General features: G+C 40.4%; 5 protein-coding genes and 1 long non-coding RNA gene across 8 annotated transcripts in view; 3 read left to right on the forward strand and 3 right to left on the reverse strand.

Moving 5' to 3' along the window:
• The window catches only part of C11H16orf87 (chromosome 11 C16orf87 homolog), a 12,651-nt gene extending 4,389 nt beyond the window's left edge, over positions 1-8,262 (reverse strand). The window contains exons 1-3 of the mRNA XM_053953239.1: positions 7,530-8,262; positions 3,894-3,990; positions 1,618-1,800 (exon numbers count right to left, since the gene is read on the reverse strand). Coding sequence (XP_053809214.1) covers positions 1,618-1,800; positions 3,894-3,990; positions 7,530-7,595 — 346 coding nt within the window. The 5' untranslated portion in view covers positions 7,596-8,262. The remainder of the gene's footprint in view (positions 1-1,617; positions 1,801-3,893; positions 3,991-7,529) is intronic.
• Positions 8,263-14,679: 6,417 nt separating this feature from the next.
• Positions 14,680-41,281, forward strand: GPT2 (glutamic--pyruvic transaminase 2). Its single transcript, XM_053953236.1, has 11 exons — positions 14,680-15,314; positions 25,382-25,471; positions 26,947-27,055; positions 30,619-30,752; positions 32,668-32,911; positions 33,655-33,734; positions 34,282-34,418; positions 35,102-35,276; positions 36,041-36,196; positions 37,219-37,331; positions 38,584-41,281. The coding sequence occupies exons 1-11, from the start codon at positions 14,988-14,990 to the stop codon at positions 38,672-38,674; spliced, it is 1,656 nt and encodes a 551-aa protein (XP_053809211.1). The 5' UTR covers positions 14,680-14,987; the 3' UTR covers positions 38,675-41,281.
• Positions 41,282-43,111: 1,830 nt separating this feature from the next.
• LOC128793824 (borealin-2-like) lies at positions 43,112-49,798 on the forward strand. Its single transcript, XM_053953238.1, has 10 exons — positions 43,112-43,375; positions 43,593-43,721; positions 44,692-44,732; positions 45,089-45,149; positions 45,800-45,867; positions 46,614-46,681; positions 47,346-47,384; positions 48,454-48,586; positions 48,802-48,888; positions 49,651-49,798. The coding sequence occupies exons 1-10, from the start codon at positions 43,216-43,218 to the stop codon at positions 49,696-49,698; spliced, it is 834 nt and encodes a 277-aa protein (XP_053809213.1). The 5' UTR covers positions 43,112-43,215; the 3' UTR covers positions 49,699-49,798.
• A 745-nt stretch (positions 49,799-50,543) lies between these two features.
• Positions 50,544-61,745, reverse strand: DNAJA2 (DnaJ heat shock protein family (Hsp40) member A2). Its single transcript, XM_053953237.1, has 9 exons — positions 61,575-61,745; positions 58,847-58,906; positions 57,670-57,890; positions 56,296-56,376; positions 55,840-55,973; positions 54,440-54,636; positions 52,911-53,055; positions 52,610-52,737; positions 50,544-52,153 (listed from the first exon to the last, which is right to left on the reverse strand). The coding sequence occupies exons 1-9, from the start codon at positions 61,650-61,652 to the stop codon at positions 51,965-51,967; spliced, it is 1,233 nt and encodes a 410-aa protein (XP_053809212.1). The 5' UTR covers positions 61,653-61,745; the 3' UTR covers positions 50,544-51,964.
• Positions 61,746-61,904: 159 nt separating this feature from the next.
• Positions 61,905-71,740, forward strand: LOC128793667 (uncharacterized). Of its 2 annotated transcripts, none has more exons than XR_008432854.1 (3): positions 61,905-62,040; positions 67,404-67,513; positions 71,145-71,740. It is a non-coding gene; the product is annotated as an uncharacterized LOC128793667 (long non-coding RNA). The 2 variants fall into 2 exon arrangements; XR_008432853.1 differs by having other exon boundaries at positions 61,905-62,004.
• A 16,542-nt stretch (positions 71,741-88,282) lies between these two features.
• On the reverse strand, positions 88,283-120,937 carry NETO2 (neuropilin and tolloid like 2). 2 transcript variants are annotated; one of them, XM_053953192.1, is made up of 9 exons: positions 120,597-120,937; positions 108,709-108,765; positions 107,125-107,265; positions 105,047-105,295; positions 102,885-102,929; positions 102,668-102,795; positions 98,897-99,125; positions 95,186-95,299; positions 88,283-92,242 (listed from the first exon to the last, which is right to left on the reverse strand). In XM_053953192.1, the coding sequence occupies exons 1-9, from the start codon at positions 120,628-120,630 to the stop codon at positions 91,662-91,664; spliced, it is 1,578 nt and encodes a 525-aa protein (XP_053809167.1). In that variant the 5' UTR covers positions 120,631-120,937; the 3' UTR covers positions 88,283-91,661. The 2 variants fall into 2 exon arrangements, with proteins under 2 accessions (XP_053809167.1, XP_053809168.1); XM_053953193.1 differs by lacking the exon at positions 105,047-105,295 and having other exon boundaries at positions 120,597-120,936.
• Between the last annotated feature and the right edge of the window lie 959 nt (positions 120,938-121,896).

Genomic DNA, 121,896 nt, shown 5'->3' on the forward strand with positions numbered 1-121,896 from the left:
CAAAAAGATGAAGGCAATCTTATCAAGTAAGATTCAATTTTAAGGAAACACCAAGAAAAGGCACACCACACACACTCTTATGCCAAGATCCCCCTATATCTAGATCTCGTGTCTTCTACCTCCAAGCACCGCAGTATTGTCACACTTTGGAGGTTAGAAACATTCACCCTAGTTTTGGATAGGAAAACATGTTTTCTTAATATCCCTCCTGCTGTCAAATTCTTGCTTTTTGGAAACTAGAAAACATGTCTTAAGAAAATGGATCTTTTCCTTTGGTTGCTTAGGTTGCTTTCCTCTTTGTCAGGGGACAGAAAAGATTCACTTTTATAAGGCAACCCAACCAGCTCACTGGAATTTTAAAACCAAGGGTTTTTGTGAACTAGACTGGCAGTTAAATGCCTAGAAAGGATCCTAAAGCTACCAGACAATCCAGCTTGGGTCAGTAACAAATAGGGGAGCTACACACATTATCAATAAGTCATATGCAATAGTAAAGAGATTAGATACTACAAAGTGCATTTCTATTTCAGTAAAACAATTGCCATCTGGAAAATATACAGAAATTAAATTCCACCTCCTCTTCCCACATTGAAAGCACCAAAAAACCCAATAAAATCCAAATTTATACTTGGTTTTTACACTTGATTTACATTAAACAGCAGAGATATCAAACTTGGTTTTGAGAAGTCAGAAATTGAAGGAATTTTCAACATGGATTAACACCCTATTTTTTTTTTTTTTTTGTAAGGTGGAAAGGAAGAAATAATTGCATTTCTGAGTTATGCCACATGATATACTTCAAGATTTCAGGAGTTTTAGGAACAATATCTGCTGAATATTTGTATGAAGTCTTGTCATTCCCCTTTTATCTGCCTTCCAACCTTCTGAAGCCCATGCTAAGTTTTGGTTCATAACTCAGGTCTAAAATTACTATCTCACAAAACACAGCTAGAAAATGCACTGTCAATAGGCACTTAAAACAAGAGGAACCCTAAGTGACAGTTACATTCTTCAGGGGTTCTAGAATTACTCCAGCTATGTAACAGCCTCATTACTGTATAATGGGTATTACTGTATACTGTGTTAACAGGTCACCAAGGAACCTTAACAGACAAGGAGTCATTCTTTCCTCCAGAAACATGGGACAAAATTCAGGTCATAGTAGTGATTCAAGATGCCTTTTTTACTTTGGCCCTCCAAAAGGTTTCAATAAACTTTTTAAGTAATCCAGTCATCCTAATCCCCTCTCTGACAACAGATATCATTATATGGTTACTCCTTGTGATACAGAGCAGCAGCATCTCAGCCAAAAAAAAACCAAAAAACCAAAACAACAACAAAAAAACCTACTTTACACTTTAGTCCAATGGCTTTCAACCTACATGTTGAAACTTGATATAGTGGCTAAAAATAGAGATTTAGATCTTTGTAGTTTCATCAGACAGTGAAACATAAACCCAGAGGTCTCTACACATGCAAATCAGTCCCTTCCCCACATTAAGGTATCAGGTACTGGCTGAACTACTCTACTTAAATGGTCTGAATGGAATAAAGGTTTGCTAAATTAAAAAGGTACAAATAGAAAATCCAACAAACAGATTTCTCCAGCTCTCATACCTCTTTCTTCCTCGTGTTTTTTCGCTGAGGCACTCTTAGGTCTTCCTCTTCCTCGTCTGCTATGGTCTGAATGGCTGTTAGACCTGGATCTTTTTCGGTTTTCTAAGTCTTTATTTACTGCAGAATTTATCTTCTCTCGTTTAACTCTCTCTGTCCGTCTCCTTTTGGCCTCACTCTTGTTTTCTGTGCAAATGAACAGAAATGGCATGATCCAGGGTTGTTTTCACCTTTGTTCTTAATTTACTCTTAATGCTTACCCCACCCAATAAACCTTTTCCTTTCAAGTGCTCATATGCCTATACCTTTACAGAACCATAGCATCTGCACGATATCCATGCAGAAATGAAGATGCCAGATCCAGAAGGGTGCTTCACTTCTTGATTCCAAGGATCAACCTTTTAATTACTTCAAAAGCATTTTGCAGCCTGAGATGTTTACTGGTACACAAGAAGCTGTTTCTCAAATAAGATGGGAACACCAACTGCACACATCACCGTCTTTAAGACACCCCATTCTGTATCTGTTCCACTACAAAAGTTTACCATACAGCAAGCACCACAGACTCTAACAATGAAATCATTGCTGCTGCTCACACAAATCAAATGCTGAGTCAAGGGTGCTGGCAGTGAACGCCTCAGAAGACAGCGTACGTGTCCCACCACATCCAACCTGTGACAAGGCCCCCTCATGCTCACTGCTGAACAGCTATTCCTCTCCTGTACACCCAAGTCATTACAAGAAAGGAACACTTACATGAGTTTTATCTGGAAATTAAGCATGAATTAATGAGCTTGAGTACCAAATATAGGACAGTCACCACAGCACACTCATGGATTAGCTACACATTTGTAAGGCTGCAGCACCACTCTACAGTGCTGTACTGCTGAAAATACTGGAACAGCATTTACTAAAAGAAGTTGTGGTTACCTCAGGAGCACAATATAGACATACACAGTCTCCTACTGTATCTCCCTAGGGAACTGATTTCCTTTGGCTGCAGTTGTCCCATTAATGTTGTACAGACACAGGGTACAAGCTGGACGGCAGGCTCCAGTCACTGAAGCTCATACAGAGCCTGCACTTCAGAGCGTCACAGCCAGGGTGAAGTAGCAGAGGAACCTCTTCAGACCCTGTCATACAGGGCCACCAAGAGCCAGCTGCACCACACCATCTCCAGAAGGCTTTTGAGTCTCCAAGGATGGAGACTCCACAACCTCTTGGACAACCTTTGCCAGTGCTTGGTCACACTCACAGTAAAAAGCACTTTCCAGAGCTGCAGGATGGCCCCCAGCATGTCTCCATTTTGCCTCCCCTGGTGCATTTCCTCTGTGCAAAGCTGAATTATACAATCAGATTATGGCCTTCAGCTTCATTTGGTAATTACTTTATCAAAAAAGCAGGAGGAGGAAAGAAAGTTGATCAACACTTCCAATCTACCAGACATTTCTTAACCTCCAACACATTCAAAGTTCAGTTTTCAGCATAATGTCACCTAATTCCTACAAGTGGCAATCAACAGCTATCCTTCAAAACAGTGATACAAAACATCAAATAGCTGACTTCCATTTTATAGGTCTGGTAGATAATTTTAAAAAGTAGCTGTTATAGATCAGATATTTGTTGGGTTTAGGTCAGGTTTTTTGGGTTTTTTTTTAATATATATCTTCCCTATCAGGCTCTTTTTCTGACTAATTCCTAGCACTGGAGGAAGCAATATAAACGAACACAAGAAGACTGCTATTCATGCCAGAAGGCACATTCAACTGACTCCTTACTGTGTCCATCAACAAAAGACACACAAGTCAGGCACAAAAAAAGCACTATTTAATTTAATCATGGAGAGAGAATCAAGATCCACCCAGTTTTAGATAAAACATTATGACCAATTTTTTATTTTCAGAAAACCCAGTTTCAATCAGCCCGTGCTCTGAAATCAGATCCTTTTGGGACCTCTACATGTTCAGCTTCAAAACAGGATTAACACAAAGCATTCTGTAAGGGGTTATTTTGCATAGTGATCAATGTGTGCAGCTAGAACATACACAGAATAAATGCCAACATCATGAGTACAAAGGAAGACTGAAAACACCAGCTTTCCTCCTCTCCTCAAAATTCAAGAAAAATTAACATATTCGAAGTCTACCATGCACAAATTGAAGGGAAAGTGAACTGACAACAGTCAATTCACACAGAGAGGTAAAACCCACTATCTTTTGTCTCCAGGAAATAAGGGGAAATAACTGTTGCTCCCTTCTTCTCTCCTCTGCAAGTATTACCTGTGATGGGTGGTGATCTCTCAGCACGTTTAGCGTGCAAGAGTTTTCGACTGATAAATATGTAGCCACAGGGACATGATTTACATGCAACAGGAACCTGGGAAAACAAAAGACAAAATTTTCAGATAATTTCAAATTATGACAAAATTTCTGTCCCATGAAGAAAAAACACACTAACTCACATTTTGTCCTCAGAGACAACTCTTCAGACTCAGTCTGTACTGCAAACTGCAGCCTGCCCTGTTACTGTATTTAAACATAAAGACAGATTCTGCTGTAAATCACTCACCTTTCTTTAAAGCCTTTTCTTTATGCAGCTGTTAAAAATCAAGCTTGAAATGTACAGCTGTTGTAATTGCTTTGCACTGCTTTTCCCCAGACTGACAGGAAGGGGGTGGGGGAAAGTAGAGAGCATTAAAGGAAGGCTGAATTAAAACAGAATAACAGTTTCTTTTCAGAGCTCTCAAATATCAGTAGTCAAATCAGACAGACATCTCCAGTTTTGCTTCCTCTATATACTTGCAAAAAAAAAAATTATAAGTTAAAACCATCAGTACACTGTGAATGCATTCACTTTCAGCAGCATTTGAAAGCAGCTCCTCTAAGAGAGGAGCAGCTTTAGAGGCACAATAGAGCCTGAAGCAAAACAGATGCATTTGTAGCAGCTCTGCTCCAGCGCTGCAGACAAGGCTGGGTGGGTACAGAAGGACCTCTTTAATTGAAAATGCAAATAACCCAGCCCAGGCAGGCAAGAACTGACTGCAGGCCCAGGAGTTTGAGAGAATACAGTGCCTTGATCAGCTGAACGGACAGCAGCAGTATGCTCCCCCAGAAAATAACAATGTAAAACAAGAAATGCCACATTTAATATGAAAAATAACAAAAATCTACTCAGAGCAATTAAAAAAAAAAACCTGATAAACTACAAAACTCATTACCGTAGTGCCAAGATCTTTTAGAGTGGAAAGCAATACACCATGTTGCTTTGATTAGGTTTAAGACTGAAAACACAAATCAAAGCAAGTTTAGGCAGAGATCTGGAAGAGATTAAGTAACACACATTAAAGTAAAGTCATGCTGAAGCATGATAGTGGGGGGAAAAAGGCAGGAGGTAATTTCTCAAATGTAATTCTTTAAGACAGGTCACTACAAGTATGCCAATACCCACTGGAACAAACAGGAGCACAGAACCACAACTGCCCCCTCAATTTAACCAGACATGAGGAAGAACCAAGTACCAAACTTCCACTGACTCAAAAACAACCCCTACCAAAGTAGTACGTGAATTTATAAAGGGGAACTTAACTCAGAATAAACAGATTATTTTGCTTTCTGTAGGACATCTGAACTCCTGCACTTCACCCTACAAAAAGCTTGCAGACACAGGTTTTGCAGAATTAGAAATTTTAACTCCCTTTATGGAGACACTGACGTAATAAAAATGAGTCCAACAGAGGTTTATTGAACTTTAAAGGCCAGAATTTAGCAGACTTGTATGCATATTTGTCTCCCTGTTCATATGCCAATGTAAAAGTACTAAAGCCCCACTATCTCACCTACAGTGTGATCTTAATGTGTGTGTGTTCTTAATGTGATACAGAATTCCAGCTAAATCCATTTCTGAACACTTGGGTCTCTCCAATAATTACCTTCCCAGGCTTGGCCTGAAAAAAAAAACCCACAAAACTTTGGCAAAGCCACCCAAGGGGATTGGAACAGAGTCAGTATTTTTCAACGAACTCAAGTGTGTTTAACAGAACAATATTGTTCTCGTGTTACAGGTTTAGCACGTAGGGGTGTGCAGCACTTGAGGGTGGGGGGCCTGGAGGAAGAGGTTTATCACTGAAACCTATCAGCTATCCTTTGAAGATCCACACTGATAACATCCTGCAACATAATTAAGGCAAGAGTCCTAAACACTATTTCACACTGTTTAGCATTTTCCTAATAAAAAGGGAATTTTTCTCACACAAGACACTTTACCTGATGCTAAATTAAGAAGTGATTATTATTTTCTCAGATTGACTGCAAGTACTTCAGGATTCCTAGTTTAATGGAACTGTGCTTTGATGGTGAAAATACTGAAATACATTATCTAAATTACAACAGAAAAATGTTTTGAAGTCTAAGAAGCGTTACTCAATATTTCTCTTCAAAAATTGTGGCTGTCTAAATATTTCCATGCATGTCACTTCTACTGAAAAAATCAGAAACAAATGCTAAGCCTTTGCTCAGGGAAGAATTTAAGAAACACCAGCATAGGACACAGTCAGACAAGAATTATATGAGTTTCCTCAAAATCTGCAAAGGGTTGACTTGTACTGTAGGCCTTAGTTCCTTGCTCCCTCTCAAATATTTGGCAGTGGAAAACAAGGTCCTATGAGCAATGTGTGCCAGGGCAGGACATATCAGCACATAAAATCCATGGAAGCCCCAGAAGAGCTGCTAACAGAAAATCTACATTGACAAAAACTAAAACACATGAGATGCATGTAAGTGCAGAACAAAGTGACCGTTTTCACGTCAGCTTAAAAATCCTACAGTGTTTCCTTACTTATTGTTGATAGTTTGATATTTACTACATTTATCAAAAAAAGAAAACAAAACAAAACCACCACCACTCTCGTGATTTCTCCCTCATTTTCGTTTCTCCTTTCACCAACTGAATAACCAGAACTTGGCACACGATTTCTTTCTCAGAAATAGTATTTCAGTGACGTGCTTAACGTACATTTGCAGCGGTTGATCTGCTGGTTAAAACATGAAAGGACGCCCACACACAGCTCAGCACTCCCAACTGTGCCAGGATGAGCAGGAATACTGTAAAAACCATGCAAGTCAGAACAAAAATGCTGTTTTTTTCTAAAGCTGTGCAAGTAGAGAAAAATTACATGAGGCTATTAATTTTTTCCTAGGTATAGCTAAAGCAGTGAACAGGGGTGACTTTCCAGGGTCACAGAACCGCGCCGAGGTCCCCAGGAGCGCATGTGACAGGCGCTGCCCCTCGGCCGAGCCCCACGGCCGCCGCTGCAGCGCCGGGCCATTGTTCGGAGCTCCGCTGGAACGAACCGGCCTGCTTTTAGCACTCACATCGCTCCCAGTAAATGGAGACCAGCTCCTGAGACGGCAGCGGTGCAAAGCAGCTGCCGCTCTGTGTGAGCGCCAGCAGCTCCATTTTGTGCACGCCAGGGACCCGCAGTGGGACACACCAACAGCTCAGGCGGGCACTCGGGAACCGGGCAGCAATTGCACCAAAGGGCTCCATTCCGCTGCTTCCCGACCACCCCGAGAAAACAACACCTCTGAGCCCTCTCCCGCCCAGCCCCGGGCACATCAGTCATCCAAAGGGCAAACTGCATTATATAAATCACCCAGTCCATTGTCTTTTTAACAGATCACAGAGTTACTAAACAACACCAGCACATAAACAAGAGGTTCTGCAGTCGCGCAGACACCCCTCAGCACAATACAACTACTCCTCTCCCCTGCCAGAGGGACGCGGCGTTCAACTCGCACTCCATGCAGAAGCTGCAAAGGCAACAACCATTTGGTTCACACAAACACCGACCGCAGCCGCACGGAGCCCGTCTGCCCGCTCCGCCCTCCGCAGCCCGGCGTCCTCCGGCAGCCGCTCACCTGCTGGTCGCACTCGGGGCAGGACTTGGTGGCCATCTTCACTTTCTTGGCCCTACTGGAGGACATGCTCGCTGCCGCCGTGGCTGGGCTGACACGGCCGCGGCCGGAGCGCCCGCCCCGGGAGGAGCCGGCGGGAGGAGCGGGAGGAAGGAGGAGGAGTGAAGAGGAGCGGGAGGGGGCGGCCAGAGGAGGAGGTGGCGGGAGGAAGGAGGTGGAGTTGGAGTGAGGAGCCGGCGAGAGAAGAGACAGGAGGTGGCGGGAGGAAGGAGGTGCAGTTGGAGTGAGGAGCCGGCGAGAGAAGAGACAGGAGGTGGCGGGAGGAAGGAGGTGCAGTTGGAGTGAGGAGCCGGCGAGAGAAGAGACAGGAGGTGGCGGGAGGAAGGAGGTGCAGTTGGAGTGAGGAGCCGGCGAGAGAAGAGACAGGAGGTGGCGGGAGGAAGGAGGTGCAGTTGGAGTGAGGAGCCGGCGAGAGAAGAGACAGGAGGTGGCGGGAGGAAGGAGGTAGAGTTGGAGTGAGGAGCCGGCGAGAGAAGAGACAGGAGGTGGCGGGAGGAAGGAGGTGCAGTTGGAGTGAGGAGCCGGCGAGAGAAGAGACAGGAGGTGGCGGGAGGAAGGAGGTGCAGTTGGAGTGAGGAGCCGGCGAGAGAAGAGACAGGAGGTGGCGGGAGGAAGGAGGTGCAGTTGGAGTGAGGAGCCGGCGAGAGGAGCGGGAGGAGCCCCGCGCGCCCCCGACAGCAGACAAGCCCCGCCCACCTCCGCGCGCGCGAGCCGCCGGCCCCGCCCACGCCGCCGGGTTGGCTGCGCGCGGGCGGCGCTCGGAGCCCCCTGGCGGCCGCGCTGGGAACGGCCGGGGGCTGGGAATGGTGAGGGGAGCGGGAATGGCGGGGGGAGCGGGAATGAGGGAGCCTGACTGAAACGCCCCTGCCGTCAGGAAGCACCAAACACCACTTCTCCGGTCTCCGTCTCAATTCAGAAAAAGACAAGACCGCAGCAGAGGGGGACGTTTATCGCCTGCTGCAGTGGTGGGAGCCCGGTGGTCCAAGAGCGGGGTGTCTGGCCGTGCCTTTTAGGGGGGTTCCCCTCACAAACGGGATGTTTTCTAGTACAATGTCCTCAGACAACAGTGTGCTACTGCCAGACCACTATCAGGAGCAGGACCAGAGCAACTGGAATAGCTATTCAGTGAATTTCTGACACATAAATTACATTGTCATGCCAGCCCTCTCCATCCTTACTACCGATACAGTATGATGAATAAAGAATCAAGCATTGTTTGCAATGTCCTTTCCTGTGCCAGGACAACCTGTTGATTTTTTTCTTCCTCTTCCACGAGTCTCTGCCCTGAGCCCGGTTCCCACAGAGGGCATGGGAACGTCCTGTTCTGTCCCTGTGAGCACTGGGGCTCCCCAAGTGTCTGTTGGTTTCTGGCTGTGTACTCAGGTTCTAGGCTGCCTCATTTGCCCTTTTCCTTTCCTCCTCAGTATTTAAGTTATGACTCAGAGGGTGGATTTGTTTCCCTGTTCTCCCAGGATATTTTTTCCAGCCTATACCAGTCTATTGGCGCAGGTGTTTCTCCAGAGATACAAAAAGACAAACCAGGTTTATTTTCCATATAAACTGTGACTGCTGCCAAAATGCAAATATGTTCTATGTAGGCACAACATCCAGATTTCATTCCTGAATCCAGAGCAAACCCAAGCAACCAGGACCTTCAGCTTGCATTTGGATTTTTAATTTTTTTTCCTTAATTGCTAAGGTCCAGACATAGCAAAACACAGAAAGGTATTTGAGGAGGATTTTTAACAGCAGGGGGCTCTGCTGAGTAGTAACAGTATCTAGTAAGTAAATTAATGACTATACAAGAGAGCTCACAGACATCTATGACAATACCCTGATTTTCTTCATAGAGCAAATAGTCAGCTGTTCAACTACTCCATAAAAACAAAAATGTTTTCCTTACTGAATGCAAACAAGATGGTTCCTAGCTAGAAAACCGATTTACCATACGTGTATTTTTCATGTTATTCTAATTTTTTAACACATTACTTTTGAGTTCTGAAAGTCCAAAACTATTTCTTTTGAATAATTTCAGAGGTTTAATCCAGCACTGAGATCAAAACAACAAATACCATTTTAAGGGTACAGCTACTTTCTCTCTTAACAGAGTCGAGGCACTTTGCAAGACCAAGCCTCACTTAAAATGTGTTTTATACCAATTTAAAATAGAAAATAAGAAAATTATGCAATGTCTCTATCTCATGAAAAGCTACACATGACTTTTTAAGTGCCTGATAGCTCCTTTTCTTTGCTGTTGTCACCAGAGACTCCAGCTGAGCTGAATGGCCTGAGAGGTTTCCACTGCCTGGCACATCAGCTGCCTGCACGTGGCAGTATTTTGGTGTGCAACTATAACTTCACAAGGAAACAAAAATTCCACAGTAGGAACAATTCACACATCCAATCCACCTCAGAGTGGGAGAGAGAAGCACTCCTGAGTTGTATTTCTGCTCAGCACTCCAGGCAATTTGGAAGCATCCTACTCTCCTGCAGTGTCTCCTAGGAGAGTTGTCAGCCTTGGGCTCTGTCAGCCCCAATGTGCTGACAAAACACAGCAAATTGAGAAATTAAATTCCTAAAGTGCTGTGCAACCTGGTGTGAAAAAGGTTATAAAACACATCCTGGTTAAGTAACAACTTCCTAATTAGTCAGCTATACTCAGTAGGGGTTTTGTTCTTTCCACAGCCAAAGTACTATCTAGAGAATTCTTAAGTTATATCTAAAATACAAGATTACGATGCATGAGAGCAAAATTACAAATAATAGGAAGAGCTAAATTATAATATTTGCAATGTTACCATGAAGGAACTGAAGTTGTAATGGGACAGTATTCAATTGGCAAGAAGAAAGTAATGTATTAAAAATACACTGATTATACAGACAAGCTTCAATCCTATTTTATTATGCTGATTTTGGTAATTTTGATAATAACAATAGTTTATAGTACTTAATAATGTTACTGTGCTTCTCACCCGTAGATTTCAGGGCAGCTGTAATCTGAGTCCCCTCTGAGTCCTTTCATATCAAAGTCGTGCCTAACAAGTCCTTTGAGATCCCATTACTCTGAATTTGTGCAAGACCAACATTTAAGTGGCACAAATGTTGGCTTTGTTCTCCAGGTACAGCTAAATATTGAGTATTTCCCAATTACAAAGCATTTTTCAATTCATAATGCTGTTAAGCATTGGTGCCTCTTGGTTTCAGGAAGCCCAGGCTTAGGCTGGCACCTGCCTCTGGCTCAGCTGAGCACATTAATGCTTGCCTGAGAAAAAAAGGCCACAGCCTCAGATTTTAAAAAGAAGTTTTTCTTAAAATATCAATACTTTAAACTATCTAATAGCAGTAGCACCTACTATTCCCTAAAAAAAGGCTTCCAACATTTTACTCTTACATATTAGGCCTTTTTTTGTGGAAAACTTTATAAAAATCCATATGGCATTCAGAACAGTTTGGTTTCTACCAATTAATATAGTTTCACCAAAAGCTTACATTATTTTCATAGAGCATCTTTTCAATTAGTTCTTATGAAGAGAATTCAATAGATTAATTTACACATTCCATGTGACTTTGGTTTTTGGGTAGGAGGTTGGGCTTTTTTTTTCCCTCTTTATCATGAGATAATGAGTTGTTAAACATTAAGGTATGAAGTCATTTAACTTTTGCAGTGGACTGCATTGAGCTTTACACCAAATCTTAAAGTTTTATGTTTAGTTTGGAGAACAGTAGAAACAGTCATTTGTCTGAAGATGCTCCTTATATTCTGAACTGCTACCATGAGCAGTAGTCCACAGTAAAAAAAAAAAAAAAACACCCTCCTTACTTGTACAACACAGAATACAGAAAACCTTGCTCTTTTTGTCTGAATAAATCTAGTTTTCATAATGTGGTTTCCATTTACTTAGTGTGCTCAAAGATTCCCAAATATCATTAAAAACACTTTGGCATTTTAAGCTATTGAGAGCAGTTTTCTATTCAGTCTTTATTTCAATGAAACAGCAGCAGCAGAATGAATGCGGAGTTACCACATGTCATTATTGTAATCATGGGGTTTAAACCATGCAACTATTCATGGCAAAGCAGCTTGTTGAAGGTCTGTCAGAATGGAAACATGTGACAGCTGCTGTTATTCTGTTTATCACCCTTATTTCTCCAAGTCTCGCCTACCTTTCCATGTATTTATGCATTTGCTGCTGTTCTGTATCTCTAGCTCGGCACCATCAACATGAAATTCATTATTTTAGCTTCTTACAACTGCAAGAAAAATAGCTTGTTTCTTTATGACTAGAGGTGGAACACAACATGGACATCAAAGAACCTTGGTAAGCAGCACCAAGTAAGCAGCAGTCCACTTTCAATATCTGGTTTGTCTGAAGATTTGCACATTCAGTTAGGAATAACTTTTCCTCAACATTGCAAGTTCATCCTACACTATTTACTTTCAGGAAAGCATCTGTATTAAAATAACCTTTGGAGATACATTTACCACGTGTAAAGAGAGAGATACTTTTCTCTAACACCATGCTGCATTTACCACAGAAAGGCTTTGTTTCATCCATTTATTTCCTGTGTGCATTTCTAAGAAATCACCCAGACTATTGAATTCCAGTTTTGCACATATTTATTCCAATGTTCTACTATAACCATTTTGGCTTGTGCCAAGTGCATTTGCAGGTGTTGAGCCTCAATCCAAGGCTGCCCTGTGTTACACACTAACCAGCAGCCTTACTGAATTTGCAAGCAAGGTCTCAGGGTTGCTTGGATTGTCACCAGTGCAGAGACAGAGATGTCAGGGGATCTGTGCCTTTACTTGTGGGGGATCAATGGGAGCCTCGGGGGCAGTGCTGCTGGACACTTTCTGCTATGCCAGCTCTTTCTGGGGGGAGGATTGGGGGTGGAACAGCAGCGTGTGGACCAAGAGCAAAGGTTAACTTGTGCTCTTCTCCCAGCAAAATTAGTGTTTCCAAATTATAATCCAAACTCTGATTTTTAATAGTCTGTGTAGCATTTCAACCTTGAGTTCTAAGGAACCATGAAATACACTTGAATTAAGATACCTGGGAAGTCTACTTGTATCCATTGAATGTAAATATTAGAATTTAAAATAATTGGAACATTTCAGGTCATCTGATAAGAGCTTACTATAAAATCAAATCTGGTTTTGTGATAAATCCAACCTTGGCATGTCTTACCACAGCTTGAAATATTTTCTTCTGAACTAATTTTTATCAAACCTAGAAAAAAGAGACCATGACACTGTTAATTATCGAACTGCCAGACTGAGAGAGCACTCGGCTTTCCAGATACATGACTGATGACAGCCTTAAAAGTAAAGTGTCAAAACGTACAGGCTTCAAAACCCGACATTTTAGAAGTTAAAAAGGCTTAAAATATGGGAAAAAAAACAGATGTGATATCCTGGAACAGCTGCAGTGGCTTCAAGTAAACAAAAATGGACTTCTTGGAACTTGAATTTCTAACTGAGCACTCTATTGGGTCATTCTGTGGGCAGAATTTTGGAGGGAGGACAAGCAGGGCCAGAAACACTCAACGTGGCCTTCACAAACTGAACAGTAAACAAGAAAAAGCTCTTAGTAAAATTAATACAATGACTGGAAACAAAAAACAAATGAGTTTTCTGCACCACCTCAAGAATGTTCCTTCAGCACAAAAAAAATTCCATCTCTGTTATTTTGTTAACTATGAATTGACTAAAATCCTCAAGCAGAAATTATTTTTAAATTAGCACAAAGCAAGTGCTGAAAAATATTGCACTTAAAATAGAATAAGGACTGGAGCAAATTACTACTGAAACTAAACACTATGGCAAGCAGAAGCTTGTTAGAAAGAAGAAATAGTGAAGATAGAAAAAAGGCTAAAGACATAATTGTATGTCATTAAATAAAATCAGACACACCAAAAGCAGCTTCCTCGCTTTTCATCAGCTGAGGAAAACACCAAAACAGAACAGAACCCGAGTCCCAAACCATCTAATTTAAGCACCTAAAATTAGAAAGCTGGTTTGCCATATTCTGAGCAGCAAAAGAGAAAGTAAAAAGAAGGTCCTACAAAAACAACTCACAAATAAGGCTGATTTACAGCCCAGGCTCCTACTCAGAGAGGTAACATTAGGTCATAGGAATATTCCTGAGTGAATGATCCCTTATTCCACTCAATGAGCACAAACAAGGAGGCTCTTCTGGGCACCCAGGATGGGTAAAAAGGGCCTTCTCCTCCCCAGGGGCAGCAAGAAGGAGAGAGTATTTACCCCTCTCTCCCCTGAATTCTGCTGCTGTTGTATTTCATGGCAGATCTCCAGTCATTTGCTATGAAAGCTGAACTGAACCCGGGAGATAAAAACATTTTCATCATCTGGAAACAATGAGGAAACTGTGAAAGAGGACCGGCTTGTTCCTGCGGGAGGCAAGGATCAGGAGCAAATGCTCCCCTGGCAGAGTGACAGGGTGAGGGACGGCGCTCTGGCGCTCGTTCAACCTCGCTGCCTGCCCGACTCTAGAGCCGCTCTCCAGCAGCCCCGCAACAGGTGACCGAGCCACCGCAGAGCCCACCGCGCACCCCGCCCGCATTCCCAGCACCACGCCAGGCTGCGAGACCAGCGCAGGCGGCCTTTTCCCCACGGACAGCGGAGAGCCAGCGTGGGCAACGCTGCGCTTCTCACACCCACAGCAGAAAAGCACACCCAGACAAAGGGAGCGCTCTGTGCGCGGCCAGGCGGCGGCACCGCGGGCTCCGAGCGGCAGCGAAGCGCTCCCTAGCACCGAGGACACTTGGCTTTGCCATTCCCTTAGGAAAATCCCCAGGACTTGCCCTGACCCCGGTTCCCCCCGCATCTCCAGCAGCGGGAGCGCGCCCCGCCCTGCAGACAAAGCGGGAGCGGCCCGGGGAGGCCTCTGGGTGCGGTAGTTCTCTGCCCATCACCCGATGCCGTGGGCAGGCGCAGCCGGGACTACAGCCCCCGGCAGGCAGCGCGCCCGCAGCCCGGCTGGTGCAATCACACCTTAGCACGCCCTGGGGCCGGGGCCAGCGCCGGCTGGGAAAAGGATGGGTTTGCCCGGGACTCTTCCAGAGCACTAGCGGGGGCACTTCTGTCGGGGCAGGGGGCTGCAGCGTTATTCGGATGCAATGGTGGTTTATATTTCTATTTCTGCTCCTGTGGTGGCATCGCAACACTGCAAGATCGGTTGTATCCATTGCAGTTAAGTTTGCGGGATCTGGACATGAGAGGATCGAGCGTGTACGTGTAATTGTGCCAGCTCTTCGGCATTTCTCCTGACCGCACCTCCTGCTTGCGTGCATCTGACTAGCGCCCGGTTCCGACTACAAAATACACCGATCCCCAGCACTTGTATCCTCCATCTGCTTTTGGGAACTACGCGAACGACCATGCATCGGTTTGTCTTGGTTGCCAGGCAAGCTGCGGCACGGCTGTGCGGCCGCGGGCCGGGGGGCTGCCGGGGCGGAAGGACGGACATGGCTCTGCGCTGCGCCGCTTCGCTGGCGGCCGGGCGGCAGCCGCGGGGACCCCGGCGGGAGGGGACGGTGCGCTGGAGCAGCGCTGCCAAGGCCTCCGCCGTGAAGATCAACGAGAAGGCGAGCAGGGAGAAGATCCTGACGCTGGAGTCCATGAACCCGCAAGTGAAGGCGGTGGAATACGCGGTGCGCGGCCCCATCGTTCTGAAAGCCGGGGAGATCGAGAAGGAGCTGCGGAAGGTGAGGCAGGGGCGGCGGGGCGGGGCAGGACAGGGCAGGGCGCGCTCCCCGCAGCCGCACCGGCTCTGCCGCGGGCGCTCCTCCGCCGCCGCTCCCGGTTGGGGATGTCGCGGGGCTCGGCGGGGACGTGACATCCCGCGGGGCTGGGACGTGACCCTGTGGAAGCCTCGGGAAAGCGGGAGGCACCACGAGTGCCGCTGCGGTGCTTCCTACCAAGTTAAAAACTCTCGGAGCACAGCAGCCTTTCCCCCATCCCTCTGCTGCCCCGAGCCGTGGCCGGACGCGCTCTGCGCCTCATCCCCTGCCCTGGCCGGCCCCGGCCCCGGCCCCGCTCCGCTGCGGCACCCCCGGCCCCGCGCCCCTTCCCACGGGAGGCGGCAGAGGCACGAAACAAAGGAACCCGCCGGGCGGCTGCTCTTTATCTGGTGTCACTGGCTGCCTAAGGCAGATACGGGACACCCCCATAAAGCAGTGTTTACATTTCTCCCGCCACTTTGACCCTTCGCTGCAATCCCGTGTCCTTTGTGTTATACAAGGGGGTGCGTGACCAGCTTTCATCATACTGATAGAGCGTTTAAGTCGTTCCTGAGGATTTTAGAGAGACTGCCTTGGCCGGGGCAGGGAGGCACCGGGCTCCTGACAGTGAGCTGGCCCGGCTCTCCCAGGCACTGCTCCGCAGCCTCACCCAACGCTGCTTCGGGTCGTTCAAGGAGATCACCCACAATGTGCTCCTTTTTTTTTTGGTTGCAGAAGTTGAAGTGCCTGAGAACAAACCTTCAGAGCACAAATACTCCGTAACGCTGCCCAAAGCTGTAGGTGGTTGGTACTCTATAGTGGATCAGATAATAAAGCAGATCCTAAGGGTCTGGGCCAGTATGCGCTAAATAAAGCATTCAAATCAGTCAGTGTATTTATTTTGTTCTTTCTTATTCCTCGAGTATCAATAAAAAAGCTCCTTAGCAATACGGACATGGCTTTTTGCCTCTCCCGTTCAAACCACAGCTTCCCCTCTCATCACAAGGACTCACTATTTTTGTTTTGAATAAAGCATCTGGCAGAATAGTTTTTCTATAATTTTAGATATTATTCCCTGCTGTAACTGCTTTAGAGAGTCTTTCTAATACCTTATTGCAGGTACTGCAAGACCATTTTCATTAGTTCATGTAAAGTGCTTTGAACAAAAACGTGCTACAGCAATTCTAACCATGAGATTAATTCTCTGGTCTTAATGTTACTTGGTTCCCCTTGTCTTAGAAGGTGAAGCATGTTTTCAGCTCACTGTAGTATATGCATCAGCTATTTATGTCTAACTCAATAATTATTACAAACAGCTTTTTTTTTTTTAAGAATTTCACTTTAAAACTTCAGAGTGGTGATGGAGAATTAATTTTGGAACATCTGTTTTGATTTTTGCCTTAAAACTTGTTTATAAAGGTGTCATTGTGTTTATGCAACTAGGTTCCCGAGTGGATGCATTTTCCAGAGTATAAAATCTTCCAGTGTTCTCATTGAGTATGTTTGTTTTCAAGTTAACATCACAGAGCAGGAGATATTACTTGACAAAACAAATATAAAAGGCCCTTCACAAACTCCTCCCAGCTCCCCTGCTTACTCCAGTTACCAGCTGAATCACTGGCAGAAAGAATAATCTACTGTGCACTTTTGAAAAAATATAACAGCAAATCATTGGCAATCGCTTTATTAAAAGATTTTTATGTCAGTTTTGTGTTGTGCCTACTTATGTGGCATTTTCCATTTAATTTTATTTTTTTTTCCTGGAACCAGTCTCACGAAATAATGTTTGCCATTGATAATGGCTACCAGCATTCCTGGAGGTGACTATGCTTTAACACCAGTAAGGCAAACAAACCTCCCAGCTGGCAGGGAAAGAGGACAAAATTACTGCAAAAGTTGAAACAGTGTATCTACAGACAAGACTAATCAACTTCAGTAGAAATCCTTTACTTGCTTCTACACTTCTCAAGTTACTCATTCCTCTTTGCTTTTCTGAGAAAAGTACTGTTATTCATTCTCTTGTTTAATCAAGCTGTCTGCTAAAGCATACAGTGTTGAGTAATACCTAGGTTCCTTATAAGTATTGTAGGTTATCTAATTGTCTATTTTTTGCGTGTGCATGTCTGAAATTTAATTCTGTGTGCTGATACATCAGTGGCACTTCTTTGTTTCCTTTTTATTAAGTTGTACAGCTTTTTCCATCCCCCTCAACCTCAGCTCTCAGGGTTAGGCCAATCACTGCCACCAGAATTAACACTGCTGGATAAAGGGAAGAGGCTGAAGTGGTTGCCACTTCAGGGAAGAGGAAGAAGATGCCCCACAGCATCTCTAGATCCATGGCCACTCTTCACTAACAGCAAGAATTGCCCCATAACAAGTCTTCTACATCTGATGGGGAAGGAGCTTTGCATAGGCAGGAGAGCACAGGCTCCCTGGTATGAGATGGAAGCACTGCAGTGGCTGGGGTAACAAGACTAGGCAGGGGTGAAGCAATGGCAGTAAATCTGCATTTATCCTGTTCTGCTCAGATGCCTTTAGGTAATTTGTTTCTCGACTAAAAGCACCCTAAATGCAGCCATTGTCTAATCAGATGCAATAGAGGCTCTCCCTGTTTAGACTTGGTTCCATTTGGATACTCTTCATACTTTTTAATACTCATACAGCTGTTATGGAGACTATAAAACAGCTACTTGAAGCTGTTTGCACAGTGTAAGCTTTCATCTTCCTTGAGGTTTGTTCTGCTGTCTCAGATCCCAAAGAGCAGCTCCTCTGTTATTTTCTCTGGCACTTGCTGCTTCTCTATATTAACTGCAAATGATCACAACAGGAGCTGTAACTCCACAGTGCACACAGAAATAAGGACTAAAATGTTACTCAAGTCTCTGACTGGACAAGTGAAGGGATATTCCTTAAAAGAACAAATAGAAGTGAGGCATTAGTTTTAGCTCTCATGCCTGGGACTAAGCCAATGTGTGTGACAAGTAAAATACTCAATTAAAGCAGATTAAGATTGATTGCCCAATACAGGTGGGGCATGCTGTACCTGGATTTCACAAGTTTTGTTGGCTTGTGTCCTGTATTCACCTAGGTGGAAAATCAGGGGTTTGATCTACATTAAGTCTTTCAAGATGGAAATCTTCATGCAAAATCAGTGATTGAATTACTTTCCTGAGCCTTTTTCTCCTAATTTTGAAATTGTGTCATGCTTTGAAAGTGAAAACCCTTTTTCTTTTCCTCTTTGCTATTGGTAGCAATCAGCTGATTCTGACTTACTAAGATGACAGACATAACTAATTCCAACCATTTTCCTTGGTGTTTCTGGCAACTTTTTAAAGCAAGCTAGAACACAGGCATATTTTAATACATGTTTACACTCTAAACAGAACTCAATCAAACAAGACCTTTTTTCTACCACCTTTGTATAGACTTGCTAACAAATGGCCACTGTATCAAGTATTGACTTTAAATACATTTCAGACTAGAAATTTGCTCCTGAATACAAATTCAATGCAAGAATAAAGCAAGCTCTGAGAAGAGCCCCTCTCTTCACCTAATCAGTAATAACAAACTAACTTATCTTTACACAGGTAGGACACATACCTGATTTGTTGCTTTGCATTCATGCTAATTTTAACTGACCTTGTTATGGAAAATCCCTTCCTATCTGTTACCCTGACATTTCACTTATACTCTCCTTCTCTCCCCACTTCCTGATTGGGTTTTACATAATGCAAGTTCTGTGTTAGGTTAAGTTGCCTTACATCTCCTTGCAAAGCGTGTGCATATTAACCAGCATTTCAGGATCCACAGGTCAGCTCAGGTGACATTGGAAGCAGGGCCTGGCCCAGTGTAAAGCACGCAAGGTCCTTCAAACTTTCAAGCTACTGAAAGAGAATTGGAGGGTGGAAAGGGAGAGAGGGATGGTGTGCAGGGATATATTGGTAGCATGTAGGAAGTTCCTGCAGATAGCACAGGTGGGTAACACGTCCCAACCCTGGGCCTGGAGCCATGGGCCTTCAATGGCATTACACAGTTTCTATACACTGAAGCCCCTATTTTTCTGTTGCCTTTACAGCTAAAGGGTTGTACATTCATCTCCTGTGCCCACGCTTTTTATTTGCATAACTATTACAAATAGGTTCCTGTTTCACGTTTATTCAAGCCACTTGTTCACTCCCTACATTGTTATTTAGACAATAAAACTATAAAAATCCTTCTACTTAGGTAGCTGAAATCTCAGGCAGCTTCTGCTAAAGTATTTTGATTAAAACACCGTAGAGCTTTTTTTTTTTTTTCTCACTAATTCATCAGACTTTAAAATTGAGTAGAAAAAATCTGACTTAGAATCCAGCCTTAATTGTAAATGCAAGTTGACTGTGTCCCTGGGAGTTTTGGAAAGATAAAGCACAATTTAGACAGTGACATGCAGAAATATAATTTAACATGCCGAGAAAAAGATACAAGATTGACTGGTACACCCAGTAATGAAAGATGTTAAGCTTAAATTACCATCCTATAATTTTGTGCTTTGAATACGTGACTGTGTGCACACGAAGGAAGTATCTTCCAGGCAAGAGCATCTGACCTCATTAAGACAGAGCTGTTGTTCCTCAGTTGTCTGTACGTGTTGCATACATAAGTGAATCTGTAGTAAAACTCATGGTTTTTAAGAGGCCAGAAACTACTGCAGATGAAGGTGAAAGAGAACTGGTTTCAAGAGCATGATTATCAAAATCATATGTTCAGAAGCTCACAACCCACAGAATCCAGTTTTTGATATTTTCTGGTTGAATACATTAGCAAAATTTATTCTAAAATAGGCCTTTTCCAATAACTCTTCAAGTTAAGAGGGTCTTAATGTCTAATCACTTTCTGATGAGCATTATTTAAATTCTTTCATTTAATTCTGTTATGAAATCTAGTTGTTTATCTATACAGTCAAAAATTCTAAATACAAATCCACTTCGATCAATGTGTCAGGCAAAAGTAACCTGAGGACAAGTCCTGTTCTGTAATCTCTGAATCAGATCTGCCAATTAATGATCAGCCCCACCAATTGTCTCATGTGATAGGAGGGGCCATGCAAGTCATCACTGCCATTTTAAGTCAAAATCCAGAATTTGCCTTCTCCTTCCTCCCCAGAACAGCTCATGTCAGCTTGAATTACACAAGCATAATACAAACTCAAAGCCTTACTCCATGGTAAGCAGGTCAGATTTATTTTTCTGCTGTGAGCTGTTTTAATAGAAAGATTGGGATGGTAATTCAGGTCTTCAGGTCCCTATTAGTTAAGGGCCTCTGGGCAGTGCTTTCTTGGCCTCTTGAGAGGAGGAGAGAAAAAAGCAAGCAAGTAACTTGGCTACTACAGCGTAGATCTCAGCTATGCTGAAATGTTTGGGTTTGCCAGCTCTGATTGTAGAGCTTGTTTGTGCAAGTCACAGCAAAAGCAGTTTCAAGGAAATAGTACAGTGTTTCATAGTGTGATGTTGTTGCCTGATAACTATCAAGAGGAGGCACAAAGCAGTGGCAATGAAAATGAAACAATTGGGAGCAGCCAGGAGCAGGTAAACTGAAGCTCAGAAATAGCTATAATACCACATTTCTCTTCTGGGATTAAAAGCAGCTCACATTTTTGTGGCCTCCTCAAGGGAAGTCTTTTCAATTCTTTCCTATTGCCATTATCAAATCCACACATGCTCTCTCCAGAGTGATGGTTTTCTTTTGAATTTTGCTAAAGATTTAACAAAGACAGTGTCAGGTCAGTCTGTACCCTTCTTTACTCTTTCTGAGCACGGTGGTATTTTGCAGTTTGCCAGCACTCTCAGTTGGTACCTTTGTAAAGGGAACCTCCAGGTACACTAAAACTCCTAAGAGACAAAGCAGCTCCTGGCAGGGCATTGCCCTCATGGTAGTTCTTTGGGGTGGTGTATGTTCTGGCATCACATTGCTTCTCTGATCAAGTAATTCTCTCAACACTTCTTGCATCATGACTCTCTCCTTGAGAAACAGCTCATCATTTCATACTGTTCTCCTTTCCTGAGGCTCTGGGGATGTCTAGGGGAAGAGGAAACTTCCCCAAACCTGGTAACTGCATAAAGATTTCTATTGACTTTGCACCAATGAATTCTAGTTCATTATAAAAATCCCTTCTCCCAACTTTGTGTGATATTTAGGTACAGTTGTTAGAATAATTGTGTCTGGCTTGCTTCAGGTTTCATCAGGTTTGTTAAAAGATGCATTTCCTCTAAAAAGAGCAGAGAGACAGAAGTAACAGTTGAAGGAAGTAATTTCCAAAGAGCATATTCCAAATCCTGGAAGATTCTTTTATTCCATTAAAATCCCTTAATTATCCAGAAGATGGCTACTAGAAGACAGTATAGGTTTTTATATTTTCTCTTTTCCCTATGGAGGTGAAGGATGGCTTCTACAGCTTTAAAAAAGGACTACTGTCATAAATCTGTTTGCTAACACTGTCAGAGGAGTGGCAGGAGCCTGGCCTTGTTCCAAGCTGAAGCTGAATCATGTTGTGAGCACAGTGTGAGGTGCCGCCAAAGGCAGGAGGCTGGAGCACAGCTTGTTTTGTAGGGCTGGGCATTTCTTCTCCTCCTTGATGTGGTTTATACCCTCTTCACAAGGCAGGAGAATCAGTCTGGAACTTTCTGCTCACGAGTTTGTTATTAGAGCTCCTGTTATGCAAGCTTCCTTTTTGCAGAGCTTTGCCTGCTTCAGTGCAGCCAGACTGCCTCTGGAGCACACCTTGCAGGCCTGCCTGCACCCAGAGAGAGCGAGGCCCTGAGACACAGGCAAGTGTGTGGGGCATCCCTAGAGGAGAGCAAAACACCTCCAGTGGCCCAGTTCCTGCTCCCCCTGTGTGTTCCTTGGCTTGCAGGGACATAAATTGTCTCAGCTCAGGTGTGTTGCTGACATGGTTAAAGACTGCTTAGCCTTCTGCAGCGAAATAAATCAATGACCTGTTGCAGCCCTTTTCATGCCGCTCTGCAATTCGATATTGAGGTTATCAACATCACATTCACATTTCCTCCTTTCAAACAGATCTTTCCACAGACCTTCCAGAAAGTATTTGGCATAACCCTCCCCTTGGATACCCACCCCCCTCACCACAGGAGAAACCTTGGCACAAGTAGCCAGTGACTGATTCTGCTCAGTCTGAAGGGTCTGAGCAGAATTCTGCCTTGAACCCATCTCCAGAGTCCCAGGCACTGTCTAGACTCCCCTTGATGCCAGTTTCTGATATCCCTGCTTTGAGACTTTGACCCATTAACATTTGGCACTTGTTCTTGCCTGTTGTTGTTTTCTGTTCCTTCTTTTTGAAACGGTAAGATGGGACTTTTTGTTCTAAAAAACTTTTTTAGATTTTTTTTAAGAACCTGTTTAGAACTTTTCATTCTAAACTAAATCTGAACAACCTCTGATATTCCTTTATTTTCCATAGAGGGAAATAAAGTAATAGAAAAATACTAAGTGGCCATAGCAATTTTTCTATAGATTTCACTAGGAGAGAATATAGCAAGTCTTGTGAAGACAGTTCTAAAGCTGATATTAACTCGTTGTCAGGGAAGGAAAAGGCTCCAGTTATTTAAAAGCATTTCTCCTTTGAAGGACAAAAAAGACAAAAGCTCTTGTAGCTGAGACCAAGAATTAGAAATTAGTCAAGAGAACCATGGGCCTTTAAGCCCATGTGGGAACTGTGTGTACTACACAGAAAACGTAACATTCATTCTCTAACCAGATTCTTTGGTGAAAGAACTATTGTGTATGCTTTGCTATTTGTTCCAGATCCATCATTTGAGAGGCAAAAGGAGTTTGTGGAGTAGGTGATGGCAAAAACACTGAGTTTGGCCCTAATAAAGATATAAATGGCATCAGTGCTAATAAGCTCCAACATTATTTATGATAAATGTGGCATAGATACCAAAAAGGTCTGTCACCTTTGTTTTAAAGGCTGCACTACTATAAAAACTCCGTAAGTACATTATGGAATGCCAGGTACCTTTCAGCATTTCACTAACCAAAGCAGCAGCTTTTTTTTTTTTTTTAATTGCAGAGCACAATAGTATTTGTGAGCAAAAAATCTAATTAGTCTAATGTAAGGTGTTTCTATTATTAGGGAGTTGGTTTGTTTTGGGTTTAATCTAATAAATTGGAGTATTTCTATTTTATGTTGCTGTGTTCTCAGACTGCCTAACTTTAGGCAAAGAAAGTATCATCCATATTCCTTAACAGATTTGTATTACTTTGCAAATCTAGTGAAACTGATTCAATTTTCTGTGAGGACCAAATGCAACCAAAATAAGTGGGAATTTTTCTTCATTTCAAGCAAATGGAATTTGTCCTTGTTCTACATACACCTTTCTCTTCCTACTTATTTGTAATTAGAATGAAATAGTGTTGTGCAGTCAGTGGACCCCAGATAGCTTGAAAAGAAGACATTTTTAGCTGTTTGCATTATTCATATATTACTAAACTTCAGCCTCAGATAAATGTAATATCTATCTGGCATCCTTATTTCTAATTTATTATTTAGAGCTGAAATGCAGCTCTTAATTTGGGGACTCACTTAGGTCAACAAACATAAAAGCAAATGAATTGATGGACTCAGTGTGTCACTTGCAATTATTTTAAGTGAACATTTTTTTTTTCAATTGCTGCTAAATGTAAGGCCATATAAAATTGACCCTTTCAATCAAGATCATGTAAGCCCAATTGTCTGGTCCTAATGCCATTTCTAACTACATATTTAATTTTAAAAGGAAAAAACCTCCAAAGGCTCATCCATATATGATGGACTGGATCCATCCAGTGGCATACTGGGGATTGTGGAGCCTTAAACCTCCAAATCTTGGCATACCTGGGAATCTGTATCCCTGGTGACTACCTGTATTATTGTTAGTTCCACATCTGGCTTCTGGTCTGTCATTGAAGTCCAACACTACAGTCCATGGTGGAAAAGCAGAAATTAGTTAAGGCTTGCAGCTACATATTCTATATCCAAATCCAGTAATTGGCTGTAAATACATGGACCAAGAAGAGGCTGAGTCCATACCCTGAGCAAGTTGCTATGGGTAATTTTCTATAGAACACTAATCAGTCTGATTTTGCAGTTCCTTAGTCCATGTGACAATTCTGTCACTGTTAGGATGCCTCCCTACTATCTCTGAAATATACATTAGAACAACTCTAAATTTATTATTGCTTCTCTCACTTATTCTTCTTGTAATGTTGGCCTTTACTTTCAGTTAATCTTTTTTATTTAAACCACTGGTGTTTTTTCAACCAGTCAGTGCCTTGCCTTTTTTATGCCCTTATTTTATTTTGCTTTTTAAAGAGCTGTGATTGCTAATCAACATTCATTAGCTTCTTTCCCTGTGCTTTCATGATGTATTTAGTTTCTCACAGGAAAAATGGCTGTCTGTTCAGATTTTGGAGACTAGGAAGCTTTTAAATATTCATGGTGATTATTTAGCACTTCTGTTTATCATACAGAGCTTCACTATGATATATTTTGTGAAACATCTCTGAAAAGTGGGGTCATCATACAAGGAGTACTTAATCTAAGTATAAAATAAATAAGCAAGAAGCATCTTTACTGTTTTTACTCTGAAAGAACTAAAGGTCTTGAGGTTTCTTTCGTTGGTGGTTTCTCAAATATCCTCAAGTCTTTTTAGCTTCTTGACTGATCCATCCCTCCCTTAGGTGTCTCAAAGAAGTTGCTCTAATATTGACAATTCAAAATGCCTTTTTTTCATCTTTTCTGCTTCAATATGTAGTTTCCAGCCAAGGCAGTCTCCTACTTGCAACTAGCACAAAAATAAAAGCCAGCCTATCATTTAAAAATATGTCACAGTCAACAAAATTTCTGTAAACCATTTAAGATTCGCTGGCAGTATCGTATAAGAAATGCATTAAGCTTTACATTAAACACTGTAGCAGTTCTGAGATCAGGCACTGTTTAGTTACAGCCACATGACAGATACTAAAAAAGAATCTTCTACTACTGCCCTAACAAAGCATTCTGAATGATCCCTTTCTAGGGAATCAAAAAACCTTTTACTGAAGTGATTAAAGCCAACATTGGAGACGCCCATGCAATGGGACAGAGACCAATCACCTTCCTTCGTCAGGTAAGACTAATATAAAATACTATTATTCATTTTTTATTAGAATGCCTTAAAGCTGTCTGATATAGGTATTAGTATAATTTATTCCCTAAATGCAACTAGACTTAAAATAGTTCTTTTGTAAAGAATTTTAAATGTTCATTTCTGAGCCAAAGTCCTATTGTTTGCTGGTTGTCCTCTTTTAACACAGTAGCTTTCCTTAGTTTCCATATCATTCCCCACCCATACTTTTTCCTGCCACTTCTGTGTTATCAGTCAGCACATTCATTATCAATAATGCTCTTCAAGAAAGGAAGTGGTTCTCTTTAAAGAAAAAAACAAAAGTCTTTCTTCATCTGAGAGAATACTTTGAAATCGGCACGTAGCTGGGTTCAACTACTTGTACTGTGTCTCATTTTGCACATTTTACCTCTGGGCAAGCTAATTGGTAGGTTAACTTTTAGGAAAGATTACAACAAATTAGTATTTGTATATTATTCCTGAAACACAAATAAGGTTAAAATGAATATTATCTTATTTACTGAGCTTCCCTCACACCCTCATGTAAACTCCTCTGTCTATAATAATGTAAAATCAGAGAGTTCCAGGACAAACTGAAGCCTTATCAAACTGAGGGTCCAGGTGATGAGATTATAAAATCGAGCTATGCAGCAAACTAGAGAGACCCGAGCTTCTTATAAATTATTCAAATGTATTACAGGTTATTCCAATGATATTAAATAAAATGGGAAATCCTTTCTCCCCATGACTGTGTGCACATATGGATTAATTAATTGTCATTGTCCCACAAGATGACAACAGCTTATCCATATTACACCATTTAAGCATAAAAATGAGAGAGACTGAATAAATTAAGCTGAGCTCAAAAGAGACCTTTCAATTATTTGTGTCTTACATTCCTTCATTAACTTAATTCTGCTGGGTTATGTTTCTACTTTTACTATGTTCTATATGACCACTACTGTTTTTACTTAAATATTTCCTATGAATTCAAATCAGTAAGAACTAGAAGTTATTTTGGGGAAGGATTATTGGAACATGCCACTATGACTACAAAATTTGATTGTATTTCTCAGTTCTGCTCCATATTTAAAGTCTTGATTTCTTGTCAATAAAAGTGGACTAGTAATACACAAAGAGTGGAGGATAGAGCTGCTTAGAGATAACATAGGAATAATTAACTGTGCTTTACTGTGTTTGCACTATGCTTAGCTCATCTGGAATCTTCACTGTCTGTAATACAAATAGTTAATAATTCTAGAACTGTTTTTGTCAGCTTGACTTGGAACCTGACAAGATTTTTTTTTTCTTCTGTGAGAACAACACTTAAAAAAACCAACTGCAAACTCTTCATCAATAACCTGTCTTTTAAATTAGCCAGTATTTGTGATCTTCATTTCCAAGGAAAGTTAACATAATATCATCAACTTAAAATAACCATTGAAAAGTGGCCAACTGCCATGTTCTTGGCACTGCAGGTAGTGGCCCTGTGTACATACCCAAACCTGTTGGACAGCCCGAGCTTTCCGGAAGACGCCAAAAAGCGCGCCAGGCGGATCTTGCAGGGCTGTGGAGGAAACAGCTTAGGTAAGGCTCTGTTCTGGTGTTGGAAACAACAAAGGTGGTTTCAATATCTGCAGCTGATGGGGGCACGTTTGCAGTGTGACCTGCAGGTGACCTGCAGGTGCGAATTTCTGGCGGGAGGTGTCGCAGAGGAGAGGGTGAGGGTTATACATCTATGGAGCCCTTGCCACAATAACATCTAGGCATAACTCTAAATGGAATGCTGAAGGGGTCTCTGCCACCAGGAAAGTGGCAGAGAGTACTAATGAGGCTCTGTTCTGTTGGTATGACATCTCTTAATCCAGGGCTCTGTGTCTCCTACTAAGACTGGGTGGAGGGTCTTACAGTTTTACCTTCTCCAGTTGTTTCTCTGCCAGGGAGTCCACTGTCCCTGTAATGCTGGTGTCAACAAACGGTATATGTCCATCTCAGATGATCCAGCGCACACTCCTGGATCTTAATTTTGAACCATCAGTTCAAGTATGTTTTTTGGGGGTATCAGAAACTCAGGTACCAAGGTGATAATCCTCTGCAAAAGGAAAGCTACACTGCTGAAAGTCTTTTACCTTGCTGAGATAGTTTTAACTGAAGGTGTCAAAGCTCTATTTCTCCAAGGTAAAATAACTCTTGAAAGAACTACAGAGCTCTGTTCTTCAACCACTGTTCCTACAAGAGTGCACATGTCATATCCACATAAGTACAGACTTTGCATATTCATTAGAAAGGAAATGGAAGAGACAATTTCTTTCTCATCTAGTGACTGTGCTGCCTACCTGTACCTGGCAAATGCCATGAGAATTTCTACTCTGCAGATACTGCTACAGCTGCTGAGTGCAGCAAAGAATCTGGAACACTTACCTTCTTTCAAGTAGGCAAACAATGACATTTCAGAGGACTTATTACAGTAATTGGCATATTTCTTAATCTTTGTGATTGCAGTGCCTATTTGCATTGGTATATTTTGAGAGTAGGTGCTATGAAACTTAATAAAATAAACAAAACATAATTGAATAAAACATAAACAGTGATTGCATTAGCAGCATTTCAAGCTTGACAACACAGCCTGTTACAGAATGTATCTTATCTTCACCTTCTTTGTATTGGTTTGTCTTCTAATGGAGACCATTAAAAACACATTATTGAAACTGAGAAGTTCCTCGAGCTCAATGGATCCCTTTCCTGTCTTACTTTGGAACAATAAATCCACATAGTACTGTTGACACATAGGAGTTACTGGGGATACATTTGAATTTTGACTCAGTCTTTCTTTGTAGTGATTGTCAAATTTAGGGATGTGGAAGGAGTTCTCAGAATGAGCAGTCTTTACCCCTTGGTGCTCCCTTCCCTTTAAGGGCCTGGCGGCATGGGACACCACAGCTCCATGTTGTAAAGAATTCAGTCTTTCATAAGATTTCAGAAATATGTTCCTTTTTTTCCAGAAGATCACACATTTCCCATACTTTCTGTTAGCTCAGTAGATTCTGAGGAAGTAGGCCTGAAACAATTGCAGTATTCAAATAAGATGATAATTCTGAATACACACTGTTAATTTCAGTGGCTAAATTGAGGTTCTGTTAATAACTGGAGTCTAAATGTTTTTTAATTTTGAAATTATTTATGCCAAGAACAACTATACCTCTAAATTCCTGTCAAGTAAAACCACTGTAGACTTTACTGATGTGCTGTACTGGTTTCTGCCCCCTCTCCACCCTCCCTGGCTCCAGTACAGTGTGTCAGCCCCTCCTCTTGGCCTCTGGAGCTCATCAGCCTCTGTTCAGCCTCCCAAAACACACAGCTGGAGGCACAGGGACGTGCAGCTGAATGGAAGTCACCCCTATCCCTTTGTTGGTAGTCTGACAATTTACTGCTGTTCTCTTCATGGCTGAGAAGGAGAAATTGCCTTTCTTGTGAAAAAGCAAAGATTAAAAACTGGCCCCGCTGTGTTGTGTTCAAAACCTTATTTTTCAACAAATTTGTCAATCCAACAAAAAGGTGGAATCACTACATATGGTCAAAGTCATTTGAAGTGTTGCAGCCATATCTATAGCAGCCTATTTAAAGGTATTAATTGTAAAGTTATTATGAATATGAAATTTCCTCTGGAAGTGAACTAGAATACCCTATTTTCCAACAAACATCCATTTGGCAAAACCCTACTCATGGTTTTGAGTCTTGCTACTCCCAGGCCATGTATGAAGGCTTTGATAGATCCTCAACTTCTCTTGTGTCCAGACACTCTGGAATTCTACTGACACCACTTACTTTGCATGTGGGATTACTGGAATATCTTTCCAGGCATTTGAGACATCCTTCTATATATAAAAATACGTAATATATGCAGCTTTTTGGGTTGGGTTTATTTATTTGCATCCCACAGTGCAAACACAGGTTCTAGTCAAAGCCATCAGCTGAGTACAAGTTAGTGTAGAAGTACAGTGCAATTAAATGTTCTGTATGTCCTCAGAGTGGTAGCACTCAGCCCCCAATGGAGCACAAGACAGAAGGACAGCTTAGGTTTGTTCTCCTCCTTTAACAGCATCCTCCTGGCTGTGGTCAAACACCCATGTACAGACCCAATATAACTTCTAGTCCTGTAAAAGTGAATGTTTAGCACATCAGGGAACTTTGTGCCCTGATTCACCATTTTGTCCCCTGCAATTGTGCAGTACTTGCAAAGGTTGTTTGTCTTTTTAAATCATGCTTTCACAGAAAGCAGACTACTAGCAGATAACTGAGTGATAAGAGTTAAGTCAGGCATAATTATTCCACTCCACCAAACAAGCAAGAAGATTCTGCAGCTTCCTGACAGTGTTCTAAAATAGATATAGACTTGTCACTTCTTTGTCCATTCAAGCTTCATAGCTTGAATTCATTCCTCACCTTGACCTAGGCTTATTTTTACTCTTTGTTTGTTGCACATTCTCAGCAGTGATGCACACAGGCATGTAACATCTCATTTTATTTATGATTATTAGTTGTGCTCTGTAAACTGCACATGAGGTTGGGGAGATTCTAGACATTTCTGCTGAAAAGTGGTTGTGGGAGATGCTGTGGGAGAAGGAGAGAAGCAGTTTAGGATTTTTTTTGTTTCAGACTGTGGGAGAAAATGATATGTTATTTTCATGTTGCAAATAAAACCTTTGTATTTATAATGGATTAAAAGAAATTACTTTCTATTGCACATACTACCTCTGTTCCTTGTTCCCATTACTTAAATAGGAGTTTGTTTACACACAGGAGTGCTTCCAACATAAAGAAAGCAACTGAAAGATAGTAAAAATGGGATTGCTGTCCCAGTTTGCAAAATAGGCTTGAAATCACGCTTTTTACCAATCCAGTATGTTATTTTTGTATTTTAGCGATGCTTATTTATTTGTCTACTTCCAAATTAATTCCTTTGCTCTATGAACAAACTATCTCCCTTTCCTACTCCATGGAAAAAAAAGCAAACCCATCCTGGGGATCCAAATAAATATGGATCATATATAGAAACTACTCCATACAATACTGGCTGAGGAGTTTTGCTAGTAACAGAAAATCTGATGTACATTGCACTCAATTCTCATCTCATTCTGTATTTTTCACAGGATCCTACACTGCCAGTCAAGGTATAAATTGCATTCGTGAAGATGTGGCTTCATATATTGAAAGAAGAGATGGAGGGGTTCCTGCAGATCCAGATAACATTTACCTCACCACTGGGGCAAGCGATGGCATTTCTGTAAGTGTTAACATGAAACCTGTCCCTTCTTGGTACAAACTTGGTACAAATACAGATCCCTGTTGAACCTCTGGTCTCACAAAGTCCTGTGAGTTTGATCTGGCAGACACTGAAACCACATTCAGTGAATATCCAATCCTGTGAACAAAACGGTGAACCCCCTTTGTGAATTCCCTGACATTCCCTGTGTGAATGTCAGGAGCCAGCTAAGAAGTGTGTGCAAAGTCTCTTAGTATACGTTCCTCATAGAGGATTCAGTAGAGATTCTGTAGAGATTCAGTGCATTCAGACTAAATAATGGTGGTTCTTAGTAGTTAAGACACATAAAAATTGAAAATTAGAGGGTATCAGTCAGTGGAAGAGGGAAGAGGGAATCAACCTCAGAGGTGAGAACTCTCAGCTCTTTTCAGTAAATTCTGCTAGTGCAGATCAATGCCAGTGAAAATCCCAAAATTTATTTCTCTTTGTGTATTTTAGTTTGTTTGAGAAAAACTTCAGGTTTTGGGTTCAACCAAGGTTCAAAGATGGTCCTCAGGTAAGGCAGGAATACCAGTGTGTATCAGACTGCTCCTTTACACAGACACCTTTACTGACAGTGCAGCAGCAGTTTGGCTTTTGGGAAGGCAGCCTTTGAGTGTGTTGGTGAAGGTGGTTTTTTAAAGGACATCTAGTGGCAGAGCTCAGAATGACAGCGACCCGGCAGGAGCAGCTCTCCAGAGGCCTGCAGTCAATTGGCTTTCCAGAGTTTCTGACACTGGCAGCTTGTCAGGAATGGCAGTGCAGCACATCTGATCTGCACCATACCGATTTGATTTCATCACTGCTGTAAAGCCAGCACTACAACGAGTCTCATTCTTTGGCCCTTCTAAAGATAAAACAACTATTGTTTCACACCTCAGGGGAGAAAGGGTGTTAAGGAGTTTTTAAATATGCATTTGGTCCTGATTATATGTTTTGGATGCTTAGTATTTTTAAACTAGTGGTGGGTACAAAATTATGTTAATTATAAATCATTAGCTTAGCAGCTGAGTATGTGATGAGTGGCACAGCACAGCAGATTTTGTACTAGAACCACAAAGAAACGAAAGGATACTGCTGCTGAGAGGAAAGATATTTTTGGGTTTAGATGCCAATTACATGCTGATAAGGATGCTTGCTTTGATTGCACCTGTACTTCAGAGTTCTCCCGTGGTTATAAAGGCAAGAAATCTCTCTGCTTCCTGCCCCTTGTGCACTGTTTTATTTAATCCACGTGTAAAAAGCCTCCACATCGCACATACATTGGGCACAAGGAATTGTCTGGACTGACCTTAGCACAAACATTACCTTTCTGCCTGTATCTTCTGGGCATAAGCTACATATGACTTTATTGCCATCCCAAGACATGCAGACTTTGGTCTGTTCCATTACTTGAAAATGAAAATGTAATTGCTCCTGATGTAAAACAGGTTTCTCTGTTCCAAGGGAGAATCTGCACAGGTCCCAGTTCTAATTTCTGGTTTTATTTATTGGTCTCTTGTGGTTAATGCGATAAAATGAATGGAAGGCAATAAGCAAGAACTAGCTAAAGCTTCTTTGCTTACAATAGGGCACAGCAAAAAAATCATGATTTTGATATTCCAGTTTCCAACTTGCCCTCTAGCCTTGTGCTCAGAATGTTTTTCCTAAATTTTGTCATTGATCAGGCATGATCTTTGGAAGTTATGACATGAGAGGATTCCATTAAGCTTAGACCATCCTCACTCAGCCAGTAACAACTTGAAATACATAAAACTCTTTTTGACTATCTGCTTCTAGGATAGAAATCCACCTTAACTCTACACTTTTTTAGGAAGTTTGATAACTTATTCCAGAGAATATTATTAATTCTGGTGTGTGACCTTTATTATTTTTTTAATTCCCACTTTTTCCCCAGGCAATTTTAAAGATCCTGATCTCAGGAGGTGGCAAATCCCGAACAGGAGTGATGATTCCTATACCCCAGTATCCCTTATACTCAGCAGCCATCTCTGAACTGGATGCTATCCAGGTGAACTACTATTTGGATGAAGAAAATTGCTGGGCTCTAAATGTGAACGAACTTCGCCGTGCCTTGAATGAAGCAAAGGCGTATTGCAATCCAAAAGTCCTCTGCATCATCAACCCTGGAAATCCCACAGGTCTGCAGGAATTTTGTTTAATGAAGGGCTTTTAAGACCATTTTCTTTCCTTTTTCATTCATTTGACATTGCAGCCAAATCCTAAGTATGTATCAAATACATCGAGCTGAATTCCAGAGATCAGTGCTTTAAGTAGGACAGTATGTTTTACTTTTAGAAACATATTTTCAGTGTCCTGGAACTCCAGAAAGGAGGGAGCAGATTCACTTCACTGGATCCCATTTGAAGACGCTGCTTTCACTGAAGTGTTCCAGACTTGTGGAATGACTTTCAGTCACTTTTGGTCTTTAGGAAAGATCTTGCCTCTGGCATGGCCTGTAGCCTCTTGGCTTCTGAGAGGCACTGACTGTAATAACTCAGAACTCAGTGGCAAGCGTCCCTCAGAATTTAGCTTTTTGAGTAGTTGAGGTTGATTGGTGAGAAGCTAGCTCCCTTTTAACCATCATGCATGGGAGCATTTACAATGATTAGCTATCCACAGAGTGCTTTTAGTAAGTCCTTGATTGAGTACTGTATCTCACACTCCCTTTGCTTGAGATGGACTAAGTTACCTTGTACCATAATGCTTCCCAAAATGCTCCTTAATTTCATACTTAGTCAACTAAATTCTAAAGTTCAATAGCACTTTTCTGAGGAAGAGGGATATCTTCTTGAAAAGTTGGTAATCTAAGTAGGTGTAGGTGAAAAGATTTGTATGTGTACACTCCATTAACTTTCTTCTTGCTTTAAAAATCAATCTACAGGACAGGTACAAAACAGAAAGTGCATTGAAGATGTGATACACTTTGCTTGGGAAGAAAAACTTTTTCTTCTGGCTGATGAGGTAATGAAATAATCTGTTCTTTCAAAAGCACAGCTAAGAGTACTCATTTGAGGTATAATTTTGTTCCATGTGTGGTAGTGGTGTTTTTAAGTACAGGGAACAGGCTCTCTGTTATCATATTAAGACATGAAGAGACATGCAAGATTCTTAATATCAAAGGATCAATATGGCTTGATCTGGGTTTGAACTAGAGAGAAAGTGTAGGGGACACAAGGAAGAACTTTGCTGGAACAGACCTAAAAGCCTACATGGTGCTCAGACCACTTCAGATGGAAGAAACAGAAGGAAAATCAATTTACACATCCAAGTAAAAGTTAAATCATCCAAAGAAGCTTGCTGTTCTCCAAAGGCCCAGCCTTTAAGTGGGGTGACATCAGATAAAAAGTATCATTACAGTAACTATTATTTAACAGAACCTTGTGTCTTCTAACAGCTTTGAAGTTTTGAGTGTAAGGACTGTTTTCTTCAGTCCAGATCTGCCTCTAAAAGGCCGTGTTTTATCCTTAGTTGGGGGAACAGAGCACATTAATGTCTTCTGACTGTTCAGGTTTACCAGGACAATGTGTACTCTGAAGGATGCCAGTTTCATTCTTTCAAAAAGATTCTGTATGAGATGGGACCCGAGTACTATAACAATGTTGAGCTGGCCTCTTTTCACTCCACCTCTAAGGGATACATGGGCGAGTAAGTCTGATTTAGTTTTTTTTTATTTCATCTTCCTCATTAATCTGGTGGGACAGCGCTTTCATATTACTGACCTGAAGGTAATCCACCATAATTAATCCTCTATTAATTTTAACTAAAGACTATTAAGAAAAGAAAAACAAGCACAGAGTAATGGATTAACTCAGTGGTTTTTAAAGTACCAAATAATTAGTGTATTCAGACACCTAATGCCTCAGTCCCACAAAGGTGAAATCCTACAGTCCCAATCTGGACTTGTGATAAAGGAAAATTGGCCTCCAACATTCAAGGGAACAGCTCAATAATGACTGGGATATTATAAATGTTTGGGTTTGGTTTTTTTGGGGAGGAGGACATGGAAGAAAAAAAATTTTTTGATTAAATGTATGCTGCTACAGCCATATGCTCCTGTTGTGAAGATTAAAGATCCGTGTTAATTGTTAACTTGCCTACCAGGGAAGCTGCATGTCCCCCTTTATCTCTGTGTGGGATAGTAGGACTTAATGACATGTCATGCAGCTCCGTCTTAAACCTTTATCAGTGTGGCAGCTGTTTTAACAAGCTGTATCTTACCTATTGTGAGATTCTCATCATTTGTCTTTCCACTTTTGCAGTCATTTTTATTGTTTTGTTGTATTTATAGACTTGAAGTTAACCAGTCTCTTCTGTTCACTTTGTCACAGATGTGGCTACAGAGGAGGTTACATGGAGGTCATAAACTTGCACCCAGAAATCAAAGGACAGCTCGTTAAGCTGCTTTCGGTTCGCCTTTGTCCTCCAGTCTCAGGACAAGCAGCCATGGATATTGTGGTGAATCCTCCAGTACCTGGAGAAGAATCTTATGCACAGTTCATAAAGGTCAGCAATAACATGCTTGTTCTTTTGTGCATTTCCCAAACCTATCCTAAGTACTGGGAACTCAAATTATGCACAGAGACCAATTTCGTTTCTCCTTGGACAATCTGGTATAAACACCAATTTACAGAACTATGCAATGTATTAAAAATTAACTCAGTATGACATTTAAAAATACTTGTAAGGCATTATCAAATCAGCTTTCTTGCTGATAAATTCAACATTTTTTCTGTGCTTAATATTACAAAAGGCTTACTAAATAAGATTTGCTGTTACTAAAATCTAAACAGGAATATAAGTTTAAATAAAGTTATAAAATCAATCTTTTTCTTAAATATCCAGTGTCTCTACATACTGAGCAACATGAAAATCAGTATTGAAGTATACATATAATTCCTCACTTGTAAAAATGAAGCTAAGTCTGGTTTAAGAAATTACATTATCAAGTCAAATCAAAGGTTCAATTAAGATGGTCTCTAAAAAAAGCCAGGAGTGGATGGTGAGGAAGGAGACTGTAAGAAGAGGGCACACAGAGACTTCTGCAGGTTATTGTCTGTCTGCAACACTGTAACTGTACCCTGCTAGAGCCTTTTTTCATTGCTGTTTTTAAGAGCACAACTGGATTTTGGAACACAGTTTGCTCTAACAGCTCAGCAAAGCCCTACCAGTGTTTCATTTGGGGAAGGCCTTTTGAAACATTATCATTTCTCCTGGTACTTTTATTGCTACTTCAAATGTGCCCAACTGAACACCTTCCTTTTAAACAGGAGAAGGAATCTGTTTTGAACAATCTTGCCAAAAAAGCCAAACTAACAGAAGACATGTTTAACAAGATCCCAGGAGTTCACTGTAACCCCCTTCAAGGAGCTATGTACGCTTTCCCTCGGATCTTTATTCCTTCCAAAGCCATTGAGGAAGCAAAGGTCAGTCAGTCATTCCTACCCCACTCCATTTTAACCTCCTCTCACCTGTGCCTGCCACTTCTAATGACGAACTCTGACTCCAGAGATGGAGTACAAAAGCAGTATTTCATACGCTGTGTATGATCTTCAATATAACATGACCTTTATTTGAAGAGAGGAAAACAGAACAGATCATTTCATCCCAGTGCTAAGGCTCCTAGGCTGAGAGTGTCCCCAAGGACGTTGGTGTTCAAGTCACACAAGGAGCTGGCCCTGTGCAGTTCCAAATTGCTGCCCATGCCTGGGTTAAGGAGACCAGCATGTGTGAGTGGCAGTGTGCTACTGACCCTACAAGAGAAGCCCCATTCACCAGCAATGGGAAAGAGGGCTGGAGGTTTCCTTACAAATTTCACCTTTTTGCCTTTGGGACAGTAACCTATGTTAATAAATTATAAATCTTTCTGTTCCTAAGTAGAGCTCTGAAACCTAATTTGTAATATTCATTTTGTAAAGGGAATTTTATTAGCACAGCTGAGAACAAAAATAGGGCTGTTGTTCAGCTGCTTCTTTGATTAGGTATATAACCTGTACATATTTAAGAACCTCTCATAGTTATTAATCAGGGGACTTCCTAGGCAGCAGATTATTCTGGGGGAAAAAATAGTAACTGCCAACAGAACTGGAACACACAGTTCTCAAATTAATTTAATCTTATCAAATGTCAGAGCCTTAGATTTTTCTAAGTACAACTTTCAGACTTCTGACAAAAGTTACAAGCAAGTCAAGGGAAATAACAAAATTACCTAAACCCTTTCTTTTGAAGTGAGTTTTTGTGTAAGTTCTTCAGCCCTGTTCTTCCATGAAGTATTGTTACTTAATTCAGTGTGAACTGCCCCATTAACATTTGTTCCTCGTCTTCCTTAGTAAATTGAATAATAAACTAATAATGTAACTTTAGGTTTCAGGGGAAAAAAAGCAGTCATTAAATTCTATATATTAGGAATATTTTGACTTCAATAATTCCAAGGCATCCATTCCCTTAGGCTCATAAAATGGCACCTGATATGTTCTATTGCATGAAACTTCTGGAAGAGACTGGAATATGTGTTGTACCTGGAAGTGGATTTGGCCAGAGAGAAGGAACCTACCATTTCAGGTACAGTTTCTGTTTGTTTAAAAGCAAATTAGCAGTAGTAAGCAAAGTTATCATCCCAGTTCTTTCTCTTCTGATTAAATACAAGGATTTTTATTTCAGTTTATGTTGTCTCAGTTTCCACTGGACAATTTCTGTGGACTGACAGCAAGGTCAAAGACCTGGTCTGCTAGATGAGCTATACAAGTTTTTATGGTGTTTTCACAACTTGCTGGCATAATTTTATTCTATTTTGGCATACTGGCATTTGAAATGCCTTCTCCAGGAATACAAACAATAGTAATAGTTTAGACTTTAATTTTAAAGTTTGTTCTGGAATTACACAAATTGCCCTGCATTCTTCTGGGGGGAGGAGGGGGTTAAACTGTATTTCCATATGGAGAAACTACATGAAAAATGCAGTATCTTCCCTATAAATCTGGTCCTTAAACACTCTGTATAACTTTACCAAAACAAGATGTTGAACTAAATATTCTAATACGAAAACTGTTGCTTTTGCTTCCAATAAACAGAACTTTGCTCCAGCCAAGCCACTGATAGCTAGAATTTATCACGGAATTTAGTCTTCCTCACCCTCTGCTGTGCTGTTTCTGTGTGTGAAACAACACAGCAGAGAGTATCTTCAGCCTTGGCAGTTGTGCAGCACAGCCAGCTGGGTCAGTTCCCTGTGTACATACAGCTCCAGGAAAAACCTGGAGTCCATTCCTGCACCAGTGTGGGAAAGCCATTGTGTTCTGTGGGTCCTGCAAACAGCCTGGCATCCACACGTGGGATTTTCAGGGTATGCAGAAGAAGGGAAAAAGGGACTAAAACCTGCAGAATGGGACGTTGGATTGTTTTAATGCTTCTGAACTCAGTTATCAATTAAAGAAAAAATGTACATTTACTCATAACTGACAATTCTTAAAGCTCAAAAAAACTGGGTATAATTAGGCATAAATGCCCAACGGTGGAAACTGAGTTGCTGTTAGTTTCTTACTGATAATCTTCTACACCACTCAACAGAAAATAACAGTTCTTGGATTCCTGTCTTGTAACCAGTAGAAACAAATTGCTCTCATTTAATAGTATTGTTCAATTAAAGTATAAATGCAAAAAAAGAGAGAATCACATCAAAATAGATGTTAAACTTAACATGTTACTTGCTATACCTTGACATTAATCAAGATCTGTGCAAAGATCACAGTTTAGCTGGTTCTGAAGATAATATGGGTTGGTTTTTTTTATTTTTATCTCTTTAAATATTCTTTTTCAGAATGACCATTCTTCCTCCAGTAGAGAAGCTGAAGATCCTACTGGAGAAAGTGAAAGACTTCCACATAAAGTTTCTTGAAAAATATGCATGAAACTACTGTGGCTTTTCCCCCCTCATCCCCTCTCCTTCAAGGCAAATGCAGACAATGAACAATGATGTGCTGAGAATGTGCTGTTTATCTAATTTAACTCAATTTAAAATAGATAGAACCAGACTCAGATACTGCTATAACTTATTGGACTATTAAAGTTATGTCTGGTGTAGAAGACATTGTTACACCAAGTTTTTTTTTAAGGGGAAGGGGAAGAATGTAAGAAAGCAGTGAGAAGAAAGAGTCAGTAAATGTTTTTGTGCCTTGATTGAAAGTTACATTTGTGAACATTTGACTCAATAGGTTGAGGAAGGGAATTGCTCATTAGAATTACTACTGTCATCTGGGTTTTTTTACAAAACAGAAATGCCAAGTTCAATTGTTTAGATAGGAATTTGTTTCCCATCTTAAAATTCTACTAAACAAAAATCAAAACTCCTACATTATAGGTATTGCTTGGTTTAATTTTTGTTGTTTTTGTTGTTAAGTGTTCTCCAAACCTGATCAAGCATATAGGGACAGCGTGCTTATTTTAAAAAATCTTCAGCAGATGTGTGCAGATACCTTTGAAATTCTGCTGAAAAGAAATCCTGCCTGAAATCCATTTCCTGAAATGGAATATACAGTTTTGATCAGAGGAGTGAACGTGGTGTCTGTTTGAACCATATTTTTATGAAACTGAAACATAATAAGGAATACAATCTTCTTCCTGTGCTATTCAACACATGACCCCAGCATAAGAGCACTTTACAATTCCTGCCATAACAACTCCAGGAGTCTCCTGTTCACCCACATCTTTTATACACAAGGAGCAAAGTGTCTCAAAGCAGATGTGAGTACAGTCAATCCTTTCAAGTTGGGTAAAACACAGCCCTTTCAGAACCGGTCTGTCTGTGGGGAGCATTTGTTTGGAAACATCACACAGCCCCTCCAGCTGGCCAAAATCCAGCTGGAACTTGCAAAGACTGACACGTTGTTACCAGGAGAAATACTTGGGCTGATTTCTAATGAATAGGAAGGTATTTAAAGGAAAAGGTCTTGTACCAAGCATAAAGATAATGACAGTACAGCTGACACTTAAATCTTCCACAGTCCTGCTGCTGTCTGAACCATCCTGAGTGCTTCTCAAAGCCCAGCTGAACAAGGTGGCTATCTAGGAGTACAGCTGAGTGACTCCACTAATCTCTGCCAGCTTCCCTGCAAAACAAAGGACAGCTTCTGTTTCTGTAGAGCTGGAAGCTGGTCACCTTCTGCTAGCTCTGATAAAGAGCTAAAGAAACAGAGCTTTCAGTATTCAGATGTGAAAGCAATAGCATTTGTCAGGCTTAGGCTCAGTTGTTACAGTTTATTCATCAAGAATATCACATTCAATCTAGTCATTTATTTTATTATTTAGAAGTAAACTCATTTTAATGTCTTCTGGCACTTTGTGAGGCTGCTGTTGTAGCTGGTCCAACACCGTGTGCTGATCCAGCTTACTAAAGCCAAGGGCTAGAGAAACACCATCCAGATAAACCTGTGCCAATTTCTCACGTGAGGAAGACAAGATGCTGCCAGTAACTGTCCTTGCCACAGCAGCCCCTGTCTATGACCCAGCATTAGCAGTGGATGAGCTGCTCACAGCTCCTTACTGAGGCCTGGGAGAAGAATTTATTCCTCTCAATCACCTGCCAGGGGTCACAGGTTATGGAAAATGGCATGGCTGCTACTCAAAGCTACAGTGGAGGATTGGAGAAAAAATGCCATTTTTCTCCTCAGAGCAGTGCACTTCTGGGAGGAGAGCACAGTGAGAGCACTTAAGCTGCTACCATCCATTGAAAAACACAACCTGCCAGCACTCAGCACTTGGCATCCTTAATATGCACTAACAAATAAAAGAAACCCAGAAAGAAAAACCATGGGAGGAGGTCAGAATAATGATGTGAAGATAAGACAAACAGCACTTTCCTACTCTAGGAATGTGTCCAAATCAGATCTGGCTTTGGACTCTTAATGCAGTGTAGATTGAAACTAAGATCTAACAATGGGAGTTAGAATATTTTTTATATTTTTGTAACTACAGCTTTTTCATGGGGTAGTATTTGTAATCTAATAAGTCAATAGATTTTATATTTGCCTTGCATTTGCACCTGATACTTCTGGAAAAAAATGTAAAGGTTTACAAGTTTATAATGATAATTTACAGGTGTGAAAGGCTTTTTGTTTTAAGTCGGGACAGTAATTCTTACACTTTTGAATCAAAATATAATGGCATAAACTGAGTTTTTTCTAAACATTCTATTATGGTGCCTTTTCTGTTTCTGACATTATAAGGGATAACAATTTATTCTTGATGCATCTCATATGGAAGGGTGGTGATTTCTATTGTCCATCCACAATATTTGTATGTCTTGTGATAAGGTTAATGTGCATTTTTGTGGAACAATCCTGTAAACCTAAGAAAAAAAGGCTTGTTTTCCATGTCTTTGAAATTTTCCATTAATAACAGACAATTCTTCCTTTCAAATGCATGCTTCTAGGTTTGATCTTCCTCCAGGTGCTCCTTATAACAGTACTTCAGATGTATGAGACTTCCAAATAATAAAGCACATGTTAAAAAAATGGTAATACTTCTCTGTTTTCTATGTCACTGGAGCAGCACCAGCTGGATTGCACTATGACACATTTAATCCCATGTTCAAACCAATATTGAATAATATTTAATACCCATGTTCCAGATCATTAATTTCTGCTTCACTCCAGTTTATGGACTTGATATTTGTCCAACTTATTACCACAAAACTATTCCCTACAAGTGCAGAACTGTAAATAGAGATGGTCTTAGGCAAGTTTATGCTCATAATTAATTCTATAATGTAAGGAGTTGTAACCAGGAGTCAAGCAAGCCAGACTTCTTTCTTCACAGAGAGGATCAGCCAGGCAGCTGAGGCTGACCAACTGTGTCCTGAAAGCTTTGGTGAGGTGTTGTCAGTTCCCTTTTTAAAAAACTTCTTACATGGTAGGAGATTAAATTTACAGAGCAACACTATCTAGTCTTTTTGCAGTGACACCTCAGAATTACTTTAATAGTGTTTGTTTGATAATTTCAAAGAAAACAAAATTTAGGGAAAGGGAAACTAGTCCTGCTTCTGTAAACATATATGCATATGCCAGAACTACCAAAAGCAGTATATTCTTTTCTTTATATCAGGATTTTGAGTGTTTTCTGGAAAAGAAAACACTTACCTTTTTGTCTGGAAGAGTTTTTTTGGGGGGTGTGGGAAGTGGAGTATGTTGTTTGTTTTACAAACAAGAACATGGTCTGATACAAAATGCTTATATTATGAATTGTCAGTCAGATTTTTTACAGCTCTTTTTGAGTGACTTAGTCTGTCCCATCTGGCTCAGGAGATATGCCAGATGCATATGATACAGATCATTGCAGAGAGCTTGCAGCATCCATATAGACAATGTGTTCTGGTGTTTTAAAGCATTATTTAAATGCCTTTTTGCAAGCTCCTTGCTCACATTTGTACGAAACCCAAGATACTCATAACTCTGGGATTTTTTTTTTATTTTAGATACATGCAAGTTAAGTTTCTTCAAGGAATTCTATTTTTCTATTTTAAATGATATGGATTTGAATATTTTTACATATTCAATACTTGGTGTAGCCATGCCTTTCTAATTCCCTGTTATGACGTGTTTATTAAATCCTGTCTTCACCTGATCAGAATTTGGACAAGCTGTAACCATTTGCACTGGACAGAGCAGGTTATTCCCTTGGTTAGCTCTGAAACCCTGCATGCTCTGCACACTGAAGAGCAGTAATTCAGCTAAACCCAAAGCTGAGCTCTGAGACAGGGCCCTTCCTATGGAGCACAGAGGCTTCCCAGCAGCGGGGGAGCCCTGGCAGCACAGGCCCCGCCTGGCCCAGCCCTGGGCACCCCGGCTCCGGTGACAGCCCCCGGCCATGGAAACGCTCACCTGCTCCAGCACAGCTCCTCTGTGCCTGAGGCTGATCCAAACCGGGGACAAAACAGCAATCCGTGTGTGTGTGTGTGAGTGAGCCTGCCCAGCTCCTGCCAGGGCGTAAGGATCATTAAATTGTAGAATCATAGAATGCTGAGGGGTTGGAATGGACCTTAAAGGTCAGCTTGTCCCACCCCCTGCCTGGGCACGGACAGCTCCCACACGGTTGCTCAAGGCTTCATCCAGCCTGGCCTTGAGCACTGCCAGGGTTGTGGCATCCACAACCTCCCTGGGTTCCAGTGTCTACCACCCTCAGAGTAAATAATTCCTCTCTATTATCTAACCTCAGTTTTCCCCCTTTCAGTTTGTACCCATTCCTCCTCGTCCTGTCAGCTGCACCTCCGAGACGGGGCACTCCCACCCCCCGCTCCCCTCACGGCGTTCCCTCCCCTCTGTCAGAGCCCGGGGACCGCGGGCTCCGCTCGTCCCCCGCCCCGGCGGCTCCCGGCCGCCCCTGCCCGCCCGGGGGTGTGTCCGGTCGGCCCCGCTCCGGTCGCGGCTGCGGGCACGGCTCGGCCCGGCTGTCGGCCATGGCCCCGGGGAAGACTCCGTGCCGGCGGCGCAGCAGCGACTCGGGCGTGGAGCCGGACCGCGGGGCGCTGCCCCGGGACAGGGAGCAGCGCACGGCGCTCTCCCAGAAGAAGAGGGACCAGCGCATCGCGCTCTTCCTCAGCGACTTCGACCAGCAGGGTAGGGTCGGGGCTGCCCGGGCTGGGGAGGGAACGGCGGCTCCGGGCCGGGAGAGCCCCGGGCGGGGGTCGCGCCCTCCGTCAGGGCCGCCTGCCCCGCGGCCCAGGTTGGCGGCTGATGGAGGCTCCAGCGCTCCGGCTCCCCGCTCGATTCCTCCAGTGCTTATACTTGGAAACATGTAACACGTATGGCAATAAAAGCGTGTTTTGTTTTAAAGCCAAGGAGCACATCCAGGAGATGAAGAAAGAGCTCGATTCGCTTTTGCAGACAGCGGAGAAGGCGTTTGCGGTGGAGCTGCTGACGATGCCGGCTGCCGTCAGGAAGATGAAAAGGAAAGATGTGCTCGGTGAGAGTGCGTGGCCCTGTGCTCGAGATGCGGGCAGCGGTGTGCCCGGGGCTACGGGAGAAAACCTGGGAACTTGATGGCTTTCATGAAAAGGTTTGCTTTGCCTGCCCTGTATTTTAAGCAGATCAGCAGTGCTGTTACCCAGCAGATGCTCGCTGAGCACTCCTGTTCAAGTAGACTGATCTGTGTAACGCAGGGTATAGAATTAGTTGGTGACTAGTCTGGAGAGTACTGTTACGTGTGCACTTAGGTAATCTTATTTAAAGTCTGACAAGACAAGGAATAATTACCAACCTAGTGTTTTCTGTGTGTAAAACCAACCACTTTTGTTCATCTGAATCTGTTCATCCTTAGCCACTGAGATTATTTTCTCTTTGTCAATTTGACCTCTCCTGAGCCATTCTAATCTAGTCATATACCTGTGATGATAAGTAAACAAGTTTAATTTTAACTCCCATTGATGCAGAGGTTTAAGATGTGTACACTCAGCATCAGATGTATATTCTGGTGAGAACTGATGTTTCTGGAATCTACCTTTCAGCTGGAAGTTGTAGGGGCCACACAGAGATCAAACCTGAACCTCTTGAAGAACTTGAGTGTACTGTAAGCCTGAGTATGTATTTTGGTATCCTTCTGGAGAAACTCCTGCCTAAGAGCATCAGCTGTCTGCAGTGCAATGTGTGCGTGTGGTGGTTCTTTGAATGTGGGGAATACCCTGTGTGACTACACTCAAGATTCTTTCAAGGATTAAACACTGAAATGGCCTCAGATTTTCATTGTTGTTTTGTAGGAGTAACTGTTCTAGAAGACTGGAATCTTGTTCAAATGTAACACATATGCTGACCTAAGGTTACCTATTTAACCACTGTAATCCTGAACTACTTGTTTGGCTTCTGAGCCCATAAGAATCTGAAGATAAAAATTATGCCAGTAATAGTATCTAAGTAAGTTATCATTTCTTGAGTTACAGATTTGCAAGGACGGGAGGAAGTGGCTCTTGCTGCTGCAGTGGTAAGTGTGTGTTTTCAAATCTTATCACAGTTTACAGAATAGAATTCTTCTCTCCCTGCTGTAAATACTTCAGACAAATGATTTTGTTTGGCAGTGTGTTTAAACAGAAGATGATATGAAAAGACTAGGCAGCCAGCCATGGTGCAGTTATGAACATTACCTAAAGTTTTAGGGTCATCTGCTGGCAAAAATTCAGATGTTTCCAAAAAAACCCAAAAAAACAACTGATGTTTAGCCAATCTCACTTCCTGTCAGTTGCTTGCATGCCCTTTTGTTCACTGCCTTTTGTAACAAAATATGCACCTACTGGGAAAAATCTGACGACCTTCCCTTGTTGGATAAACATTTTTTTTTAGACTGACTGCTCTGTAGAAGACATGCCAAATCCCAAACTGGTGAGGACCAACAGCAAAAAAGGCAGGTCAACTCATTAACATACAGCCTGTGGTTCTTGCATTTTCTTTTTTTTTTCTTTGGTTTTACTGATTTGAACTGAGCATTTTTAAAATGAATGTTAAGTCTGAAGAATACAAGAGTGAAAAGTGCATAACAGACCCCCTAGCATTCAGTGTGGAGGATCATGAGCTATGCTGCTGTAGGGGTACTTTAAAGCACGAGATAAGAGTTTCTGTCCTTTGTATTTATCAGGGGAAATGGTGAGAAGAGACAGATTTAAGGCTTTACAGTATAGCAGGAGAACTAGGAAAGTCACCCCTCTTTTCTTAGGTTTCCCTTAACATTCTGCCCATTGAGCTTTGTAAGAAAAATACCATTTTTCTTCATATCCCCAAATATCAATAAGGAGGATACTACCATTGGGGTGTAATTCTGTTTTGTCTGTGGGCTGAGGGATTATCTGGGGTCTTTTAACTGTCCTGTGTGTCCCAGTGCCTGTGATGAACACACAGAGTTTGCTTTGACCTGTGTCCCAAGTGAATGACATTGGATGGCAGAAGGGGGGCAAAGCTGTCCATAGTGGGGAAATAGGCTTCAAACACGAGGCTGAAGTGGTGTTTTGTGCTCTTCATGAGATCTTTATTTTCCTTGTCTTGCTAATACATTTATAGTTAAGGTAACTACAATTGTTGAATATGAAGATGCCAAGCACGGTTCTGCAAAGAAAATAACTAAAAAAGTAAGTTTATTCTGTTTTAATTCAAAAAACATAAGGACTTAATCAGTTTTGAGCTGCCACAAGCCCTGCTACATCCATGAGAAGGCAGACCAGTGCTCTGCTGTCTGTTGGAAAAGTCAGTTATTTTAAATGTAACGTATTTGAAGTTAAGCAAGGCTAACTGTAAATTATTTTCATAATGAAATATGGTGTCTGCACTTCTAATGACTAATTCACACTGGCTGGCAAGTACTGGCATAGTCATTCTCTCTTGACTTGCCAGTAAGTCTTGATGGTTTGAGGAACCATATTTTGTTGAAACTTTATTTTTTAAATCAACCTCATGTTTAATCCATGCTTTTCTATAACTGAGTAGTGCATTCTTGTCTCTAAACCAAATCAAGTGTTTTAGTTTTGCCACCTCAGTCTGTCTGGGCAGTGTAGCTCCTCAGCCAGACACTGATGTAGCAAGATGACAACAAATACAAAAAAGATTTCATGCAGTTACAGACTTTTACTGTAAAAAGGCTTATAAGTTGGAAGGGTGGTTGGTTATACAGAACTTCAGTAGGAATAGTATGTTTTGGCATTATGAAACTTCTTTTACAATGTATATTTGGCATTTAATATATATAAAAGGCAGCACTACGGGGGTTAACTACCCTTTTTCAACAAGGAATTTTTACAGTATTGTTTCCTGCAAATACCTATCATTTTGCTTTCAAATGCCACCTCTTTTAACTGCAGTCTTATATATAAATTTTTAGATTTCCAAAACCAGGTCGTTGGTTTCACTGGCCTCTGGTTTAAGTGGCAAATTGAACTCTCTTTCCAGGTAAGACTGGTCTTTGATAGCTTATTTAACTCACCTGATTTTTTGAGTGTTGAACACAATTATTTTCAAATGTAGTAGCTGAGATCTGAGCCCAATGGGAATACATCTGATAAGGATTCTTCCACAACCTGAGATGCACTGTGGTGATGTGAACCTGAACACAGTAGCACCTGTAGCTGATGAAGGCATAATGGTGCACAGTTCTGAACTTAGGGGACCAGTACAGCTTCCCAAACAATACTAATGGAAGAGAGCATGTAAGGAAAGCATCTTTGTTCTGCTAGTACTACTGAATTGTTCTGTAATTAACACCTAACTTGGGTATTGCAGCCCTCCCTTGCCCAGTAACATAAATTATTATTGTGTTCTTATATGGTTTTAGATCCCACTATGTCATGTTTACCTCAGGAGGGCTTTTTCACGTGTTTTTCACACTAGATCCCTGTCATGGGGCACTTCAGCATTCTCTAATCCACTTCTGTCTACCTTCGTCCTAGCTTAAACTTTACAGTAGAAGTAGATGAGGAGGAAATAAATAAAAATAGTAAACCAACAAAATAAAACCCCCAACAAAACACAAAGCCAATAACTACATTTTTTAGTGTTTACCCTACTGCTAGGGTAGATTGCAGAAGGATGCCAAGTCTCTTTGTTTTCATTGCAGTGCCACAAATCTCAAAGCCACTCCAAATGGAGCTAAAAGGTAAGGAGTTTTCAGTTTGCTCTCAATAAATAATTTTGTTCAATACCAAGACACTATGTATTATTATCATCAATGTAGATGTAACAGATCTTCGTGATCTGCCACTAAATGTGACAGTAGGGGTGCCAAACCAGTTACACCTCCTGCTTTGAGTGTAGGTGTTAACTTACATTATTGTGGAGGCACAGGATTTGATGTCCTAAGTCAGTTTAAAAAAAAAAAAAAGTATTTAGAGTATAAATGCTATTCTCACTCACTGTTTACAGACTTACATCTCAAACTTGTTCTCAGAGCCCAGCCTTGATTAAAATGTCACCGATACTGCTTTGTTAAAAGAAAAATAAACCAATCCCCACAAACCCCTCAATGAAATACATTGATAATCAGTTATTGGCATCTTGAATAGTCAAGATTTTTAGTTAGTATCATTCTGCATACACTACAAAGTTTGCTTTTGGCACAAGCTGAAATGAGGGGGTGAACAACTTAAATGGGTCCTGAAACCAATAAGTGGTTCAGTTTCACCTTGGCCTGCTAGAAATATCAGAGGCTTGTTTCCATGCAGAACACACCCAAATCTTACATTTTTAAAGTAAAATAATAACTGTTGTAAAATTAAGACTTAGGAGTTCTGCATGGCATAAGGCACACCCTGTTGCCTCTGAGAGGTAGCAGCTTTGGTATTTATTGATATCTCCCTCTGTAGTATTCAGATACAGCACATGTCTTATCTTAAGCCCTGAGGCACGGAGTTTCCTCTTTCCAAAACTGTAAACATTCACTGCTGATATTGGAGAGTGGATATTCTTGTTACTGAGTGGCCAAAATGTCATCTTGTGTCACAGGCTTACAAGGTTACTGCAGTGGCAGGGTCATAAGTTACCCAGCAGTGCCTGTAAGTGCTGCTTGTGCTTGGATTTCTGTAGTCTCCTGGCAGAACTGGAAAAATTTAAACATGACTGCCTCTCTCCTGGGTGTATTTCCTACTACTGGCATTTGCTTCATGCTTGAAAATTTCCAGCAGAGCATAGAAAGTTAACCTCAGAGTAACATTTTCTTTGTATTCTAGTGCTGGATTACAACAGACTGTCTCAAGAACTTTACCTGCAAGTGGAAGAGTTCAAGGCATGTTAAAAAGAAGTAAATCAGTACCTCAACATAAAAGTGTTCCATTTGTCAACATTCCCCTGGCTGATGGACAGGTATCTTTTTTTTTTAAAAAACAAACATTTTCAACTTACAGTAGTTGATCAATGCAAATAGTCTGATAGTGATAGCTCTTATTATTCCTAAATTAGATGCTGCTAAACGAAAGGAAAAATGGTTGCCAAAGTTTTGCAATGTACAGGGGAGCAGAAGAAGAGAAGCTGGGCGTGCAAGAAAAATCTTTTAATCTTATAATTGTTTCTCTTCACAGACACTCTGTACAGCTGGTGGAGACCTCCGTAATATTGATGTGCAGCTCCTAAATCAGGATACAGTACAGCACATTCATAACCTGGTGGTAAGCTTGAACTAGGAGACTTACAGATCTGTGTATTCAGACACCTGGTCCCAGGCTTTTACGTCAGATTGTGTCATGAATGCAAATTTAAACTCTTTGGAGTTTAGGCCTAAACTGGTTGGCATCAGTTGGAGGGAGGAGGAGGGAGGGGAGAACTGCTGCACATGGATCATATGTAAAAGTAACTGCACTTAAAATAAGCATGTGCAGTGGAGGCCCTGGAAGGCCACAGGAACATAATCTCTTCCTTCTGCAGTACTCTGGTGGCTGTCCTGCCATGTGAGCAAACTGCCATTCTCTTATCTCTCATTCACAAAGGCTGACAAAGCTACAGCTCAGTTTTGAGTCTTCTTACAATCCATTATTCTGTGTCCCTTGCTGAGTAAGAACTATACACCTGTTAAGTCTCTGCTGCAGTTGAACAGCAACTGCCGTAATGGTTGTGAAGCAAAATAAAGTGGAACATAACTTTGTAGCACATACTGCTCAACCCACCTGAAGATGAGGGTACCTGGGCTATTGTTTCAAGTCATGGAAATCTATCCAGACATGAGAGATATTAACCAGTTTACAGTTGTGCAGGTAAAGAGACCAGTGCAGCTGAGTCAAGCTAAAGGTCTGGGAGCTGTTCTGTGGTTTTTGTTATGGCTCTGCCTCTGTAGGCAAACAGTGAGTAAGTGCTCACTGCTTGCTTTAACAGTGGGGAGCTTTCGTCCAAGTTCTTTTGGGCAGCTTGAGCTAAAATGAATTTTCCCCCCTCAGAGTGAGCTGACTGTACTATGTGGAAAGGTAACACCTAAGCCAAGTTAATGGAACTGTCTTGTGACTACAGAACATTGGTGACTGCTCTTGCCTGCTGCCTCCAAACTGTTGAAATCATGTCTATTATGTCTTAATAAAGCTGTATACTGCCCAGTAAATATTTTTATAAGCTTTTATATCATGTGATGTGTCTTATAAGTTCCTATTATGAAGGACACCAAAGCAGAAGAAAATGCTACTTTTTCTTTATAAAAGGCTTAGGTTGGATTTTAACTAAGTTCACAGCAAAATGAACACTAAGAAGCTGTATATAGGAAATAAGTTTCTCTAATTAATCAACTCACAAATAAACTGAAATACAAGGTACTAAAATTTTGAACAGCCTTAAGACACTTCAATAACTTTAGGTATGTGGTAGCATATATGAATCTAACACAGGAATAAAATTTATTTCCAATCTTGTATGTGACATGACAGTAATGTGCAAGATGACAGGTAAAATTAGAATTTGTTATCAGGTGCTGCTGGCAGGAGCCCAAATTAATGCCAGCTGAGGACTGAAGCAGCACTGCCCTACAGTGATCAGTTCTTCCTCCACCCCTTCACTTCAGCTATCTGAAAAGTTACCATGAATCCCTTCCTCTCTTCCCCTTCAAAAAAAACAACCAATCTGAATGGGGATTAAAGGTTTAGAGCATGTTTTGCAAGGACTTACAAGCAGAAGACAGGTGTTGTAATTATTTAAGCATTGCAGGTTACAAGGACTGACTCCTTGGGGACATCAGTCAGGACAAAGGATCAGCATGTAACCACGGCTTCACAAAAAGCAACCCCAAGTTTTAATAAATGAAAATAAAAGACCCACTAGAGAATGCCACATCATAAGTCAGTACTGAAATACAGATCAAACAGTATTTATTTTTGCTTCATTTTTAGAGTCTATAACAAGGATGTTCAGCAACACTCAAATGCCAATGCCTACCCCAAGCACACTGAAACCCTTGGAGTTTGTCCCTCCAACCTCATTAATAAGGTGTCAACAACTATCAGAAAAATAACTAAACAAGTCACACTTCAGATTTGTAAAGAAAAGTAGAGCTTCAACTTTCTCACTTAAACAGGAGAGAAACCTTGCTATAGAGGCAGCTTACCAACCCAACACTGTTCATGCAAAACAGTTCCTTAGTTAAGGTCACATTTTTGCTTTGTTCTGGCATTTTTGCCAATTAATAGTAATAGAACTGCAGCTGGAGATTTTAGTATCTTCATACTTAAACCAAAGTGCAAACTACTAGGAAAGTAACAAAACCATCTACATTTATTATGTTTCCAGGTTAAACAATTATTTTTTTTAAACTGGAAGCATTTTTCTAGGAAGTGAGGCTGAATCAGACCTTGAACAGAATTCAAAGGCTAAGAGAAAGACACCATTATTTCAAAATTTAATCATTCCCCATTTAAGGGGTTGGTTATCTTTAGACTGAATTCAGATATCCTTGTGTTCTCTTCACACAAAGGGGACATGGCTGCAGCCTTCCCTGTGCCCATTTAGTCATCTCTTATTTCAGGAAGAGACTTGAATGTGGCACACAATTGTTATCTAACCATCACCTAGTCTTAAGGCAGCTTCAGCCTCCCTGTGTTTATAAAATATCTATCATCTACATAGTCTCTTCATACACAGACTAGTTAAAGCCACTGGAAAAGTAAGAGTTACAAGGCAAAAGAAATATATTATACACCAACTGCTTTTATTTAATTTCAGAAACCGTTCACAAGATGGTAGAAAAAAACTTACAACCACTTCTAATTTAGTCTTTCATTGTTCCCAGTCAGCTCTAAACCCATTATGTGCAAAGCCCATTTACCATGCATCTAGATGATAGATACAGGCTATGAAATTCTTGATTCTACTTGTAGCAGCTTATGCAGGTGCAGCCAAATACCAAGCCTCAGGACAAATTGTACACAAACTTTACAATGTAGAATTTGAATTTAAAATATGAAACTTAAAATCTACACAAAACTGGTAAAAATCAAGCACAGATACGAGGACAAACTTAAAACCCATGTGAAAAGGAGTCTCGTCTTCCTTTCAAGTGCTTTATTCTGCTACACAGTCAAAATGAAGATGTAAGCTTGTGGTTAGTTTAAATTACACTCTGTAGATACTATAGACCAATTTAAAAGTTACACATACAGCAATAGATGTCCATTGGTTCATCTGGATTACTTATACAATCCAGCTGGATTGTTGAAAACAAGTCAGGCAAAATTTGAAAGAAAATCCTTGTGCAACTTTTTAGACAAATGGTTACTGGTGGGCACACTGTACCCCAGGTCCATGATGGCTGCTTTCTTCATCAGAACTATCATTATAAGCTTCACGTCTCTGGCCACCACCTGAACCACGAGTGGTATCAAATTCTTGAAGATCTACCTCTTCTGCATCACCAATTACATTGGGAAATTCTGGTCTAGCTGGCAGAAGATCTTCAAGTTCCTGCCCCAAAAAAAGAAATGCATTCAGTATTGCATCTAGAAGACCTCAATAAAGTGACTGGTTTCCCATAACTAAGTTTATGCTGATGAAAGCCCTGAACTGCAAAGTCATTTAAAAGTATTTGTATCAACTGGAAGACACCGCTTCAAGAAAACCAACAGCTCAGCATATCATCAACCAAAAGTGCAATCAATAAATACAGGTGCACTCCATAAACTTATCACACAGCAACAGAAAGATTCTCCTTCTGCCCTCATCCGTGTATCATCTGCACAGCTCTTAAATACAGCTTCATATTTCAAGGGGTATTTCCAAGTAACACATGGCCCATAAAAAAGGTTAAAAGAACTTTACTTGCATCTGAATTTAAGCACTGAGAGCAAGCCCATGAGGTACAACATAGGCTCTTTTGTACACTCTGTCAAGCAAGACATTTATGCTTGCACAGCTACTTACTGAAAGCTTCTCTGGGCTAATCCAGTTATTTTCAGGAAACTGAACATCAAATTTAATGTAGAGATCCCCCTTCTCAAAAGGATTGCGATACTGTGGCATTCCTTCACCTCTGACTACACGAACACAACCTGGAATTCAAAGAGAAGTACAGTAATCAGGAAAGTGCTCCTGCAGAGCCATGCTCTCTCCATACAGTTCTCTGTTTCCCCAGCCTAGGTTCAGTTAACAGAACAAGGGTGGGATTAAGTGCTGAAGAATCACAAAAGCATAATCAAAGAAATCCTTCTCAGGTCAAGCCTACCCGGTTCAATTACTTTTCCAGGAGGATATTTAACCACAATCTGACGTCCATCAAGGTGCTTAAATGTGAACTGAAATCCACACAGTGCTTCAACAAGTCCAATCTTGTGTGTCATATGCAAGTCATTCACATCCCGCTGGAACACCTGGGAAACAAAGGAGATATCCTTTCTACTACTAGAATCACAGCTTCACCAGACTCATTACTGAGAATTCATTATTATTTATCCTTCAAATTCAATGTCAGAGCAACAGCCTTTCTATGAAGTGAACCTGATTAATTCAGATGGCTTAACATGCTTGGGAAGTTTGTACCTGACCAAGTATCATCTAAAATTAACCAAACCACACCACACACCAAGGTAAGATTCAAATTAAACCAGGCCTGTACAGCAGCCCCAACTTTCACCCCCAACATCTTCCACACAAGCAACCTGTAAACAAAACTGACAACAGTTTGACACTATATCACCTGCACTGGAATATATAAACCACATCTCTGTTTTTCAACTCCTGTCCTCAAGTATATCTGCTTTAGCTCCCTTGACCTACAGCAGGACTTTGATCACTTAGTCCACAGCTGTCAGAAGAAATCTTTAAGCCACATAACTCAGGACTCTTAATCACAGTAAACCTTAAAATTTGTCCACTGTCAGACCCATGAGTCCCATCTCAAGAGAAATTTTAAGAACAAAGTCTATCTAGTTTTACTCACTAGGACAGACTGGCAGATTCGCAGTCCTTGACACAGCTTTGAAAAACTTACGAAGTACCTAATTAGCAGATAACCAACATTACATCCTTAATATATGACTGTAGTTTAAATTTGTACCCCATGCTACTCTGTCACAACAGAAAACTCCTCCTCGAGTGCAACACACAAACTATTTATTTCATCCTAGCTATTAGAATTAAAAAAGGAGCAGTCACCTCAACTCTGCCCCACATGAGTTTTAACAGAAGATAAATTGCAATATTTAATTCCAATGTGCAGTGTATATAGTCCACAATACAGTGAACATAAGTCTTACCAAACCAGTATAAAATAATAATGTTTGTTTTGTTAAGTGAATCAGCAACATCACCATTTTGTGTCATTTCCAGAACCACAGTAGCAGAAAGCACCATCTGGGGGTTTTACCAGGAGTTCCCTGCCATGTCACAAGACATGGAAAAAAGCCACACTTAGAATTTTGTTAGTGTCACGAGCAAAGCAGATTAAAGTTAACATCCTGAACGGCTCTTCACTGCATCTACTGTATCAAAGTCAGTTGGAGCTTATATGAGAAGTTATCTCTTGCTAGCATTAGGAGGCACCACAAGCTGCCTGTCCCCTGGCTGAGGACTTGCCAGGTTTTTTCTGGCTCACCATGAAAGCTGTGTTACACACTATAAATCTATTAAAAGCTATTCTCCATCTCTCTCAGAGCTGCAACTGTATCAATTACTTTAAATGAATGGTCATCTGTATAACTTAAATATTAACAACTGAAATAAAAGGCATTTAAAAGATAAACTCAAAAGCATTACCTCATTCTCCTTCTCTTGGAGTAAAAGGACAATATCGCCTGGTTCCACACCGGGAGCCTGATCTGCTTCTCCACTGAATGTAATTCTCTGCCCATGTTTCATGCCTTTATCTACATGGACTTCAAGTATTTTTACCTCTTTGATCACCTTCTTCCCTTCACATTTTTTACAACGGTCTTTTTCATTAATTACTTCACCTAAATAAAGACAAATTTTGAGTTCAGAGATTTTGACACATTTGCATCCAATTCCTAGGAAAAACTATTTGAAAGCAAGCTGAAGAATTTCTGCAACACAAGTAGTGATTTTGATGTTGCTTTATGAATTCCTCACAAGAGGAAATCCAGGCTTCATTTACTCTAGCTGAGACAGGGAGAAGGAAGGAAAAAAAAAGTTCCCTGACTGCCTCATCTCCCAGAAGATCCCCACAAGATAGTCCTGAGTAATTGCATCCAGGAGAACTACAGACTCTTGCATACAAAAACAGGGAAAGAGAGCCAGAGCCTGTCACATCAGATTCACCCCTACAAAGGTAATTATTGTTTCCAGCATACTGAAGGGTGACACTCCAAAATGGCTTCAATGCTCTGTTCTACCTCACCTTTATTTTTCCAGTGAGCTCTTGTCTCTATACACAGTAACCAAAGTATTAGGGCACATGGATTGTAAGATTTCAGTACTAAGTGCCACAAGCAGATGCATTTGGCTTAAAATATTAAGCTTCTCACCTTAAACCACCTTTCTGTGAAACAAAGCATAACATTATGATGAAGTTGAAACTACAAAATATGTAGGTTAGGCATATGAAATGTCATCATTTATGAAATGTTTTGACAAGTCACAAAATACAACTCTTTGTAGCTTGAGTGAGTTGTAACGACTAAAATCATCCACAAGGTGATGTTAGTACTCTGCCAACTGCAGAACACATAAAAGGAAATCATATGAAGTGCTGAACTTGCTACCCCTAAACAGAACCAATTCAGGCAAAGATATCATCTTAATTTGAAGAAGTTAAAAATTCAACTTTAGGTTCCCATTTTTAACCTACGACTGTCCTTGGATATCAGGAGATGCAAAAAGACAAATAGCTCCTAGAACAGCAACATCTTGGGTTTTTACTTCAACACCAGAGTAACAGCAGTGAGTAATATTCACATCTAAGTGTTTTTAAAGATGATCAATCCCTACTGCTTGAGCTTCTAGCCTGCTCTTCAGTACATTAAACACCGTAAATCTTGCTGCTGTTCTGAGTGAAATTATTTCTCCATGCTGCCACCAGAGTGAGATGCAGCTGACTGGGTAAGGGCAGAAGTGTCCTGGATAAGTTCCTCCTGAGATTTGAGCAGGAGGCTGGATGCAAGCAAGCATATTTAGTAACAGAGCAGAGCCTGGCCTACCTTCTCCATTGCAGTCGGAGCACACGGACTGCATCTGCTGCACCATCCCCGGGGCCAGCTGCCGGATCATGATGCGCACGCCCCGGCCCCGGCAGGCGTTGCACTTCTGAACGGAGCCAGCCTTCCCTCCCTGCCTGCAGCACAAAGCACCAGTTGCATGAAAAGGAAGTTCTTCAGAAAGAAACCAGAAATCCCCTCCAGCAGTAGGTTAGCATGCCTACATGCCCAACTGCGCTGCCAATTACAGTTAGGTTCTCTGCTCTCCCACCCTTCCCCCACACAAAGCCCTTGAATAGTTCCAGTTCCATCAACAGCATCATTCAAGTTCAACAATTTGCTGGTCTGAAAGCAGGCTCCAGTAAGTCAAATACTGATAAAGATCTGACACAGGAGATCCTTCATTACACTATCTGCCAACAAAGCAACCAGAGAACTCAAAAATACAAACAAACTTACCCATTACACGCACTACAAAGGACATTCTTGCTAAGTTGTAGTTTAGTTGTCTTTCCATTATACAGATCTTCTAAAGAGACTCTACAAAATAAAGTATTTCTCCTAGGTTATCATTTAACAACTTACTTTCCCCATGTAATTAAAATACTTGCCTAGGACAAATAAAAAAAGAAAAACAACCTAGATATTCCTAACAAGACTAAATCTGCTATCAAAGTAAGACTTTAAGCACCATTTTGGCTTCCCCAAAGAGTTACTGAAAAAAAAAAATCCATACACATCAATATATACTTGTAAATCTGAACATAGTTTTAGAGAAAAGCTGTAATTTAGTCAGAATAAACCAGATAGGATTGGTTGTTTCTCAATAGGAAACGAGCTTATCTAGAATTTTGTGCTATTATACAGACATAATTAATTATTAATTTTAGTTCTACCAAGCAGGTGAGAAACAAGCCTCTGTAAACACTCCAAACAATAATATTGCCTATTGCATAAATATATAAGAACATATATAGAGTACTTACTACTGTACTGGGTTTTCTACACAAGAGAGTTTAGCGGGAAGGGGTTAGCATGTCCCCAAGGCCACTTAACTTTTTAGCGTTTCTCCTAAAAGGGTTTGTTAGTGGATAGAAATTTGAACTCAATATATTGAGTTGTATTGAGAACAGGTTGCCTGGCACCAGTATTTACAAATAACAATAAAATCAAAGCTCATTAATAATACACCATGGAGTACTAGCTACTAAACAAGCAAGCATGTGAAGCTAAACAGACTTCACCAAGCAGTTTGCCAACCACAGGAAAGATGTTGCTTAACTGAAGTTCTTAAAAGGGACCTGCTCAGCAGGCAAAAAGCCAGCTATGACTGCAAGAAGAGATCTCCAAAACACAGATGTGATATTCAAGAATGGCTTTGAATAAATAAACAAAACCAAAACCAAAGCCACCACATACACTTTTCCATTAATTATGAGGTTCAAGCATAGTTCCAGCTGGCACTGCCCTATGAATTCAAGTCTTTCCAGAGCACCTCCACAGACCAGAATCTGCCTGATGAGTAATACTTGGCTGTTGAAGGCTTTTCCAGATTAGAACTACCAAGCATAAGTAAGGAGCAAAACAAAGAAATTAAACTAACAAAGTACATAATTCAAATAACCTGGCAACGTATGCAGTAGTTTCTAGATTAACCAACCAAGGAATGTAATTCCAGATGACTGGCCCCTGCTCTACACACAACATGCAGCTCTGAAGAGTAGAGCAGACTTCAGAGGATCTCAACTGAGAAGTGTATCAAGAATAGAAACCAGCAGAGTTTCTATGGTCAGGAAAGCTTCAAAGTACAAGTTGCAGCATCAAGGTACTCACTTGAGTGGATGCACCATATCTTCTCCTCTTCTTCTACCATTGCGACTCCTACTCTGGCCACCCATGAAATTGAACAATCCACCACCAAAAATATGGGAGAAAATATCGTCCATGCCACTGCTTCCACTCCCTTCTCGGAGCCCCTGCTCTCCATATCTATCATACAGCTCACGTTTCTCAGGATTTGACAATACTTCATAGGCAAAGCTTATTTCTTTGAACTAGAAGAGGAAACAGAGTCAAGACAGTGCATCATAATTTAGAACTTCAAGGCAGCATTTTATAAGTTTCCCCCCCTGCACGAACACCTATCAATTAAGAAGGTACAGTGAAATACTTTTCCATCCTCCTTTTAACATAACTTATTCTTAGCAAGATTTTAAAGTTAGACTTGGGCTTAGTTTTGTTACATCTTACCATAAAATAAGACATTTTACTGCAAAACTTGGTTGGCTTTGTTCTTTACTAGCATTAATACAGATTTCTTAAAAAAAAAAAAAATTCAACTGTAAAAAAGCCCCCAAGTACACAATATTGCAGAAGTCAAAAGTCAAGACACCCAGCAGTTACATACTAACAGCAAAGACTTCAATATGTTGGGTACTTAAAACACACTAACAATTAAGTAGCTTACTGAAAGGAGTATTAATGAATTTGGCAAATTAGTATCTTTTCACAGTCATCACTGCTCACCTCTAAGCAGCCATCAGAACTTCAATTTGGTTAAAGATAATCAGCTGAGTCAACTTAATTGACAATTTTTAAATTGCTTTTAGCATAACAAATCTAATTCAATCTTCCCACATATGCAATTTGTTTTATGCTGCAGCAGGTTTAAGAACCTCTATGCATACGTTTTTCCATGTTGGAAAAACTTGAAAAATTGACAATCTTTTTCAAATTCCTACACAGATGCCAATGCAGCTGAAATTATTTCAGCAAATGAGAAGCATTTCCTCAGCATTACCTTCTCAACCAATTTAAGCCAACTGCTGCATTTTGTCATGAGGTACACTGGCAGATTTTGAGACTGGGGAGAAGCTGACCAGACAGTACTCCCTCTCACAGTATTGCTTAACAACTTTAACAGCAAGCCCCCAACACCTATATTCAGTTCCTTAGGTGCTACTGTAATAGCAAACTTCAGGTACTAAAAAAAAAAAAAAATCTTTCTTACTTTGTCCCCTGCATTTGGATTCTTATCAGGATGGTATTCCTTGGCCAGTTTTCTGTATGCCTAGTTGAAAAGAGGTAGTAAATGATTTTAAATTTCCATTAATCAGTTCTTTTCTGAGAAACTCAAGTAACGTCCCCAGGAAGAAAGAAAATCCTAATAAAGCAAAGTGTAAATATTATAGTGTTTCAAAGTCACTCATACATTGATAGGACCTAAAAAAAAATTTAACATTGCTACATGCATACATTAACCAGACTTGCATTCACGCACAGCTATAGCACACAATAGCTAGAACTAGTTTTCCTGCTTATCCTCATTAACTTAGAGAGAGAATCCAATTTGACTTTCATTAAAATGACTTACTCTTTAGAAACCACTCAAACCCTACACCACAACAGTAAATTTGAACCCATTTCTCTTTGCCTCAACCACAGCAGTACAGTAACAACAAAATGGCTGCCACGGCTTCCCATTCAACCCTACAACCACTCCTCACAATCATTTCCTTCTTCCCTACCTGTCACTAATGGAAGAGTTCCCCTCACTTTGAGCTCAGTATGTGAGTTACATGTGCAGAAATGTACATAGCACTGCTTTTATTTAAGTTCATTGTTGTAAATCAGTAGAGTAAGTACAGCCAAATCCCCAGAAGGGACTTTCCAAACTGCTTTTTTTCTGACCAGCACTCTGACACTCTGAAGCATCACTGGTTCTTCAGCAGCCCTTCATCTGTTCTGCTTACCCTTGAGAGAATCAAAGCAAACAACACAGCAGGCAGAGACTTCTCCCACTGGAGCTAATGACAGTAGAAACTTCAATCCTTCCTCTACTCCACCTCAACACCCCTCAGAAGCAATCAGGGGACAGATATTAACAAATTACATTGTTTATTTTTGAAATTACACCTATTAAAAAAGCTACAGTGATGCAACAGCAAAAAATTGAGGCATCAATTCTTGGAGAGGATTTTTCAAACACTTTATTTCTGAGTAACTGAGCACCTGAACTAACTCTCTAGAACTACAATGTTAAGAGCTTTACGCACAAAGCTTTACAGAAATCACAACTTTTCAACTAACAAATTTCCTTTTTTAATATCCATACAGTTATTTCTCATTACTGATTTTATCTTGAAACACTCTGTACTTTTGCATGCAATCAAGACATGATAAAGAACTAGTGAAATAAAACCAATGTTGATGTTACAAGCCTAATATTCTAAAGCTCAGTAAGTGTAAAAACCGAAAGTCACGCATCTTACTGGACAAATTACCCATCAGGAACAAAGCATGATGTCCCACAAACCTGTGCATTCTATGTTATAATGGATGTTCCCCATATATTTTAAGTATTACAATCAAGAAAAAAACCAAAACACCACTAAGCTGATAACCTAAGTAACATTGTCTAATCAGGAAAAAAGGAGCTTGCGTTGGTGATCTTTAAAAAGAGAAAGCCCTCACATCTTTTCTGAGCGCAACTCTTACAACTACCCATGGCCCTAAAGGAAGCCATCACTACTGCATCAGAACCAAATCCAGAATCAAGGTCTACACTGGGAACATATATAACTTCAGTAAAGTTAATTTAGCCACTCTAAAAGCCTGTTCTCTCAGCCCCTTCAGACCAAGATTCATTTTCAATTTTTCTATACTGTTATACAAGTTAAAATAACAGATTTTAAAGCACCCATGAAACCTCTCAATGACAATAAGATATACAGGAACTCCTTGGTGTTGCAGACAGTTGGAAAATTTACATTCCATGATTAGTCTAACATGTGGTAATTAATACTGGGTGGTGCAGGCTATCCTAGCAGAAAACTGTTCTGGTTTTCATTCTTAGAGGACACAGATAGCTTTAAGCGAACTCTGTAATAAAATAAAATATTGTGGTGGACAGCGCTGTATACAAACCACAACCTTCTCACCGCCTGCCCTCCATCTCCAGCACAGTTTCAACACTGCAATTGCCTATCCCTGCACAAATTAGGCTGCCGCGTGCATGACGGGTAAGGCGCAGTTGTTGGTGCCAGCACCACCCACCCGCGGAAGCCTCTGCAAGTGAACCGTCTGGTTCATTCTCCTCCCTCACGTGTAAACGGTCATTAAGGCCTCTACACAAAAAAAAAAAAAAAAAAAAAAGAAAAAAAAAAGTAAAAAAAAAAAAAAAGTGTTTTATACACTACAGGATGGAATTGCTATAGTGATGACCTGGCTCCAAGTTTTCACCTCTCCTCTTTGTTTACCTCGCCTTGCCGCTTTCGGCCTGGGAGGAATCGTATCTATAAGCGAAACCGAATCCTCCAGGGCCTGCACGTGGGGCAGACAATGGCACCGGTGAGGATCGAGCCGCAGGGATTCCCACCCCAAAAAGCCCTCGCGGCCGCGCACGGCGCGGTGCCGCGGGGGCGGGACGAGCCGCGTCCCGCCCGCGCCCGGAGCCCACGCGGGACGCGCCGGGACAGGGAGGCAGCGAGCGCGGCCGGGCCCCGCCACCCCCGCCTCCCGCCGGGCCCTCGCCCTGCCCGCGGCCTCTCGCGACCGCTCGGCCCCGGGCGCGGCCTACCGGACACCGCGCCGCGCTCGCCCCGCAGCCTCAGCCCCGCCGCCCGCGGGCTGCCCCCCGCGCCCCGTGCGGCCCCGCTCCCCTCGCCGCCCGCCCGTGGGGCCCTGCCCGGCCGGGCCCACCTCCCCCCCACCGCCCGGCCTCCGCCCCTCCGCCGCACCTTCTTGAGTTCATTGTCGGAGGCGCCGGGCGGCACGCCCAGGATGTCGTAGAGCTTTGTGTCGGCCACGTTGGCCATGGCGGGGCGGCGGCGGGACCGAGCGGGGCCGGGCGGGCCGAGGGCGGCGCGGGCAGGGCCGAGACCGGCGGCAGGACACGGACACGGACCGGCCGCGACGTCACCGCGCACGCGCTGCGTCACCGCGCCGCGACGCGCGAGGCGCGCGGCCCCGCCCCCGCGGCGCCCCTGACCCAGTTCCGGCGCGGCGCGGCAGGGGGCGCTGTGCGCGGGGGCTGTGAGGGCACGGGCGGGGAGCGGGGAGCGGGGAGCGCGGCTCGAGCGGCGCCCGGGAACGGCGTCCTCGGCTGTGCCGCCTGGTACTGCACGGGGTCAGCGGGCTTGGAGAAACCTCTGAGACCGTCCGTCCCACGTATGACTGAACCCTTCCATGTCAACCAGACCCGTGGTACTGAGTGGCCTGTCCAGTCTTTTCTTAAACACCCCCAGGGACGGTGACTCCACCACCTCCCTGGGGCGCCCGTTCCAATATCTAACCACTCTTTCTGTGAAAAAATTCTTACCTTGAGTCCAACCTGACCGTCCCTCAGTGCAGCTTAAGACTATTCTCTCATCCTGTCACTTACTGCCTGGGAGAAGAGCCTGAGCCCCACCTGGCTGCACCCTCCTTTCAGCGAGTTGTAGAGTTCACCCCTGAGCTTCCTTTTCTGCAGGCTGAACCCCCCCCAGCTCCCTCAGCTGCTCCTCATCAGACCTGTACCCCAGATTCTTCCCCAGCTCCATTGTCCCTTCTCTGGACTCACTTCAGCACCTCAATGTCCTTCCAGAATCGAGGGGCCCAGAACTGGACACAACACTTGAGGTGTGGCCTCACCAGTGCCCAGTACTGGGACAATCACTGTCCTGGTCCTGCTGGCCACACTGTTCCTGATACAGGCCAGGGGCTGTTGGCATTCTTGGCCACCTGGGCACACCTGGCCTATGGTCAGCCTTTGCTGACAAGCACCTCCAGGTCCTTTTGCACCAGACACTTCCCAGCCACTCTGCCCCAGCCTGGAGTGCTGCAGGGTATTACTGTGGTCAAAGGATGGGACTGGCACTTGGTCTTGTTGAACCTGAGATGCCAACACTTGGTTTTGGCCTGAAATTTTGAATCTGAAATGCCACTGTCTGTGCACCCTTGTCCCCCAGGCCCCCAGCTCCTGCCTCCCCAGGCATGTCACTGAGGTGCATGGGGCACCCACACACCAAGCTGCCCTCAGGCACTAGTGGGTGTTCCTTCAGGGACATATTGCTAAGTGGTTAGAAATAGCACTGGTACCCATCTGCTCTGGTTTTGTGCTTTGCTCCACTGCTGGGATTTGAAGCACTAGTTGCTGTGTGAGGCCCTGAGTGACTCACAAAGTGCACCAACCCCAAGGCCCCAGCTGGGCACCACTCTTTGCAGGCAAATAAAAAGCTGGGTTGTGTTTAATTAGATGTTTGTCTCTTAAAGCTGAGCTAGGAGAGCAACGACTGAGCCCTTCCTCGGCTGTAGTCTCTTGGTTGTTACCCCCTTGTTAGGCAGGGGTGCTGGAAGGCTCTAAGAGCTGTGGCAGGTGCATGGCTAAAGGTGATGGCATGGGGTCTGTATGAGGGCAAACCCCAAAAACTGGCTTCTTAGTTTCTGTCTGGGTAAACCCAGGCTGTGCCTCAGAGAGGATGCTCCCTGAGGAAGAGGTGAGCAAGGCTGAGACCTGAGGAGAGGCTGCTGGGAACAGATTACTGGCCTGACATATGAGAAAGCACAGAAAAGGCCCTTTCAAAAGATTGTTGTGCTTGTGGCATAGAGATTTGAATAGGTCCCTTGCCTAAGGGGAACAGATCTGAGTGCCTGAAGGCTTCTTCCCTCTTTTTCTGTAGGGATACCCTTCATCTTGACACAGCCTGTGGTTGCACAATCCTGGGGCTGGATTGGGAAGTACTGTCTGCTGGTGGCTTCTCTGCTGCTTATTGGGCAGGTGGTTTTGGGCCCTAAATTCCATCAGTGTGTTTATTTGGCCTGTAATGATCTGCTTCAGTACATGATGGTTAATACCTGCCTCTGGGGTTGCAGGTGTGGCAGCAGTCAAGAGCTTCAAAAGAAAATGGAGACTAGTTTTTGGAGGGAGAAAAAGAGTGGCAGGGCAGAGAATGGCTGGTGAAAAACAGTCCTATGGACTGTATTATTAGTCTGGTTCAGAGATGCACAGAAAGAAAGAAAAGCCCTTGTAAGGAGAGGTATTTTTCTTTGGTGTTTTTGGAGGCTGCCTGTACAGCCTTTGGGAATTTCATGGATTAACTTATGGAGCCAGTAAGGCTTCATGATTTGGTTTACCTGTGCATTACTTTGCTTGGTTTCATCTTTTAGTTTGGTAAGGCTAAATTCATCAACTCTAAGAACTGTCTGCTGTGCATACATGGTTTGACTATTTTAGATTGTACTTGCTGACAGATTGATATGTTCCTAGAGAAGATTTTTTTTGTCATACAGGTTTTTCTTTTCAGTGGGCAGTCAAGTAGGAAGAAAAGTTAGGGGTGTGTGGAGGAGTGCTTCTTTGCCCTACAGCTTTGATTTGTTTCTTTAGGTGTTAAGCAGAGCAGGACTGATATAAGCAGTATTTAACATATAAGGAATGTTTAGCATACCAGAGCATTTATGTTTTTTTGGTTTTTTTTTAATGAAAAAAAAATCTAAAGCTCTAAGAGGTGAGTTGCTCAAACCAGTGGGGTGCCATTCTTATCTATGCCTTTGGGGAGGAAGTGCACTGAAAATATGATTCAGCCCAGACTTACCTGTCCTGGGAGCTGAGTGGCTTCTGAAGGCACTTGGAATCTTGAGGCCATGTTGGCAGCCAGGCCATGAGCCAGGGCTGCTGGACTGTGGGGGTGAGAGGCGAGCTCAGGGTACCAGCTGCAGCACAGGCCAAGGTTTAGAGGCAGCGTTTGCTACGTTCTTCTTCCCTGCCAAAACAGCCTTGTTACTACAGGCCTGGTTTATATCTTGCACTATCGAACTAAGCAATAAATAATAAGAAAACTCCTCTGGGATGAAACTTTACATTTTATTTTTAAGTGGAGCTAAAGAATCGTAAGCTAGGATGATTAACTTTTTATTAAATTCAAATGCAGATGAAGAGCAAGGTGGTGTTTCTTCTTTCTGCACACTGCTTTTACCATAGACTTGTGAGCTGTAGTGACAGAACACATTAGACACACAGCTGGCCTTATCTCACATTTAAATTGCTTTCAAAATATCTTCAAATAGAGACTTCCCTTGGAGTCCAAAAATGTGTCCTCCCCTGCATCTGTTGGTATCACTTGCACGTTCTTTGTTTTCTTTGTATGTCTTTTTCAAAAATGTATTTATTCTTCTTTCAGATAAGAGCTTTTCATTTAGTTTTAATGTTATTATCACACAATGTGATAAAAAGCAGTAGCTATATGAATGTTTGTTTCTAAATAGACTGCACATTTCTCAGCTCTTTGAGGTATTGTTTTAGCCTTACATTGGCACCAAAAGGGCCTATTCAAATTCAGTTATTGTTTCAGACCTTTTTTTTTCATTCTTTATATAAAACAAATTTAATTTCTTTTTTTAAAATGAACCATTTAATGATGATTTCTTAGAAATAAAATAATATCAATCATGTTAATCACTGGAAAATTGGAATGACATCAATTTCATGTTACCACAAATGAAATAACCCCTGTTCAGGCTTATTTATGAAGTTATTTTATGTGTTCAATGTGGTCTGAACATGAAAATATGACTTGGCATCACTAACTCCTGCTTTATTACTAAACAATGAGATTTAAATTTAAAAAAGGTGTTCTGTTTAAATACTGTTAACGAATGCAGTTACACTGAAAAAAAAAAAAAAAAAGCTGAGCCTCTATGGCCATTCTTTGAAATGTTTTTGGTATCAGCTTTCATGAGATAAGGCAGTTAGTGTATCCTGCCCACCATCTGATTTCTGGACCTTTTTAGCAAGCCAGTAAAGAACAAAGAAAGGACATGAAATCTGCAGAGAATTTTAGGACTCTGAAGAGCCTGTTAGGAAGTGGGCAGCTCTAAAGGGCACAACAGCCAGAGGCAGCCAGCTGTTCCCTCACTGATCAGGGAGAGCACCGTGCCTGCCTCTCCCCGAGCTCTCCTGACCAGGGGGGCAGCCTGGAGCTTTTGGTATGGTCAGAACAACAGGTCTGGATTATTGTCCTGCCCGGGCGTGGTGATGAAAGCCAGGGCTGCCTGACAGGAGCTCTGGGCAGCGCCAGGAATGAGCTGCACACCCTGTTCCTTTTGCCATTTCCTGGCCCTGTTTTCTGCTGTCATTACACCTCTGTTTTTCCAATGCAGGCTCCTCCCAAATAAACAATCCACCCCTGATGACTTGTTCCACATTGGCCCCAGTTTTGCTACATCTGCACTCAGATTTGTGTTACTTAGATAATCCCAGCCTTATATGGTGTAACTGACATGGTTACCCCGAGGTGGTGACCTTGCATGACTTTAGTCCCTGGAATGTCCCTGGCAGTCCCTTCCAATTTTCTCTGCTGTCTGACAGTTTCTGCTCTAACTCCTCCTTAAGCACCTGTGGCACCCAGCCGCCCTCACAGCACTATCTGTAACTTTGGCACCCCCTCATAGTGTTATTTGTAATTCCTAGTGAATTTTTTTAATGTCATGTCAGTAATTTCACACGTTTTGTTCAGTTAACTGAATCTCATGCCAACACCGACTCCCTGGTCTGTCATTTGTCTGCAACCCCAACTGAGCATAACTGAGAGAAAATCAGAAAGTTACTTACTTTTTATCTAAGTGCTGGGCATGCTTTCCTTACAAAATTAAAGCAGACATCAGCAAGGAGGGGAACACTGGCAGGAAGTACTAAACAAGCTAAAAAGCCTGCACTATGGGGATCTGTAAGGGAGAGCAGGGAGGGGGAGAGCTTAAGGGATTTTCCTTCTGAGCTAGCTAGAAGAATTTAGGAGTTCTGCATTTTTAAATGACAAGCTCTCAAGGCACTTGGGCTTTACTGGATTTTTTCCATCTGAAGGGCATGTGGCAAATCCTTTTTTTCTTGTAAATAGAGTGTTTTGAATTTTGATTTAGGTTTTGGAATTTTTGGATGTAGAGTTAGAGATCACAGAGTGACATGGATTGGGGGGAAAGTGATTTCCTTTCTTCCTCACTGAGAGATTTGTGTGAGATGAACAGTGTTAGGTGTTATGTATAGACGTTTTTCAAGACTGGGAATTATCAGAAAAATATACCAATTACATTTATTAACCTTATCTTTTCCTAATAAACTCTTGGTCACAAACCTTCCTCTGTGTGAGAGAGCAAGATAAATTGAAAGTTTCAACACAGCTTGGCAGATGGGGTCTGAGCTGAAGTTATGAAGTACTAAGTTAGATGATCAGGCTGAATTTATAATGGTTTTAGCAAGATGAAAAGCTTTTTTCCCTAAGCTCAGGAAAAAGCTCAAAAGGATTGTTATGTTATCCTGTAATAAGAGCTGGATGAGCAAAGAAAAAAGCATCTATGTATATAAAAAGCTAAAAATGGTGTGCATGAATATACACATTGAAAAGTTGACATTGCAAGGACCTTCCTTCTCCATTTGAATTGCAGCTGGTTGGAACCCCTAGCACTGATTTCCCTGGAAGCTTTATACTAGGCAATATTTAGGAACAGTCTGTGCATTTCTGTGTCTATGTCTTAATCCTGGATAAGCATCAACACACTACTATTTTATTCTAATCATAATTTTTGGTATTATTTGACAGGTTCACCTTGTGTAATTGTTTGGCTTGTCTGCTGTTTGTGATGTACTAAATCTGTACTTTGGGGGATTTTTATGGAACGCAGAGCTTATTGCAACAGACGTGTGATACAGGTGTGCTATATAGATATCAATAGTGAAAAAAGGTGTTGTGAAAATTAGTTTCTGTAAGAAATCAGTGTTTTACCTTAAATAAAAAAGAGTGTTTTTTAAAGAAATTTTTCTTAATGCCTTTTAAAATCCTAACTTAAGACTTGAGAATGTTTGTGAGAAGTTTATTTCAAACCCAGTTTGTATATAAAACCAGAAAAACCAAAGCATCTTTGCTGAAACATGATTTTGGAGAAAAAGTTTAAAAATCAATGCTGAAAAATGTCAGCCAACCCTGTTGCAGTCTCTCTGTTATCTTAGATCCTGAATGAAGTCCAGCTTCCTTCTTTTCCTAATGTAAAGATCTCAGTGCTACTGTAATCATAGTAGACAAAGATGTTTTTAATAAGGTTTGTATTTGGAAAAAGTGTTTCAATTTATTAGGGTGTAATAGTGCATGTAACAGCTGAGATGTAAGAAGTGGCCTTGCTGTTTGTTTCTTTTAGTTACCATGGTTTGTAGTATAACTGTGTTGTGCCTTCATTCGTTACTTTATATGAGAATTTTCTTTTTTTCCAGTGTGCAGAAAGTCCCTGAGTTGGAAGCCTGCAATCTTTTAATTTTACTGACAATTCAAGTTCACTTACACTCTAGGAACTGTTCACAGGCATTACTCTGAAGCTGGTTGTGTGCACTTAACTCTGTGTGGAGTCAGAACAAAAGACATTGTTAAGATGAAGGCTACCTTTGGTAAAAACACCTGCAAACCCACCATCTCTGCATGCAAACAGATTTAGACAGGTTTTGTATTTTCATGCTTAAAATTTGGATTCAGCTGAAGTTTGCATTTTTTTGAGCTATCTGCTTTTAACAGTCTCTCCTCTTAGGGCCTGGTTTCTGTAATGGGTGGAAACATTCTCAGTGAAAAAAAGCATTCTGTCATTTACTACTTTGTATTATATCTGTTCTTTAGGGGAAGGCCTGTTCTCAGTAAAAGGAGAGTAACAAGGACATTTTCCTGACACATAAATGTAAAGATCCTGTTGCTACACCTTTAGATGTATTTAAATTGTCCTGAAGTATGTTGCAGCTGGTACAGGTAAACCAGGCCCTCTAAAAGTAGGAGGAGAGGGGAATGGCTGTGAAGAGTGGTGGTAAGGTAATGCTGGTCAGACTGTACAAAGATTTAAGCCAGGATGAAAGAAACTGTTAGAGAAGGTGACTGGGGACAAACAGCAGTTGTTTAATGTGTCCTTATTTTAAGAATGCTTTAGCAAAACCCCAAAACCAACAGTAACATGGCTTCTGCAGGTAATAAGCTGCCTCTGAAGGTCCATCTGCTGTACAACATACCTTTTGAGAAGAAAGGAGCAAGCAAAGGTGCCTGTTATTTTGAGGCTGGGACATATGTCAACTATAATGGAAGTATTCTGTAGAAACAGTTCACTGAATAACTTATTTATTCTATAGAGGAAACCACACCTGCTCATCTCACTACCCATAAACCATCTTAAACAAAGCCAGCTCAGCTTTTGTCAGTCTTGTCCTTCAACAGGGTAAAGAGATTCCTGAAAGTTGTTACTGAGTTCCAGTTGGTGATGAATTGTGACTCTTTCATCTAAGCATTAAGCTTATATTTGTAATTTTATTATAGCTAGGAGTCAAATTATTAATAGACCAACACTTATAGTCAGTGCTTAGGAAATGCATAAGGAATTTTCCTTATTTCCATTTTCCATTGCACGTGCTCTTCCCAGTTCACATTGTGTCGCAGATAAATTAGTTTACACAAAATACTTCACTACAGTTATTTTTGTGAGTGCAAAGACTACAAAACAAATAACAAAGAATAATATTTCATCTTAAGTTATGAAGGTATCTGCATTTTCTCTTGTCCTTTATATAGCCAAAATTTTGATGTCTAGAGTTATGTGCTATTTTGGAGGAAGTGCATCTGATGAAAGCTTTATGTACAAGATAGATCTTTGTGCTTAGAAAAAATGCAGAGGATTGTCACATTTGGAGCTTTCTAACATGAAACACTTTTACAAGCTGGAGCAGTACTTCTTGACTAGTTCAAGAATGCTGTTTCAGAGCTGCATACTAAAGGGCACATCTGTCCTTATAAAGAGATTTTTATGAGTTTGTTTAACCATGTACCAATACCTATTGCATTATTTTTTGTAGCTCTAAAGGTTACTTCATAACTTTAGTTTCAGACTTGTTCCAGTTGATCTGACTTTTACCATTGATTTCAGCATAAGTGCAAGTCTGGAGCTTTACCCAATGAGAGTCTGATCTTTTCCAATTTGAAACATGTTTGAATAACAAGTTAAAATCAGAATAGTATTTTTATCTGTCACTGAACTAATAATGTGGACAGAGTATCTGAAAGTGATATTTTTGCCTTTCTGCTACCATCAATCCCTTTAGCCTGCAAGAATAATAAAGAACTTAGGGGAGATAAATATTAAAATTGACTTGCAGATCCTTTCTTGTATTAAAAGCAGGAATTGTCTATTCATACATCTGCTGCCTTTGTACTCTGTGAAAATGTGAAAAATAACTTAGTTTGTTATCATCATTGTGCTCTTCTTGAATAATGACTCATTTCTGACTTCTTCTGAGAGGTCTGGGAGGGGGGAAAGGTGAAGAAATAAAATCTCTTCCTGTGTTATTTAATGACTTTTTTTTTTTTTTTAATTCAAAGTGGGGAAAAAAGGCCTGAATAAAAATAATGTAAGGATTTGTGAGAAACAGTAATACCTAAGATATTCAAAGATGGCTCTCCTGACTTGGTCATAGGATTCACATATAAGACTGGGAGTTTTAAGATCATCTAATCAAACTTCCCCCAAAATAGAGGTCAGACTGCCTTGTTCTCAGCTAAGATTATTTGTGATATGAAGTTGTTATTCTAAAGAATTTGCCCCAGTGATGCATTTTGGTTAATGCTTCTAATAGGGCACAGTAGTTATCCCTTTCATGGTCTAAATGCAGCATCTCCAGCTAAAATCTGATTTGCAAAGTAATCAGGAAAACAGGAAGAGTCCAGACAAAAGGGTACTGTGATGGAATCTGACTTTTTTTTTGTGTATTCAATTTTCCCACCTTTTATATGTCATTTAAATTGTCTGTATTATGTTGGACATGCAACTTAGCCTATCAGACAAGTATTGGAGGTTTCTCTGTAAGGAATGAAGGAATTTAGGAATTTGGCATCTGCTGCCTGTGAAAAAAAATCCAAGAGAAACTACACAAATGCTTGTTGCACTTGGTTTATCTCTGCAAGGGGGTACCCACTGCAGCCCCCTGCAAGTCTGCACCCACCCCCGGCCGGTTTCCTGCACACAGCTGTGGCCAGGGAAGTTCCTGCAGCCAGGCTGTGCCTGAGCTCTGTTGAACTGGAGGTGGCAGTCACTGACAAAATACTTCTTAGCTAGAGGTCTGAGGCTTGAGAAACCCCGGCTTTTCTCAAGGCCACAGCTCTCCATGGAATTTCCACCCCTCTCTGATTAAAGCTGGGAACAGTTCTTTAAGACCGTGTGCCAAACGATGGCTGTCATCAGGGTGTGCGTTGTGCTGTGTTGCATGCTAGCAGCTCCCTCTAGGAAAAGTCTGTAGTAAAGGACTTTTAAACTCGTTTCTCTTGCAGCTTATTTGCTTTTTTCCTGCATCCCGGACATTTTCCATGTGGCAGCGAAGCAGAGGTGGACTGGATCTGTGATAAGGATTGTGGCTATTCCTGGTGCTGTGCGAATGCACTGTTGAAAGCAGTGCTTTGCTGAAGTCTTCCTGTTCTGCCTTGCTTGCCAGAGAAGCAGGCACCCTAGAAGAACAATTACAGTTGTTCATTCTGAGTATCTTCAGATAAATTTGAACTTTGAAATCTTTCTTCTATCTGGAAAGAAATTAGTCCCCCTCAAGTAAGATGAAATGGGCATACTTAATTTCCGGTTAAAACTGAAGCATGCAATTTACAAAACATTCTTGTTCCTTTCTCTTTTTTATCAGCAAATCTTGAAGAAGAAAAAAAAAAAGAGAGAGAAAAGTCTGGTGTTTAAAATGTGGCAGTTTTCCGAATCTAAGTAATGTCATTGGTGACTTTAAAAATATATATATACTCTGTGTGTCTGTGAGAGTTGAGGATGCAGCTGACCTGAGCTGAATTCAATTACCTTAAGGTTTTGAACTTCCTTATGTCCTGTGTTACTTGTCCCTCTTAATTGTCTCCTTTCATTGAAGGAACGATTCTCGTGGGCAGCCGGGGAGCTGGGCCCGGCTGTCCCCTGCTCGCTCCGGAGCCCCCGCGCCGCCGCTGTCGCCGCTCGAGGGAGCTCTTGCTCGGGAAATGACTCCGGTCCCACCTGAACCTGCCTCTACCGTGCCCACGCCTAAAATTCTGCTTAACCCCCCCTTAAACTTCACTTTGTCACACTAAACGTTTTACATTAAAATTACTCATCTTAAATTTTCGGTTAGGATAGAAGTATCAGGAATTGTTTCCATAGTAACTTGAAAGTAGATGCTTAGAGACACAATCTACTAAACTGACAGTAAATTAAATTTGGAATAATTTTGGTAATGAGACTTCTGTAAATTTAATAAACTGTCATTTTCAGCAAATCTGGTCCGTATTTCCTGTTCAAATAGCTCTTGCAGTTGGTTGTATTTTGGTATGGGGGAAAGCAATTTGAATACAATCCAGTGTTTCCAGTTTGGACCTGGTAACAGAAATAATAGTGAGAAGAATAAGGTCATGCTTTCAAAAAGAAAGGAAAATAATACATTTTGATAGGTAACAGCAGAAAAGGGGAAAAAAAGATTTGTAAATGGCAAACAAACTGAAAGCAGAGGATGACTTATGTTTGCAATGGATCTTGCAGTAACAGGGCAGTGTAGGCAAGTGCTGTGTCATGGAGAGTGGCAGCCATGGCCACTTTTCTGTTTCATTTCATGGGAAGTGCAACCACCTCTCATGAGTGTCTCAGGATCATAGCTAGGACTTGTAACACCCCGTGTCATCTTTCAGTAAAGATCATGCTTTGTTTGTTAAGTGAATTCTCTACTTCCTGATCTTTCACTTTTGAGGAAACAAGAGGGGAAATTCACTCCTTTAATAAGTTTAGAGATTATTTCCTAGGTATCTAAGTTATGACAAGCTCTATCTCCTTGATCTTTTTAATGTTACTACAGTGATTTTTCGTGAAATAGTTAATCAGAAAATAATTTTGAACTTAAACAGTCAAAATTAAATTTTCTGTTTTCCTACTGATTGCTAAGAGTTAGTGAAGACAACCTTTTCCTTTCTGCAAGTCTTTAAATTGTGAATGAATATTTTTTGGATCCTTCAGCTTGACTCAGAAAATGAAACTAAAGAAATAAATGGTAGACAGGAAGCCTTTGCCTGGTATCCAAGAAACGCACATTGGCAATAATCCTGGAGCTTCTGATTACAAGCTGAAAGGGAAAACTTCATTATTTAAAGTACAGAAGAGACTGCGAGAAGCTTTTTCTGTAGTATTCTTGATTGTAGGAAGGTAGTCTGTCATTTAACAGAAATAAAACACTCTTCTGACAGATCACTGGACGCCAGAAACCAAAGAGTGCAAAGTAAAAGTCTAAGGACAAAACAGGATGATGCAAATTGTTAAATTCTAGGGTGTGTTTTGTGTGTGTGTACATTTGAAGAAAGAGACGTAGTAACAATATCAATAATATTTTAAAATACCCTGTAGAAAACATATTGCTTATTTCTGATTAATAATATCAGCATGTTTAAGGTAACCTCCTGAATGAGTTATGCATATATAGTTCACTATATTATATATATATATTTGTAATAGTAATTTGCTGTGAAAATAATTTTTATTTCTAGGCAAGTAGGTTAACATCACCTCAGGTATAATTTCAAGGGATTTCAGGTTTTAGGGCAGACTTTTAAAAATACATCCTTTTAAGAGGCTCAGCTTTGCTCTTTCATAATTTATAACCTATATAACACTGAAGCTAAGATTTGTGGCTTTTTACTTTGGTATTCCAGCATAGAACAGGTGTTGTAGTGGTGCAGACTGGTTTCCTAACTAGATTCATTGAACAGGGGAGAAGAGCTTTTTTGAACTGCTTGTGGGAAAACAGTCTGTGTATTGCCAAGTGGTTGTTGCCTTATTAAGCTTTAAAACAGTTTGGCTTATATGGGGGGGGGGGGGAATCTGAAACCTTGGGGCTTTTAATTCATTCAGTTCTATTGGCTAAACCCAGGAACAATCACAATTAATCAAACAAGCTGATCTAGCTCAGGTAATAAAATTACAGTACATGGTTCTGACATACTGACAATTAAGTGAGCAGCTGACTTTGACTGAGTATATATATTGATAATTTCAGGGCTGAGACGCTCTGGTAGGGTAAGGTCTCACAACAATAAATACTCTGTTTCCAGCTGGAGAAGTGAGTAATGAGCCCAGGTGCCCTGCAGCATTGCTGCAGCTCACAAACACTCTACCTTCAACATTGCCTGTTCCTGTCAAGTGTGGGAACTTGTGGGCAATAACAGCTCAGTGCTCCTGACAGGAAGCATCTTGGCTAATGCCCTGTGAGGGCCAAGCACTGCCATAACAGGGGGAGAAGGAGAGTTCAGTGCTGGTTCTGAGCTGACACAGGGCACAGAGCCTGCCTACAACACAGCAGCAAGATGAGCTAAATCAAATAATAGTTTCCTCCTACTGTTGCCAGAGCTGTATCAAAAGAAGTGTGGTACGGCTAGAGGAGATCAATAGACGAGGGAGTCATCCCTTACAAAATGGTTTAGACATCCTTTGGAAAAGGAATATTCTGTATTAATCTTGAGAGACAAGTATTGGGTATAAAATAGAAATAACTACATAAGTATTGAGGATCTTTTTTCTATCCTATAGTATGTGCATGAAGTCTTCCAAAGTTAGAGAGCATGCTCAGAGAGTGCCTGTATGTGGTTTTTTGGTTTTGTAAATTAGGATTTTAATCCTAGCATCTGCTGTTCTCCTGAACAATTAAAGTAAGCTGCTTAGATTTATGCACTAAGATTCCAAACACTTCTACATAAGTAGTAAAAAACTTGTTTTTCAGAACAACCAGGTTTACTTTACTCTCCATTCTGACCCAATATCACCATCGATAGTAATAGCAAGATTTGCATAATGTGTATTTGTTCTGTCTTAATATATTCCAGTTTTCCTTCCAGTACAAATAAATCTAATAATTTATACTCTCTAACCTGTATACTGCTAATATAAATTTATACTAACACTGTTCAGATTAAATTTTTGCTGGAGATAATAATGGGGAAGGGAGGTCTGAGCGATTTACATTTTTATATTAGGTATGAGAAGTATACTGGCCTGGCCACTAATTCCTCCTCCTGCCCTTTGGCCCTTATTGCTGTATTGCAGTACTGAATTTTGCCTGCATTGGTGAGAAGCCTTCAGCTGGTTTCATGTACAACTGTATTAGCACTCAAAACTCAATGTAATTTAAAGTAGCTCCTTAGCGGATTGATTCTTTGCCTTCATTTCATGTTGTCAGTCTGAACAATGAGAAAATGTCTGAAATCTTGCAATCATTGCATCAGAAGATCATCTGAAGATTGTGTCTGAAGGATCATTGCAATCAGATCCATCTGAAGATCCTCCTGGCTTGGTGCTTCTGGGAGGCTGTATTAGGAGGAAGATTGTTCTAGAATATTTTTTCTTTTTTTTTTTTTTTCTTTCTTTATGCTTCCAACAAAGAAAGATGGATGTGATCTGGGATTGTGTTTAGAACTTCTTTGTGTAGAAAATTTGGATTTCATATAAAAGTAAGTGTAATAGTGTACCTGTTTTAAGTATTATGCAGATGCCTCTTGAGTGAACTGATAGCTGATAGCTATCCTATTCATTTTCAGCTTAGTGAGGAGGTGAAGACTATAGGGATTATGATGATATTTACTTTTTTCTGAATGTCGTATTTTCTTTTAAATATTATGCTATAACCTTTCTCTCACTGTAGTTTGCTTTGTATGTTAAAGCAAAATTGATTCCTGAGCAGGAATTTGACACAAGATTTGTGTGCTTCTTAAATTTTGTGTAAACTCCAGGTGGTACATGGTATTTAAACTGGTATTTTGTAGAGTTGAACTTCACCTTTATGACCTGGTTAAGGCATTTTTAACTTGATATCAGCAGGTCACTTGTAAGGAGAGACACCTAATAAGAATTGATCCAAGCTTCACTTTTTCACACTGAATTTCTAGAGGCTTTGAATAACAGCTGTAAAGAGTAATCCCTATTTCCTCTTTGTCACAAGACTGTTTTCAACATCTGTTACCTCATGCCTGCCTACTGAAAGGTGCTAAGGAGCTGTCACTCTTAGGTCCTAGACTGTCAGTACACCAGATCAGCCCACCATATTTTCTGTCCCTGTGGCCAGTTTGTCGTGATGCCAATAAATGAAGAAATTCCTGAAAAATGCCTATCCTTAAAGGCTGACTTAAAATATATAAAATTTCGGTATTTAATTAAAATTTGAATTTGTCATATACTTTACAGTCCACTTACATTGACGAGTATTTTAATTTGGACTCTATCAGTGCTGTCAGTCAGACATCTTTGATTCTATTTGTCTTATATTCCCCAGTCAAACTGTTGTATTCCTTATGAATATTGGCCAATTTTTAAACTGTTTTAGGAGCTTCTCAGTTTTCAGGTATGCTTCCACAGTGATGAATCAGGACATGTTTCTCTGCTGTTGCACTTGCTTTTATTTATTAGGTTGGGGATCTTTGGCTTCATTGTTGTTTATTAGTCCTTGTACCTGAGGCCAGAATTTAGGGCAATACTATATTAGTAGTAGTTCCAGTTAAAAATATTCCGTAACAAAGTCATGTTTTAGTTGACTTACAGACTCCAATAATACCTCTTACTTTATTGTACTGTCATTATTCAGTGCAAAGATTAAATTTTTTGTTATCCTTTATCATGTAACAGTGTAGGAATTGTAGCTGACATGGCCAAAACCATACAATTACAAATTTCTTTATTCTGCAGTCACGAACCAGTATAAACACTGGAAGAAAGGAGCATGTTTCTTTAATCCTCCCTGTAAGCCCCAGGGAACACCAAAGAAAGTAAACTGGTAACTAAAATGGATCACAGAGCACTGAGAATTGGAGAAGAGCATCATGGTGGAGTACAGATAGTTTTGCAGGCAAGAAGTTTAATTAGGGCTGGGTTTCAGAAGCTTTGATGTGCACCTGTACAAATGTACACTTACATGTCTCGTGTCATTATAATCAAAGCTGCCTTTAACAGACCTTATAAAAGCTAAACCAGCAGTGATTAGTCCTTTGCTAAATTTAGACGAAAGCATGAGGATTTATGAGTATTTACAAAAATAATTATTTGAAAAAATAGGATTTCTGCTTCCAATTGTGCTTTTAAAATTTAAAAAGCATTTCTATAAGACTGTGCTGTCTGATTTAACATTGTCTAAATTACAGTCTTGCAGTCTTCTTGCTCAACACAGTTGCAGGGCAGCCTCATTACTTTTTTCTGACCTTTGTCTGTGAGTTGGTTCTGAGATAATGTTCTGGAAGGCTTCAAGGCTAATACATCTTTCTGATTTAACAGGATTTCTTTGGTGTTCCAGACTTTTTGGTTTTCTTTCTCTGAGCTATCCCAGTGAGATGTACTCAACACAGCACTACATTCATTAGTGCTGAAAGTGTCCTGCTGATCTCATAGCTGAACAACTGAAGAAAAAATGATTTAAGAAGGACCAATCATCCTCTCTAACTTTCTATGTAATAAGTAGTGCAGAAGGTGCATTGTGGTTTGTGTCTTTATCCTTTTAAGACTCCATGGCAGCACAAAACAAGTGCTGTTTCTCCAACCAAAATTATGTTGCTGATTATAGGAATAGCTTCAGACTATAAATTGAGTGCATTCAGAAATCTATTAATGCTTAATAAATTTATATTGTCTTTATATGCCAAAAGGTAATTTTTCTTTGTATAAATATTGGTGTTATATAATTCAAACTTCTTGAAATGTGTGCTTCAGGGGAACAGCGAGATCAATTGTGTAGAAAAGGGCTTTTATTTTATCAGAGGTTAAAGAAAGCCAATGCACTGAGAGCTACTTATAGGATTGCATCATCCAAGTCTGAGATATCTATAGATAAAAGTTAAATTACCTTCCAGTATATCTATTTTCTAAATAGAAAATAGATTCTCTTCTAAATCTGAGGCCATATTCTATAGGAGGAAAGCAGCTTGACCTAAAAATCTGTGATGTATTATTTTCTATGGTGCCGTCAGACACTGCTACATCAGCTGGGAAAGCTGGGGCAGAAAGGTCTGCAGTTAGCTGCCTTTGCAGCCCTGTCTGTTCTCACTGTACACTTCTGAGGAGCTTTCTCCAGCTGAGCTGCACAGATAATGATTGTTCATATCTTTCTGCCCTTATGTGGACTTTGGCAAGTGCCGCGTTCTTCCTGCTTCTGCTTCAAATCTCTAAAGTGTGTTTACCAGCACCCTATAAATTCTAGATCTCCTTTAACTTGAAGGAGACAGGCAAGGAGATGATACAGCTCTTGCTGATAAGCTGTTTAGTGTCATGTGCTTTGTTAGTTCAGCTTTCTTTTTATTGACTTTCTATAGTTTGTAGCTTATCTGTAAATAATGCTGAATCAAGAAAAAGAAAACACAGACAAATAGAAAAAGGACTGGTTTTATCCACTCTTGCTTAAAAGCATAAGATCTGTATTTTTGGGTTTCTAGTGCTTAGGTTATATTGTTTCACAGTGCACAACTTGGACAGATGTGATATATGGTGCTTTGCCAAAACAAAGACTGTAACATTCAACTGTCATCTCCAAACCTTATGTTTTAAGGTTGGATAAAGTAGCATTGAGACAGACTCATTTTGTCAGGGCTGTCTGGAAATAAAACCTTCAAAGTAATAGTGATGGGAAATGTTATATTGTAACTGTATTAGAGCAGCATTGGTAACCATTTTTCCCAGGAAAAAGAATGCAAACCTATGACAAAAACACATGAGCAAAGCATCACTGATACACTTCAAAGGACAGAAATCATGTGACCTCTTGTTTGGTGGCACAGATACAAGCTGAATAGAGCACTGTGAGCCCAGAAAGTGACAAGAGAACGAGGCCTTGTTCTGTGCCAATCTTCCTTCTGCTCTCTCTAGAACCTTCTGCTGAATTTCCCAGCAGCAGACAGATGTGGGTGAAAAGTTTGGGGGTTTTTGTTTGAGTTTTTTTGCTTATTTTTATAATACACTTTTGCCTAAAGGAGCCATGTTATTCTATGGTCCTGTGGCAAGAAAGCAAGTGGGTTTTTACGGCTTGTTTTCCTTATGGAGGTAGAGGCATTCTACAGAATCATTGCTCAGTCTCTAACTTTTAATATTGAGACCCTGGAGGAGCAAAGACCCTCTAAGCCATAAACTGCCCCCAAACTCAGCTATCAGGATCTCTGTAGAGTTGATCACTTGTAGGAATAGCAGGTGGTAGCACTACTGCAGGTTTGCTGCCTCCAAGTTTCCATGTTGGGAAGTCACCTGCTTTGCCTGTGTCTAGAGCTCCTCTTTAGCTAGAACATGAGTTTTCATGAGCATCTGAAAGTAAGGATTTAATTTATCATAAAACCTACTCGTTTCTACACAGTCATTACTTATGTGACTAGATTTATCAGAGATAGTATGTTGATTACACAAATAACTGCTCAGCTGAGTAAGTCATAATGTATTCCTTATCTCTTGTCAAGCAGCCGGTTTCTTCAGTTGAAGGAAACCTAATTGCCATAATTAATTGCAATATTAATTATTACACTGTCTTGTATTTGAATGCTGTCACTAGCAATAAATGTAAAAGGGCTTGAGAACCATTAGGGACTCATTAAGAATCATTAGGAATTGAGAATCATTATTTATACTAGATTTCATATGTTTCTTATGTTGCTCTTAAAAAATACCAATCCTCAAACATTTCCAATACTAGAGCAGTTTAAAATATATTGTATATTTAGTTTGTTCTCTCGATATATACTTTTTTAAAAAAATCCATTATTGAGGTATGTTTTGAAAGGATAGGGATCATCTCTCTTCAGAATTTCTATTCTAGTCCTCTCTTTCCCTAGGAGAGCAAAAATGTGTGCGTAGCCTTTTGAGCCTGTTGTGGCTCAGGATATGCAGCAGTGGAACTTGAAGCCTTTCATCTTCTTTTTTTTTTAATCTGCTTTCATAGCCACAGGTATAAATAAAGTATTTGTTTACATTTTCTCTAATTTTCTGTTTAGTTTCTACAAAAGCAGACTTTTCTTTGAGACTTTAAAGAATCCATTACTAAGATGCTTTTTTTCTTTCGACATTATGGGCCTTTTTTCAACAAGGAATGGACTGTTTTGGTCAGTATTGTAATATAAAACGTCCCTTCCTGCTGGAAAGGCTGCTTTTACTTTCTACCTGGAGATGACTGGGAACTAGACATAGAGAAGAGCTGAGCATAAGTTAAAAAACAATAGATTTTTAAAAAATCAATTAATAGATCTAAGCCAGCAAAGGAGACATTTCAATTTAATATCATGTATAGTCACTAACCTTTGCTGCCATTCTCTGTGACCATTCCAACCTTTAGAGAATTGTGTTGATTGAAATTGAATTAAAATTCAAAGTTACTACAAAGTCAGAATGGTGATGCTGTGCAGATGATGCTGTACAGAAAATGAATTTCTTCTGTTTCCCACCCTTTTCAGGTTTTAACTAGGTTCTGGTATTGTTTTGCTGGTTTTTTTTTCTTCTGAAAGACAAAGGGAACACAATTCCCTGGCATTGTTAGTTGCCTCTGGTCCAGAATAGTGTTCAGTCATTCCTGTAATGCTCCTTTCTGTGTTAAAACAATTGAATCAATTTTGTGACTTCTTTCTTTTCACTTCTAGTATCCTCTCTGTTAGAAATGGGAGGAACTGTGCCCAAAACCAGATGACATGAGTGTGCTGTTGGCCAGGAAATGGCGGTTTAAGCAGTAATTTGTTTACAGATGTTTACTCTAGAAGAACATGACCTGAGTAATGAATGTCACCTGTTCTTATGCTGCCAAATGCTACTGTCAGCATAATCCCTATAGCAACAACAATGCCAGTATTCTGGGTGCAGAAAAATTGAAATCTATCACTAATGTACCTGGTGTCTTTGCAATTTTGTGTGGATAGTTACTTCTGTGGTTTTTTTTTTTTAATCTAAATATAATTTACTCATTAATAAATGCACTCCAATTGCTCATATTTCAGGACCTGGATAAAAGAAAAAAGTAGAGAGAATTTGGACAAGATGTGATAGCTGTGTAGTCAGGATCCTGCTAATGTGTTCAGATAACTTAACATTTTGGCAAAACATTATATTTACCTCCTTGCTGTTCTGGTTGTTCCCTTTGCATGGTTTTGAATCTAATTTTAAAGAGATCTTGTGATGGAGACTTGTCAGAAACATCATGCCCTGTATAATGAAAGGGACATTGTGATCAGGTTTTGTTCTGCTATTCGTTGCTTATATGCCATAACACAATTGTATTGTTTTCTTAGCACAAAGGAGAGCAGTGGTTACTCTTTGCCCAGAGACAGCAGGAAGTAATCATATGGAAGGAAGTGGAAGATGGTCAAGCTGTTTGGGAACTGGATAACTTCTGTGTGTTGCTGTTTTCTTTCTTTCCTCTAGCCCAGACAATGTATTTATTTGTATATGTTTTTAAAATACTCCTCTTTCTTCATTGCTGTTTTGGGTTTTTTTTCTGTGCTGGGAAAGTAGCTCTGGAAAAATTGCCAGAGCTTGTTTTGGAGGAAATTATAATGACGAGAATGCAGATTCCTGATGGTGATGTGCATGCTGTCTTGTTTCAGGAGCACACAACAGCCTAAAGTGGAAAAGCCTAAGGCGAATATTTCATGTCTGCTGTGACGTTTAAAAGCAAAACTGAATTTTATAGAAAACTGGTATTGTCACACCATTGATAATATTTAGGGCAGACAGTTGCATTTTATTACTGCATCAATTAAATTAATAGACAAATTGGATAATTTGATCTCCAATGCCTCAACGAAGAAAACACAGTTAGCAATGGCAGAAGTGGGAAGGAAAACCATGACTCCTGAGAGGAAAGCTATTGTTCTATCTTTTGGAATTTGTTTCCATCCATATCCCTATGCAAGCAGTATAGTTTTGTGATATGATTGTAGTACAGCTGTGTACTTGCCGTTCACAGCTGCAGACAAAACCTTGAAATTGTTGAAATACTTGAATTAGAAAGGCACGAACATAGATGCACCTTAGTCACAACCTTTACTGAATGATTTCTGAGTCTGCAAGTGGAGTGGGCACAGGAATTAGGTATTTGACCCCTGAGATTTTTCTTCCATGGTAATGCTGTGACTTAGTTTTTACCAGAATATCTCATCACTGCAAGTAAGTTTTTCCTGTCTGTTCTTTGCTTATTTATTTTGCCCTCAGGGGTGCTTTGGTTGGCCTTAATGGAGGAACAGAAGCCTTTGTTGTATGCTTAACGGGATGTAAAAAGAGTTTTGCTCTTACATTGACCACTGATTGTCGTGACAAATCTAATGAAATAAGTGAGCTGTACAAGTTCTGTAAATGAAATAACAAATATTTATCTTGTCTCCCCAGTCAGTCTTGCTAGGAAAATGAGAAGTCTGGATACAGTAAATAACCTTTCCATGGAGATGGGAAAAATAATTAATGTAATTGTAAAGGGGGCATGGCATGCCTTTTTTCTTGAGCCATTTCTGCTTTGGCCCCTTGACTTCAAAGCCTGAAACGTACATTAATGTAGCAAGTCTGTTACAATGTCTGCAATTAGTGAACTGCTGTCTAGTCAAAGAATTTTCTAAAAGCTTCTGTTTTGATAAGGGTGTAACTGAGGCATCATTCCTTCTTCCAGAGTAAATCAGAATTTAGAGAAATTCATTTTTTAATGTTCTCTTTCCCTCTGTATGAGCTATGTATCCAGCTAAAAGGATTTATTAAAAGCCTTTTCACTTGTTTGTGTTCAGGAGAGGGGGGGAAAAGTTATTTCTTTGATGTTCCCAAGGCTTTCCACGTAACTGGATTAAAATCTGAAACCATGTCAAGCAAAAGCTGTGACAGTAATGTACCCTAATTTGTTTCCCTGAAGATTGATGCGATGGGTTATTCAAGCTTACCTCTCTCTTCAGTTGTTTGAATGTCTAATTTCTAGATAGTCATGCATTATTCATCTTTGTGCTGATAGTGAGCTGCTAATAAAACAGGAAATATCTAACTCCTCTGTTATATTTTCCACAATATCCTTCTTTCTCTCCTTTATACATATTTTTTTAAATTTAGGTTGTCCAAGAGGAAAATATACATGTTTGAAATCATATGTGTGCATTCTTATAGGGTTGCTGGATAACTGTTTAGCAAATTGTCTCCCCTATTTGTGACAGATATTCATGGATCAGTATTTTAAATTATAGCTATGGGAACACAACATTGTACTTTCTTATGTTTGTTTGAGTTGGAATATAAATTATTATCTGCATACAGAAAGCAGAGAGCAGTAGTCTGGGCTTGGTCAGATAGTGTGAAGGACAGGGATAGAAAATAATTTCATAACCAACAGCTTTAATGAATAATAATACTGTAGGAAAAAGCAGAGCTGGCTGGCTTTGGCAGCATATTCAATCTGAGGGTACTTTTGTTATTATTTGAGCTAACACTGACATGAAACTAATGAAGATGCATTTATTTAGATGTGCTGCGTGCAGACACTACCAGACACATGGCCCCATCTGATGAGAAAATAGGTTTAGCTATTTTTTGAAATGTTTGCTGCTGGAGAAGGCTAAAGAGGACAATATTCTTGAATAATCAGATTTGTCGGTGCTTAAGAGGTTTTCTGCAGTAGAAATGAGGAACTTGGTACTTTATCTACTTTATGCCCCATCAGGATCATGAGAGATGCAGCTCTGCAGCTGACTGCTACAGTGGAAAGCATTCAGAGGTGTCAGGAAAATTAGACCCATAGATGGGGGATAAACTTCACTGGTAATAAATGAAACAAATCGTGCACTAGAAGACTGGGTGTTTCAATGATGCTGTAGTGCTTCTGAGCTCTAGAAAAGTAAACCTATTTTCCATTTGCAGCTTTATATTGGCATTAGAGAGACACATGAGTTATGCCTTGGGTTACATCCACAATTCAATTTTTCAGCCCTTTCTAGGCTGTGGTTGTGTAGTATCGGTTCTGATACTTTTGTAACCTAACCTTTCTTTGTTTATACTTTCCTACCTAATTTTTCCCTTTCTATAAGAGGTTGTAACAAAGATTTTCTTCCAAAATAGTAAAAATAGTAAAAATAAGCATTAGATCAGATGTGGCATTTTGCTTATGTAGCTTGGCTGCTAGTAACAGAGAACCCAGTTTCATTTAATTTGCTAAATCGTCCTTCAGTTCTTCAATTCTAGGCATTGCCCATTAATATTCATACAAAGTCTTCCTTAAAAAGAAAAAAATCAATATGCACATCTAACCTTAATAAGAGGGGTTTGCTATTAATCAATAGGATCACTAACATAATGAATTACCCTTCAAAATAGCACTCTAGATGTTTGGCTCTGGCTTGAAATCTTTCAGCTTGAATGTACTTTTGTGTGGGAAAGTATTCCAGTACGTTCAGTGAAGCTAATGTCTATTATTCATAGGGCATCCAGATCCTGCTCCTTAGGAGAGTGTTTGGTTTTTTGGGATGCTTTTACATTGAATCTGGCGGACTTTATATTAGACCCTATAATTTGACTCCTGTCTGAAAGTGAATCAAAGCTGTATTTTTCCCCCCTGGATATATCATATTGGGTATTTCTGTTAAGATTGGCCTGGAGCCCACAGGTAGGATTGTCATTCATTTCAGATATTCTCCCAGCAGTCCTGGAAGTGCTGCCATGATGAAAGAGGGGAAGGTAGCCCCATGATTAGGCAAGCAGGAGACAGGTTATTACATCTTCAAATATACAGCAGACAAGTGGTTCTGCTTTGAGACAGGCTTGGCTTTCTGCCACTTCCTTCAGTTGGTGTCAGCTTTCTTTGTAACTTAACAAGGCAACCAAACAAGCTGCAGTTTCTTGCTGTTGTACAGAATAATATTTCATTATACTCAGTGTATGAAGTGACTATTTCTTATCTTTTGGGTTTTTTGGCAAGATTAATTTCTGTGCAGTCCTATGGCAAGAATAAGCCATGACCTCCAGTTTTGATTCACACAAAATTAAATTTGATTACATCTGTTTCCCTCAGTAGGTGTGGTCCTTGTATGATCACTCTGCATATTTTTGTTTGTTTTTAAATGATGCACAAGCTATTTAGGAATAGTAAAATTAGTGTAGAAATAACTTTTATTTTTTCTACTTCTTGCTGGTGTTCCCCATAGCCATGAGGACTACTTCTTACCTTGAGCTCCTTGTTTGGTACTGTTGCTAAAGAACAGTTGGTAGCCTTTTCTTGTGTTCCTGATGGGAAGAGAGAGTACTGAAAAAGAAGTGGGTTTATGCTTTTTATCCCTCTTGTTCAGCATTAGTATTTTTCAGCTGCAGTAATGTTACAGGTGATGCTAAAATGTCATTCAATCCTCATGTCACACATCTGGCAACTTGTATTGGAAACTATTCTTTGAATGTATGTAATGCAGCTTTTTATACTTTTATAAATTGTCATTTACACCAGGTATTTCTTAATTTTAAACACAGTCATGCAATATTTAAATCTACCTGTTATAGCTCTTTTGTGGGCAAAATTTCACATTTGATTTAGAGAGCATTTTATCTTATGATGTAAATAATTGAAGGAAAGTTGGAACTACAATTAAAAAACAATCAAGCATACCAAACTGTATGTTCTAACAATTCATAAGTCATGTTTGGATTCTGATAGCTCAAGTAAAGGATTTCTTTTCCTTATGCTAATGTCTGTCCTTGCTTCTACTCTGTGAGGAAAGTGCAGTACAGTGAAGCTTTAATAGTTCTGGATCTTAAAGGCAAAGAACTTAGTTTTCTTTAATTCCTACTTCTCTTGCACAGATTTGAGAGCTTGTGTTCAAATGTATTTAAACAGACAGAATGCAGAAATGTCTGGGAGAATGTGATAACCTTAGGAGTCACAAAGAGCTCTAAAAGTTACCTAATATATGAGATTATTTTAAGTGTCTGTAGCTTTTAGTTTGCTTACTATACACTTGAACTATACATAGATATTTTGTGCTGTTTTTTTATATTCCAGAATTCCCTTTACTGTTAAAGATAACATTTAATGATGGCAGAAGATTAAATGGCCTGTGCAGAATCTTTCGCCTCTGGTAAGTGAAAAGTAAACATCGTCATGCTACTAGATCTCTTTGTTTTTCATTACTACAGAAAAATTAAAATTATTTGACTTGGCCTCAGGCCTTCAATTGCTCTGTTGGGTTATTAGAAATACAGTGAAGAGCCAGTAATGAGTGGTATTCCTTATGTACCTTGGCTGTTTGTTCTTTACAAACAGAAGATTGATTACAATGGTTAAAAGACTTGGGATTTATTGACTTGTCTTCCTAGGCATTTTTTATCTCATAATTGCTTTTAAGAGTATTTTCCTGCTTTTTTCACCTCCAGTAACCACTGAAACATCTTTTCCAATCATAATCACTAGTAGCTGAGAAGGCTAGCCAGTAAACTCAGTCCTAACAGTTGGCTTTTTCCAAATTATTAGGAGTTTTTAAAGGTGCTTACTGAAGTGAGGGAACCTAAAATATTAGGTAGAATGATGGACTTTACTATCTCGAGGGTTATTTAACTGCATTGGGGAGTGAGTTTAACATTGTATCAGAAATGTCCAGTGATTAATATTTGTTTGTTTCTCATTTTTTATTTTAAACAAAGAATTTTTTAATTGTCAACTCCTCTCTTGTCTCTGCAAATAGCTTTAGCCATAGATTCCTGTGTTTTTCACAAGTGAATGTAGCAGTTATTACAGATGTGTTATGAGCAAACCTGGGGCAAACTAAATCTGCTCACAAAAAAACACAGGCCCATTCAATGCTGATATTACTTCCCCATGAAATACTAAACCTTGAGTATTAGAACACTGATGTACTTTGTTCCAGTTTAGCCATATTCATTTGAGGTTAAGCAGATAATCCTGTGAGCTTTGAGTTTTCTTTGTAGTCTCTCACTTCTCTAGTGGAAAATAAGCTGCAGTACAGTCTCAGAAATTAACGTAATGCTTAAACTCTCAGATGCTGTGCTCCAGTGGTAAATGCTTCGCAGTGTAATCCTTGCTCCTAAATAACATTTGGAAGGAACACAGAAGCAATTTTACATAGGTGATAATGAACTTTGAGGCTAGTTATAAGTTGTAATATGCATATATTTCTATATATGAGTGAATAAAATATTGAAATAAGTTTTAGCACGTCAAAGATGTCTAGGAGATCTGTGTTTGGGATGAGAAGTAATTATTTGGGGAAAATGATGTGATGTGCATCTTTTAAAAGCACTGACATAATTACATTTTTCAGAAGGAATAATACAGATTCCAAACCGGGAAATTATTTTGAATTTTTGAGTATATAGGTCTTAGGTACCTATTATTTGGTTTATCACAATACTTTGTTCTTGAACAGAATTTGGCATGAAGTGTCTTTTGGGGTTTCTCCAGTATACAAGTTATTACCATTAATTATGAGACGTTAGTGGAAAGATGTACAAAGACATCAAGTTTTTTGTTTCTCCCTGAGCCTGGCTCTGTAAGAACAGACTTATAAAACCTAAGCTGTTTTATCTGGTATATGGTAGATTATCTTCAATAGTGAGATAAGAGGGAACAAGTTGACCATTCAGAAATTACTGTTGTTGACCCATGAAACAGATGGAAAAGAGTTTTTGTTAAGCTGGTTGTGTAAAATGCAGTGCAGCAAAGGAATTTGAATATGAAAAGAAACTTGCAGTTCCATGGTGTCACAGAATATTACAGCATACTGACATGTGATTTCAGCATTTACAAGGGGGATTGAATCTGTACACAGATGTCTATTAGATATCACAGGAATGATTTTTGCAGTTCCAAAAATAGTAGCTTTTCTATTGTTAGATTGAGATGGGTGCTGTAAATATTAATTTTCAAAGCATGAATCAACTCATTCAGGTCTTTGGTTTTAAAATCTTTTCTCCTATTATAATTAATATTCAGTTTTAGCAGTGTGATCTCAGTGTAAAATCAGCTTAATTTTTTAGGCTGGCATGGATTAGGAATCTTGTTTTGATAAACAGTCTACAGACTTGAGAAATCATAGGGCTTACATGTCAGCTTGGAAATAAGCACATGTAAAAGTAAATGGACTTGACTGAGTTTTGGTGTGAACAGATATACAGAGCCCAAGCATACAGGAAACTCAGACTGTAGCTGTGGCTTGGTACATCCACATGAATTCAGTTGTTCCACTTCAAGCATTAATTTACTCATCTTCCTTGGTATATGTGCTAAAATTTAAAAAAAAAAAACTTTAACCTTTTTTTTTTACTACTTGTGCGGTTGATATCCTTTCAGATAAAGGATAGTACTTAAATAGTTTGGAAAATTAAATGTTGTGATCAATGATAGAAAAACTTACTTAGGGATAAATTTGTTTTACAAATAAGACAAACCTTTTCCCCTCATTCAACAGGTTTGCTGCTAATGCACAAAATTCTTTGTACCAAGTGAAAAACAAAGCAAGGCATATTTTAATGACATAAAGATTCTGTGAAGTGTTCACATGACAAGCACCTTTTCTTGTAAATCAATGACAGTTCTTTTCATAACCCTTCTTAGTACTGGTTTAGTAAAAATAGACAGTCATTATTGCAATATGCCATTGGAATTTGTGGATACTGTGAGGTCATCTTGTCTATAGCAGACAAGAGAATCCCGTGCATTTTAAGTACACACTGGTATTTCTGTGATCACTGAGGAGTCAGGAACAGCCCTAAAGCTGAGTTTCCTGTGCCACTGCCATCATCTCTTTAAATGCAGACATCTCCTCAGAGAAATTGCAGGAGTTGTGAATCATAGCCCCTTTTCATGTTGACTGTAGGTTTACTTGTACAATTTTCATCAGAATTCATTCTTCATGTTAAGAGTTTGTTCACATAGTCTAAGCTACTATGAAAAAAGGTAAAAATGAGTTAGAAATCCCAAAAAGTAGTCAGTGCTGTTGCTCTTTTCCTGGTCAGTGTGTGTCTAGTGAGTTTGTCATTGCTGAGGAGCATTCAGTGCTAGCAGAGGGAATTGCAGATGTGGGTACAAAGGAGTGCAAAATCAGGATGCTCCTAGAAATGCATGAATTTAAGATGGACACAATGGAAATAGCCTAATGGTACTTAGATACTGCACTAGTATGAAATGTGATATTTTTCACTAATGCCCAAAAAAAGTTTAAAGACCAGAACATCAGCTTCAACAGGATTGAGGCTGCCAAACCAATGCCAGATTCTTTTGCTAGATGTGTCAGCTTTCTGTACTGTGATACCCAGCAGTCTACCCAGTTAGCTTTTCTCTGCAGTGAAGGGAAGTTGATTATACTGCAAGTGGAAGTATGGCTCTAATAGTTCTGATTCATTTCTTAAAGCATGGCTTTAAGAACTGTAGAACAGTACTGTAAGTACTGTAAGAACAGTAACTGAACCCCACCCTGCCATGGGCTGTGTAGGCAGATTGGTTTTCAAACACACCACGGGATATTGGAACCAGTTATGCTCAGCAGCCAGGAGTGCTTGTGGGAGCTCTGGTGTGCTCTAGGGTAGCCAAAGGCAGCTGTGCTCTGACCATGTAATCACAAGGCTATGACAGAGACTGAAATATTACTCAAGCTATTTGGGAACTTCTTCAATTTCCCTCTTCTCCACAGACTTGGGCTCTGCAGGCTTCCTATCTGTTTTATTAGTACAGCTTTACTGTTCAAAGGCAACGTAACCTGGGGAAGAGTAGGGATCATATTATTTTTAGCACATGGATAAATACACCTAAAAAAGAAAACTCAGTCATGCAAACCTAGCATTTACAAGAGTTATATGGATTAGAATGATCTGTGTAAAACTACATATTAATTGTTGAAAGAATCTGGAACTAACAAACTGGCACAAATAGCATGGTGTGTCCTATAGGTCATGGTGAGATATTTCATCCTGAGATCAATGAGAAGTAAATAAAATCTGCCAAATGTTTTCATGAAATATTCAAAAATTTTCAAGTAACAATTAACTAGATTTTTTAAACATTTATTTTCTGCATGTAGTGCATCTAAAAATAAAGCCCATTTTCATTCTTTCAAATTGAAATACATTCCGGGACCAGCACAAAAACTGGCACCAGGGTACATCCAGCCTTGTGGGTCTAAGGTAAGAGCTGATTAAGTTCTTTTTAAACAGGAGACAGGGTTAATTTTGAAGTTGAGGAGTGCTGAAGAAACTCAATTCCCCTTTCTTTTTACCCCTTAAATGTTGTACATTTTAAGCATTTAAAAAAAATCTTTATCATTGTAGTAAAATCTGTGGTTACAGCTGTTGTCCATCTTTATTTCAAAGAAATGATTTTTCAGTTGCAAGGTTAAGCTGTTTCTGGGGCTTTTTTGCACTACAATAAGCACAACAAACTCTATGGTTTGACATCCATCTGTAAATAAAGGCTATGCCCAGTGCTAGCTGGGGAATCAGCTTTAGTTAAAGGTTTCCTGTAAACAAAATACCCAAAGCTCAAACTACCCAGGGAAGAAAGTGTAGGCTAATGTGGAAGTCATGACAAGTATTCTTGGCAAGTTGTGATGCATGCAGCAACAACTGCAGGTTATTCAGAACTGCTAAGAGGGACCCTGAAAGAAGCCTGCTGTCCAGGTGCTAGATTTGGATTTAAGAAATAGGCTGTACAGTATCAAACTATATAAAAAGCTTAAAAACCACAAGGAGAATGTATTTTTAAAATTTTCTTCTATATCGTAAAAAAATTTAAATTAGGTCCAAACCACCATTTAAAAAGGTGTGAAATGTGCAATTTTGCAAATGGAAACAAGGGGCACAAGAGGGATTCCATAGGGGTTAATTAGAGTTGCTTTGTGCTTTCTTTGTTTCCAGTACCTTCATATACCCAGTAATCACACAGACTTCAGAGCAGTTCTCTTCAGGCAAGTAGGACATGAGCTAAAAGTATCATTGCTGATTTCAGTAAGGAAGATTGGCTGCAACAAGGAGTAAAAAGCTATTTTAAGAGACAAATGTACAGTACAATCTATTTATGTAAATACTTGGAAAACTCGAGAACAAAATTGTTTCCTAAGTACAGAGCTGTGAAATCAGTGTGCCATATGGAGCTATAATATATGGCAGAATATTTTAAAATCCTAAACCTTCTTGAAAGAAAACTGTTGTAAAAATCTGCATCTAGAATAAAAAGACTACTCACTTGTGTTTTAACGGAAAGCTGCAAAGATATTTCCAAATGTACTAAAATTAATATAACTTGATATTGTTAAAAGGCAATAACTCTTGTCACTTATTTCTCACAAAGCAAAGAGTGTGGAAATGATAATTAAAGGCAAGTGAAACAGATGGCTGTAACATAATTCATGAGTCTTAACTGGCACTTAACACTAACTCTACTTTCAATTTGACAAATACAATAAGACACCTATGTTGACATACACATGGTGCACTTAACTACTTTTATTTATGCAAGTGAGGTATTAAAATTGTCTTGAAAAGCAGACATCTAAAGAAGAGTAAATGGTATGAAGAAGAGAATAGTAGTCATTGCTTTCAGTGTTCAATGATTAGTAGTTGTAGGGTGTTTTCTTCCACCATCCTATCTTATTTCCATGCAAAGTCTCTGTCTTACTCCTCCACTAGATAGGTAGCTTGGGAAGATTGGAGGAAATCCACCACTTTTTCAGCAATAATTAATTAAGAAGACTGGCTTTGTTTTTTGAAATGAAGTATATAAGCTAAAAGTGTGTGCACCTCACACGCTGCGTATGGTACACTTTTAATATATACACTGTCACTGTACCCAAGCATTTTGTATATACACTTCATACCACCTTAGCAGAAAGTTAAAAGTCAATAGATAATGAACCTTGTGCTGTATCTTCCCTTCCTCTGACATAAATTTCACATGGAATCTCCTCCATCACCCTGTCTTCTATCACCTGCTCGGGGCAGTCGTGAGCTTGCTTGAAAGTGTAAGTGCTTTTCTTGAATGTGCTGTTAAATGTTTTCATGGGCTGGGGCTGCGCAAAGTCATTGCGGAAGGGCAGTTCCATGGAGCTCAGGTTGCTCCTGCTCTGTTTGATGTTGGAGGCCTGGGAGCCACAGTGGTGGTCGTGAATGCATCTGGAAGCTGTTGAAGGGCGGCGCAGTTTCTGATAGTTTTCAAGTTCCTCTGATAAATCTGCCAAATCTGCAGAAATTTCTTTGTCCCTTAGTGAGAACAGTTCATAGTGAGGAGGATCAAAAACTTCCTGGAAACCAGTTTTATTGAAGGCAGTCTTGCAAGCCATAACCTTTTTGCGAGGTTGCTTTACTTGCACTAGAATAGAAATGATGAGAAGAACTAAAACTATCCCTGTTGTGATGCCAATGATTGTCCCATGGGTTTTGGTGATTTGTTCAAACAATCCAGTTTTTTTCTTTTCTACAAAGAAAAAACGATTATGACAAGACATTTATTAGCTTCTACACTTTTGATAATGTATTTAAACAAAGCAAGACTGTATTGTGATTGCCATGCAAGTGATAAAATTACTTAATGAGACTGGAGGCTAGACCTGTATGTCAATGGGATTTGTCTAATTCCCTGTCATTAGTGGCTACAATATGATAATTCAGTGGCAGGTGCAACTCTGTGAACCAGTGCTTGCTGACTCAGCTGGGATGAGCCCTCCATCCTGAACCTTTACTGATGTCTATATTCCTAAATCCATGAGTTAAATAGGCTTAAATTAACCTTAAATAGGTTAAATTCAGCTACAGATGATGCTTCTCTTACCATGGTTTGCTCCTGCTGGTAAACATTCCCAGTGATGTCAGTAGAAGAAAACATAGATCTAAAATTGTCTAGGTCTTTTTTAGAAGTGAAATATCAGATATAAGAATGACTGCACTGTTTTCACATCTCTTGGAAATGTAATGGCTGTGTCTATTGTGTAAGTCAGTTATACCTAATTAATCACAGGGAGCTTTAGCAAAGCTCTGTTCCAGTTCTAAGAGTCCAATGAGAAAGTTACTTGAAAAAAAAAAAGGTGGGGGGATACACCAACCAACCCAGATCATCTGGAAATTTTGACTAGTACTTCATGTGAAAACACACAAGATGGCAGCATCAGAACAAGACGGTTTTCCATATTTAAAGTTCTTATTTGAAGAGTAAAGTTTTCTAGTTTGATTTCTGTTCCATTAATGTTCTTGTCCTGCAGGACTGAGAGATTTCTACACTGCAACACTGCCTAGTGGGAGAGAAGCATTTAAGACTATGAAGAAGAAAATGCAGTAGCCTAAATCTTGCATAATATTTTCAGATATCTGGCTCCTGGCATCTGAATATGTGTGCTATGTACCTAAATACCACACACAGTGCATGGGGAGAGTTATACACCATCATGTGTTATTTGAAACAATCCTTACGCTGAGCAGAGACTCCCAAGGAGCTGGCTAATAAGAAATTACATTTCTGCTTCAGAACTTGGGCTGTTTCCTTTGAGCTACTTTTTACCTTTGAAGTGAAGGAAGATATCTCCCCTTGTCCTGCCTATCTTAGATCGCAGTGGTGCCATCCATGGTGGGAGCTATGAATTTCACTGCTATGGTAGTTCTCTTGTCTGCATCTAGGTTTCTTAATTCTTGGCAGATATTTTAATCAAAACGTTGCTTTGCAAAGGGTGATGTCTTTGCCAGTCTCTTAAAATAAATTGCACACAACTGACTTCTCTATCCATTTTTGTGTTACAGGGCTTAGGCATAAGTAGGTCACAATATGCTCAGATTTATGTAGCTATTGATATGGACTAAATGCGAACTCAGGGTGCCTGCAGGAACTGAGCACTATTGTGAGCAGCTCTCCTTCTAAGGCTAAGAATTGCTTATTTGGTTGCATCAGTCTCCCTTAGCTGGCAATGTGGTTCAAGTCTTCAGCTGTCTCTTAATTTCTGCTGTGCAAGTACTACAGCAGAATTTAGATTGCATTCAACATAAAACATGGTGCGTTATTCAACACCAGATCCAGCAATTTACAAATATTGGGAAAGTCACAGTTTTTATGGAATTAATTTTTTTAATACTGCAGTACATTAGTGAAGTGTGAATTCTAGGGGAGAGTCTAGAAAGCAGTTGGAAAAGATAGAAAAGAGATCTAGAAATTAAACTTAAGAGACAATATTGAGTATTATCAAAGGTAAGGATTGTTTAGAGGAAGCTTAGTTTTACATTGCAAGCTTGGGAGTTATGGACCAGTTTTGTTGACTGGAAAACTTCCACAATATGCCTTACATTAGAATACCTACTAATGGTGTGAATTTCTTTGTTTACCCAAATTGCAATTAACAAGTAGGATTTTTTAAATTTTTGTTTACTTAAAAATGAAAACAGGATTTTTACATTGAAAAGAAATTTTCTTTCAAGACTTTCTACAGAGAAGGTTTTGACCTTTTCTGCAGGGTTGGTTTCTCTGTGAAATGGAATACATATTTAAATCTTCTGGAGTTTTGTGTTCAGACCTATTGTTGCCATTCTAGTTGTCAAAAAACCCTAAGCAAGCAACCTCAAGTGTTTTTGTTCTATTGTTTTCCTTAGCAAGAAAAATTGTTGACCTTAGACTGGTTTTGTTCTAACTCTGACAACTGAGCTGCTCTTGAAGCACAGGAGAATGTCTGTTCTTTAACAGAACAGCAATTTCTTCAAATTCTGAGAATTTTTCCTACAAAGCCTGATATTGAAACAAGTCTTTATTGTAGTTGTGATGATTGAAATAATACTCCCAACCCATGTTCTAGAAGCAGTAATTTAAATGTGTCTGTATTTCATAAGAATTTATTTCATGCTCCCTAACAATTCCTCCTTAGTCCCGTCTTTTCTCACACCATATACAGCAGCTGAATTTATCCTCAAATAGCCTGTGATTTACAACTCTAAACAAATGTTTTAAAATTGTCTTTGAGGATTATTGCTTTTATTTCAACCCTGAGAGGCCTTTTGTGCTTGAAAACTTAGTTCTGTGTTTTTTCAGCTCTTTATTTTTATCTCTAAAAGGTATTACCCATCCCTACAATCCTTGCTTCATTAAAGTTTAGAAATGGATAGGATGCAGCCTCAGAAATACTAAATTCTAGTTCTTATCAAGTGGATATCCTTTTAAAGTAGAGAGTATATGCTGAAGAGGAAGAAATTTAGTTAAAAGCAGTAGGATCAATATTCAGGATGCTTACATGTGTCCTGAGTTTAAATAAAAAATTTGGAACACCTTCCTGAGATTAGTAGAATAGCTGTCTTCAGCATATTTCCAGGAAAAAAAGATTTCATGACTTTCTTGAAAGGCAAACTGACCAGCCTAGCTCATAAAGGCTGTGGTTTGCACTATATTCACCTCTGCAGTGATTCTCATCCCAAGGGTATGCACAGTTCTGAATGCCATTGCAGACTAAAGAATTATTGATGCACATGTTGCTATGGCAGAAGTAAGTGTTGCCTGAGCAGGGAGCTGCAGGAGAGAAGAGAAAGAAAACATTCAGAATTTTCAGTAATTGATGCCTTGCAATAAAACTATTAAGTTCCTATATCCGGGGTTTTTAACATGCATTCTTCCTCTCTGTTTCAAACACAGTCACTTCTCTTGCACGTCACTATCTGATGCTTTTCTCTCTCCATGTAATTGCTTTCAGCAATTTCAGTATCATCAATGCTACAAAACCTATTCTTGCTCCAAAGGGGTAGGGAGCAAATAGAGATAGTCACAAAACACAGATGATGGAAGAAGGTTTTAGTAAGTGTCTTTAAAAACTTAATACTTAAAAATCTCATGCTCACTACCAATTATATATTTATTCTGTGGAGCATCTGCTGTGTAGATGTTGTGAAGCAGTCCCTGAACATCTGCATTTTAGAGCCCATTACTATCTTAAGGCAAATCAGATTTCAGCTTGTGGAGGACTGTTTCAGTACTTGCAGGAGATTTCAATAACTAGAGGCATCTAAATCATTCCTGCTTGTGAATCAAAAGCTCCTGGATCCTCCTATTAGAGCTAATGCAGGGATTGAGAGAGTGCAGTTTAGCTTTTTGTGTATCTATATATAGGCAGAAATTTGAAGAAAGAAATTAACTAGAAGGCTGCCCCATGTTTTTGTGAATACTTGTTACAGCTCCTTGACATAAGAAAAAAGATATTAGAAAGTAGTAATAATTCTTTTCAGGGTGTTGTATCATATACGTAGGGAATTATTTATAAATTCAGGGCACTGGACAAGAAATTGGTTTTCCCTTTGTTTCAGTAATGTGGTATTTTTATGATGTAAATATCTGTTATTAGTAGAGTCAGTTATATACTAAACAGCAAAGATGTGTGATAGACATTCTGCTATTTGGTTTCACAAAAGGAATGTGTTCTTGAGTAGTCTGGATTCTCTGAAACATAACAGGAAACCCAAAGGGTAGAGCAGAGGGAATGACTGCTCCTGAACACTGCATTTCTCTCTTAGTCATTCTGTTAGGCTTGAGAAGCTCAATGACAAAAACAGGAGTTATGCCTAAGCAAAAAAGAACATTCAAACATTTAATTTTGATTTTGCATTCCTAAATTAAATATGTATTGTCATGTAAGCCATGGAAAGACATGGCTTACTCCACTGAAGTTGGGTAACCTTCACTCATTGGTTTTAAGCTTTTGTATTTGCTGTTACTGCTTAACCCTGGCAATCTGGCAATATGTAAACATATTCTCATTTCCCTGAACAGGTGAATTGTTTCTACAGCTCTGTATTTGGTTGATGCATTCTGCTGTTGCTTCTCCATCTGCCAGTACAGTCTCTATTTTACATGTTTGTGTAGTCCCTTTAAATTTTTGTGGGCATGGCTTTGGTTCACAGTTCATGAAGATGGGACAAATTGACTTATTTTCTTTTTGTTTGTTATGTGGGGAGTTTGAAGTCTAAAAGTCACAATAGTTGATCAATTCCAGCCTAGGACTTCAAGGTCATAGCTGGACTCTTCTCATAACAGCTGCCCAAAAGTGGTGCAATGCTCACAGTGCTCTTTGTATCCAGCATTACTCATCTATTGAATCAAGCCAGGAATCAAATACATTGATTTTTCACATTGCTGTTAGCTGAATTACTTAGTCAAACCTGCAAGCAGTGCTAGGTGTGTGTTAGGTGACTGTCATGCACTATTAGTTCATTTATGGAAATCTTTCCAGAAATATTGATCATTTTCATGGTTGGCTTCATGTAATTACAAATCATGAGCAAGGTAGAAGAGAAAGATAGCTTAACAATCTGAAAATAAGATAAGCTCAGATTCACCTTTTTTTAGAAAAATTAGAAAAAATTAGAAAAATTGTTTATGACTAGATTATATAAAAATACTTGAAACACTTTACAGCCATATACTTTTCAATGACCCTATCCAAGAAAGGGAGTATCTCAGGTAAATAACAATAACCACATACCTTTGCAGATGTTCTTCTGCCAATGACTTTTGAGTTGCTCTAAACTCATAAATTTGGAAAGTTATCTACATTTAGGAGTATTTAGTATTTCAACCTCTTGCATTAAAAATCTCCCACAACCCCCCAAAAAAATCCAAACTCAACAACAACAAAAAACCCACTCCAATAATTATAATATTAATAGATAATTTCCCTGGCAAAGTTCATAGCATTTTCTGTATTGAAAGCTAGAATAACTTGCACTATCACCAATGTCAATAATTGTATTGAAATGAAAGCTAGTGGAAAAGCAGTTATCAATTTTTGCAAGCTGTACTTAAACCTGACATTTATTTAAATTCTCAATATCTAAAGCTTATTAAATGCCTCTTGTAGTTAAGCAATAGACTAGCTTGAATCATGCAACTGTTCCTTACTACCATGTACTCCAAGTTAGCTAGAATCTAGTTCTCTTATACATATCTGTTACTTTAGAAAGGTTGTTTTATAAAAAGTGGCTTTTCTCCTATGTTAAAATTTATTGTATAATGGTACAGAACATAAAAGCTACCTGTTACCTGTAACCTGAACTTTCGTGCAAGGTGATGACCCAGGATCTTGTTCAGGACTGGCTACAGACGTGTTCTATCAGAAAAGTCATTTTTTGTCAGCTGATCTGTACTATTTATTCTTCAAGCAGAACTTTTTGAAAACCTTTAGCACAAGCATAGGTCTGATTTCATTCAGCTCTCCCCATGTATCTCAGATCTGCTCTGCAGTTCTGAACTCAGTCTGCTTTAGTGCCATATAAATGGCACTGCAATGGTTCTGCAATGTGGACAGTATTGTCCTCTGTAAATATGTGAGACAACAAAATTCCATTCAGGTACAACACTCTTAGAAGAAAAAAATCTCACAAAAAACCTGCTTTCAATAAACATCTTAATTTACGATGAGAATAAAGACTATCTCTAACCCAGGCTATGGAATCCAAACAAAAATCCAGATGGCATTTACAACTCGGCTTTAATTACAGCCTTCTTGAATAAACTTGAATTTAACTATTTACCTATGGTTGTGCAACACCACAGGGCTTTGCTAAGGGAGCACGTGTGGGGTCCATTAGAGCCAAATGCAGCTGAGGATAAGGGAGCAGCTTGGCTGGAGGGGCTGTAGTTCCAGACCCACAGTTGAAGATAGAGCTGTGTTTAGGAAGAAGAGCAAGACTTTACAGGATCAGGCATGTTTTCTACTCTTCTGAACATCCAGAGTGGCCTTAAGAAGAGCTTGTTGTGGTGTCTGGGAGGGAACTGGGCGCTAGTGGGAGAGCAGGCTTCAGTCCCACTGCTGTCTTTTTGAAGTAAGTCTGTGCTCATTTGTAGGGAAGGATGTGTCTTTGCGAGAAGGATGTAGCCTAGGGCACTATTGCTGAATTCAAGTGGAAAATAAGCCTTTTAAGAATGGAGGAAAGCTTTTCTTCAGGAACTATGTTAGAAATGTAATAAAGCAATTATCTATTTTACCTGCTAGTATGTGAAGGAAACAGAAACAACCTTTTTCATCTATTCCTGCTGCTCAATATACAGCTGATGCTTTCCCTGAAACACTTGAAGTACCCCAGTACCAGGAGAATGGGCACTTTTAGATCTACTTACGATCCACAAATGAAGTGAAGAGCATTCTGAACCTGCTCAGTCTGCTGCCTTCATCTGCCCACATCCGCACCACCCCTGTCCCTGTCTGCAGCGTCACATCGTTGGCCACCGTGCTGCAGAACTTGGCCTTCAGGTTTTCAATGGAGCTGCTCCCATCATACACAGCAACAAAGTTCCTTTTGCATTCATTGGAATGCTCCATTTGATAGTCCAGAAATCGCATATAGATCTATTAGAAAAGAGGAATCAATATCTTTAGGAGAAGGAATACAGAGAGGAGAGTTTTTTTCTTAGCAAATCTTGATTAAGATGTTTTCTTCCCTTACACATGAATATAATTCCCAATTCACAACACTTTTAAACTTAGATTTTCTCATTAGATATCCATGTGGAGCATTACCTGACATTTGTCTTGGGTATCCGTTTAATTTCTACCTGTTCCCCAAAAAAATCTTTATTTAAAAATTTACTTTATTTCTGCTCCCTTTGGAAAAACACTACAAAGCAACACACTTGGTAAAGAAACCCCCATGAAGTGTTGCTAAATGTGAAGTCTGTTTCTCTAGAAAGAGATATAAGAAATGCATAAATGTACTGAAATAATTTTTAAAGTATTTTGACTGTTCTCTTTCTTTCTAATTCATAAAAACAATGTTAAAATATAGGGGAAGGAGTCTAGTCAGAAAAGCTCTGAAGTAAAATAAGGAAATTAAAATTTATTGCTTCAGAATGAAAGCTAATTACTGAACCATAGCTGTGTTACGGAAGACACAAACCATGAAGTCAGGAGTAATTTGAATAAAAATGGAAACGAGAAAGAAGTAAGCTGGCTGTGTAGGAAGAATTAATGAATTTAAACTAATCCTAATACTTCTAAAAGCAGAAATCTAATCCAAGTGAAAGCAGCATATGCGTTAGAACACATGCAGCAAGGAAATTAGAAGATTGAGATGGTATTTAAAGAGCAAGTAAATAATTTATTTTGCTGGAGAAGGAAACTCGTGCAAGATTGTAATTCAGTTAAAACTACATTAACACATCAAAAGGCTTTTGAAATCCTTCAATGGCTGTATTGGAATTCTCAAAATTCTTCTGAAAATTTTGAGACATGAAACCGAGTCACTTAAGCATGCTGCAAAGGCCATTTGAGACTTTAACAATTCTTAGACAGCTATTGTGTTGCCAGAGAAGCAATGTGCCCAGGTGGAGGCTGAGCCGCTGCTCCCCTGTCCACGGGCTCTCCTGCGCAGTGCTGGGCTCAGCCCGCCGCAGCCGGGGCTGTGTGAGCACCGCTCCCGACCTCCTGCCCCGGCCTGCCAGGGCACAGCAGAGCCCTGGCACCGGGGCTGTGTGTGTCTGCCCAGGGCTGAGACCGAGCCCTGACACCGGGGCTGTGTGCATCTGCCCAGGGCTGAGCCCTGACACCGGGGCTGTGTGCATCTGCCCAGGGCTGAGACCGAGCCCTGACACCGGGGCTGTGTGTGTCTGCCCAGGGCTGAGACCGAGCCCTGACACCGGGGCTGTGTGTGTCTGCCCAGGGCTGAGACCGAGCCCTGCACACCGGGGCTGTGTGCATCTGCCCAGGGCTGAGCCCTGACACCGGGGCTGTGTGCATCTGCCCAGGGCTGAGCCCTGCACACCGGGGCTGTGTGCATCTGCCCAGGGCTGAGCCCTGACACCGGGGCTGTGTGCATCTGCCCAAGGACTCTGGGACCCCTGCTCAGGTGGGGTGCAGGAGGTCAGGGCACTTGAATCCCACTCTTGGGCTCTAGAATGCATTTTGCTGCCCCTTTGCCATAGCTCGCTACCAACCACCTCTGGGAGACAAAACAAGATATCCCCCTCCCCATTCCTACACCTATCAGGCTTTATTGAAAACATGGTGAAAGAAAAAGACAGGTGACACTTGTACCCCATGGCTTTTCCTTTCCAGTGCTTCCAGAGGCAGGTTGGCCAGCACTGCTTTCCCTTGCACATTCTGTCTGAAGGTGCAGCCAGTGCTATATTAGCTCATGCTTCACCTCACTGTTTTGTGATTTTCACCATATGTATTTTTTCTTTTCTTCTATTTTCTCTTCCTGCCCCCCCACCCTCCCCCCCCCCCGCACTGTTTTTGTTAAGATTTACTGCTGGAAATTCTCAACTACACTGAGAACCTGTTCTCTGATGACTTATCTCATGGATGTGAGCTGCAATTGCTAGTATTTGGGCTGAGAGATGTTATTTTCCTTTAATGATTGACTTCATGTATCTGCTACAAAATCACAATGGAAAGTAAAAATAATTTAGCACACTTTTAGTAGAGCTATTATTTGTATGATAACAAAGGAATAATCCCATTAGAAGTGCTCACCTCTTCACAAGCTCCTTTGGATTAATGTGCTAGGCAAGTATAAAAGATCCTTACTCTTACATTATATTGATTATTCTGGTAATTTTATGAAATCTGGACATAATTTATTAAGTGTCTGCTTTACACATTTTAAAAGTACTTTGCTGGACTTGTGTCAGTTTTAAAAGTTTATTTTTATTACAAAATCAAATTGAGGAATTTAAAAATGTCTATGCTTATTTTTCTCAAGAGACTGCACTGTATCAGATCTAATGGATTTTATCATCATAATTCTGCCTGAATTGAAGCTTGAGAAACCACTGTCAGAATACTAAGAATTATTTTTCTGTAATGTTTTAAATCAATAATTTAGGATGATGATCTAATTTCAGGACTCACCCAACTATAACTCTGCCTTCTGGCAACATTCAATAATTTATTAAAATACTTAAGCACAAGACCCAGTGCACTCAAGTGCCAATGTAGAGAGAAAATGGGTTTGTTATTGTTTCTGGAAGAACTATGTCTATTACTTAGACTAGTATAGGGCTCTTGGGAATTGACTCACTTCCTCAAAGGCTCAAATATATTAATGGACTTTTAATTTCTTTCATGTGTTGTCCTCTTATTATCATCTTTTTGGTTACTGTTTTAGAATGCACTTGCAAGGTGGTTAACAGGGCTGGTTAGTTTAAGTGTTAGGAGTGCGTAAGAAGGCAGAGGGAAGGTTTGTTATCTTGGCAACTACTGCTTCAAAATATTTTTTAATTTTTATGTATGTGCAAGCAGAAGCAAAATTAAAAATATGGATGCTCTATGGAGAAAAGTATATGCTCTTCTGTGCAACATAGTTAATGAATATGACTCTGAAACGAATATGATTCAGGCTTTAGCTATTGTATTTTGGGGCTGTGAATAAGATTTTATCCTGCTGCCTGCCTAACAAGGTAAAGCCTTTCAATTTAGCTCACACTACTGATGAAAGTGGGTTTCAAGGTGCTGGATTGTGAAATAGATGGGAGAAGCAGGCACATGTTCTGTTGACTTTGAACAGAACCAAATTCTCCAATAGAATCACTGGAGGCAAAACATTACGTTTTGGCAGTGAGATTTACTGGAAATTACTGAAGATGTCAGCCAGCATTTTTGCCTGCAGTCTTCCAATATAACCAGGATCCAAGTCAAATGCCCCTGGAAATTGTTGCTTAAACAGTTCTCACAGTTATTTGGTATTTGAAGCTTCAAATAATAGGAAGCCAGCACTATGGACTTATATAAATTTAATTTCAGAAAAAAATCTCTCTCTGAATTTCCTAAGCCACTGCTGAATGACTCATTTCAGTGAAGTATAACATTAAGCAAATCACAGTTAGTGACCATTACCTGTTGCTACTGTCACAGAAACCCATTATATACTGAATTACATGAACAAAACCCACCTTAGCATTTGGAGTGGCTTTAATTGTCCAGATACAGTCAACTGCTTGTCCTGGTTTTGTTTTTCCTTCTTGTTCTACTTGACTGGAACGTACTATTCCATCAGCTCCCGAGAGCTCAAATTGGCAGTCTAGGGAGAAGATAGACCTTGCTGTCAAATACAATATGACATTAATTTAAAATTTCATGTGTAAAGAAATTGTTACCGTAAAACTATACCTGGGATGGGATTTAAAATACCTCCTAGGTAAGTGAAGTCAGGATCTGTAATAGAAAGAAGTCATGAATCACCAGGGCTATCAGTGCTTGAGAATCAATTCAAGCTTTAGTATTATCTGCAGATTATGTCCATTTTTTATTATGTCACCAAAAAAATTGCCAGAAAGTTTACTGAATCAATTGGAGCATATAGAAACAAAGTTTTTTTTTTAGATGAGAGCATTATTCCACAAAGATTGACCTTATCTGAAAAAGGTAATTCTATCCTGATAGCTCAGATTTCTACCAAGCATAACACCAAAAATTACTATTCAGTATTTTGTTCCTACATTAGATTCTGAATTTAACTACATCAGTTTTCACTGAAACCGCTCCACAAGAGTACAGGGGATCTTTCTCTATGCAAAAAGCTTATTTAGATTTATTTTATCAGACTGCTCTCTATGTAGTTCTGAACAATTTGAACTGAGCTTAGCAGAATATATCAACACTTAGAAATTGCTAACTGCTCTTAAAAAAAAATGTGAAGAAGGCTGTTCAGTCCTAAAGGTACTTTTCCCTGGGTTATCTGTCTCTCTTGTATTAGACCACATAGAACAGCTCTAGACATGGTTTATGAAATGTTGTCCTATGCAAAGAAAGCACTAATTCATGCAAAAGTGCACAATGGTTTGGTACAAAGTTCTTTTCCAAATGAAGGTCCAGAGTTTGGCTCTTTCTGTGATCCTATAACATATTTTTCTATAGGAAAGATTAATTATTTTTTATATAGAAAGTTTATCACTTCTCCTAGAATGCCTCAGTCCTGAGCTTAAGACTCAGCACAGTTCAGAACATGCCTTCTTTGCCCTCCTTTTTAAATTTACCTATAGTGAAAATCTATGATCACTATATGCAAAATTCTGTAAGGTTTTCAGCCTTCTTTGTAAGCTGTTTTTATGAAGCAGGAGTATGTGCATATGTTCTCTTTCATTTTCACAACCATAAAATATTTTACCACACTTCATATAAACGAAGAGGAAGGAAAAGAAAAATATCAGTCCTTCAATTGCAGTAATCTATTGTGAAAATAATATACAGTTTAAATGTATATTTAAAGTTCCAGCCTGCAACTATGGTAATTTAGTTTTGAAGGTGATGTTGATGAAATGGCTTTGGAAATGGACTTAGCAAATTGCATAAGTACTGTCCCTGTGAAAGCATTTTTATCATGTAATTCCCAATGCTCTGGTCACCATGTTAATCTGAAGTTTCTGAGTCTAAATCCCTAAGCAGTAATATATAATCATGAATTGTGTTTTCATGTGCTCTAGGGGTAAAGATAACATGAAGAAGTTATGTTTGTGTATACATTTATCGAAGTAGTAGAGCTGACACTTGTATATTGCCTTTTGTCCCAAAGGACAATAAAATGCTGATAACTACATGTGTAGAATCTATGAAGTCCAATAGTCAAGCATTGCACAAGGGACATCAGGTCAAGTTTTCACGTAAGAAGGATGCCCTGCCAGGTTTAAGTAGCTCCACAGAGCAGATGTAATTTTTGTTTGTCTAAAGGCACTGTCAGCACATTGTCCTCTCCTTTGCACCTGAGAACTACACAGCACTCTGAGCAAAGAGCAGCTCTGTTGTGTGAGCCCAAGGGTTGGGGGAATCCAGTTATACCGAGAGCTCATGCTTAGACTGTGCAGATATTTGGTCTGGGTTTTCAGAATGGAGGTTTAAAATGTTTTGCATCTGGCTAGAGTGCTACTGTAGAGTTGTTTCAGGTGTTTTTGTCCAGTGTCTTACATGCCTAGAAGAAAGGCTGGTGAAAAGGCAGCTCTTCGCATATGTTGTCTTTCCTTTCCTACCACTGCTGAAACTGCTACAAGTAGACAAATAAAGAAGGGTGCTGCTGAAGACTTCAGTATGAACAAGCTCAACTGTCTTCCTCTCTAGCAAGCTACAGATCTGTAATTTCCTTCAGTCAAGATTCCCCAAGTGTTTTTAGCCATGTGGCCTGTAGGATTAGCAGGACCGAGACTGTGGCTATCAGAATGTCACTGTGCCTCCATAAGTGCTCATGCTGAAATGCAGCTCTGGGCTGAGGACAAACACACCCACAGAGTTTAATGGGAGCAGATAGTCATTAACTCCATCAGAATTTTAGACATCTTTACCTGGTATAAATGAGTACTTTGCTTGAAATCCCTTTCCTTCCAGCTCCTCATCAGAAATAAACTTGATCCACATAAATCTCCCTGTTGATCTAATTAGTGCAGGACTTTTCAGACCACAGTAACGATTAATGAGAGGGGAGAACCCAAAAGGTCCATCTCGAACCTCCAGGTGATCAAACCGACATTCAAATGAGGGTTCTATGTAATAAGGTTCATCAAAGGTCAACTCAATTCTTTGTCGTGGAGCAGCTAGACATAAAAAAAAATTGAGCAAAAGATTAAATGAAGATCTTGATGAAAAAACACAAAGACATGAAGTAACGAAGAGACAGGCCTCCAAAACAGCAAGATAAAAAAGAAACTGGAAACTTCTCAAAACACATCTGCAGTCTGCTACAAAAATTTTAGACATTATTTTCTTAAAGTTACTTTTGCATAGAACCATGCAAAAGTTTTTGCTTGCTGATCTTAATTGTTGAAAATTCAGAAATCGCATTAATTTAATGCAGCACATATAACATATATGAAGATACATACAAAGGTATTCAAACAAAGTTACATATTACGATATAAATTAAAACAAGTGTTCTGTGAAAGCAAAATACATAAAAAAGGACAAAACACTGAGCTATGCAGAAAAGAATGGAAAAGAGAAAGATAAGAAGAACTACTCACTATTTCTGAAACATAAAGTCCAAATTTGTAGATCTTTTCACAGAAGACATCTTTTATTAAAATTTTCAGGGAAGTGTAAGTGCTTCATGTATGTCAGTAATATGCAGGTGGCTACATATTGCATATTGGTGAGTTCTGAGCCTGTGGCAGGATTGGGATCAGAGCCCTAAATCCTGACTCTCACATCTGTGGTTTGGATCCCAAGACTTTCTCCTGTATGAATGGCTTCAGTGTTCCTCATTCTTGGCACCGGCTGCGCTTCATGAACTTCCCGATCCTGGCTGGGATCTGGAGTGACAGCTCTGAGGAATCACATGCTGCCTGCTTTTCCTGAATGCCAAAAGGATTTACTCTGGCATCTCCAACCCTCCCGTCAGACCTTCTGCCTCACTCACAAGAGCTACACGCATTTGGAGCTGCTGTGAATGCTGGCAGAGGTCTGCATGAAGGAGCAGATCCTGGCTAGAAATTCTGGAAGACCTTGGCCCCACTCAGGGACACACGGTGTTTCTGTGGAAGGACTGAGGAGAGCTGGAAGCTCTCCTGTGCCCCAGCCCTGCAGCAGGACAGGCTGGCTGCTCCCTGGGGCACTCCTGGGCAGGCAAGGTGCAAAACCAAGATGTGCATGGGAACAAGCAAAAAGGAGGGGCCTGTGAACCGCTACTGTGCTGTACAAATAAAAACTCATCAAACCTCATTACTTGAAATATTTCAATTAATTGATATGAATCTGATGATTAGGTTGACTAATATTTTTAGCTGACTTTAGTGGGTTTTGGGTGCATTCTAATAAGAGGAAAAATAATTGGAGTGTCTCAAGTCTTCCAGCCTTTATTTAAGATATTCTCATTGGAATATGGTTTTATTCCAGTTAATGACATTTTTTTGTTCTCATCACATTATTTTAATAGTAACCTCAGCAGTGCTAACAAATCTCTGTATTTTTAGTACAGTGCTATGGCACCAAATTTATCTTTTTTATTAATGAAGGACAGCATAAAGGTTTTCTGCTGGTGAGGTAGAAGATTACAGCATGGTATGAAATAGCCTTCATCTTTTGCAATCTATTATCAGTGATATTAAGGTAACAAGCTACAATTTTTATCTTACTAATTCCATATCTTCATAGATTACAGTAGATATGCTTCTCCTTTTCCTGCTGTGAGGATATGTCTTATTCTATATAGCTAATTTTTTACTGTTTGCATTTCTTATTTATTTGTTGTTATAACTTGAGAGAGAAAATTTAGCTTCTTGTTCAAGTAAATGGCTGTAGAATTCATTATATTACCAGTATGGCCATGCAATCCTTTACAGCAGTGTAAGATGACAGTTTTAACAGTTCAAGATTTTCCATTTAACAGTAAGATTACAGCAAAACAAAACAGAAATGAAGCATGTACCTTCTAAGATATAGATGCACTCTTGATTGGGTGGGTACATGTTTGGGTAGTTTGGTGAAGCAAAATGCCCTCCATTACTGGTCCGGACCCAGTTGTCACACTGAGTGGGAGGAATGCGATTCACTCCAATATTTTGCCCACCTTAAGCAAAAAAAAAGTGATCAAATAAGTTTTTTCTGCAAGCATGCAGATTTGCTAAAGTAAAATTCTGGCATGATACATAGCCTATAAGGAAGAAAGTAATTTATTTTGGTTGCAAGCCCTCTTGAAAGGCATTCATTAATATCTATCTAAGAAAATCTTATGTTTAATTTTCTGGTGGGGTATATCCTAAAGAAATCAGTTTTTGAATATCAAATATATCCAGAGATCCTTGGAAAGGAGGGGGAGTAATTTTTTTTCCCCCAACTCAGTTCATGTTTTTGATACTCTTCTTTCTAAGTGAAATAGTCACAGTGGCTGCCAATACCATTATTTTATGCGTTATGTAATCTCCATTCCTATGTAAATATAGTCAGAAATATTTGTCAGCTTTCACTGGTTTAGACCCTTATTCCAGAATATGCTAAGGTTGGATATCTATTTACAGTAATTTGTTGGAATACAGGATGTTTGTAACAGAATGAATTTCAGTATGCAAATACACTAAATACAGCAATGGTAGTTAATAAAATTCCTAGATGGCCCTGGTAGCTAAGGGTCTCATCTAGGATCAAAGCTCCTCTTCTGGATGTACAGGGAAATGTGTTCTGGGACTGAGATTATGCAGTTTAGTAAGGTAACTCTTAATGCTGGATCATTCACAGAGCTTGGTTCAGATTTCCTCATCCACAGAGATGAGGTTGGGAATAGTGTGATCTCTGATAGTCTTAAATACCTTTGGCCCTTCTCCTTGGTATCCACAGAATTGCAGAGAGTAAGACACAGGATATGTATTTTCTGCTCGATATTTCCTAAATCTCACAGATACTCACAGTATTATTTGTATTTCCACACTTTTAATTTGCAGACCTGTGAGAGGACATCCATGCTGGTACAGGTCTTAGATGCCTCCAGTAAATTACATCACCTTTCACTGGTATCTTGACAGCTTTTTGATTTATGGGGGTGAAAACTCTCTCTTCTGCAGAAATTTTTCAAGAAAATTCTGTAGGTGGCAGTTCAAGGAATTCTTCTCTCTTAAGTGTGGGTAATCCCACATATGAAAAAATAAGGTTTGTGAAATTGATTCCTTCCCCACTCAGCAGGCTTCAAAAATGTTTGTGGGTGGACTATTTGAAAAGCTTGTTGTCAGATACAGAAAACATGAATTTCTGTGGTGGTTTCTTTCCCACCTCTAACATCTAAAACTGTAGAACTTTACCTGGGAAAGTGAAACTTCCATGTTCTTTGTGACTACATGGTTTTGTTCATTTGGGAGAAAATGCAGCAAATGGGGGAAAATGGAAAATACTGCAATTCATACTGGTAATTCAAGAGCTATTCATATCTGAATACAAACATTTCTTTTCACTTATATTGCTCAACTAAAAGTTATAAAACTCTTCCAATTTTTGAGAGAAAATCATCAAACTAAAATTTTACCTTGTGTCTTCTGTGCAACAGCAATGCCTTCCACTACCAGGATTGTTACAAGCAACACTGATGAGAGAAATTGGACAGGAAAAACATCATTCGTCAAAGTTACAGGCCATTTTCTGCAGTCCCAGTTCATGCAAATCCTGGCATCACTGACCAAAACAACTCAGAACATATTAAAAGATGTAATTAATTTATGTGTTTTCTTTAAAATTTTAACTTATGAAACCAGTGAAATCTATGTGCACTGATTCTTCTTCCAGGTTCCTCAAGAAAGTGCGTATAAGAACAGCAATTCATTGTTTGAGGGGACTTTTAAGATTATTTTCTAGAGTTTACATGGTATCTGTTGTCTATAAAACTTTTATATCCTGAAACAAGATGTTTCACTGCTATAATGAATCATATTTATCCTAAAACTCTATTTGCATAATGTGTGCAAAAGACTTCTCCAGCTTCCAAGAAATTAATCCGGACCACTGGAGACACTGCATGGTCTTAACCCCTCCATAGATTTCAGATTTGTGCTTGCAAGACTGGTTGTTGTGATGCTGCCACACAATACCAGTGATTTCTGCAAATGATGAGGCAGTAGAAAATGGACAGATGCACATTCTGGAGATGGAGAGCCTCCCTCGTTCTTTCCTTCCTTTCTGGCTGCTTCACTTTTGGCCTTTCCCTCACATTTACACATTCCCTGCACCCAAGAAGCATCTGTATGAACAGCACATATGAAAAACTCCATATTCCACACTCCATCAGCAATTTAAAAGCAGCCTTAATGTTTAGATTTTCCTAAAATGCTTTGTCAACTTTGTCACTTCAAATTGTTTAGGATTTCTGAGAGGGGGAAAGAGAATGAAATAGAGTAAATTAATATGCCACTCTTCAAATCTTTCATTTGCTTGCATCTGGAGTATCTTGGAAATTCTGGACACATCTCTTACAGAACTGGCTAAGCAGGCCTGGACTGCCTTGGAGGAAGGTGGCTGAGGGGAGATAGGACACAAGTTACAAAACCACAAGTATCATTGAGATTGAGAACTGAGCAACTACTGCTTGTCTATTCCAGTAGAGAACCAGGGGGTGTCAGACAAAGTGAGCAGGTGGCATGTTCAAAATAAACAAAGATTTTTCTTTCTTTTTTTTTCCTTTTTTTTTTTTTTTAATGCACATAATTCATAATGCACCCTTGAGGTAGAAATTTCTGTTTCAGAAACCCCTTAAGCCATAAATTGTTGGAAGTCTGGGATGTTCTTCTTTTATATCTCTGTAAAAGAAGGTACCAAGCATGATGGACCTTTGATGTGACCTGGTATGGCCCTTCCCATGTTCTTAATCTACTTGTTAGGCAGGCATGGCCTTAGCACTGCAGGGCAAAAAGAGATTTCAGCAGGAATTCTATTGTCACATTCAATAAATTAATTTTCTTTTCCCAGCCTTCCTGCCTTGTTTCTCAGGCATTTTAGTGGCTCAGTTGAAATGGCTTTTTTTCCATCTGTGCTTTTCCCTGTGCTGCTGTTGGACTTTGAGCCCTTTGGAGTTGCAGAGTGAGCATGCACTCACTGCGAACCACAGCGATCTTGACTCAACTCATCCTGCTCCTGTAACACTGGCATGGATATGTTATCTTGGGAAAAGATTAAAGGAATCAAAGCCTGCTCCTGAAAGTGTCCATCTAGCATTTATGTTTTATTTTGTATGTTTCTGCTTTCTTTCTTCTCTCTACCCATACTGAAGTAGACTGTGTTTCATTCTGAAACTTTCCTCACCAACAACTGCTTTTTCCTGTGTAAGTCAGGTTCATAACTGTGGGTGTTTTCTAAAATACCATATGGGTCTTGCAAACAAGCGCTATGTTCTTAGAAGCTGATTTGATTTTTAGGGGTGGATTATGTTAGAGTAGGTGAAGATTTAAGTAGTTTTTCAATTTCCATCTCTGCAATAATTCTGCATTTTCATCAATATTAATACACTTAAAAATATACTATCTGTCATTATCCAAATACAAAGCAGATGCTGCTAATCATTACTGACTCACCCTAGACTGAAAATTCCTCCTTCAGAAGAAAGTATCTAGCACCCATTACTGGTATTCAGTTATGGATGTTCTCTAGTCTTTAAAGCAAATGAACAAATATCCCATCTTTATTAACACAACTGACGTTAGTTTTCAGCTGGTTTTAGTTTTTACTATTCCTTACATAGATGATATTATTTCACAATTATTTACAGTTTATTTTTGCAGTTTCTCTGTTTAAACTGTACACTGAAAAATCTGAGTTTATGAGTTATGAACTTACAATGCATTTGTACTCCTGAGATCACTTGTCCCTAACAGAGAATCTTGACAGTGGTTATAAAGTTGTCAATCTCTCTTTTTTTTTTTTTTTTCCACTGGTGTTGGTGCAACACTTCAACGTTGACCTCTATTGCTAAAGTAAAGGCAGTTTCCCCAACCCTGTGTAAATAATGTGCCAGTATGTTCTATTGAGTTCACCTTTCTTAAAGATGTGCTATGCCTACCCTCTGTTTTGCAAGGACAGAGGAAGTTCTGTGTAACTTATGCTGCTTCTCAAAATGCAAAACGAGTTTTGACTTTTTTTCTTAAAGTAAACACACAGAGAAATATGAGTGAAATTAACATGTGACTAACAAAATGAATGCAAACACTCAATTTCAAATAACAGTGAAAAATTGAGGGTTTGTTGGTTTACTTTGGTTTTATTTAGTACAACTCTTTACTATGGCTACCACTGTTACAATAAACATTTTTTTTTAAATTTCAGTATGCATCTACATTTATTTCAGTGATTGTACTGGTGGAAACAACATAAGAATACATGTTCTGTTATGTTAACCACTTATTTCCCTTCTTGCTGATGTGGGTAAAGAAACAACCCCCCTAAAAGGACTTCAGAAAGCCTGATTGGCTTTCACTAGAGCTGTACTGTTTCTATAAATAGTCCGGTGCCTGCATGCGTGTAAATGCAAACAAACAGTGCCTATTCCTTGCAGAGCAGCATGGATATGCAGGCAACTGCAGAAGATATGGGTTGAATATTTGTCTTACTGTCTTCCTTTTGTCATGTTATATGGATGACTGGGAATAGTATGGGCCACCTTCTCTTTGTTCCCTGCCCTTTTCATCCTCTTCAGCTTTAACCTCTTACACCTCTTTCTTGCCCTTCCCTGGCAATGCCCATCCTTCTCATGCTCTCAACAACCCTTAAGATGTATTTGGAGTAGCCCAGGTAGCAAATGTTCCAGGATCTTCCTTTGGCACTACTTTTATCCTGGGTGACAGTATGATAAAGAAAAGAGGTGTCTCTGCCTAATGGTCAGGGTGTGTGCTGTCTTCATCAGTGAGACATTGCTGGCAAAAAGGTGGAGAGGACTTACCTGTTCTTCCTTAGAGTACTGGGCAGGATTGCCTGAGGAAGTATTGCCCTAAACTGAGTGCACTGACATGACACAGTATAATGTGGGAAAACCAACAGGAGTTAAGGGGCTGAAAACAAGGTCTATCAATACTAAGGATGAAACTAAAGGAAAAAAATAATCAGGATATTTTTAGACTTTTCAGACTGTTTCCATTAACCCATTTTTGTGCGCATTTTAAAAACAACAAAGCAATCTCTTGGTGTCCTAAATTCATACTACTTCCTGGAAAACTAATTTCGAATCTCAAAAACTAATTTGGACAGTAGAAATCCATAAGGAGGAAGATGTCTAGGGAAGAGACAAATCCTGGAAATTGGTGCAGTAGGGAGCTAGTGCTGAACCACTGTCCTGGTACTGCAGCAGGGACAGTCACAGGAATTACAACAGACATGAGAGACTGAACTACTTTCACTAACAGTCTTGTAGCACTTCCAGAAGGATGAAGAATGATCTTTTTATTTCTAATAAACTACAATTCATATAGTTATTATGCACCTGAACTTACAATGGGACACAGTATTTCTCTGCTCCTTTTCTCCTCTTTTAAAGTCTCTTAGAGATCTCTCTGACATGACTATTCTTCAGTGTGAATGGAAGATAAGTCTAGGCTTAGCTCCATAGTCTATTATGCTTCAGGAAGAACAAGTAGTGAGTAAAAATGCCACTTGAACATGGCTTGCTGATATAAGCAACAGCACAGTGCAGGATTGCGTTGACTATCAAAGGGATTCAAGGGCAGAGCTGCTGGGTGTTTTGTTTTTACTGGAGGAGTATGGTGAGAATTCTACCAGAGGAGCCTGAGCTATGCAACACTGACCTTATAAACTTAGAGATACTTAGGTGACAAATGTAATAAAAGTTAGTGCTTCTGCACCTTACAGTGAGCTTCCACTTCATGATCTGTACCCTGCAGAACAGGCCATCCTTAAGCCATCAGCAGCACGGACACCGAGGCAGAGATTGAGGAGCTTCTTTTATTCATGAATCTGGTATTTGTACTTGCATTTCATGAATTATGGTGCAAACTCTTGTACTACTATTTAGAGCTCTGATAGTTTATACCTGTGTATGAACTAGGAACATAGAAAAAGCAGCCAGCTTCTGTCTGTTTTTAAAAGAATGGATTTTTCATTTTCTTCACTTCTTTGCATTAAATATTTTAGACCACATAGCCTGCAGACAGCTGCATAAATTTTGAAAAGTGAAGACACTAAACATACAATTTAAGTTCCACTGTTCTGTTGCTGAAGTAGACTTATGGAATAACATAAAAGAAGCCCCTGAACTGGTGTAATAAACTGCATTGTTTGTAGAAGTCAAGATGTTCTTTGTTGGCATTTCCTTATTTTTTTAAAGTTAATCTAAGCTTAGAAAGAAAAATAGAAGGCAATTTCTGCATTGTAGTATATATAGGGAGGTTCACAAATGTGTGGCTCCTACTTCTCTTTAAAATGAGAATACTATAGTTAGTTTTGCAGTAAATGGGTGCTCAACCCAATACTAAGAAATCAGCATGTTGCTTAGATAAACAAGTGCTTTAGGCTGCAAATCTGACATATGCTTGTACTTTATGGCAAAACATATCATGGGATACAGTACAGCTCTGAGCTCCCTATGATATATCTTTCCCCTGCTCTTTCTGCATGCTCTAGGGATCATCACACAGAGATCACACAGAGACAACAGACTCGATTTGCTGTGTGGCTCTGAGAGCAGTGTCTGTCTTCAGTGATGACAATGGGGGATCTATGCATGCAGGGCAAGCTGAATATCAAACTGGGGAGCAGTCAGGCACAACTGAGAAGCATTCCACCATTTTTTAAAATAAAGACTTTATCATTTACAGTATTACACATTCTTAGTATAATGGTAGCCAGAATCCTAGGGATAAAGATGACAGACTTTGCTTAAAGCAGGATTCATTGGATCTCTGTGCTCTGCTCCTTGGATTAGGCAGCACCTTGTACACAGATAGTCCAGATAGATGGTAACTGGCAACACATGGGTCATGCATGTTGGAAAATCTTGCTAGGATGCCTGCTTCTTTCTGGCAGATACAACCTAGAGTAACAAATGCTTGATCTTAATTATACCCTCTGTTTTGCCTTATGGGACTGGTTCCTTTTCTGTGTATTCTTCTTAAACTTAGCTCCTCATTTGCCCTGTATACTAAAATTAGCCTTACTTTCAGCAACTGCTCATCACAGTATTTCAGGTTTTATATCCATTTTTTACTCATGTGTCTAAACAGCAATATTAGCTATGACTGTGCTGGGGACATTTATGACTATTATATCCTATCCTATTCTCTGGCCAACATTAATTACATGTTTTGGTTGCTTTTAAGGACTCTGATCAAGGATTAGTTGCTGCACAAATTCAAAGTGAGTGATTGACTGGTGGGTGGTCTTGTAAAGAACTTGTGCAATTTAGACAGACAGGTAAAGTGTCCAGACACTTTGGATTTCATGTTATTCTGTGTGCATGGTCACCTCATTTTCTTTCAAAAAGCTTATTAACTGCTTTAGGATTCAAGCCATTTTTAGCTCAGAAACACACACTGTAAATTTCAAGGAATGACATTTTTCTCTCTCTGCCTAGCATTTGCTATGTTTGTTAATTGACAAAAGAAACACTGGATTGCATCTGTTGCTGCTGTATTTAAGACTAACAATTCTGTTGCTGAGGATGGAAACATGGCAGTTTTTGAATCCCAAACATTTTTATAGTTCATAGTCTGTACACCTTCCTTAATCTATTGCAGTCTCAACAGAACATTTGCAGATAGGTAAAATGAGTATCAAAGAGCATTTAAGGTGGCTGCCTACAACTTATCCTATTAACAGCTCCACTGGTTTCCTCATATTGGAACATACACCAGGATTGTCACAGAATAAAGTACAGAGATGAAGGTGTGCATCAGGCAAGACATATTTTAGCTGGTTTAAGTCTCACCCAGAGCATGCTAGTGGAGCTGCCAACACATTTTTAATCCTTCTCACAGAAGCTTGATAGCAGAAGTGGGCTTTACCAGCTATTAACAGTGACTCTGGTGCCTTCTAAGATCCAAATCTTGTTAGCCATTAACTGCCAGCACGATATCTGAATGCACTCAGGTCTATTCTCAGATATAACAGTTTCATCTCACTCCAGCTGTTTCCAGTAGGGATTCCTCTCTTTAAGATTGCCAGAGAAATAAATTGGGACTCTATCTCTGCAGAGAAACCAGGTTAACTGATTCAGGAAGTAAGTGCAAGTCTCCCACGTCCCTTTGATAAAAATCATCTCCAGAACAATTCATGCTTGGATGGATCTGTGACAGAATCCCCTCTAGGATGGCTAAAAACATTTAACGTTTCTGATCCTCTCCTCCATTAGAAACGTATAAGCAGCTGTGGGCTGCTTCATTTCGCCAGTTGTTCCACATCCTGTTACTTATAATCCATCCCTGGGTCTGTCTGCCAGCAAAACTTCTGCCAGAAGAATGATAGCTTTCATTTTTAAAATAGGAACTTCCCTTTTTATATGGAAGAGCCTTTTTTTTTCATCTCCAAGCTGTGTGCAGCAAGAGACTGATGAGAAGACTGCATGTGCAAACCATGTTGATGAGGGGTTTCAAAAACCTTATTAAAATATGTACACTGACTTCTAAGTTCAGATGATTTCCCTCTAGCTGACAGAGCTAATCCTGCTGCACATGACTATTCTGAATACATCTTTCCCAGAAATAGCTTATTCCTAGAGAAATTGGATAGTGATACTTTTGACTTAAAAATTGATCAGATTGTACCAGAGTTCTTAATCTTCTCTTATTTATTAGCAATATACTATATTTTTCAGTGGAAATCATTTCTGGAATGTCTATTATGAAATTAATATTTAAAGTACTTTTCTGCTATCTTCTTTCATGTTATGTACAGACTACAATTTTTTCTTTTCCAGCTTTTCACTCTCAGTCCCTTAAAAAAAGACTTAACTTAGTGTTCATCAATTTTACCATATGATAAAGAAGGAGGTTTTGTGAAATGATTTCTTAACATATTGGCCATCCTTTCCTGCTGCATAGTGGAGTCAGCTTTGTAATAACAGAGAACTAAGTGAAGCACAAAGTTAATCTGAAAGAAATGTGGATTTTTTTTTTTTCATTAAAAGTTACCTGCTGGTTTTGGTTGTAAAATTTATACTCTCCTACCCCCAAATCTTGCAGTATTTGAGGTGGCAGTTGCCAGTTGTATGTTGACAGAGGGAGGCAGCAAGCTGTTTAAAGGTAGCAAGCTGCTTAAGTTGTCCTAGACTGTAAGTGCTTCATTAATTAAAAAAAAAAAAAAAAAAAAAAACAAATTGGAATGTACAAGGCAGACAAGCAGCAAGCTTGTTTGCAGAGTTAGAATCCCAGCTTGAATCCAAGACACTAAAACTTTGCTTCAGTCCAGACAGGTTATACTCCTAGTGCTGGGTTTAATTTATATGTAAACTACACATTCTAGAGTATGTGCAATTAGCAGCCCTCTTCATTTCTCCAGTGAATTATGACTTTCTGACAGGTTCATAAATGATGAATAGCTTATAAAGTTTTACTTCAAGGGTCATTTTTCTGTCTAATCTCTTCCTGTGAATTAAACCTTAAGGAAGATGCTGAAAATCTTAACTTTTTCATTAGATAGGGATACATAATTTAGTAGCTCCTTTAGCTTCAATCCAGTGTTATTCTATACTCTGGCTACAGCCATATACAGGATTTACACACTGAAACTTGCTATTAATATCAATGAAATTGTAACCAAGTTGTTCTGTAAAAATTTTAATGGTCATGGTCATCTATGTCTTAGGAAAAAGAGGACTTAATGTATTTGAAGTTATGCTTCAGGGTGGTACATTTTGAATATGATGTTTGTGTATTAAGAGCAAGGTGTAAAACACTTCTGCTGAACTGCTTAGCACTACAAGCAGTTTGGAGCTTCACTTTTTTTCAGTGCAGAAAAGGCAGAAAGTAGATACTGTTTAAGTAAAAAATAATATTCTGACTTCACTTGATACTGCCTTCATTAGGGTCACTGTAGCTTCTACAGTCAGTACTTTGCTTTTGGCTTCAATGAACAAATCATGAAACTATTAGGAGATTTTTGAATAACCTTTTTTTCTGCTTGCTTTCAGCTTTTTGTGGCATTATTACACCTTTTGGTTTTGGAAATAGGCAGCCATAATTTCTAGCTTTTGTGTGGAAGGAAGCATTACTTCCTAACACTACTTGTTTGTGAGAAATTAACTGTTAAAATCATGCCAAAATGCAAATGAAGAGCTGGAGCAGAATGGCAGGAAGTTAAACCATAGCAGTCCACATTCTTGCAACCTGATGGAGTTGGAAATAATTCTGTAGTCCACTGGAAGGTTGGGAATGTAGCAGTAATTTGTTCTATCCCTGGCTGCTTGTTGAATTACTGGGTCAGAAGCCACAGAATTCTCTTTTTGGCTTTCTAAATTAATCCAATATATTAACTGAAATAGACCAAAACTAATGTAGAGGAAGGATTTAACTGACAGCTTGTACAGTTTTTTAAAGCAAATAACAGCATATGGAAGTGAAAGAGGGAGCATATTTGAAGCATGGGAACAAGTTCTTAGCAAACACATTTTGGGGGAATACCAGGTATGAGGATATTCAGGGTAGGTAGGTATATTTACATCCCAAGCCTAACAGGGGCATGGCTTTATTATGAAAGCAGCTGCTTTTCTCTCTCGTGAAGTGGAAGGTTGTGGTGCTTTATTGTTGTAGAGCAGTTGCATTTTGCAAGCTGTGCCAGGCTCAGGGAATGATTCTAGCATGTTTAAGATGTCATTGAGAACTGAAGGCAGGAGGCAAAGGCTTTGTCTTCCAACAGCCCAAATGCAGCAAGCTCTTGGCCTCCAAGAGGTTCCAGAGCCCACTGAGAAAGCAGGTGGGCATTGGCTGGGCTCCACTTGAGCAAAAGCTGCAGCCACTGAAATCTCCGGGCTGTTGTGCTCCACCAGCGCTGCCACTCAGCACTGCTGCCTGGGAGAGCTGGAGGAGAGCAAATAATCCATGCAGGATGATGGGACTCAGTATGAGACTTTTAGAAGTTTTGCTGAACACTATGGACAGAGACAAAGAATTACATTAAGTTTTTATTTAAATAGCCCTTGATATTGACAGCTGAGGAAGAACAGAAGAATAGCTCTAAACAAGCTTAATATAAGAAATTCCAACTGCCACAAAGTATGATGGGCTCTTTTCTGCCCTGAGGTAACAGCCACAAAATAGATTATTTGTGGATGACAGATATTCCATGTTAAGAACAGAAGATGTTTCTAAGAAATAGCTAATAAAATATGACTTCTCATGATACACTAAGCTTCATGATACTTTGCATGTGGTTTAGCAGAACTCCCCCCGTTCTGTACACAAAGCTATTTGTATGGAGAAAAAAAAAAAATACTACCACTGTAGGTAGGGCTTCCATGCAGAATTTAAGCTGCAATTTGTAAAATATGGATGGTTACTTTGAATTTTTTTCCCAGCAGTTTCCTTCTGGAATTGAATCTATACACCAATCTACAGGAATATACTTTTTTGTTTCTGATTAGGTATAATAATGGGACTGTGTAACGACTTCTATTGAAGCAGAGCTAAAAGGGAGTTTATGATGCTAAGTAATGATAGGTTGTTTCTGTAGTCATGGCAAGGGATGCGTTTAGAATACTAACAGCTTATTGACTAATGGCTTTGTGCAATTTATGGATTATGAAAAATACAAAAAACTTCCTGTAGAGGGACTTTTTACCCGGACACTAGTGTGATTATAAAAAAAATATACAGGTCTGTTTGGTGGAAAACCTGTACAGTCAATTTTGCAGCAATCACATATTTTTTGAAATGTAATTAAATCTGTATGTGTATAAAGTATTTAAGTAGCAGATACAACAGCTGTATTTTATGGTTGTTTTGTAGTGGCTTCTGATATTTAAGTATGTTACTTAAAAGAGGCAGTAGAAAAAAATTTAAATGCCTTGTCTTCCCCATGTAAGCCATATGTTTCTATGTTGTCTAAACTCAGTAGATGGCTAACAATATAGAGAGACAGACATTTATTAAGAACAAGTATCTTCTGTCTCTCAGTTATGATGCTAATAAATGAAAAATATTTTTTGAAACCCCAAAGACATAAACTCCTTCATGCCAGGAACATGGGATTTTATGGCCCACGGAAACATTCTGGATTTAAAACAGACTTCTTTACAACTTTCATATTGTGGGAAGACATCAATGCATACACAAAACAGTTCTGCACTCTGCAGTAGTGCCTTGTTGGTTTCAATAATGCATGCAGTGACACTAACATCTCCTACCAAAATAATTTAAAATAATAATCATCATTAAAAGAAACCCAAAACAACAGATTGGAATCCCCATCAAGTCTGCTATTGCTCAAGAAGATACAGAATACTAGAAATAATCTCTTGAGGCACAAGGTTAAGTGCCACATCAAGATTTCTAACAGAAACCCCTCGCCCATTGTCGAGCTGTATAAATAATAGCACAAAGAAATGCTCGGATGAGGAGCCTTGCTCCGTTGTTTACCTCTGAACACAAATAAGTTAGAAACAAGATTTAAAAGCCTCAAGAAGAAAGGCACAGGTAAACACCGGTCAGGGTGTAGCTTGTGACTGGGGCGACTGATTTTATGAAAACCTTAATGAAAACAGACCTTGTTCCCGATAACAAGTGTGATAAGCTGAACAGTGTTGAGCAGCTCGTCAGGAGAGTCCCAAAAGCAAAGAGTATTTTTACTGTGAAAAGACGAACGTAGGATACTGCCCGTGTGCCTCGGGAATATACGGATCACTGGGCTAGAGTCGCTGCCACTGTGACCCACCTTTCTGCAGGCTAGGAACCCCCCGAACCGGAGGTGTTCCTAACGGTGGGATCCCCCAAACCCGAGGTGCCGAGGTGTCCCCGCCACTGGAACCTCTCAAGCCCGAGGTATCAAGGTGTCCCCGCCACTGGAGCCTCCCAAGCCCGAGGTGCCGAGATGTCTCCGCCGCCTGCCCGGGACCGGGGGCAGCCCGGGATGGGTGCGGGCCCCCGGCCCGGCCCCGCGCCGGGCTCCGGCAGCGGCGGCCCCGAGCCGGCTCCGCGGCGCTGTGTCTCGCGTGGGGCAGAGCGGGGCCAGAGAGCGGCGGCCGCCGGGCAGGGACGCGGGGCCGTGGGGCGGTGCGATGGGGAGGTGCGGAGCGCCGGCAGCTGCCCAAGAAGAGCAGCCCGGGCAGAAGCGGGGCGGCCGCCCCTGCGCAGCGCCCGCGCCCGCCGCTCCGAAGTTTCCGCCGGCGCAGGGAGGGCGCCGGGGGCAGCGCGGGGCAGCCGAAGGGGCGGCGCCGCCGGGGGTACCGCGGTCCCCGCTCCGGCGGGGCGCCGTGCCGCCCGCGGCTCCTACCTTCCAGCACCGAGCAGAGTTTGTGCAGGGCCATTGTCTCCCGGCGGCGGCGGCGATCAGCGGCGCTCCATGGCCGCGGCGGTGCCCCCCGCGAGGGCGCTGTGCCCGCGGCTACGGCTCGGCCCCCGCCCGCCCGCGGCCATGCCCGGCGCCCCCGCGGGGCGCGCTCAGCCTCCGCCGCCCGAGCGCGGAGCCGCCGCCGCGCTCAGTCCCATCGAGAGCGGGGCGCGGCGGGCTCCGTCGAGGTTGGCCTGCCCCGGGGGGGCTCCACGCGCGGCGCTCAGAGCGCAGCCCCGCAGCTCCCAGCCCGACTGAAGCGCCTGCTGCTAAATGAAGCTCATTTAAGATGTGAGGGGTGTTTGCCTGGATGAGCTGCTTGTACGCATGTGCCCGCCCCCGACGGAGCCCCGCAAGCAGCCACAGCCGCAGCCGGCGGGGCCGCTGTGCTCCTCCCGCTCGGCCGGGCACCGAGGCGGGGGGACAACGCTGGAGCAGCACCCGTTCTCACCCCGTCCCCACGGGGAGCCGGGGCCGGCCCCGTTGCAGCGCCCCGCCTCGGTCCCGCACCTCGGCCCCCGCCGTGCCTCACGCCCCAGGCCCATCCTGCCCCCCGTCTGCCGGGCTTTTCCCGTGTGCGGTGCCGGGTGCCCGGAGAGCGTCGCCCGCGGCGGCGGAGGCGAGCCGTGCGGCCCCTCTCCAGCACACGGTGGCTCGGATAAGCCTGAATCCCGGCTGCCCGGCTTTGTTTGGGATCCGAGTGGGTCCCGATGGGGTAGAAGGGACAAGGTGCATCCCTTGGTCTTCCGTGGCTCCCCTTCGCCCCCTCGCTGGTGGCAGGGAGCCCGCGCGGCCCCGGCAGTGCGGTGTGCCCAGCTGCCTGCCTGGCTGCAGTGTGCTGCCTGCAGCTCCGGCGCCGGGAAGAGCCCATCACACGCTATTGTGCGGCTGTTGTTTGACAGGAGTGACAGCTAAAATGGAGCTATTACTTTACAAGAAGTTAATAAAAAGGCGCACTTAGCCTGCTGCCTGCCCTGGCTCCCGTCCCTCTGGTTATCCATCACATCGGGTTCGCTTGTGAGGGGAGATGTTACTTCGGGAAAGGGCCTGAGGTGGAGGCAGGTGGCGATGTCGGGGGAAGGGCAGGGAGGGAGAGGCGCCGGCCAGCAGATCCCGCCGCGGGACTCCCGTCCTGCCAGACCCCTGCGAGCTGCCCAGGGAGGTGCGTGAGGGCGAGAGTCGGGGCCGTGCCGGACAGCCGGGGGCATGCTCGCGGGAGGCTGTACTACTGCCCATAGGCTAC

Source organism: Vidua chalybeata, chromosome 11 (genome assembly GCF_026979565.1).
Source record: "Vidua chalybeata isolate OUT-0048 chromosome 11, bVidCha1 merged haplotype, whole genome shotgun sequence".
NCBI lineage: Eukaryota > Metazoa > Chordata > Aves > Passeriformes > Viduidae > Vidua > Vidua chalybeata.

Bases quoted from the DNA above. Each gene is read 5' to 3' on its own strand.
- GPT2 (XM_053953236.1), top strand. From the start codon at position 14,988: ATGCATCGGTTTGTCTTGGTTGCCAGGCAAGCTGCGGCACGGCTGTGC. The intron at 27,056-30,618 runs GTAAGGCTCTGT...TATTTTTCACAG, and splicing joins CTGTGGAGGAAACAGCTTAG to GATCCTACACTGCCAGTCAA. The intron at 30,753-32,667 runs GTAAGTGTTAAC...CTTTTTCCCCAG, and splicing joins GGGCAAGCGATGGCATTTCT to GCAATTTTAAAGATCCTGAT.
- DNAJA2 (XM_053953237.1), bottom strand. From the start codon at position 61,652: ATGGCCAACGTGGCCGACACAAAGCTCTACGACATCCTGGGCGTGCCG. The intron at 58,907-61,574 runs GTGCGGCGGAGG...CTTTTCAACTAG, and splicing joins CCGACAATGAACTCAAGAAG to GCATACAGAAAACTGGCCAA. The intron at 55,974-56,295 runs GTAAGTTTGTTT...TTTGTGCTGCAG, and splicing joins CTTTGTAGTGCGTGTAATGG to GCAGGGAGGGAAGGCTGGCT.
- LOC128793824 (XM_053953238.1), top strand. From the start codon at position 43,216: ATGGCCCCGGGGAAGACTCCGTGCCGGCGGCGCAGCAGCGACTCGGGC. The intron at 45,868-46,613 runs GTAAGTTTATTC...ATAAATTTTTAG, and splicing joins CAAAGAAAATAACTAAAAAA to ATTTCCAAAACCAGGTCGTT. The intron at 48,889-49,650 runs GTAAGCTTGAAC...TTCCCCCCTCAG, and splicing joins AGCACATTCATAACCTGGTG to AGTGAGCTGACTGTACTATG.
- NETO2 (XM_053953192.1), bottom strand. From the start codon at position 120,630: ATGGCCCTGCACAAACTCTGCTCGGTGCTGGAAG. The intron at 102,930-105,046 runs GTAAAGATGTCT...TTTCTATTACAG, and splicing joins AAAGTACTCATTTATACCAG to ATCCTGACTTCACTTACCTA. The intron at 95,300-98,896 runs GTAAGTAGATCT...TCTCTCCTGCAG, and splicing joins CTTCACTTCATTTGTGGATC to CTCCCTGCTCAGGCAACACT.